The sequence below is a fragment of the Camelus ferus genome, chromosome 20, assembly GCF_009834535.1.
Source record: "Camelus ferus isolate YT-003-E chromosome 20, BCGSAC_Cfer_1.0, whole genome shotgun sequence".
NCBI classification, from domain to species: domain Eukaryota; kingdom Metazoa; phylum Chordata; class Mammalia; order Artiodactyla; family Camelidae; genus Camelus; species Camelus ferus.
The window spans coordinates 29889346-30025102 of record NC_045715.1 but is presented as its reverse complement, the minus strand read 5'-3'; the positions used below and the strand labels follow the sequence as shown (position 1 = coordinate 30025102).

Genomic DNA, 135757 nt, shown 5'->3' with positions numbered 1-135757 from the left:
ATACTTGCAAAGCAGTTTACCATTGCAGGTACTGGTAGGTCCTCGGTGATTGCTAGTTACCATCACTCAGGGTTATATTCTATGCTAGCTGCCCAGTATCAATTAGTTTTTCTTTAACCCTCATGGTTATCTAGTAAAATGTGTATTTTTTTTAACTGAAGTATGGTTGATTTTCAATGTTGTCTTAGTTTCTGGTGTACAGCCTAGTGCTTCAGTTGTACATGTATTCTTGTTCATATGTTTTTCATTATAGATTACAAGATATTGAATATAGTTCCCTGTGCTACACAGTAGGAACTTGTTGTTTATCTGTTTTGTACATAGTAGTAGTATCTGCAAATCCCAAACTCCTAATTTATCCCTCCCTGCCCTTTCCCCTTTGGTAACTATAACTATTTGTTTTCTATATCTGTGAGTCTGTTTCTATTTTGTAAATAAGTTCATTTGTGCCATCTTTTAAGATTCAAAATATAAGTGATAACATATGATGTTTGTCTTTCTCTGTCTGACTTACTTCACTTAGTATGATAATCTCTAGGTCCATCCATGTTGCTGTAAATGACATTATTTCATTCTTTTTATGGCTGAGTAGTATTCCATTGTGTGTGTGTGTATAAAATCACATCTTCTTTATCCTGTCATCTGTTGATGGACAGTTAGGGTGCTTCCATGTCTTGGCTATTGTAAATAGTGCTGCTGTGAAAATTGGGGTGCCTGTACCTTTTCAAATTAGAGTTTTCTCCAGATATATACCTAGGAGTGGGATTACTGGGTAACTCTATTTTTAGTTTTTTAAGGGCTCTCCAACTGTTTTCCATAGTGGCTGCACCAAATTACATTCCCACCAACAGTGTAGGAGGGTTCCCTTTTCTCCACACCTTCTCTGGAATTTATCATTTGTGGACTTTTTAATGATGGCCATTATGACTGATGTGAGGTGATACCTCATGGTAGTTTTGATTTGCATTTCTCTAATAATTAGTGATACTGAGCATTTTTTCATATGCCTGTTGGCCACCTGTATGTCTTCATTAGAGAAATGTCTGTTTAGGTCTTCTGCTCAGTTTCGTTTATTGGGTTGTTTGTTTTTTTGTTGTTGAGCTGTATGAACTGTTTATATATTCTGGAAATTAAGCCCTTATCAGTTGCATCATTTACAAATATTTTCTCCCATTCCATAGGTTGTCTTTTTGTTTTGTTTATGGTTTCCTTTGCTGTACAAAAGCTTATAAGTTTAATTAGGTCCCATTTGTTTATTTTTGCTTTTATTTCTATTGCCTTGGTAGAGTGACCTAGGAGAAGAATGCTACGATTTATGTCAGAGAATGTTTTGCCTATATATTCTTCTAGGAGATTTATGGTATCCTGTCTAATGTTTAAGTCTTTAAGCCATTTTGAGGGTTTTTTTTGTGTATGGTGTGAGGGAGTGTTCTAATTTCATTAATTTACATGTGGCTTTTCCATCACCACTTGCCAAAGAGACCGTCTTTTCTCCATTGTATATTCTTGACTCCTTTGTTGAAGATTAATTGACCATAGGTATGTGGGTTAAAATATGTATTCTTAACCCCACTTTGGATGAAAAATTGAGTCTCACAGAGGTTAGTGAGTTGCCTGAAAGCATCCAGTCAGTAGAAAGTGGCAGAGCTGTGATTCAAGCCCAGGACTGATTTGAAAGCCTGGGTCCTAGATAGATAATGTCTCTCATATTTTCTTGACCAAGTCTCAGAGTAAGAAAAGCAATTTACATGAACACTTAGTGAACATATACATCAATATTTATAACATAATTGAAATATACTTGTACTGCTTGTGATATAGCTGATGTTTTCTTTTATAATATACACTATTTCATTTTTAAAAAAATGCTTCTGTGACCCATTAAATTGAGTTTACAACATGCTATTAGGTGACAACCATAGAACAGCAGCATTCTGCCTCCTGACATGAAATTTTTCACATTAGGCCTGGCCCACCCAACCCAGAAGGGACTGGAGCTGTGAGGACTCGTGAGGAGGGCACTCCATGTACTCTACTTGGGGCCCTGAACCTTCTACTAAACTCCCCAGAAAACAGGCTTACTCACATACACTATCTCTGAAGGGGGTGTTCTCAGCTACAACTAATGAACACTTAACAAGGAAGTGGCTTAAGCAAGAAGAGTATTCATTATGTCCCTAATCAGAAGCCCCAGGAAAGAAGGTTCTGGGGTTGGTGAATTCCGTGGCTCAGTGCCATCCTCTGCTCTGCCTGCCCAGCCACATGGCCACGTCCTCTCTGCTGCTCCCTTCATCGGTTAGGGCCACGCCCAGAGGCAGAGAAAGGGAGAGCATCCCTCTCTTTTGTTCTCTTTTCAGAATGAGGAGAACCTTCCCAGAAGCCACTTTGTCCAAACATCCTCCTCATGTCTCATGAGCCACATTGGTCCCACTTGCCACAGCTGAACTGGAGAAATAGAATCACCATCACTGCTGTAGTGCAGTGGTTTTCTAACCATTGGAGCTGAAAAATCAGTTTAGTGAGTTTTGAGCACCATTTTTCTCAGGGAACAGAATGGAACAGGATAGAATAGGATAGAAAATGTCAGTGCTGTGCAAGTGGGTTAAGGATTGTTTTGTGAACCTGTTGTTTCAGTCACATCTGTATATAAATATGTGTATGTGTTTATACACTCACCCATTGTGCGACTCTGGGTAGTGATGGAAAGTGACCCTTTCCCTTGTATTCCTGACCCAGGATGGCGGGAAGCAGCTCCTGGAAGGCATGTCAGACAACAAGACCCTCCTGGAGTTTGATCTGCGCCTGTCAGATATTGCCCAGGAGAGCGAGTATCTCATCAGCCAGGCCCTCTGTGCCAACCGTGAAGCAGCCCGCCAGCGGGCCCTGAATCCCACCCACTTCATATCACCAATCACTGCCAAGGGCCCTGAGAACCCTGGGGGATAAAATGGGGGCCAGGGCTGGAGCAGTGACCAGATATGCTTCCCTGCCCCAGCCCCATCCCTCATTTCATGCCCCTGCCGTGCTGGCTGCAGTCTCACACTGGTCCAGGGGGTGGTGAGGAGACTAAGAGTATCCTTGGGATGAGTGATCAAGGGGTTGTGCAGATAAAGGTGTGAGGGGGGGGGGTCTGGGATAGGGGTTTGAAATGGGACTCAGCTCCAGTACCCAGGGAGAGGGTATTACAGACCTACTGCAATGGCATCTTCCAGGAATACGGAAGGCAAAGCAGCCTCTAAGGGACTGTGCCTGCCCAGACTCTCCCACAGGGACTGTCCATCTCCCTGATCACCCCTCACCCCTGCATTTTCCTCTCTACCAAACAGATCCTTAACCTCTTGACCTTCAAACACACTCACTCTCTCTCACCTTCTCCCTCCTCCAGCTGCAACAGAGCTTTGCCTGACTTTTCCACGCTCACCCCTGCAGATGCCCCTCCCTGTTACTTGACTCCGCTGAAGTCATCTGGGTCTACAGGCCATGCCATCCTGTAACCCATCCCCCCCAACATGGGAAGGGGGAAACAGAGGTGACAGGGGGAGCTCAGACCCAGTGGCCTCCTGAGAGAGCTGCTCACGGAAAGGGGAGATGGTGAGGGAGGTGCCACATGGGGAATGGAAGTCAGTGAGTCATCCGCAACTTTATTATCCACCAGTTTGATTTATACAATCTTTGCGCTTGGAAATCCACGACAGAAAGGCCACAGTGTGATGCACCCAGTTGACAGAGACCTGTCTTCTCCTCAGCCAGGCCCAGCCCACCCACAAGCCCTTGTCCCCAGGACACATGGAACCTTCCTGGTGCCCTCCATGAGTCCCAGGCACTCTGTGGCTGCCTACCCTGGGGCCACACCCACAGGAATCACATCTACCTATGGGGCCAAGAGAGGAACTGAGGATGGATTCAGGCTGAACCCCATCCCCCATCCTCCCCAGGCAGAGGGGCTCAGAACCTCCAGCCTCATGTTTCCAAAGGGTGGGTCATGGGCTGCCACCACCACAGCCTCGGGGTGCCCACTTTCTAGGGACTCCTTCCAACAAGCAGGCGCTGAGCAGAGCACCAGAGGGGGCTTGGGAGTGACTGCACGTGTGTGCCTGACCGGGCAACCTAGAGTCTGTCTGTGCCTGACACCCTCTGACAGTTCCAGAGTGCAAACATGTAGGTGTGAGGGTGTTTGTGAGTGTGTGAGTGTACATAGCCACAGCTGCTAGCAGAGGTTCTAATTAGAGAAACAAGAACATTCAGTGTAAAGTTTAATTTTAGAGATTAATTAATTTTCTGGTTTTCGTTTTCCCTGGCAATCAATAAAGCTACCAAGAAAATAGACCAAAGAATTGGTTTCTCTCTAAGTCTGTGCGTGTGTGGGAAGTGAGGCTGTCTGTGTGAGAACACTAGGCAGAAATGGTCAGTACAGGCAAAAATAATAACAGCCCCTCCCGGTCCCCTCCTCCCAGCTCTGGCTCTGTCTCAGGAACAGGCCTGAGGCAGGAGGGGCGGAGTTTCTCCCCCCCTTGAAGCTGTGAGGTGGTCTGGCCAGGCTGCCCCACACAAGAGTGTGACATTCAGGTGCCAGCTGGCCAGGAACTGGGGCCCGAGGCCACAGCTCGCCACCTGTCCCTCACAGATGTCGGTTCAGAGGAAAGAGGGGTTGCTCCAACCACCAGGCCCCCTGAGAGTCCAGCGCTGGCAGGCAGATGGGCACTGCTGCCCAGGGAAACCTAATGGGCAGCTGTCTCCCTCTGCCCAGGCCTCCCCTTGTCCAGCCTCCTCTCCCTTCCCACTCAGCCATCTCCTCATCAAAGTTAACCTCAGCCCTGATGGGTCACGGGCCGTGGTGTCCCCACAATCTGTGCCCTCCAAGTCCCCCAGGAAAGGAGGGAAAGGGGGCCAGAGGAGATGTTGCATAGGTGGAGGCCACGCCCGTGGGGGTGCTGGCCCGGCTATGCTGGAGGAAGAGGGGACAGGCTGAGGTGGGGAAGGAGCAGTTTTGATGGTTCAGGCAAAGTGAGAAGCATGGGGCAAGCAATGTCGAGGCCAGAGGGTTATCCTCTCCAGCTGGAAATGCAAACTCAATCCCTGGACGCTAAGTTGGCTGGAAAAACTTTAGCCAGGGGAGTTGGAGTCCAGGGGGATCGTACACAGACATGCATGCGGAAGCACATCAGGGTAGGAGTGGTGGAAGGACAGCACGTGGGGCCAGCACCCTGGGGTGGTGGCAGTACGCCCCTTTGAAGACCCTGGGACACACAGCAGGGCTTCAGTTCATGGGCTAGGGGAGGACAAGGGGGTCGGGCAAGATTTCGAGAATTCCTGCCTCTGACCCTGCCACTGGAATTGAGTCTTTCTCCAGCTGGGGCTCGTGACAAGGTCCTCAGCCCTGCAAAGGATCTGTATGGGGTCAGCCACTCTCCACTTCTCCCCACAAGTATGGGGGAGGCAAGGCCAGGCCCCATGACACCCCTGCCTTCGGGAGTCTTTTCACTGCCCCCTCCTCTTTGACTCCCACCTACTTCCAGAGTTCCCTGTTGTCACCCAAGTTTGTCTCCCACTTACTCATTCACCTTGGCCAGCTTGAAGGAATGCAGCCTGCCGGGGCTGTATCTCACTCTCTCTGAAGGGAGTGCCCTCTCAGAACCCAGGTGAGGAGGCTGCAGTGTGGAGGAAGGACTGAGGTGTACTGCCTTCCACAGTGTGCCTCCCCTCTCGCCCCTGGCAACAGCTCTTAGAGCCGGGGAGCAGGAGGGGAGGGAGGGGAGTGACGTCTTCGTGGTGAGCACAGTCCCTACAGGGACCCAGCCTCCCTGGGCCCAGTGAGATAAACAACAGTGGAGGGAGCGGCAGAAAGGAAACCCCGATCCTCTTCGGGGCCAGCGCCAAGAAGAGGAGAGCAGCATTTCCACTGCTTTGAGATGGAGTGTGGCGGCTGACGCCTGGCCCTGGCCTCAGACCCACTGAATTCATTAGCTTGTTGGAAGCCAGCCCTGCTAACCGCTGCCCCCTCAGTAGAGAGGTCCCAGAGGGGCCAGGCTACCAAGGAAGGAAAGCCCCAGTTGCCCCTCCCCCGGCCTCAACCTCCCCAGCTGCTGTACAGCGAGGGCCTCTCCCTTGAGACTGGACCCAACGCCGGTCCCGCGGCACAGTTGCCACGTAACAGTCAGAAGATCCGTTGAAAGACGGGACGGGAAATCTCGGGTGTGCATGTAGAAAGGGGAGGTGTCCCCCTAGGAGCTCAGGGGCGGGGCTGGAAGAGATGACTCTGCTCGGGTGGGATTCTCTCACCCCCTCCTCCCATCTGTCTATGTACAGGGAAGGCGGGAAGGGTGACAGGGATCGGCCGCTTTGGCGTATGTCCCGCGACCCCTTGCCTCCCCCCACCCTACCCACGCCGTGCCCAGCACAGCCTCGGCCACCACCATCGTGACTACCTCTGCTACACGCAGGGAGCCCAGTCCGGCGAGGGGCAGGGAGGAGGCCGGCGGGCGGGTCCAGGGGCCCGGGGTCACAGTGAGGTCTCTACGCAGGAGCCGTGGCGGTGCAGCGGCCGGTGACTGTGGCCCAAACACCCCTCCTGCCGGTGCACGATGAGCACCGGGAAGTAGAGGGCGTCGTGGTAGGGAGGCGGCGGTCCGGCCTCCTCGTCGTCCTCGTCGTCCTCGTCGTCCCCCATGCTGGCCTGGCTCGACAGCCGCGTCTGCTCGGTGGGGCAGCTCGCCTCGTTAACACTCCCGCTCCGGCTGCGCCACAGGCAGCTGCGCCGGGAGCCATAGAGGCGGCCGAGCGAGAAGCGGCTGCCCCCGCAGCCCGCCCCGCCGCCCGGCCCCGGGCCAGCCCGCGGGCTGGCGCAGATGCTCAGGGCGCTGCGCGAGAAAATAGACGAGCTGCTGACGGCGCGCTGGCAGTGCTCGCAGCTGCGCCGGTACGGGGCCAGGCCCGCCGCGCCCGGGCCGCCCACCCCGCCGTAGCGGCACGTGGGCGTGTAGCCGCCCGCCGCGCCCCCGGCGCAGCGCGCGCCCAGTCCCGCCAGGTCCATGAGCACCGCCTCGGAATAGCTGGGCACCAACTGCTGGTTGGAGCGGATGTGCCATTCGAGCTCCGTGCTGTCCACCGTGTTGACCCGCGGCAGGCGGTGCGTCAGCGGGGGCAGTAGCTCGTCGCTGGGGCTAAAGCCACCGCCCGCGCTGCCGCCGGCCGAGCCCGGGCCCTCCAGGCCGAAGAGCTTCTCCACGTGGTAGTGCGCGTAGGCCGTGCGGTACTCGGCCAGCACGCGCAGCGGCCACGACAGCGTGAGCAGAGCCGCGGCCCAGAAGGCGGACGAGCAGGCGTACCAGGGCGGCCTGGCCGGGTCGGGGAAGGCCACCATGAACTCGCGGAAGTCCACGTTCTTGAGGTGCATGCCCTCGCGCGCCTCCATATAGTCGTCCAGGCCCTCGTTCTCGGCGAAGAAGCGCGCGCGCTGGCACAGGTACGCGTTCTCGGCCTCCACGCTGGCGAAGCTGAAGCACTTGGTGAAGCGCAGCCTCGTGGCCGGCGCGCCCTCTAGCCCCACCAGCGCCTTGGACACGTCGCGGACGCCGCAGCGCGCGTAGTCGAACTCGGCCTCGGCCACGTGCGTATTGACGCGCTCATGGTAGACCTGCGGCGCCGGGGAAGGCGACGGGAGTCGCTTCTGTCCGCTTACCCTCGTCCGCCCCATTGCTGCTCTTGTCGCCTGGTCAAACCCTCAGTCTCTCCTGGTTTAGCTCCGGGTTGGAGCCAGGTAGGATCTTACCGGGTAGGGTTTATAGAGACACTGAGGCCCTCAGCTTCATCAGTGAGTTGGAGATGCGGGCGGGGTTAGGACTCATCCCTACCTCTGTGCCTTCTCATTTGAATTAAGCCCTGCTTGGTCTGGGGGTCAGGCCCAGGCCCTGAACTGCCCCTCCGGCTTGCTTGACCCTTTTGCCACTGCCTCCCTTGTCCCACTCTGCTCCCTCATCACCGCAAGCAGCCTGCCCATCTTCCCTTTTACAAGTGTGTTTCCAAATGGGCCCTCCAGAGGAGCTCCTTGGGGGACACCTTTGTCTCCGGACTCCCTGTTCCTACCCTAGCTACCACCCAGCCTCTTTCCTGATTCTCACAGGCCCCAGGCTTTGTTTACCCAATACTGAGACAGAGAGGTCCCCCTCATTTGGGAAAATCTCTTCCTCCAGGGCTCTAGTATGCCTAATCCTGGCAGGTCCAGGAAGTGCTGATTGACACCCACCCCCATGCCTCCCATGCCCACCTCCACCTTTTTACCAGCTGACCCCCACCTCTGGGAGCCTTGGACTTGGGATCCAGGGTCCTGAGTTTAAGTCTAGCACTCCTACTTGGAAGCTGCAGACCTTGAGCAAGTCACTGAGCTTAGGTCTCTTTACCTGTGAAAGAGGACTCAGTAACAGCCACCTCACTAAACAGGTGAGAGAATGCCTGTGAGGCTCCAACCATTAAGCACTAAACAGTGCAGACCCTGGAGCCCGACTGCCTGGGTTCAAGTCCACCACACCACATACTAGCTGTTTGACTTTGGGCAAGTTACTTCACTTCTTCAAGCCTCAGGTTCCTCATCTGTAAAATGGGGACAATAGTTACCTACCTCATAGCGTTGTTTGAGGGTTAAATGATTGATGTTTGTAAAGTACTTAGAGCAGAACCAGGCTGCTCATAAGTGTTTGCTGCTATTTTTATGGTGGCTGTTATTACCCTCCTGTTGCAGTGCCCACAAGAGCTCACTGCTGCCTGTGCTTCTTCCCCTGGGGACAGTCAGGCAGGGTCCCAGCACCCCCTCCCATCTGGACTGGCCTGTACACCCCTCCAGCTCCTCACCTGGGTGGTGGTGTAGGCATCTCCGTTGCGGTATCGGGTGACCTGGCGGGTGCGGCGGACATAGTGGTAGCTGATGGCCTTCCACCAGATACAGGGCGTGGCCTGCTGCATGCGGCCCACGCGCTCCCGCACACTGCTTACATCCACACGGTGCTGCAGCTCATGGCGGGCTTGGCAATGCCAGCACTCCACCAGGTAGACGGCGTACAGCATGAGCAGGAAGGCCAGGGGTATGTAGACATAACCGTTGGAGCAAGGGCTGTCGTGGTACATGAGGCTGTTGCCCTGGTAGGCGCTGCTGAAGGTGAGGCGGGTCACTGTGGTGACGTGGCACCAGGCCACGGCCCCCAGGCAGCCGTACATGAGCAGCGAGAGCAGCAGGCACTTCCAGTGGGACTCACGGCAGAGGGACTTGGTGAAAGAGGGCTGGATGGGACGCTGCTGCTCAGATGGGCAGGGAAAGGGGCCGGGATGAGTGGAGAGTAAGACAGAGTGGCAGGACCCAGCACAGAGTTGGATGCAGGGGTGGAGGGGCAGAGGCCGGCACCAGAGATGACAGGCAGAGACAGACAGGATGTGCAGAGAAAAGGTGAGACCGAGATGGGATCCCAGAACCAGAGATACACACAGAAGTGACCCAGAGTGAGCCATGGGGACAAGAAAGGGGAATGGAATCCAGTACAGGGAAGTGCAGAGAGACACCCCAAGAGGCAGAGGGATCAGAGCCAGAGATGGAGGGAGGAGGCCCCGGTGGCAGAGAAGACACAGATGGATAGGATGGCACACAGAGAAACAGGGTCCAAAGACAGACACAAAGATGGCAATGAGAGAGGAGGTGTGGACAGGGAAGACAGGGAGGACAGACAGGCATCAGCGAAGGCAGGTCCCCAGCCCGGACCCCTTCCAAGTATTCCAGGAAGGGTGGAGAGACCCAATGACATCACCTTCCCACTTAACAGATGGGGCCCTCCCTTCTTCCAGAACCAGGAGGAACAACTTCCTCTGACCCATCCACCTCCCTGCCCCGCACAGACAGCCTCATACCTCCCAGGAAACCCCAAGACTTGTCTCTTTCTGCACGTTCTGGACCCCAGGTCCCCTGCGAGTCTCACTCCTGCACCCTAACATCCTTCCCGTGTTCTAAGATGAGAGGCAGGGGCCTTGTGTCCCTGGGCAGAAGGCCATCCAGGAAGAAATATCCAGAAGGGCAGAGGCATGTGGCTGGGGAGAAGGGATGTGGGATGGGGGTAGGGGGTTGAGAGGAAGATGTTTGCAGCCTAGCCATTTGTCAAGAGAAAACGATTTTGGTACCAGGGCCTGCTAAGCACTTAGCACATGCTGCTTGCACTGTCGCCCCAATGAGTTGTTTACATGTCTGGCTCCTGCACTAGATTGGGTGCTCCTGAGGGCAGGGCCTCATTCTCTTTGCATCCTGGGTGCTGGCACCCACAGCCACTTAATGACAGGTACTGAGTCAGATTTCTGGTGGCTGCCTGGGGTTTCCCTCTCCTCCTCGCTGCTGACTAGCTTTAGGAACCCCACACACACACCCTTGCTGAGATTCTGACTTATTCTTTCAATTCCCCGGGCCAGACCTGAAGACTAGCCAGAGGAAGGGAGAGAAGGGTGGAGAGGAAGGGCATGGTAACAGGCAGCGGGCCCTGGACCCGGTGTGAAATCCAAGGAAAGATCTGGAAGTACAGATAGGTAGGTGGGCTAGGAAATAGTACTCAGCATATACAAGCAAGATTAGGGGACATGTGCCTTTCGGGGAACCTGTCCTTAGGGGTGTGTGCATACCTGCCCCTTTGTGTGCCCACCTGAGTGTGCTGCTCCCAGTGAGAACGCATCTGAAAGGGGCTCTGCCTGCAGGTCCGTCCTTGCCTGTGTGCTTCTGCCCTAGTGCAGTATGCAAGCGTGTGCAAGGGAGATGGGGGAGCCCCTGGTACCTTCCTTGGTCTCTTTGTCTCCAGGTTCAGGGGACTGGAGAGTAGGGCCCCCAAATAGGGATATGCTCAGTACCAACACTGAGAAGGATTCCTGGGTTTAGGGCCCCCTGGGCCGGGGGTGGGGGTGCTGCATGGACATTGGGAGAGAGAAGTGCATACCCCACACATATACACACACGTTCCCAGTGACCCCAGGAGGGTTCGCCTCGGCACACATTTGACCTTCTTAGAAGCCCAGCTCAAGTGACATCACGATTTCCCCCGTGGAACTGGCAGGCACTCTCCTGCCTCCGTAGCCCCTACAAGTCACCCTTCCCCGCCTTCAAGATAGCATCCCCCTCAGCCAGATAGGATCCCGGCCACCATCCATCCCCACCCCAACCTGCCCGGGGTCCTCGAGTCTCCGCCCCTAGGCCCCTCCCCCTGCCCAAGACCCCCCCGAGCCCCGCCCCCGGCGCGGCCCCTTCCCCGCCACCGCGGACAGCTCGGGCCGCCGGGTGGGGGCAGCGGCGCGGGACTGCGGCTGCGGCGGCCGGCTCAGGGTGCGGGGCGCCGGCCGCGCTGCGGCGGAACCGGCGGGGGCCGCGCGCGGCGGGGGATGGGGACCAGGCTGCGGCCGCGCCCCGGGAAGGGGCGCCGCCGGCTCTCACCTCCTCTCGGGCGGGGCCCTCGTCCGCCGCTGCCGCCGCCGTGGGCTCCTCTGGGACCCCGGGGCCGCCACCGCCTCCGCCGCCGCCGCCGCCGCTCTCTCCCTCGGCCGAGCCAGGGGGGGACATGGCGTAGAGGGGGCGCGTCGAGCTCAGGGCCTCCCGGGGGGCTGCCAGGGGCCGGGGGCATCCTGCGCGGGGCCAGGGGAAGGGGAGGGAGGGGGCGGGGCCCTCGCTGCTCCCCACCCCCCGCCGGGGGGAGGGGGCCTGGAAAGGGCACCGGGTAAGGGGCTAGGGGCTGGGGATAGGGAGGCGGGCTTGGGGGCCGGGCCGGGGGGGCCGGGGCCGGGGGCGGGTGTCACCTTGAGGCCCTCGCGGCGCCGCTCCGCCTCCCGCCCGCTCCCGCCGCCGCCTTTTGTCTGAGCGGAGCTGGAGCCAGCGCGCCCCCCCTCTTCCTCCCTGCGCAGGAGCCCCGCCCCCGGCCCCCCAAACTCCGCCTTCCCCAAGCCTACCTAACAGCCACCCCAAAGGGGAAAAGCAACAGGGGCTCCCTGCACCCCTTCCCCACTCCTAGCCCTGCTCACCTCACACATCCCCACCATCCTAGGAAGATCTAAGCGGAAACTCCTCTTCGTCTATACTCCGTGGAGGGGGCGCCAGCGGTTCAACCAACATCCCTCCCCATTTTTGGTTCCTGGAAGTTCCTGGGGGTGAGGGTGGGGAGAGAAAATTGAGTCTTGGATCCCTAGGGAAGAGCCTTATTCCCAGTTGGATGGTAAAGGGTTAAGGCAGGAACCAGACTTCAGAGGCCAGATGCAGCTGAACAGGGATGGAATAGGGTGAAATGGAAAGGATTGGAGCTAGATGTGAGAAAGTTCTAACAGAGGACAGAAGAGGAGACATTGAAACCAGCTTTCATCGAACCATCTTCCTACCCTAGAAGAACAGTCCCAGAGAAGCAATGAAGTGTGAACATTGGCCTAGGCTGGAGATCAGGCATCCTGAGTGCAAATGCTTAATTCTGGCTTTGTCGTTTGCTGTGTGACCTTGCGCAAGTGCCTTTCCCTCTCTGAGCTTTAGTTGTCTCATCTATGCAGGGACAAAGTTGAGCGGACAATCTCTAAGGCTCTGATTTTCTTCTGTGGGTATAGGAGGCAAAGTCAGAGACCACAGCCCAGGCTGAGTGACTGCAGGTCGCCTGTCCCTTCATGCCATCCACCCACAGTGCTTTTCCCTGCCCCACCTAGGGGCAGAAAGGAAACTGCCATTCATTCATTCATTCATTCCTGAATGCATCCATTCAATAAACAGGTATTAGATACCTACTGTGTGCCCTGTTCAGAAATATAAAACACAATTTCCTTTCCTCCAGGAGCACAAAGTCTAATGGGGAAGAAGGACATGGAAACCAATCACTATGATAGAATAGACTAAAGGCTATGCTTGATCAATCTATATGTGCACTGTCACTGTGGAATCCTACTGTGTGTCGTGTGCTACAGTAGAGTCTTTGACATATGGTGACTCTCCCCATTTACGCACAAAGAACCAAAGCAGAGGGAGGGTGAGTGACTTAAAGTCACCTGCCAGTACTTACAGGGTGGTCCAAGAATCCAGATCTTTCCCATTCAAAAGTCCATGGGGATCTTTGAGGGCTGGAAGGCAGCTTGAGGCAAAGCCTGGATATCTGATCTTTGGGAATAGAGGACAAGCACACTTGATCTGCTGACAGTCCTGCCTCTCATCTGGGGCAGAAGATCTTCTGCCTCTACTACACACACACACACACACACACACACACACACACACCCCTACTCCTGCTTCTGCCTCCATTTTCTACTCTTCCCTTTCAAGGCAAAGTGAAGATGGGTCTCAGTCCCTCTATCATTTCAGAACTGTCCAGCCTGTATGATCCTCCCTGGGTCAGTGTGTTCATCCTCCCTGCCCAAACAGAGGAAGGGTATGGTCCCAAAAGGCATGGATCATTTTCATCCCACAGCAGAGGAAGAATCTCACTTGGTGGCTCATTCCAATGTTTCTCTCCCACCCATGATTTTTGGGAAGTCCTGCCTTATGGCTGACTTCAAACCCTTTTCCTCTGGTTTCACTTCATTCCACCTAGTTCAGTCCTCACTGCAGACTAACCCTGGCCTTTCCTAACCAATATAGGATCTCACATTCCCCATTTAGTTGTTCTAATCTGCCTCCTCTTCCCCATCCCCACTGCCTTCCTGACTCCACTTCAGGGGGCTTTGTGAGATAGCCGAACTTCTTTTGGCCAATCTCAGAGTTCCCAGGGGATAAAAGACCACCTCCCTTTTCTCTGTACACACACATTACTCTTCCTTAGAAGCCCAGGGTAAAGAGAGGTGAAGAGAGGGGGATGTGGTAGGAGCCAGCTGACCAGTTGGTCACCATGGCAATTGGGCCTGTTTCCTGAAGAGGAGCCTGGCTAAGGTGGGCAGAAATGGGGAGTCAGAGCATGACAAAGGGAACCAGAAAACAGAGAAAAGGACCAGAGGGGCCCAGCCTCGGAGATGACTGGGACTGAGGTTGCAAAGTCAGAACCCTGACCCCATGACCTGAGTCAAAGTCCCCAGGTTATCTTTCCAGATGACACTGCCAATGGGTCTCTCTTTCCCATTCCAGAATGTCCCCAGAAGGGCTTCCTGTCCGAGTGCAGGCTCGGGGCTGGAGACAATCAGTGACTCAATGCTGTCCTCATGTGGCCGGAAAAGGGGCTGCCATGCACCTGTTATGGTTTAGAGCTGCACACGGGACTGGATTGAGGCAAGTTTTTCCTTAAAATCAGCCTCCGTATAGACTGAGAGAGCTGGTCACTGCACACTCCTGAGTTCTTGTGTCCTTGCGAAGGGCTCAGATGTCCACAGCCCCTTCGACCTTCATAACTGAAAGAAAGTTTCAATGAAAACTTGTTTAAAGTTTTGGATTAGGAACAGGAAAACACAGCTCTACACTTTCCAACTGTTTTTGATCTTGGGCAAGTCAGTTCACCTTTCTGGGTCCCAGATTCCCAACTTTAAAATGGAGATGATTTTGAACCCAAGTGGTCAGGGTCTGGAGTTGTCAGAGACTGTACTTTTGCTCCAGCCTTTGAGGGTTAGAGAGGAACGTGCTCTGGGAGGAAGTTGAGAATGTCAGAAATCACACTGACCCCAAGGAAAGGAGAGGCCTTAGTTTCCTTGGGCTTTCCCCTCATGGCTCCTCACTGCCTCATGCTCACCGCTTCCTCCAGATTCTGGCTGTCAGTGGGGGTGGAGAGCAGTGGGTCATCTCTCTCCCCACCCTCCTCTCTCCACTCACCCTCCCCCACCAAACAGAGACTAGGTGCTTCTTGTCTCCCCAGCCCTCTTCTCTTCCCATTTCCAGTTCAAATGGAACCTCCCCTTCCCCTTGGCCCCCTGGGTAGTTGGCCCCACCATGTGCTCCTCCAGCTCCCTGTTCTCACTCCTATTAGAGCACAATCACTCTGTGCTGTAACTGCCAGGGGGCTTTTTGGAGGCTGGAACATGGGACATTTTTAGTAGGGGAGGGGGAAGGGGGGTTGTTGGTTATTACTGTTACTGTGATACTTGGTTTTGCTTCCAGCAGAGAGAAAAATATCAGACACATAGGAGAAGCTTTATACAATAAAATGAGGTTGCATGGGGGAGGAGGGTAGGGAAGCCAGTTAGTAGCTGTCTATGCCTCACTCCAGCTTCCTTCTCCCAATGCCAGAGATGGAAAAGGGAGAGATTTTCTTGGAGATGACCTTCTAACAGCACTGCTGGCACTTGGGGTAGGGGACAAATCATGGAGCACTTATTGGGCTCCATGTGGGTGGGGTTTGCCCAAGGAAAGTAAGGAGAGGGAAGGAGGCATTGGGGTTGTGGCTGTGGCTGTGGAGGGAACCTCAGCAGAGTGCAGCCCAGCGTGTCTGGGCCTCCCCATCCCAGCCCCACCAGGAGGAACTAAACTTCCCTAACCAGATGTTGCAAACACTCAAGGCCAGTGTTTTATCCCTGGTGAGGAATGACCACTCCACTTTTTAATTTTGGGGGGAGTAATTAGGTTTATTATTATTTTGAATGGTTTATTATTATTATTTTAATTATTATTTTTAATGGGGATTGAACCCAGGACCTTGTGCATACTAAGTTTATGCTCTACCACTAAGCTATATTATTTTTTTAGACAACAATCTTCCTGAGAAAAACCACTTTCAAAAAACACATCCTTGTGTCCAATTCTATGTGATCTGGGAAGTTGACACAGGAGACCCTCTATCCAGGACCTAAAGGGAGAACTTTTCCTTTGAAGACACGGGTGTCCCCTCTTTCTCTTGGAAGAGCAAGAGAAATTGAGAGCAACGGGCAAGACATAGGTAGCAACGCTTCCCCATCCCCTCACGTGTCCTCCACACAAGATTCCCAACTTGTGCAGATGAGAAATATTCATTTAAAAACGAATGAAGAATGTACGGGGGGGAAATGAAGAAATGGAGGAGGTGAAGGAAGGAAAGGAAGAATGCGTGGAATTAATGCATGGTGTGAAGAAAGGAGAAAAGAGTGAGTGAATGGATGCTTCGGTGGTTGTATGAATGAATGAATGGGTGAATTAACGCACGAGTGAGTCAGGACCGGGGAAACCCTGACTTGGAGCCAACGCAGAGGGCGGGGTAAGGGGTATTCCGAAGGGCGGGGCGTCGGTCCGGAAGCGCAGCGCCCGTCGGAGGCGGGGACTGAGGGCGGGGCGAGCGAGCGCGTCAGACTGGGCTGCCCAGCTGCCCCGGTTAGCTGCTGCCGAGAACCCCGCCAGCGCTCCGAGCGTCGTCCCAGCTTCTCACCAACCCCTCGGGCCCCCGCATCCCAGGAAGGAGTCCAGTCCAGGCCCAGCACCCGCTCTGCAAGGGGGACCTGCAACCCGGAAAGGCGGCGCGGAGTCGGGTACTGCTCGGACCGGGCCCCGGCGGGCCGGCGCCGCGGGGATGTCGGAGGCGCGGAAGGGGCCGGACGAGACAGATGAGAGTCAGTATGACTCGGGCATCGAGTCTCTGCGTTCTCTGCGCTCCTTGCCCGAGCCCACCCCAGCCCCAGCTTCTGGGCCTTCAGACGGTGGGAGCCCCCAGCCCTGGACCCATCCTTCAGGAACAGCCAACGAGCCACAGGAGAAGGAAGACACAGATGGGGAGAGGGCTGACTCCATCTACGGCTCCTCATCGCTCACTGAGACCCTGCCCTTGCTGGGGGACCCCAAGACCAAGGACCCAACCCCAGACTCGCCGCTTCCCGCCGCAGGGGCCCTGAGCCCTCAGCAACTGGAAGCACTCACTTACATCTCGGAGGATGGAGACACGTGAGTATGGGGGCTAGGCTGAGATAGGACCCTTTCCTCCCTCCTGATGCTAACTGGGTGCCTCCCCAGGAGCGGCATCAAGTCGGGACCCCCTATGTGAGGATCCCTCAAGGCACCAACTCTGGAAGGGGCAGTCCCCACTCTCTCTTCCAGACTTAACTCTGAACCCACTTTTGAGCTCTAGCCTGGCCTAGTCCAAAAACCTGGCATCATCTGTCTGCCCCACCTTTTGGCAGGGCCCTTACCAGGCACCTGGAACTCCAGCTAGCATCTTGGAAATCTACCAGTTACCCACCCCTAGGAAAGAAAATTCCCCTGACAAACCCAGTTTTGTTTTGTTTTGTTTTGTTTTCCTTGCTGGGGGACAGGGCATCCTTGTTTGCTCAATATCTGGGATTCCCAACCTCTGACCTCAGAATGCTCTGTCTCAAGGAACAAGAGGGGCTGGTTATAGGCTGCCAGTAGGCCTAGGGAGCTAGGGTTGGGGGCGCTGCCAGGGTGCATTGCTGAGGCTGGCCCTGAGGAGGAGGTAAGCCAGGCTGGGGCACTCTTGCCCCAGCAGACAGGCGGCTGGCTGCCCCAGTTTACTTCCTCCTCTGCTGAGAAAGGGGAAGTGAGGGCTAGAGTCAGCTTTACCAACACTCTCCACCTTCTGAGCCCCACAAGTCCCCCTGACTGTCCTGTGTGACCTCCTCACCTTATCCTTCCTCCCCGAGCCCAGGTAGAGTTTGGTGGAGACTGGGCTAGGAGGCAGTTGTGTGGGAGGCGCTGGCCAGTTGAGGATTTGCCTGCCCCTCAGGAAGAAGAAAATGCTGACAGGAAAGAGGGTGGCTGGGATTTGGGGGTGAGAAACAGAGTGGAGGGCTGGGATCCCACATCTGGGGTGCTGGAATCAGCAGGGCTAGGGGAGATAGAGGAGGCGGGAGGTATCTGTCCTGACCTGCTTTTTTGGAGCTGCAAGGATCCTGGGTGGCCTTTGACAAAGACAGTCTCTGGACCCAGTGGGTGATCCCAGGCCTTTCTGTACCCTGCACCTAGATCCCTAGCCCTCAGGTACACAACCAAAATCGTGCAGACTCCATGCTGAATACCTCTGGCTGACCTTTGACCCAGGGAGTGGAGACCTCTGCCTCTCCCCTTCTGTGTTAGCCTCTCAGCCCCAGCTTTTACCATCTCAAGTTAGAGACAAGTGTTATGTCTAGACCTTGGGGAGGGGGCATGTCAAGACTCCCCAAGGGGTTCCCTGAGAGGAGGGGGCACGTTCTTCCCTCCGGAGGTGTCTGGGCCGTGGGACGTAGGGAAATGGGAAGCGGAAGTGGGAGGGGGGAGACTGAGGGAGAGAGGGAGGTGGCTGCAGGAATGTGACCCAGAGAGCAGGCCCTGGCCGAGGGGATTTCCAGCGCGGTTCCTCCCGCCCTCCCTCCCTCCATCACTCTCTCCTGGGCCTCGCCTGCCGCCCAAGCCGGCCCCCCTCCCGCCTGAGCAGCCCCTTCCCCAGCCCATACGGGCCTTTCAGCCAAGCTACCCCCATGACCCGAGGCAGCTGTCCTGGCCTGGACCCTCAGGCTTTCATTTTCCCCACCTGATGTGGGGAAACCCCAGGGCTGGAACTTCCCTCCCATCTGCCCCCCTTCGGGTTAAGGCTCTTTATCCCCCCACAAACACACATTTTCTGCACTGCACAGACCTCCTCGCCAGGCACACACAGGAGAGGGGCCAGGGGTCAGGCCTCAACCAGCCTGTGCCATCTAAAGGGCTGTCCTCTGGCCGCCCCTGTGAAGGGCAGCAAGACAGGATGCTGCACTGCCTCCTTGTTCCCCTTCCAAGAGCTTCCAAAGTCTTCTCTCTCTTAGAATGTGTAACACGGAGTTTCTGAGGGGAAGTGGGGGTGACCCCCCTTCCCTCTCTGTCCTCCCCATGGAGGGGGTGAAGGTGGGGAGCCCAGCCCTGGAAACCACCTCTGTGCTCCCCCAGCAGCTTTCAGTTTGGCTCTGAGAAGCAGCTGTCTGGCGGGGCCCTGGGGCCAGAGGGGAGCGGGGTGTGGGCAGGCTGGACAGGAAGGACCTTGTCCCTTCAGCACCCTGCCTGCACTGTCTCTCAGCCAAGGCCCTCCCGAAGGCCAGAGATGGGAACTTGGAGCTCCCACCCCTAGGATCCTGGCTTCCCGCAGCAACCCTCACTTCCTGGCCCAAACTCTCACTTCCTGCACCTACCCCATGGGTGGCAATCTCAATGTTGATTTGCTTCTTCTAACCCCAGGACCCACTCTGGCCTGGGCCCTGACCCCAAACCTTGCCTCTGCCTCGCAGGCTGGTCCACCTGGCGGTGATTCACGAGGCCCCGGCTGTGCTGCTCTGTTGCCTGGCTTTGCTGCCTCAGGAGGTCCTGGACATTCAGAACAACCTTTACCAGGTGGGTGGTGAGGGTGGGCTGAGCCCAGATACCCATGTCTGCCCTGGCAGCCATCCCCAGCAGCCACACAGCATCCCTGGGCTGCTCCCTCAGAAAACCATAAGCCAGTCACTGGGCTAGAAGCTGAGGATACAGAGATCAGTAAGAAACAGCCTCTGCCCAGAAGGTGCTCGAGCCTGGGCTAGGGGACTCATATCGACACCTAATTACACAGCATGGTAATAAGAGTTGGGATGGACACATATGCCAGCTGCTATGGGAGCCAATGTCTGTGCGAAGCAGCTTAGTACAGGAGGTGACACCTGCCGGGAGCATTCGAGGAGGAGTGAGGCAGGTGGAGACTGCTGGGAGCCTCTATCTTTCCTCCTGTAGCCCAACTTCTCCCCATCACCTGGGATAACAGAGGTCTTCCCAGTGTGGGCGAAGCTAGAATCTACTGCCTCTCTGGCCTTTTTCCAGGGGCTAAGGAGACCTACAAGAAGAGCAGGGGGCCACTTCCCTCACCCTGCCTCCAGAATTGGGGTCCCAGGAGCTTGGTTAGGGGGTAACAGAAGGAAGGGCTTGGTGGTGTTTCCTTGGAAGACCAGTGCCATAGCCTTTATATGCTTTTCTCAAAGAAGGTGCTGGCCCCTGGCAATTCCTGTGCCCACCCTAGCATGTTCCCAGAGGTGGGAGCATACTGCAGTGGCCCTGTGACTCTCTCTTTGTGCCTGCAGACAGCACTCCATCTGGCTGTACATCTGGACCAGCCGGGCGCAGTTCGGGCCCTGGTGCTGAAGGGGGCCAGCCGGGTGCTACAGGACCGGCACGGTGACACTGCCCTGCATGTGGCCTGCCAGCGCCAGCACCTGGCCTGTGCCCGCTGCCTGCTGGAGGGGCAGCCAGAGCCAGGCAGAGGACTACCTCACTCCCTGGACCTCCAGCTGCAAAACTGGCAAGGTGTGGGCAGCCTTACAGCCCATGGGATGAGGAGGGGACAGGAGACAGGGACCCCAGTCTCAGGGAAGGGAGGGTCAGAGCTTGTCCATTAATGCACCTCCAGTTCTAAGCACATAGGTATGCAGAACCTTTGCTGAATGAACGAATGAATGAACAAATAAACAGATTTGATTTAGAATTTATCAAGAACCTACTGTGTCCTAAGCAGAGAGCTAAACTTTGCCTTCAGGATATTCAGTTTAATGGAGATTAGGTGAACTCATTAATTCATTCAACAAAAATATACTTGAGGGCCTTCTATGTGCTGGACATTATTGTAGGAGCCACACTTGCATCTGTGAGCAAAAGAGAATGTCTGAGGCAGACAGTAAACATAAGAAGTGAGTTCTCTAGGAGGTTAACAGGCAGTGCTGTGGGGACAGTAGGACCAAGTGAGGGGACGAGTGTGGAGGGCTGGGGGGGTTGATGTGATTTTTAAACAGGGGGGTTCAGGAAAACCCTCATGGAGTAGAGACATTTGAACAAAGACTTGAAAGAGTGAAGGATGAATTTGAACAAGAATTTGAATCTAGTTCTCTAAGCAGAGGGTGGTCCAGGGCAGAAAGGAGCTAGCAAAAAGGCCAGGGGAGCTCATGGGAGGATGTGGACCCCAGGGAGGGTCTGGGGGTCTGAAGATCCAGAGAGCTCTGAAGAAAGTGGCTTTTGAATGGGGCTTGAAGGCAAGTAGAGTTTTAGAAAGAGAGAGGGTGTGTGTGAGTGTGTGGGAGGGGAGTGTGTTAGGGAGGGTGTGTGTATGGGGGTGTCACTCAGCAACCTGACCCCTGAAGCGTGAATGTTTCAATAACATGACTGAAAAGGTGGAAACTTTGAGTTCCTTTCCCCCCAGACTTTTGAGGGGGTTTTTGGGCTTGTATTTTAACAGTCCTGTGATTAGAGGCACTGGGCGGGCAGTGGGTCCCTTGGGGCTTAGGGGTAAGGGAGGTCCCTGAAGAGAGGGAGAGAGCAAGAGCTGGTGGGTGCAGCCCCCACCCTCACCCTCACCCCATCCCAGGTCTGGCCTGTCTCCACATCGCCACCCTGCAGAGGAACCGGCCACTCATGGAGCTGCTGCTTCAGAATGGAGCTGACATTGACGCACAGGTGAAGTGGCCAATCACGGTGCTGCCTGGTCCAGGTCCAGCCCCTGGTCCCCTGGCCTGTGGTCATAAGGGGTGGCACTCACCTCCTTAGCCAGAGCCCCGGGCCTAGCATGATTCCTCTTGAGGGCCTTGGCTGACATCCTTATTCCCCCATCCAGGAGGGCACGAGCGGGAAGACAGCGCTGCATCTGGCGGTGGAGACCCAGGAGCGGGGTCTGGTGCAGTTCCTGCTCCAGGCTGGGGCCCGAGTGGATGCCCGCATGCTCAACGGGTGCACACCCCTGCACCTGGCGGCCGGCCGGGGCCTCAGCAGCATCTCATCCACCCTGTGCGAGGCAGGTGCCGACTCTCTGCTGCGGAATGTGGAGGATGAGACCCCTCAGGATCTGGCCGAGGATGTAAGAGGCAGACCCTCAGCTCTATTGTCCAGGGCCTCCCGCATTCCTAGCAGAGACAAGCGCCGTAGTAGCTGAAAGGGCCAAGGAGTTAGGATCCTGGGGTGAAATCCATGACTCTGCCACTCACCAATCATGGGACCTTGGGCAAGCCTCTGCCCCTCTCTCAGCCTATGTTCTCAGCTGGTCAGGACCAGGGGCCCAACCTTGGACTCCTACAGGAGCCGTGCAGCTAAAGCAGATCAGCAGAGCAGGCTGGGTGTAAGACAGCCGGGTGGTGGGACCTGCGGGATTCCGGACAGTCTGTGTCCGAGGGTCACTCTGTCAGCTTCAGTTGCAGAGGAGGAAGGTGGGCCCAGTATTTCCAGGTCTTGAAATTTTTAAAGAGAGATGAAACCTAGATTTTCAGTACAATCTTTCCCATTTTTAAATGTTCAATGTAAAACAAAAAAATACTCAATATGTTTTGTGAATGCCCTTTCCCCCTCCCAAAACAGAGACAAAAAGAAGCCCCGTGGGCTGGATCACCTCCTGTATCCTTCTAAGATCTGATATTCTGGGTGAAGGCTTGCCTAAGGCCTCAGGGCTCTGCCTAGTCCTGAGGGCCACTCTTTTGGAGACTAGTAGGAAGAATTGTTCCCTGATGTCCTTCAGTTATCACTTGGTGGGGAGGAAAGGGCCCAGTAGGTCTCCCAGCTCCCTTCCCCACTGCTGCCTTTGTCCATGGATCCTGATCTCCATTCTCCATCCTCTTCCTCAGCCCTTTTCCCTTTTGCCCTTTGATGACCTGAAGATCTCCGGGAAGCCACTGCTGTGTGCCGACTGAAGCCAGGACAGGCCCTGGGGCTCCAGGCGCTCCCCCTCTTCCCATCTGGAAGCTGGAGCCACAGCTGCTACAGTTTGGGCCCAGGCTTTGTGCCCTTCTGGTGTCCTGGGGACTGCTGAGGCCAGAGCCTGGGGCCAGCACAGCCCTGAGCTGAGAGGAGGGATCGCAAGTAAGAGAGCCAGTCTGGAAGGAAGAGCTTCCGGGTGGATGGAAGGACCCCCTCAAATCCCCAGATAGCCTGAGTGGAGAAGCCTGTTCGCCTCTGTTGAAGATGATGGAGGCTGTCGTCTCGTCCCAAGTGGGGTTAGCCTGAAGCTGCCAACCAGTAGGAGGCCATGGACTGTCCTGAGTGAGGAGAGACACTGAACTATGAGTGAGCAGGGCCCCGAGGGGTTCCATCTCACTGCTGAAAGGACGCCGAAACACCTCTGTTTAAAGACTTCGCTCAGAAGGCCCTGAATTGAGCCTTAGGGGAAGGGGACATTTCAATAATATAACACTAAAACAAGAGAGACTTTTTTAAAGTGCCCCCCCCCCCGTTGTTTTGTGAATGTGTCTGTCTGTGTGCATTGGGGATTTCAAGACGGGCCTGCCCTGTGACCTTGTGGTAGAGGCAGAGAGAAGGGAATTGTCACCTGAGAGGAGCAGGGCCTTGCTAGGGAGGGTAGGGAGGCTGACCGTCCTCAGGCCTCTGTCCAGCACAGACCCTTGCCCTTTCTGTAGAAATGCAGAGGGATGGAGAAAGAAAAACAGAAATAAGAAGATGCAAGTGGAAGGCCTCACCACGGCCCTGGAGGAGCCTGGAGAGAAGGGCTAGCCTGTGGAGGGTGACACCAAGGAGCTGTGGCTTTCTATGTTTTTTTTTTCTCTCATTCCACATATGTTGGAGGGGACTATGAAGTCAGACCTAAGCTGGGATGAAGAATATGGGGGAATAAACCAGCAGTTTCTGGCTACTTTGGAGTCTAGTGAGACAGCCATGAAAACATAAATAGCCCAATAAATATGTAATTACAAGTTGCAGTGGATGCAAAGGAAGGAAAAGAATGGTGGGAGGGAGGACAGTGGAGTGGGGGAAGGCGGGACTTTGGGTGGTCGGGGGTCCTCTTGAGTGTCATCTCTACTCAGAAGGATGAGTAAGGGGCGGGCGGAAGGCCTTTGGTGAATTATAGGAACTGAGAGCAGGCCACTGGGGCTCTGCAGGGGGTGGGTGAGTGGGCACGGTAGACGGGGGCCAGGTGCAGAGCCTTGAAGTTCATAGGGATGGGGGGACAGAAATGCTGGCCCAGTCACAAAAGGAAGGACATCTTCCTGCCAGAAAACGGGAAAACGGTGACATAACGATGGATGTGCTTAGGAGGCAGAACCTTAACGTCCCGGCCCCTAGGATGGCAATGGTCACCACGACCTCCGGGCCGGTGGTGAGGGTTAAGGGCGATGACGAAGCAGGGGGCGGCACGGGCCTGGAGCTCCCCGCCTACCCCGCGCAGGGGCAGCTTGGCGTTCACCGAGCCGCGTCTCCCTCCGGGCCGCGAGGGGTCGCTGTGGCCCGGCGGCGGCCCGGGGCGCTGCATGGTCGCGGCCGGGGGCGGAGTGGCGGCCACCGGGAGGGAGGCGGGAACAGCGCGGCACTTCCGCTAGCCCGTGGCTCGCCTGCTGCTCCTGGAGGCGACAGTGGGAGCGGAGGGCGCCTGCGGCCCGGGGACCCGCATTCCCCGGCCCCGCTCCGCCCCACGCGGCCCGGACCATGGACGCCAGGTAGGGGGCTGGGGGGAGCGGCGAGCCCACGTGACTGCGCCCCGCGCCACGTGACCGCCGCTCCTCCGCGCGGGGGGCCGGGTGGGGTCCCAGCTGCCCGGCCAGAAGCCGGCCTAGCGCTTCCCGGAGCCAGCGCCTGTAGGGGCGCCGCGTGGCGTCGTGCTCCTCGGGGGCTCCAGGAGTGTCGGGCGAAGTCGGGGAACCCTGGCGCTCCGGGAACCTGGATGGCGGGGTCGGGGACGCCGCCTCTGGCCGGAGCCGCCGGCAGGCACTGGAGGGAACAGAAGGAACCTGTGTGGCCGGAGGGGCGGGTCCGCTCCCGGGTATGGAGAGAGCCCTGCCTGTCCGGCGCCTGCACCCCTAGGCGAGAGAGAGGCTCTTTGTCCGCGCCGGGTTGCCGCTGAAGGGGCGGGGAGGAGACTCCGGGCCCTTCTCCAGTGTCGTCCCCTCTGGAGGGCCGAGAGGATAAGGAGCTGCACCCTGATTCTTACGTCCTCGGTCCCTGCAGGTGGTGGGCAGTGGTGGTACTGGCTGCGCTCCCCTCCCTGGGGGCAGGTGGGGAGAACCCCGAAGCCCCTCCGGAGTCGTGGACCCAGCTATGGTTCTTCCGCTTTTTGGTGAATGCTGCTGGTTATGCGAGCTTTATGGTACCTGGCTACCTGCTGGTGCAGTACTTCAGGCGGAAGAACTACCTGGAGACAGGTGTGTGGGGGAAAGGTTGGGGAAGTATGCTTGGTCTGTGTTAACAAGGGTTGGTCAGGATTGCAAAGGACACGTGGGGCTTGGCAAGGCTGGGAGGGCGGCCAGAAGGGCTGGCTGGCAGCTCTGGGTAAGATGAGGCGCTAGGGAGAACTCTGGGGCTTCTTGTGTGCTTTCTCCAGGCAGGGGCCTCTGCTTTCCCCTGGTGAAAACTTGTGTGTTTGGCAATGAGCCCAAGGCTACAGACGAGGTTCCCTTGGCTCCCCGGCCAGAGCCGACAGAGACCAGTCCCACTTGGCAGGCCCTGAAGCTGCTCTTCTGTGCCGCGGGGCTCCAGGTAGGTAGGCAGGCTCTGCTGCTCTTCCTGGGTTGGGTCCGGGCAGGCGGGAACTCTGTGGAACCAGAGCTTTCACCCCACCAGTCCCAGTGATTTGCTGGTGTTTGTGTTGTGTGTCCTCCTCCCAGAGGCACGCTGTCTTCTTAGAGGTAGTTGGGGGAAATGCTGTTTTTTCCTTTCCTCTTTTCTCTTACCCTCTTTTCGGTGATTTCTCCCTTCCGCTTACAGTGGTGTGCCTCACATAGTTAACCCACTGATAAAAGTCTGGGGAAGCCACCTAGCCTTCCCCACTACCGCAAGTGAGAGGGGTGCTGAGATGCTGACCTCAGGGCATTTGGAGTGGGCTCTATTAGTTCATCTGGTATATATACCATGTTGAACTAGTAAGTGTCCAATCTTCTTTAAGAATTCTTACCTCCTGGAATTGGTTGAAAATAGGGAAATACTTGGGATGGAGTCGGCTTTAAAAAACCCTGCTGTGGGGACAAACTCTGGTCAGTCCTAAAGCATTTGTTGTTGCATTTCACACACCCTTGATTCCCTACAAGGTGAATCCAGGTTTGGGAGGGGAGAGGAAACTTCTAATTACTACAGAGGAACCCAAATACATAGGTGGTCCTTTAAATCATGTTAGATAGGAAGGAGACTGTTGGGGTCCTGTTTGGCCTATCTTTTCCTTCTCTTGCTTATCTTCTCCTGTCTCCGCCCTTCCCCACTCAGGTGTCTTACCTGACCTGGGGAGTGCTGCAGGAGAGAGTGATGACCCGCAGCTATGGGGCCACAGCCACCTCGCCAGGTGAGCGCTTCTCGGATTCACAGTTCCTGGTGCTAATGAACCGAGTCCTGGCACTGATCGTGGCTGGCCTCTACTGCATCTTATGCAAGCAGCCCCGGCACGGGGCACCCATGTACCGGTACTCCTTTGCCAGCCTATCAAATGTGCTTAGCAGCTGGTGCCAGTATGAAGCTCTCAAGTTTGTCAGCTTCCCCACCCAGGTGCTGGCCAAGGCCTCCAAGGTAATCCCTGTTATGCTGATGGGAAAGTTGGTGTCCCGGCGCAGCTATGAACACTGGGAATATCTGACAGCCGGCCTCATCTCCATCGGGGTCAGCATGTTTCTGCTGTCCAGCGGACCAGAGCCCCACAGCTCCCCGGCCACCACGCTCTCAGGCCTCATCCTGTTGTCAGGCTACATCGCCTTTGACAGCTTCACCTCCAACTGGCAGGATGCCCTGTTTGCCTACAAGATGTCATCAGTGCAGATGATGTTTGGGGTCAACTTATTTTCCTGCCTCTTCACAGTGGGCTCCCTTCTAGAGCAGGGGGCCCTCCTGGAGGGGATCCGCTTCATGGGACGATATGGTGAATTTGCCGCACACACCCTGCTGCTCTCTATCTGTTCTGCGTGCGGCCAGCTCTTCATCTTCTACACTATTGGGCAGTTTGGGGCTGCTGTCTTCACCATCATCATGACCCTCCGCCAGGCCTTTGCCATCCTCCTTTCCTGCCTCCTTTACGGCCACACTGTCACTGTGGTGGGAGGGCTTGGGGTGGCTGTGGTCTTTGCTGCCCTCCTGCTCCGAGTCTATGCCCGGGGCCGTCTAAAGCAGCGGGGAAAGAAGGCAGTGCCAGTCGAGTCGTCTGTGCAGAAGGTTTGAGGGGCCTGAGGGATGAAGTGACTAGGACCCTCTCAAGGTACCAGTAAATTTCTGAGGTGGCCGGCTCAAGGGTAAAAAAGTGCAGGTTTTTTCCTTCAGTATTGCAAACCAGTTCTGCATTTGGGGGCAGGGAGGCCAGAAGGCAGCCTTCCCCTCTGCCTTGTCACCCACCCTCTAGGAAGCAGGAGTCCTAAGGTAGAGATGCAGGTGGGGTGTGTCAAGACACCTTCCAAAGCTCCTCGCTCCTCAAGGTCCCTGTAGTCTTGCCTGTTGGCTCTGCCAGCGCTTCACCTGTGTGTGAGCCCTACCTTAAATACCCATCCTTCCAGACTCTGACAGACCTGCGTTTCTTCCTCTGGTGAGAAGCACAAATGGTGTAGGCTCCAAATGCTGCTTTCCCAGGAGAGTGAGAGCTGGTGCTGTGCTGGGGGAGGGGGTGGGGAGTCACCCAGCAATCCCACCCCTATCGCTCCTGGATCCCTAGGCTCTGCTCCGTGAGCCAGTGCAGGTTTTGGTACTTTGGAAATGTAACTTTTTGCTCTTATAATTTTATTTTATTAAACTACTGCAACAGGCTTGGTCCTGTGTTTTGGTTGACTCCAAGTACAAACCAACTTAAGATTGCCTACGGTCGCTTAGCCTAACCTATCTAGAACTTACCTCAGCAGCCTGTAGTTGGGCAAAACCATTGAAGTGAGAAAGATTGTTAACCTGTACCAGTTGCTTACCCTTGTGATCACGTGACTGACTGGGAACTGCAGCTCATGCCCTCATGCCTCATCCAGCCAACCCAGGAAGACCCAAACTCAACAGTCTCTACATGTGTGCCTTTTATTACCATAGTAAAGTTAACACGATTGAGTAGAAGATCCATCTGTGCTTTGGAAAGGGTGTTACAGGATAGTTCAAAAGCTACCATTCAGTGTTGTGTAACTTAAAAAAAGCCTTTGATGGAAGGGTATAGCTTGGATAGAGCCCTGTGTTTAGCATGCACAAGGTCTTGGGTTCAATTCCCAGTACCACTGTAAGAAAGAAGCCTTTAAAAAAGCTTTTGATGTACTATTATGTACCATATAACCTGTTCTCAGGGTGATGGCAGGTTAAGACTTGGTAAAAAACCTAGGGAAACTCAAAACGCAGTACTGTATATACTTTACGAGAGCAGAACTGTATAAAACGCCATCTTCTTTATTTTGCATACTTTAATTTCAGAACAAAAACAAACACGACAACACAACACCCAAACCCTATGTCAAATGTGGGAAGGGACAGGGCTTGAGGCCCTTGTATCCTGCCTTAGAAAGACAGAAATAAAACCACTAGACATCAGCAGAGGGAACCAGGTGGGCTGGGGCCACGCAGGGCTGCTGCTGGGAGAGCCAGGGGACACTATACAGAGAAGGAGCAAAGTCTGCAGGTAAAAACTCCTTAATCTACTTCTTCCATGCGAGAGGCATCCTCATCACCCTCAAGGGGAGGGATCTCATCAGGAACAGCGGCACTGGGTTCCTCTGCTGTCACTTCATCTTCATCAATGCCTAAAAATCAGAAAAGAATGCCACTGGAATTGACCCAAAAAGCATTAAGTCAAATCTTCCCCCTAAGACCAATTCCCAAGTCACTGCCACACTCAAGAGGACGAGGGCACTCACCCAGGCCCAGCTTGATCATGCGGTAGATGCGGTTTGAGTGGGTTTGGGGATCCTCAAGTGAGAAGCCAGAAGAGAGCAGGGCGGTTTCAAATAGCAGCACCACTAGGTCCTTGACGGCCTTGTCATTCTTGTCCGCCTCTGCCTTCTGCCGCAGGGTCTCCACGATGGGGTGGTCTGGGTTGATCTCCAGGTGCTTTTTGGCCATCATATAGCCCATGGTCGAGTTGTCCCGAAGCGCCTGGGCTTTCATGATGCGCTCCATGTTGGCGGTCCAGCCGTAGGTGCTAGTCACAATGCAGCAGGGTGAAGACACGAGCCTATTTGAGATCGTCACCTGTGGACAGTCAGAAACATTCAGTTTATATTAAACCACCACTTTAAGGCAAAAATGGTTTTTGAAGCTCTATTCTCAGGAAAAAAAAGCCTCATCTTTGCTGAGTTTTATAAGAACAGCAACCTTAAATCTGCCTGGTTAAGAGAAGAAGTTCTCTAATGGCTCTAAACAAATTAGGCTGCCTAAAACCACAAGTGGTGTAGCAACAAGAGGCTGAGGAGAGAAAACCCCGAAGGCATTTATTATAAGAGAACTTAGCTCCACAACTGTTTACCTTCTCCACCTTCTTATCCAAGATTTCTTTCATAAGTTTGCAGAGGTTCTCAAACTTGGCCTTGCTCTCCTCCATTTTCTTCTTTTCCTCTTCATCCTCAGGCAGCTCCAGGCCCTCTTTGGTAACGGAGACCAGGCTCTTCCCGTCAAACTCCTTGAGCTGCTGCACGCAGTACTCGTCGATGGGCTCTGTCATGTACACCACTTCGAAGCCCCGCTTCCGTACTCGCTCCACAAAAGCAGAGTTGGCAACTTGCTCTTTGCTCTCACCTGTAGGATAATTGACCATAGATCAAGGACCAGAATGCCTCATACTGCCAGTTCCCAGGTATCCCTGAATGTCCTCCCCTTCTCCCAAGGAGAGGCTCTGACTAGACCCAGGCTCCAACATACCAGTGATGTAATAGATGGACTTCTGGGTCTCCTTCATGCGAGAGACGTACTCTGAGAGAGAAGTCATCTCATCTCCAGACTGGGAGGTGTGATAGCGCAGCAGCTCAGAAAGGCGCCGCCGATTAGTGGAGTCCTCATGGATTCCAAGCTTTAAGGGTTAGAGGAGGAAAAGAAAAATCTTACTAGGAAATAACTTACTACTTACTCTATGTAAATAAAAAACAAAATCCATCGTAATTATAAAGTAAGCCAGTATTTGCTGCCTCCTTACCTTCAGATTTTTAGAGAATGCCTCATAGAATTTCTTATAGTTCTCCTTGTCTTCTGCCAGCTCAGAGAAGAGCTCAAGGCACTTCTTAACAATGTTTTTACGAATAACCTTCAAGATTTTGCTCTGCTGGAGCATTTCTCGGGAGATGTTCAGGGGAAGGTCTTCAGAGTCAACCACACCACGGATGAAGTCTGAAATCAAACAGGGAAAAAACTAAGTTACAAAAGATACAGAGGGTCATCTACATTCAAGATAGGACCCACTTTCTCACTGAACCTTCTCTTGTTATGGTGCAGAGGATCCTTAATGTAAGACGAAGACTTAAGTCCCCTTCAGAATGCAGAAAGCCTTAAAAGGACTTAACCAAGCCACAATAGGCCAAGAAGATACTCACTGAGGTACTCGGGTATTAACTCATCACAGCTGTCCATGATGAATACGCGACGGACATAGAGTTTGATGTTGTTCTTTTTCTTCTTGTTCTCAAAGAGGTCAAAAGGAGCCCGACGGGGGATGAATAGCAATGCTCTGAACTCCAACTGACCTTCCACAGAGAAATGCTGAAAGAAAACCCCAGATAAGCCAACTCTGTATTTCAAGATAAAAGTGACTTTTAGTCCTAACAACAAATTATCTGAACAAAGATCTTCCCCTAAGCACTAGGGATAGAGCAGATACTGTGGCAGCTGTTGAGAAAATCAAGCCCTAATGCACTAAATGAATCCAACATGGTACAAACTATATATAATCCTTGGGTCAAAGAGTAAACAGTCAAATCAGAACCCTGGGTGGGTAAGGCTGCCTGGGAGATACAGTTAGGTCACTGGGGAAGATGTATGTCATTTCTCCACCCTGGAAGGGTCCACCTGAGGGGGAATTCATCACAATCACCATTCCCAGCTACCAACCAGTTGGGCAAGTTCCATGTCTTATCACCAACACCCTGCTCCTCCCATTGAGCCAATAAGCAAGGCTTCTTACCTTGACTGCCAAGTGATCTTCCCAGTCGTTGGTAAGGCTCTTATAAAACTCTCCGTATTCCTCCTGGGTGATGTCATCAGGGTTTCTGGTCCAAATGGGTTTGGTCTTGTTCAGTTCTTCCTGATCAATGTATTTCTCCTTAATCTTCTTTGTTTTCTTTTTCTTATCCTTGCCACTATCATCCTCCTCATCTGAGCCAACATCTTCAATCTTGGGCTTCTCCTCATCATCTTTATCTTCCTCTTCTTTCTCACCTTTCTCTTCCTCTGCCTCATCATCACTGATTTCCTTCTCACGTTCCTTCTCCAGCTGGAAGTAGCAGGGATCGTTTCAGAATACAGAAAGCAAAAAACCAAGGTTCGTGCAATTTTCTAGAGGATCAGATGACATACTCACATAGAGTGTGATGGGATAGCCTATGAACTGTGAGTGCTTCTTCACCACTTCTTTGACCCGCCTCTCTTCTAAGTACTCTGTCTGGTCTTCCTTAAGGTAGAGAATCACTTTGGTACCCCGGCCAATAGGCTCACCTAGAAACAGTCCATAAGAATCAAGTGTAAGATAACAACACTAAACACAAGTATAGAGAAAAACAACCACTTTACAAATAGGGTGCTCAAGATCTTTATTACTATTTCTCCAGAATTCTAACTCAGACACCCTAACAGGAAAGCCAACTTACCATGGTCAGCACGTACGGTGAAGGAACCCCCAGCAGAAGACTCCCAGGCATACTGTTCATCATCGTTGTGTTTTGTGATCACAACCACTTTCTCTGCTACTAGGTAGGCAGAATAGAAGCCAACACCAAACTGCCCAATCATGGAGATGTCTGCACCAGCCTGCCAAAGTTTTAAAAAGTCAAACTCAAAAGTTTTAAATAAATAGCAAACCAACATCAATAAATATGCAAAGTGCATGCCTAACTGAAATACCACATACCTGGAGAGCTTCCATAAATGCTTTAGTACCAGACTTGGCAATGGTTCCCAGATTATTTATGAGATCAGCTTTGGTCATGCCAATGCCCGTGTCTACTAGAGTCAGGGTGCGCTCCTGGGGGTTGGGGATGATGTCAATTTTTAGCTCTTTACCACTGTCCAATTTGGAAGGGTCTGTCAGGCTTTCATAACGAATCTTGTCCAAGGCCTGAAAATACAAATTGCAATTTAACGATTCTGCTTTCTTAGAGCCCATCTCCTCATGCAAAAACAACAAAAGTCCCTCAAATCTGATTACCTTTTAACCTATAGTTTAGGAATCAGTTATAGTATCCCATTTGCCTCATAAGGGAACACAAACCTTTTTGGAACTGCAGGAATTTTATAACCCCCTTTAATAGTGACTCCCACAAAGTGCCAAACCAACCTTCTACCCCTTTTCTGAAACAAAACCAACACCAATAAAGATGCTCAGGTCACTCACATCAGAAGCATTACTTATCAACTCCCGAAGAAAAATCTCCTTGTTGGAATAGAAAGTATTGATAATAAGAGACATGAGTTGGGCAATTTCTGCCTGGAAGGCGAAAGTCTCCACCTCCTCCTCTCCATGGTGCACTTCCTCAGGCATCTAAAATAAGAAAGGTCAAAAATTTATCTACAACAAAGACATTAAAGAATTCAAACTGCCTTGAACTGGGTACTGCGACTGAAAATCCTTTTCTTTATAAAGATTTCAGGCTACACTTTTAGTCAGAAGACAATTGGGAGAGGAACCCAGCACTTTAAAACAAAAGAATTAAGATTTCTCGGAAGGTATTTTGGGGCCAAACCACTGTTAAGTGATCGATCCATGGACCAGCAGCCTCAGCATCACCTGGTAATTTGTAAGGCACGCCGAGCAGGGCCCCTAACCCCGGTATTTTGAATTCGAACTTAGAACCCCAGGTGAATACGCACATTTAAATGTGCAAAGCACTGTATTTCTATTACTCTTTTTTGGTGGTGGTGGGGAACCCCCAAGGTGACAAGTTTTTGTTAAAGGGCAATGATTTGAAACTGCTCCCCCACTAGGTATCTCCAGGGAGATAGTATAGGATTGCTGCCTCACATACTGAGGTAGGGTAACCCGTGAGACACCAGTAGGATGCTCGCCCACGAGACTTATATTAAGACAAAGAATCGATAAAGCAAAAGCTCCAATGTGACCCTCCCGCAGCACACGTGACTGATGTGCAGGACCAAACCAAACACAACTAAGATGGTGGCTGTAGTCTGATGGGCCGACTCTCGTCACTGCCGGACATGCGTCCGCCAGGGCCACGCGAGGAGGGGGCGCCACCGCGCAGCCTCCCTTCGCCCCAGCATCCGGGCACCAGGGCGGGGCGCCGGGCTCCAGAAGCTTCCAGAACAATCTCAGTTCTTGGGGAGGGGCGGGGGAGGAATAAATCCATGAATCCCAGAGCCTGCCCCCTCCCTCCACCGGGACCGCAGGAAAGATCTAAAGGGGAAAAGCACGATGGACCACAGGCATCCCTCGCCGCAAACCCTCACGGAACGGACCCGAAAAGACTTGAAAACCCCGTCCAAAAAGAGAGGCGACAAAACCTGGCCAAGACCAGGGTAAGCTAAGTCACACTGAGCGCGCACCCACCCCACGGCTTACGGACCCTCCGACGTCCCGTAGCCGCGTCCGGAAGTGGAGGGGCAAACATGGCAGCGTCCCGGGCCGGCGCAGCCACCACGTGCAACCGCCCACTACCCGAGCCCCACTCCACGGCCCACCTCACCCGTGCCTAGCAGCCGCCTAAAAGAGAGCCCACCACCAAACACATAAGGAAAAAGAAGCTTAACTCGAAAGCCCCCTCCCACCCACCCCCGAAATTAGCAGCGTTATCCCCAAAAGCCTCCCCAGGACAAAATCTGGGTCTCGGAAAGGTCGGGAGGAAGGATACAGCAACTCGAAAGAAAGACCAAACTAGAAAAGCCTGAAAAAGACTGAGGCCTTACCTTAAAGAATAAGAATCTCAAGTATACTAGAGAGTTGAGGGGGCAAGGACTGGGTCCGGCTCACCGGCAGCAACCAGCCTCGGCGGGGGTGACTCAAGAGAACGGGTGTGTGCCCCAAGACGCTCTATATAAGGCGAAGCACAGACCAGCGGCCCGCCCCCGGATCCCTCCGCCTTAAAGGAGGATGCCTGTGAGCCGCGCACCTGCCGCCGCCCGCCCACCTTGACGTCATGGTCCAAAATAGGGGAGGGGGGCGGTCAAGGGAGAAAGCAGTCAGAGCGCACACGTATTTACTCATTTTCATAGCCCCGTCCCCGTGCTCTAAAAGACAGGACACCACCAGAACGAGATATTGGGAAAGCTCATATGGCGTAATAAGTGAATCTAGGGGCGACGATCCCCACTGATCTCGTTAAAAACCTGTGGGGCAGGCGCCTTCACACCCGAATACCAGCCTCAAGGGACGCCTTGAAAAGGGCCAACCACTCCCACCTACTCTCCCAGGCTCGATCTCCCTGCTAGAATATCCCCTACAAATTCCTACAGCTGGATAAGGGGAAGGGGTCTTTCCGGCGGGCGGTGAGGAACTCGAGGCCCAACTCTGGGCAGCCCCCGGCCCCCTGCCCTCCCGGGGACAGCGGACAGGGACAGAGGACAGGGACAGCGTTTCGCCGCGGGGCACGACTCCCGCTGCGGAAAGGGCGCCGGTTGGGGCTGGCGAGGGGACTCTTTGCCTGAGCGCGGCGGAAGGAGCGACGGCTTCGTACGACCACACTTCCAGCAGTTTCCAGGCCCGCCTCGGTGGTCCCACCCCCGCTCCGCCCCTTCCCTCGAGGCTCCGCCCCGCCCGCTGCAGCTGGGGCAGTGTCTCTGCAGCGGCTCCGCCCCGCGCCGGTTCTGCTAGTGTCCTGGGGAAGGGTTGGGCTGCCCTACTCCTTTACTGTAGGGCACTAGAGGTGGGATCGTCTTACCCACCCGCCAGGCCCAGCTAGCCCGGCACTGCGTCCGGAGTGGGATGGAGCGTAAAGGGAATGATTGACACCCCGCCGTCAGTAACACACAGCACACGGGCTATTGAGGCAGCTCTGCGGGCGCCGCCTTCAGAGAATTGGGGATGGGGTAGCTACCCGAGGGACCCTCCCCAGCCTCTGCAGCTGCCTACGTGTGTGGAAAGTAGGGAGATGACAATCGAGCTGTTTCTCAATCTGGTTTCGTTTTTCACACTCTTCCCTCCTTCTGCAGCTGCCCTAAATCAGGGGAGGGGAGAGTTTCCAGGGACCTCCGCAGGGTGTCAGGGTTCTTGGAGGCAGGATGAAAACGCTGGCCAGAGGTTGGCCGGCTCTAGGCAGCCAGAACCATGCTGTTCCCCTTCAGCTCTGGCGCTGGAGCCCCCCAGGCCATGCGCCTGCCCAGCGAGCTGCGGGAGCCTCTGTCTCGCCTGGCTCTGCCCCTGTCGCGTGCCCTCCAGGTAGTAGCTGTCCTTGCCTTTCCAAGACCTCATCTCGGAAGCCTACTGGACCTACAGTCCGTCCAGTAGAGAATGGACACTCCCTGCGATGTGATCTCGTGGATGTCCAGCAACTCCCTTCGTGGCCCACTTTGTTGGCCCCTGGAATGCTGGGGAGGGGTTTCCCCACCACCACCCACAGACTTACCTCAGCAGCCGTGGTGCCCAGTCTTATTCCTTCATCTTTTTTTTGTTCATGTGTTGAATTCTAAAGAACAAAGGACCCTTGGTTTCCTTTTCCTTGCCCCACACTCCAAACGTCATCATCCCTATTACCATTACCTCAATTTCATCTCCTTCCTACTCTTCTATTCCCATTCATTATGGCCTGGGAGAAGCTTGTGGCTGAGAGAAGCCAATGAGTGTGGGAAGGGGCATAGGTGCTGGAAAGGCACCAGGATGCCCAGTTCCTGATGGAAACTGCAAACCAGGAGCATCATCCTCCAACGCACCCTCCCTCCCTCTGGGCACATGGGGCCTACTTAATTAAACGTCTGCTCCCTAGTTCACAAAGTGTTGACAACATCTCACAGGACTGTGAAGTGGTAGAAGTGAGTCTGCACATTCTAGGAACTGGGAGAGGAAGGCTTCAGGGATGACTCCAAGGTGGGTCAGCTCAGAGCCTTTGCTCCACTAACTCCCTTGCTCCCTGCTCCAGAAATGAAGTGGGGATGCTGTTTCCCCTCCCAGGGCCCAAGTCCAAAGCAAAGCAAGAATCACTCCTGTGGACCAATGTCAGGAACAGAGACTCCTCAGAAGGTTTCTAATGGGAAAATCTCAAATCTTGCACCAGCACATAAATTCTCCCTTCTCTTCTGGAAGTCTTCCAGGATAACTTCTCCAGCTCTCTGACACTCACTAAGCCCCAACTGTGAGCCTTGCGTGGCGAGAGGCAGAGAGGCATGCACAAGACAGCCTTCAGCCCACTACGGGGAGCTGCAGCAGACCAAGTGTGAACCATAGCAGTATGGGAGACACATCAGAGTCTCCCAGCTCAGCCTGGGGAAGGGGGCTCAGGGCTCCCAACCCCAGGGAAAGCACAGACAGGCACAGCCCTGACAGAGGGACCATAGCCCAGGAGCCCTCGAGGGAGGCAGGAGGAGCTGAAAGTGGCCCTGCAGGTATGGGTAAGGTCACAGAGGGCCACAAGGCCCTGCTAAGTAGTTCTGACCTTAACTTAGGGTGAGGGAAGCCACTGAAGGCTATTAAAGATGGCTTAAAAACCCCTGGTTCTCCAGAAGCCTACTTTTCCCAGCAGCACTTGCAACCCTAGATGTTCCCAAGAGACTTTTTATCCTACCCAGGCCTCAAAGACCCACCCGACCTTATGCTGCTGGAGGCATCCAGAGGAAGCAGGGACTGATGGACTATGGCCTGCAGAGGGCAAGCTTATCGCTGGTTTCTATATGGCCTGTGGATAAGAATGCTTTTTACGTTTTCTTAATGGTTGAAAAAAATCAAAAGAAGGATAATATTTTGGCATGTGAGAAGTATATGAAATTTGAATTTGTGTCCATAAAGTTTTACTGAAACATACTTACTTACCTGTTGTCTTTGGCTAGTTGATAGTTGTGACAGAGACCACATGGCTTGCAGAGTCTGAAATATTTACCCCCTTAACCTTTTACAGAAAAGCGCTGCAGACCCCTGCTCTGGGTAAGGAGAAGTGAGGTCTCCAAGGGAGCGGAGACTCAGCCTGGGCAGAGGCCGCCTGCTGCTGCTCAGACTGGGAAGTCTCTTAGTTAGCGTGCACCACTGGCCTTTCAGAGGGGTCGGGGAAGCCGCTGAGGGGTAAGGGGCAAGAGATGAATAAAGCAACTGGGGCATCAGGACGTCAGCGACTGTATCAGCACAGGGAGTAGCTCTGGGTCCTTAACCCCCAGAACAAGCAGCCTCCCAAGCTCAGCGCCTGCCAGATGTACTCTGTCAGTTCCCGTCTTCCCAGTACCACCAGGCTTACACCTCCGAATTCCATGGGGAATACCCTGAACTGACATCCCCCCAGGGCAACAGACCTGACACCTGACATTCAGATCCACTGGACAGTGGAGCAGGTCTGCACAGCCAACCTGGGCCCCATTTCTTTGTCTAGTTTCCATATTCTGCTCTACATGCATGATAAGTCTCTTGCACAGCTTTTGCTCATTTGATTGTTGGTATATTATTTTTTGACGCAATGGCAAGTATAAATTTTCCTTCATTTTCTGTTTCCCAGAGAGTTTGAAAAGCACTTGATTGTTGTGTGTTGATCCCACAACTTGGTAAACTACCTTATTAATTCTTAATTTGTCCATCAGTTTTGTGCTGTTTTCTAGGTACAACCCTACCTGTCATCTGAGAACAATGGCATTTTGGTTTCTCCCTTTCTAACCCTTGAATCTCTTATTTTTTGTTACACTGCACCAACTAGGACATGCAGAACAATGATGAGTGGAAATAGTGATTCTGGGCATCCCTGTCTCATTTCTGATCAGAAAAAGAATGCTTCTAATTAATATTGTTAAAATGGTCATAGTACCCAAAGCAATCTACAGATTTAATGCAACCCCTGTCAAGTTACCCATGACATTTTTCCCAGAACTAGAACAAATAGACCTAAAATGTATATGAAATCACAAAAGACCCAGAATTGCCAAAGCAATACTGAGGAAAAAGAACAAAGCTGGAGGCCTGACCCTCCTCTACTTCAGGCAATACTACAGAGCTACAGTAATCCAAATAGTGTGGTATTGGCACAGAAACAGACATATGGATCAATGGAACAGAATAGGGAGTCCAGAGATAAACCCACGCATCTATGGTCAATTAACCTTTGACAGAAAGGCAAGAATATACAATGGAGAAAAGACAGTCTCTTCAGTAAGTGGTGTTGGGAAAACTGGACAGCCACATGTAAATCAATGAAGTTAGAACACTCCCTCACACCATACACAAAAATAAACTCAAGATTGCTTAAAGACTTAAACATAAGACAGGACACCATAAATCTCCTAGAAGAGAACGTAGGCAAAACATGCTCTGACGTAAATTGCAGCAATGTTCTCCTAGGCCAGTCTCCCAACGCAATAGAAATAAAAGCAAAAAATAAACAAGTAGATCATAATCAAACCTACAAGTTTTGCACAGCAAAGGAAACCAAAAACAAAATGAAAAGACAACCTATGGAGAAATATTTGCAAATGATGCGACTGACAAGAGCTTAATTTCCAGAATAAATAAACAGCTCATACAACTCAGTAACAACAACAACAACAAAAATAAACAACCTAATAAAAAATCGGCAGAATATCTGAATAGGCATTTTTCCAATGAAGACATACAGATGGTCAAGAGGCACATGAAAAAATACTCAACATTGCTAATTATCAGAGAAATACAAATCAAAATTACAATGACATATCACTGAACACAGATCAGAATGGCCATCATCAAAAAGTCCACAAACAATAAGTGCTGGAGAGGTTGTGGAGATAAGGGAGCACTCCTACACTGCTGGTGGGAATGTAGTTTGGTGCAGCCACTATGGCCAACAGTATAGAGATTCCTTTAAAAACTAAAAATAGAGTTAACTAGCAATTCCATTCCTGGGCATATAGCCAGAGAAAACTCTAATTCAAAAAGATATGTGCACCCCAATGTTCACAGCAGCACTATTTACAATAGCCAAGACATGGAAACACCTTAAATGACCACTGGCAGGTGACTGGATAAAGATGTGTTATAGATAACAATGGAATAGTACTCAGCCATAAAAAAGAATGAAATAATGCCATTTGCAACAATATTGATGGACCTAGAGATTATTGTACTAAGTGAAGTCAGACAGAGAAAGGCAAATATCATATGGTATCTCTTATATGTGGGATCTAAAAAAATGATACAAATGAACTTATTTATAAAACAGAAAAAGACTCACAGACATAGAACAGAAATTTATCGTTACCAAAGGGGAATGGGTGGGGGAGGGATAAATTAGGAGTTTGGGATTAGTGGATGCAAACAACTATATATAAAATAGATAAATAACAAGGACCTACTGTATAACACAGGGCACTATATTCAATCTTGTAATAACCTATAATGAAAAAGAATACATATGTATGTATAACTGAATCACTATGCTGTACACCAGAAACTAACACAACAGTATAAATCAGCTAAACTTCAATAAATATATAAGTAAGAAGAATGTTTCTAACACTTCATGATTGGGCATACTTAGTCTTTCTGTCTCTTACTTGTTATATATTTTTATCTGAATAGGTATCAAAATTATTTTTTTTGCATCTATTGAGAATATTCTTTAAAATTCCCTTTATCTATTTATAGGTTTAATCCATTAGTAGACTTACTAATATTAGACTGAAAGTATCTATTTCTTTAAAGCTTTGTAGAACTCGCCTATAAAACTGCCTGACTCTTGTTTTCTGTATGAAAACATTTTAACTAAGAACTCAAATTTTTTAATGGTCTAGGACTACTCAGATTTTCTATTATGCCTTAAGTCAATTTTGTTTAATAGTTTTTCTGAATGTTTCTTGAAAGCTTTAAAGATTATGGCATTCTATTTCCTTTGACTATCTTTTTAATCTCTGTTCTATCTTAAGTATGTCCCCTTTTTTCACTCCTAAAATTGTTTTTTGTGTATTTTCCTTTTTTCTCATAAACAGTTTCACCAGAAATTTATCTGTTTTCTGTTGATCTACATACTTTGTTTTCTGCTTCTTTAATTCTTTAATTTCTTTACTTTTTTCTTTTATTTGAGAAATTTCCACTAAAGTGTTTCTCATGATTTCTACTTTCTTTGGGTCAGTTCTGTTCTTCTTTTCCTATTTTGTTAACTTTAATATTTAGCGCTTTCAATTTCCACCTTTCCCCTTTTCCAATGCAAGGTTTTAGGATTTTTTCTCAAGTAGTATTTTAGCTATATCCCACAAGTGTCAATATACAGTATTTTTATTATGACTCAGTTTTAAGGATTTTGATTCCCCTTATGGCATCTTTATTGATCAATTCAAAAGTGTTTAAAATGTTCAGTTATTCTTATATTATCTTTTCATTATGTTGTAGACATACAATGATACTGATCTTTTGTATTTGACTTCTGGAGGATGTGGTTAATAGTTATATATGCTCCATGTGTGCCTGGATGGCAGGATGGTGGACGGAGGAGAGGGGAGGAGGGCCACTCTGGATTGGAGGGGCCTGGAAGTCTGTTAGAGGCATTGTGAAGCACCAAGGAGAGCTGCCCAGGAGGCAGAGGCTGATGGCCAAAGTCAGGTGAGAACAAAATCTCTCAGGGGAGTGTGGTAAGAAAGCCAGAAACTGTGGTCTAGGCCCTTCTGGAATGGTAAATGGGGCATCTTTGGTAACCTTGCTTTTTATATGCGTATCAGCATCTCTTGACTCCCTAAGGGCAGAGTATCCGTGGCCTAATGGGTGTGATGGAGTCCTGCCTACCTGCTGCTGCTGTCAGCCCAACCCCAAAATGTCAGTCCTCCTCCTGCCATCACACCCAACAGGCATCCCTTTTTGTCTTGAGCGTTGTTCAGTGTTCCAGGCCCCCTTTGACTAAGAAGGTAAACCGTAACCCCAAATCAGTTCAGTCCAGAGCAGATTATAGGCAAGGGAAGGTGCAGGGGCTGGGTGGCATCACAAACAACCCTGACCTGCTTAACTGTTCTGCCTGCCACCAGCCCTGCCCCAGGCACAAGTCACTCCTCAATGTGCAGGTCTCAGCTGGCTGGATTTCTAGGTCATTCGCTGGGCCCAGTGCCTTCCTGGCCCACCTGCACCCAGATAAGGGACTGGTTGGACTGTGGTAGTGCTGCTGGACAGTAAGGAGCTCACAACAGAAGGGCCTCAGATTACACATCAGAAAAGCCCTCACTGGTTTCACCTGGGAAGGATGACATGGGACTTCGGGATGCCTGGATGTTTGGGATCCCTGGGATGTGAAAAGAGATGACTCTCTGGGATGTTTTGGAGGCAGGTGCACAAAGCCTGTGTTATGGTGCCACCTTGTCACATGAGGCCTTGTACCTTTCACTGCCTGGGAACTTTCTCATCTGTGTGTGTATGTATCAGAGAAAGGGACTGAGAGAGAGAGAGAGACTCAGGGATAGAGGGACAGAGAATTATACTTACCTGGTGCTTTGCAGTTTACAAAATATTTTTCCATCCTTTAACCTTTTCAGCCTCAGTTCCCTGGAGTAAAATGGGCATGGCAGTTGTCACCACTTTGTAGGATTATTAGGAGACCGTAGAAGTCAATATACGTAAGACAGTGAGCCGAGTGGCAGGTGAACGTTATTCATTAACTCAGTGGAGTTTCACAACAGGGAGAGGTAGGCAAGTCAAGTATTATTACCCCTGCTTTACAGATGAACACCTCTGAGTTGGAAAGTGCATAGTTCAAGGTCACTCAGACTTAAGAGCAGTAGAGCCTGGCCCCCACCCCCCATCTGGCAGGGGTCAGTTGCGAAGGGCCGCGCTCCCGCCAGGGGGCACACGCGGGACGGGTAATGTCACTTTCCCTCCTCGCTCGCCGCTAGGCGGGGCTGAGCTAGACCCGGGCTCTCTCCGTTCCCGGCCCAGCCCTGCGGTTCTCGCTGCCCTGCCAGAGGCAGGGACCCCAATGGCGGTTCGCACTTGGCTGGGGGGAAGGAAATAAGTCCTAGTTCTCAAAGATGCTGGGGAGGAGACCCAAGGATGTGCAGGGAGGAGCAGCGAGCCGCTTAGACCGGGGTGGGAAGGGGGCAGGGAGTGCACCAGGCTGAAGGGGTCCTAATGACTCTTGGCACCTCGTGTCTTTAAGGGGCCTCACCTCCTGCACCCGGACTCCCCTGCAGATTCCCTCAATTTCCTTAGTAAGTCTGTGCATGTCACCCTGTTTAAAGAACAAGGATCTGGGTCACAGAGGATGGTTGACTTGTCCAGGGTCACACAGGTGGCACTTGGCAGGCACAAGATGGAATCCTAGGCTGTAAATCTGAACCCCCCCCCCCAACCATAGAAAGGCCTGGGAGAGGGCGGCTGTGATAAACAGAAGCCCCCACTTTGTGGGGTCCTGCTGACTCGTTTAGCACTTGCCCTGCCGTCTGGAGCCAGCCAGCCAACTGGCTCACTGGTACGGAGCACTAGGGCTGCCAAGGCTGTGGAGGGATCTAGTGAGCACATACTTTCCCGGAGGAGACCCATGCAGGAAGCCAGGTCATGTGGAGATGAGCTAGTCCCAGCTGGGACTCAGGCTCTTAATGGGTTGGGGGGCGGGGGGTGGGTAGGAAGCAAGAAACGTGGGCTCTGCCTATCTGAGATGCCCATCTCCACACTCCCTGCCAACTTGCCCCACCAGCCAGATGGGCCTCACCACCAGCCTGCCCCTCTTCCTGTGTCAAGACTTGGGTTTTAGGCAGGGCCTGCTGGCCAGAGAACCGGGCTATCTCTTTAAAGTGACTCTGCACTTTTCTGCTCACACCCATTTTGAATCACTATAACATAACATTGAGAATAATTTTCCCAACTGGGGGTTTCCTGTCAAGCATCCCCACTTCATAGTAGCCTCACCAAGTTCTTTCCATATTCATCCCAAAGAAGAGAAACACATTCCAATCCATCAGATATACTTGAGGCTTCACTCCCATTTTTAAGGACTGCTAGTTTTACTGGGGCTCTTGGCTTTTCAAAAGTTTAAAGCTTCAACAATTCACCATATAAGGTTAAAGAGGGAAATTTCTGTGTGCAGCGGCAGCCACCCCAGGGGGTACAGCAGCTTGCGGCAGAAACGTCACAAGGTGATGACCAGCACTAGTCATGGCAGAATGAGGGATACCTGGGTGACTCGCTTCGCCCTTGCCCACCTTATAGGAAGCAAAGTGCTGGGAGGAAAAGTGGGGAGGTCCCAGAGCTGCCTCCCACAGGCAGTGCTGTCTGCAGAGCGCCCCCTTGTGGTCGGGAGCCATCACTGCAGTCGGGCCGTCAGGACCTTTTCTAACCCTCAGCTCTCCCCATTCTCAGGTGAAGACACTGAGATCATGAATGAAACCCACATTTTTCGGCATTTGCATTAGAAAAATTTTTGGAGAAAATATTTTAGTAATTTTCTTCAACATCAATTTCAGTACAAAAAGAAGTGACTGTAATCAAAATTTTTTTTGTCCTTCAAATCACTGCTGGGGTGAGAGAAACCTCCTTAACATCCACCTCTATCCTTTGGGCACAGGCCGTAGGGTGGGTGCCACCCAGCCAGCACAGCTAGGTCTGGCTGTGAAGACTGTGTGGGGAGGGACAAGCAGATGCGAGGAAGCAAACATTTTTAGTACTTCTGGAAACAGGCAGCTTAAATTTGCAACTTAAAGAGTGAAAACATAAATAGATTGTAGACCTGTACCTGCAAAACATGACTGTCTGGTCACTGGAGTAAGATCAGAGTGTTAAGTCAGTTACAAAAGTTCTGAGGTGCGGAGAAGGCAGGAATTGCAGACTGGCTGTTGCTGGTGGTGGCGGAGGCTCAGGAAACGCTTGGCATGCCCCAGGGAGAGACACCAGCCTGTGACTCAATCTGTTTTCAGATTACTCTGTGGCCGTGTGTGGGATGGGCTGGATGAGGCTTGGCGGGAGTCCTGAAAGGCCAAGCAGGAGGCAGGGAAAAGACCCAGGCAAGAAAACACAGGGTCCCTGAAGAGCTGTGGTGCTGAGGAAGGAGCCCGGTAGGTCTCTCGGGGTTGGGGTACCGTGGGGAAATCGAGGTGGACTGAGAGGGAGCGGAGCAAGGGTGCCGTTTTCCATCAGCCTCACGGCCTAAGGGCTCTGTGGAGACTGGAGAACACCCAGGGTGCCCCTTGCCTTTTGAACCAGATGGAAAAAGAATATCTTGTTTTCCACAAACCTTAGGTTAAGTATCCTGGTTTTATGTGTGCCCTGGAGTATGTGCGTGGACTTGGTTCCCAGTATGACAAAATACTTAACTCTCTATTAGAATGCCAGAGCTCATCAGACCCTTGAAAATGTGCTAACAGTCCTTAATGAAGCCTGAAGCCTTCAATTAAATGAAACAGTGAGAAATAAAGCCCTGACAGAAGTGCCAAGGGCGGTGGGGGGGGCACAACACGTGGCGGGGGGCGCACAGTGGCCAGAGCTCTGGTTCCACTTCCTATCGGGAAGAATCACTTTTGAGAAGGGGGACCCAGTGGTGCGGCCCCCTCCACTGAGGCCTCTCATGGTGCCAGGCCACCTCACACCTCCCTAGGCCAGAGTTTGGGAAGAGAAGGGGAGGGCCCAGCTTCACCAAGGACACACAGGCTCCTTGTTCCCCAGGAAGTTTGCGCTTCGGTGTCAGGGCGGAGTGCCAGGTAGGGGACAACCCTCAGGCTGCATCCTCTCCCTGCCAGGGAGTGCAACCAGGAGCTTGGCAGGGAGGTGGAGCTGGCCAATTTGAGAACTCACTCCTGGGGCTGCGGAGTGAGGACACAGTGGAGATGGTGACAGTGAAGACAAAAGAAAGATGGAGCACTGCCTCCATCCCCAGACAGGGGAATGAAAGAAGGAATGAAGCAGCAAAGGAAAATGACCTTTCCAGATCTCGACCAACAGTCTGGGTGTCCTGGCTCCTGGCCGGCCCCTCCTCTGTGGCCCCAGCAGGAGGCACTGTAGCCCCTCCGAGGCTAAGAGGACCAACAGCCCCCATGCCTTGGCCCGGGTCCAGTGCCGGCCAAGGCCCAGCTGGGTCATGCTCATCCCCCCAGACTCGGGCTGCCGTCCCTCTACCCTTTGCTGGGCATGAAGCCGTGGCTGGAGGACACAGGGAGCCACGGGGAAAAAAAAAAAGTTTATTTAATCAGAGAGCCTTTGAAGGCACCTGGCTTGAGTATAAAAAAAGGGCAGTAAAATGGCAACTGTACAGGGTTCATGATGGGTAGGAACACGGGGAGGTGGTGGGGGAGAGGCACATGGGGAGAAGGGGGCGGAAATATCAGATCGGACTTTAGAACAGACATTCCTGGCCCCTAGCAACCCCTGGTACAGGCAGATGGACAGACAGACACACACACTCTCTGAGCCAAGGAGCTTCTGCAGCTCTGCTCAGGCAGGGATCAGTCAGAGCCAAGTGTGTAGGAGGGCACTTGAGCAGACACAGAGCCTGCATCCCCCCCTTGACTTGAACCCTCAGGCCCACAATGTCTCCACTGTCCATCCACAGAGGCTCTCTCCTCGGGGCCGGGATGCTGAGCCCAGCACAGGCCGTGAGAAAGCAGCAATCAGCTAGAAGAGAAATCCTCCAGGCGACCCCTGCCCACAATGAAGGAGGAAGCGGGCAGGAGCTGATGGCCAGGGCTGTCCTTCCGTCTATACTCGGTCACACGATTGCCCGGAACAAGAAGGAGAAGACAGCCCCCAGTGCCAGGCCCAGAGAGAGAAAGAAGGCCATGATGGCTCCAGCTGTCTCTGCCTCGGCCGGCTTCACTTTCCTAAAGGAGGGAGGGCGAGCCTACCTTAGGATGGCCCCCACCCCAGCCTCACCCAGAGCATCCAATTCTGCTGACCCACCTACCCTACTTTCCCTCCTGGGGGACTTCTTCACCTGACCCCCAGAGCCCCCTCCCCGCCCCCACTGCCCCTAGTGCCCTCCCCGGCCATGTCCTCTCTCAGCCTGGAAACCAGGCTCGGGAGTCTCCTTGTGCCTCCTCTCCCTCTATTGAGTGCCCCCCTGCCACTGAAGCTTCAGGCCCTGCCTGAGGCCGCCACACTCCCCACTCACTTGGGCCCAAAGCACATGCACAGACTGGCGAGGTAGCCATTGGAGAAGGCGAAGGCGGCCATGAAGAAGATGAACCAGGCGTCGTGGTCAAAGACCGCAGTCAGGTAGCGGCGGGGCTGGACATTGCACAGCAGCAGCAGGGGCACGAAGGCCAGCCGGGCCAGCACCAGGCTTGGTAGCCAGAGGCTGTCCTTCCCCGGCTGTGGGGACCAGGCAGCGTCTCAGTCAGGCTGGCCGGCCCCCAGGGCTCCCTTTGGGGCCCCTCGGGATCAGAAGTGAAACCTCAAAAAGCCTAGTTACCCTTCGGAAGGGGGCGTGGTAGAGCCTTCTGGAGTGTTGAAAACGTTCTACAGCTTGACCCGGGTGGTGGCTGTCAGGAACATGTGTACGCTTACATGTATGTATTCATATTTATTAAGCTGTACACCTACAACTTGTACACCTTACCGTATATAGATTATGTCTTGGTTTTTACAAAAGCATGGCCCTTTACGACCATACTTTCTTGCTTCCCTCCCTGGGTCTCAGGCTGGACTCTCCCCTCCCACAGGGGTGTGGGGCCCCTTCTTCCACTTACCCACATGGTGAAGGCTGTGAGGCTCCGGCCCAGCCAGTCAAAGATGTTGAAAGTCAAGAAACAAGACACAGGAATGAAGTAGTTTCCTGGAAGAGGAAGAGTAGATTAGTGGAGGGTTATCAGGTTCAAGAGAGGCAGGATCTAGCAACTCTGACCCTCACTGGGGCTTAGTTTTCCCAGGTGTAAAATGGAGAAGGTGCTTCCTTCCAGCCCAGGGAATGGCAAATGGACCAAGAGAGTCTGGCTGGGGAGGAAGCAGCCCAGGCTCCCCTCTCCCAGACTCCTAGCCCCACTTGAGCTCCCGTCCCTTCCCCATCCTGGAACCCATGGTGTCCTCACTCCAAGCGCTGGTGCCCGCAATGCTGGACTTGACCTCAGCAGCCACAGCAGGAAACATCCCAATGGTGATGGTGAAGACGAAGCACACGGAGAGAGCCGGGACTAAGATCTGGAGGAAACAGACCCAGGCCCGGGTCTTCGTGGTGCTTGTGCATCATGAAAGAACCAAGATTCCCCACCCCAAGACACACACACACACGCGCACACACACACAAATTCAGAAAGTGGCCAGTCTCAGATCAGAAAGTGAGGGAATGGGCAGTGCCAGGAGAGGAGGAGGGTGGGGTGGGGAAGTCAGGAACAAAAAAAAAAGAAGAGAAAGAGGGTGAGGGGTAGGTGGCAGGATACCCATGCCCCACATACATTTTTGAGGATGGCTCGGACAGAATGACTTTCGTTGGTGGGCTGAGAGTTGGGGGCTGAAATTCTGGACTCCTCTGGGCTTGCTTTTGACTCTTCTCCTGGGGGGTGACAGGTTGTAGAAAGATCCTCAAGTTGTGGGAAGGACCAAGCAACAGGAGATGACACAAACACTCTCCAAAAGGGCTGGAGTTACTTGGGGTGGACACCCCCTTAACCGGTGTAAAGTCGCACCCTAACGCTTAACCTAGGCCACCTCTGGACCCACGCTGCAGGAGTCCCCTGGGTCCTGACCTCTCCCAGGTGCCTTAAGTCAGGTTATGCCCTGCCCAAGAATCTGCAATTGTTTCCCAACATCCTCAGGCGTTCAAGGTCCCCCAGGAACTCCCCCATCTTCTCTCTCCCCACCTTTATTTACTGTGGTTACCCCTCAGCCCATCCCGAGTCCCTCTGGCATCCCTGCAGCTCATTCATTCTTGCCCTCTGCTCACGCCACCCCCTGCTGGGCAGGCCGTCCTCCACTCCAGCTTCCTCAGACCTTTACTTATGAGGTCCAGCTTGGTCTCCTGCTCCCCAGGCCCTTCGAGCTTGAGTTGCTGGTAATAGCGGTAGAATTCCTATCAAGTGAGGGGACAAGGGAGGTGGATTCAGAGGCAGAATCTCCAGAATTCCCACCTCCCCCAGGTTTTGTCCTCAGAACACCCCTGGGTCTGGACTCCCCAAAACCCTGAACCTGGCTTTATCCATGTGCTCACCAGCCGCGGAAGGCCCAGGTAACAGATGATGGTCAAAATGATAACCCCACAGGCTGTGATAAAATAGCCGAAGGCACTTTCTGACAGCTCCGAGCCAGCTGGGGTGGAGGGTGCCAGCGATTAGAGCCAGGTCCCATCCCCTCTCCCCGCAACAACCAGCGCGACAGGAGGACAGACAGCAAGACTTACTGGCAATGGCGCAGATCATGGCCACAGAGGCAAAGAAGCCCGCCAGGCCCTGGCCACTCATGATGGGGGCTGTGTAGCTGGCGGGCAGGAGGCCGGCCAGGCCAAATAGGCTGCCCTGCAGGATGGCACCGAACGCTGGGGAACAGGGTGGGCATCAGCAGGGGAGGGGGAGGGGGTGCGTGGGTGGGGCCCCTGGTAGAACAGTCCCTGCAATTCCCGCTTGACTCCCAGCAAGTCTTGTCACCGAGTAGCCCTTTCCTTTGCACCCACTCCCAGCCTTGGTCTGTGCCCACTAAGGTCTCTGAACCCTGACCTCCGGAGGGAGGAAGATCTCTGCCCAGGTCCCCCCTCCCCCAAACCCCACTTACAGTTAATGAGCATGATCTTGACCATGGTGAAGACAAAGAAAGGCAGGGCATCCAGGGGAACCTTCACCAGGATGGCAGTGATCAGAAACAACAGCAGGATGGCCACCAGGCTGCCCAGGATCCGTACAGCCTGGGGGATCCTGTCGGAGAGACCACCGCAGCAGAGGCGGGTGGTGAAGCCAGGGGCTTGGCCCAGAGAAGGCAGGGAGGGCTCAGGCTGGGGGTCCGGGTGCTCACCTCTGGTGCAGGAAGGAGTTGAGGCAGGTGAAGAGCAGCAATGGCAGCATGGCACACAAGGTCATGACGTTGTTGAAGATGGCGCTGAGGGAGTTCCGCTCCGGTGAGGGTGCTGGCGGGGTGGCCGACGCCTGGACGTCCTCCCTGGGTTCAGCAGGGACCAAGGACACATTCTGGGACTGGTCCAGGCGGTTTGTGAAATACTGTGAAGGTTGCAGACAGGAGTGTTGGAATCTCTCTCTCTCTGTGCCCCCAAGCGCAGATCCAGGCCCCATGTGCACAGGGGACATGCCCCCTGGAGCCCGTTTCCCCCATCTCACCGCAGTGGCTGTCATGAAAAAATTCCAGGGCAGCAGCGTCCCCAGACCCAGCATGAAGAAGATAAGCCAGACAGCTTTGTACCTGGGGACAGGAGAGGAAAGCGGGGCCAGGTGACACACCATCCCACCTTCCTTCCTTGATCAAACTGGGGGCTGCCCCTCCCACGCCATCTTTAGTATCTCTAGCCAGCCCAGGGCCCAGGGCCCAGGGCATGTGTCCTCCTGAGGGTGTCTGTGGAGGGAGAGGTGACCTGATATGGGGGAAAGGGCACAGACCAGTCTGAGGGGGAGGGGGCCAGGGACACGGGACCGAAGGGCATGGCCGAAAGGACCTTGGTTCTCAGCCCCAAAGACTCGGGGGACCCTGCAGGCTTGGGAACCAGTGTGACCCACATGTCTGGAGGTGGTTTTGCTAAAAGCTGGGGGGGTGAGCGGGTGAATGAGAGAGCAAATACAAGTGTCTTCCACCCCCGCCGGGCAGGCTGGAAGTGATTACGCTGTCTGCGCAGGGCTGTGTGGTTCCCCAAAGAGGACTCTGAGGTCAAGAAACTCCCAGACCATTGTGGACCTAGTGGGGAAGGCAGGCAGGGTGCCTTGGGACAGCTGGGAAGTGAGGGAGAGGTTTTCTCCCGGCCGAGACAGAACCAGCTTTGTAGGTCACACCATGTAGGGCAGGCCAGGAGGGACCGGGCCATTGCACGTCATCTGAGCCCCAGAGTGTAAATAGTGCCGCCCAGCCTGGGCCAGGGCACTGCCCCAAGCCCTCCACCTCAGGGCCTGTCTGGGATGGAACAGCTTCCCCCAGGCAACCCTGGGCCCTCCCACTGTGGTCTCCAAATGTGTTTGCCATGCTCTCCCCAGAGATAAAACCCACTTTCTTCACAGAGCTGACAGGAACAAGCCCAAGACAGTGAGGAGACGGGTCTAGCCAGCACGCAGGGCCTGGCCCCACACAGAGAGGCCCTGGGTGAGTGCCCCAAGTGGGAAGACCTGAGCCCTGACAACTGCAGCCCCCCACCTTCCTCATACACTCCCCACCTTGAAGAGAGGCGAGGGCTTGATTCAGAGGCCCAAATGACAGAGGAAACTCCCAGCCAAAGGCAGCCAGGATAGAAGGGAAAAGTGGGGCTGGGTGAGTGTGACAAGGCTGATGGAGAAGGCAGAGGGGTTCAGACAGCTGCCACCAGAGTTGGGGCAAGGGGATGTTGGCAGGCAGTCTGGGAACGGAGGACACCAGGGAGGGGACCACCGAAACAACCTGGGGCCTGTACTTATATTTTACAGGTAGAAAACTGTCCCAGAGAGATCAAATTAGCGCCCAAGGTCCTGCAGCCAGAAGTGCCCTAGTTCTCTGGCCTTTGGCCCAGGGAGATAAGATGGGCAGGGGAGAGGTGATGGGGTTGGGGGGCACAAGTGGAAGGATGGTTTTGATTCCAGGCATGGCTTCAGCTTTCTAGGGTCCTAGACTCCTTGGAGAACTTGAATCCCCCTACAGCTTCTTCTCCCCCCACACACAATCACGGCTGTGGGTCTAAACTGGAGAGAACTTCTGGCTCCGGAGGTGGGGGAATGAGAGGAAGGTCAGAGCAAGGACCAGGATGGGCCGGGGTCATCCGAAGCAGAGGACCCAGGGCAGCCCTGAGGGAGAGGGCAGCTCTGCCAGATGCACTCTGGAATGAGGGGTGCTGCCAAATGTCTCCTCATGGTGGTGGTGGGAGGAGCCGGAAGCGGTTGGAGCCCAACAGTGGAAACACTGACAGGCCAGGGAGCGGCTCCCACCCACCCGCCCTGGGCCTTCCCCAGACACCCCAGCCAGCACCCAGCCTCAGCAGTGCAGGCCCCCACCCCTGATGCAGACCTAACTCACAGCTACTTGGCTGGAAGGCTAGTCAACCCCAAACTCCAAAGGGCACAGCACCCAGCCCCATGGAGACCCATTTCCACTCCCCAGGACTCCCAGCCCCAGGTCCCCCAGTACCTGTCCTGAGGCTGGTGACTGGTTGTCATGGTGACTGCGTTGGTTATGCCTGGCTGACAGCTTCCTCCCTCTGGCGCTTGCTGGGGGCAGAAGCAGTGTGAGGCCCTGTCTTGGCCCTGCTTCCCCACAGGCCTCTTCAGATTCTTGGGGTGGGGGGGGCAGGGCGTACAGAGCAGGCAAGCTGAGGAGTCCAGAAGGCGCCCCACCACCACCTGCCCTGCCTCTCAGGACTGCTCAGTCTGACCCCTCTGGCCCATCCTGTTGCGCCTCCCTGCCCGCTTAGGCTCCACCTGGCGCCTGGCCTGGCCTGGCCTGGCCGCTGCCACTGCTATTTTTATCCAGCAGCTGAAGCAGTTTGTATGCGGGAAACAGGAGGGTGGAGAGCAGAAGGGAAGGAGGAGGAAGTATGATTGGGAGGGAGGGAGAGACAGGCAAAGGCTGGGAAGAGGATGAAAGGGGTAAGGGACAGTGGCGATAATGGAAGAAGGGACAGGAGGGAAACAGAAAGGAGACGGAGGGAGGGAGGGCACAAAGCAAACAGATCAGCAGAAGCAGCAGCTGCAGGGGAGATGATCGAGGCCAAACCTCCCTCCCCAGGTCCCTCGGCAAGTCTGATGTCCACCCTCCCGGGGGTCCCTGAGCTCATGGCTAGGGCAGCCTCTGGAGAGCCTGTCCCCTCCTGGCAGCACTCCAGACTCCAGCCTCTCTACTGGTAGCATCTTAATGGTCCTTCCCAGCCAGTGCCCGAAGGCTTCCTAGTTACTGGCCAGTTTTCCAGGAAAATACTTCAGGACAGATGTGGGGACACAGCCCTCCCCTGACCCCTAGTCCTGGTTCCAGGGTCACCCCCCACCACCCAGTTCCTCTCTGACTCACTCTCAGGCCCCTGCCCTCTTCCCCTTTCTCTAAGTTAAAGAGAAGACCGTAGGGATAGGGGCACAGGCCTGACTAAAGCATAGCCCCAAGGCACCCAGCCTCCCCGCTCAGCATCCCTCCCCTGCTCCTTTCTCACTTGCTTGTGCAGGGGGAGGTGCCCTGGCACCAGCGGAGGAAACAGTTTTCCCTTGGATGGCATGGAAAGCCAGGAAGGCATGTGCTGGCATATCCCCCACGTGTGGGCCCAGGTCTGGAGCCAGGACTGCCGTTCTGGGTGAAGACTGGCTTCCTCACCAGCCTGGGTCAGAACTCACCAGATACCCAGACTTGCCAGCAGAAGGGTCAGTGCAGAGGGGTCCCGGGCAGTCCGTCGGCAGTGGTCCTAGCTCAAGCTCAGGCAGCAGGCCTTGTCCATGGGTTCCTCCTGAGTAAGGGTCTAGAATGAAGGCACAGGGTGTATCAGGAGAGAACCCCCCAGGCCTCACTGTGGGAGGGAGCAGCCCCATTCTGAGACGCCTCTCTGAACACACACGACCTGGGAGATAAAACACAGCCCAGTAGCTTGGGAGATAAGACAGCCAGCAGTCTCAGCAGGGGAGCTTAGTGGGTGGGTGAACTCACAGGTGCAGCCAGTGCTCCAGGCCCCAGGGACTGCAATGGCCAGCCCTGGGGACCCCAACAAAGGACCTAAATGGGCCTTTCTACCACTCCCAGTAATTCCTCTCAACCCCTCCCTGAATAAACTCCAGCCTCTCCAGAGGCCTTCCTCAACCCCCCAGCCCACACCTGGGCTGAAGGACAGGGAGGGGAGGAGCAGACCTACACCCTTCCAGCTAGAGGCAGAGGTCTTTTTCCATTGTCCTTTTGACAAATATTGACCTAGGATCTCAGAGTGCCAGCCAGGCACTGTTGTAGGCACTTGGGACAGAATGGGAACAACAATGTTTACATTCTCTAGAAGGATGGGGGTAAGAGGGCTTAACCTGGGGGGATGGGCAGATGAGGCTAGGAACTTGGGTTTTCTATTAGGTAGCCTGGGGGAACCCCCAGCTTCTCACCTCAGCCTACCCTGTGCTCACCTTCCGCCCCCACAGGCAAGATTCCGGGCAGTAAAGAGGAGGTGCATTTCAACACAGATGGGAAACGGGTGGAGAACAGAGCATCTCCCCATCCTCAGTAAAATCTGTCTTAGACTAAGATTAGTATTTATTTCTGCCCTCTCCCTCAGCTATACCCCTGCTCTCTGTTCTCAGCTGCCCCTACTCCAGTCCTAAGCACAATTCAATTCCAGAGGCAGCCTGCTCCCCTTGCCCGCACACTGATAATCAGCTGGCCAGCCCAGGTGTTTTGTTTTTGTCTGTCTTTGCCCAGCAACAAACAGGGATTTGATATCAGCTTAGAGCATCTGGTGTCCCTCCAGCCATGCCTTGGCCTGCCTGAGATGGGGCCCTGAAAGCAGCCACCTCCCCAACTGAGCACCTCCCCAACCCGGGACCCCCAAGACCTCTCAGGCACCATGGCTTCTAGAGACATGCTTGTGGTAGCATCAAATTCTCCACTTCCCTGGATCCCATAAGGGGCCAGCCACTACCTACAGATACCCTCTCTTGCCTTTGGACACCCTCACAATCACCATAAGGTAGTACAAAACTATCTCCATTGAACAGATGGGGGCAGCTGAAGTTCAGAGAGGTTGAGTCATTTGCCTAAGATAACAGAGCTAGTGAATGGGTGAGCTGTAACTCAAACTCAATGAGCAGCTTACTCTAGGCTCCTGCCAGGATGGGGAGGGAGGTATAAAGTCTGCTTCCCAGGCAGCCCCGTATACTCAGAAGTGGGGGTGCTCTACTCCATCTAAGGAGAAAAAATAAGGTAGGGGCCAAGGTCATCTCCAGCCTGACTTGAGTGTCAGGTGGCACTTCCCCATCCCATTCACACATTCTGGCAAGCAGAGCTCACACAGGCGGGAGGACAAGGCAAGAGGGTCTGGAGGTGACGGAGAGGAATGGGCAAAGGGGCGGCCCCAAGAGGGGTAAGAGACAGGGGTGGGACCAGCCCTCATCTACCACCGTTCGACCCTGGGAGGAAAATCTGGGGTGTGTATGTCCTTGTTCTCTGAGGGAAGCAAGGGTCCTCTCTGGGAGTAAATGAGAACGCGCCCAGGAAGGGGAGGCCAGGGACACGAGTTCCGCCAATAAAAGGCGGGGGTTAAAGAAACAGCTCCTCCACCTCCATTCTGTTCGCCCACATCCCCATTCCCCGCACCCAGAGCAGTTAATGGTGCGGCCCCTCCCCGGTACCAACGACAAGATTGATCGAGATTAACCATCAACTCGCCCGTCCCTTGCGGAGGTCAGCTCGGTGACAGCCGGTTTCAGGCCCGGGAGTCAGGTCGCCCACGTCCTCGCGGGTCCGGGTCCCGGCAGGATGCACCTGCGCTCCAGCCCCAGCACGCCACGTGCTGCGCGGCTCCGCACGCTCCCCGCGGGGGCCCCACCCGGCGTCCCCTTTTTTGGCAGCGCAGCCGCCAGGCCTGGTCTCCCTGCCCTCGTGGCAGACGGGAAGCGGCACCTTCCACCCCGGCGGTCCCCGGCACCCCGGCACCCCGGCCCCCGGCTCGGGGCAGCACCTGCTGGGAAGGGGTCCACCCGCGTGGAGGTCGGCGCGCTCTCCCGGCAGCTTCCCGCGCCCGCCCGAGCACATTCAAACCCGCCCTCCGCTCGCCCCGCCCCGGCGCGTCCCCGCCCCCATCCGCTCCCCGGCGCCTGCTGCGGCCCCGCCCCGCCCCGCTCCGCCTCGGGCCGCCCCGCCCCCTGCAGGGAGGCTGCGGACGCCCTTGGACACCCCTCTTCGCCCGGCACCGAGACCCTGCGACCCCCAGCGCCGCCTGGCCCACACCTCGCCTTATTTCTGTAGCTAGGACCTCTGAGGGCCCTGCCACGCCAAACTTTGCCCCATCACGGGACACATGGGGCCCACACTGGGTACCTCTGGTCTCCGCGCTGGGGTTACATAAAACTCCTACACAACTGTCTCGGGACTCTCCCAGCGACAAACCTGCTCAGACAGGTCCGGACGCCCTGCCATGTCCATACTCCACCCAAGATGTTCCATTATCGCTTCTCAAGCCCCCTCTCAAGCCACTTTCTTCCACACTACACCGTTTCTTTCCAGCGCCCCTCTCCCTTTTCAGTACCATTTTCTTCTTTTCAGACTATCCTCTCCTTCCCCCACTCCGTGGGATCCCTCCGACAGAATCGGTATGTGTCACCTGGGTTTTCCCACCTCTAAGACTTACACACCCACAACTTTGACTTGGAGAGGGATGTGTGCCCCTGGGGGGTAGGGGGCCCCAAGGCACAACCCTATAGCCTCCTAATGATTCACCCTTTTTAAATCCAGAACTTTGGAAAAGCTGAGGCAACATCTGGGAATGGAAGACAAACAGCCAGTAACAGCCTTACATCCTGAGTGAATCCTATGGTCCTGACACTCAGAGGAGGAAGCCTTGCTGAGACCCACATCCTCCCTGGCTGAGGAGGAAGGGGGTAGGGCATGCTGAGGAACTCTTGTACTTCCCAGGGAGGGGGAAGGATTCATTCCTTTTTTGGTGGTCAGTACATTTGGGGGACGGGGGATCACTGCCCCCTAAAGCAGTACTGGAGAACAATCCAAAGGCTGCAGAGGTGCTGAGGACAGAAAATCCAATCCAGCCCCACCGCTTGCCCCATTTACCCAAAAGGCCTGTACCCTGGAGAAGCCACAGACACTAATTAACAATTAGCAGTACTAACATCACAGGAATATGGCAGAGTCAACCCGTCTCCCCAGAGAACAGAATGGGCCCTGAAGGGAAGGCTAGTTTTTCTACTTAGGATGGATCAGTGGACTCACCCCAAGATACTCCAGAAGGGCTGTTCCCAGCCTTCCGGCTCTGAGCTCCACAGAGACATGACACACCATCACCCCCCAGCCCTAACCAAACAGAGGGCAGGAAGAGGGATATGGGTGATATTTTTCTAGGCACTGCCCCATGGCTTGAGGGCAGCTTCATGTCTGGGTCTACCCCCATATTCCTACCCTGTGTTTGTCCAGATTCTCTCTCTTCCTTTCCTGACCTTCCTCTCCCCTCTTGCTTGGCCCCTGTCTCTCTCCCCATCCTCATTTCCGTCTCTGGGCCTGCGGGGGTGGCAGGCCTTAGTGGTCAAACAGTTCCGCCAGGCATGGCCAGGCTGGTGGCCAGTGGCTGCAATTGTGTGCAGAGGGGGCTAGAAATGGAAAGAAGTTGGAGGGAAGTGGTGAGGGTCCCAGGCCAGACAGGGGAAGGCTGGTTCCTCTGCCCATCCCTGCTGAGGCCTGGCCTGCTCACTGGATGGCAACAGCCAGGGCTGTTATTGCTGGACAGAAGCCCGTCTGGCACTTTCCTTGCTTGGGCCCCCAGCCAGCACCCACACTCCTCCGGAGCCGCCTCCCTAGGCTGAGATGGTTGCTGAGTGCCAAGGCCCTCTGCTGGACAGCCTCAGAGCCCCAACTCACAGTAGCCTTTGCCCAAGTTCCTCTAGCCAGGCCCAGCCAGTCTTATGGCTCCCTCCCTCCCTGGGCTCTCACGGGTCTCTGGCACAGGAGAGGGGTGTGAAAGGTGGATCCAGCTGCACCCCAACCCTATCCCTCACCTATTTGCGACTGTGGCTTGCCCCAGACTCCCTCCTCCCTCTTAGAGCCTCCAAGCCTGCCTCATCGACTCACACACAGTCCTATCTTTCCCCAGCCCTGCCTCTATCTGTGTTTGCTGTAAGTGTGCTTGCTTGGCTGGGAGGTTTGTCACCAGCGCGCCTCGTAACTGTATGTTCTCAATTGTTTTGGGGGCTCTATCTCCGCGGCCTTGTAGCAGGGCTGGGACAAGGGAGAGGCCAGAGAGGCAACTTACCTGAGGCGCAAAATTTGCGGGGGATACCCAAATATTCCAGAATCCAGATAATGTTTTAATGCAATATTTAAAAAAAACTCAAAGTTAATGCAAAAAATCCATGATGAACAAAACATCATCTAAACTTAAGACAGGATCCGGCCCTCTCAGGGGTCAGATTCATCTCAAGTCTCTCACCTTCCTTGAGGGTGTGTACTTGAGGGTGGGTACCTGGGTCAGGGTTCAAGAAGATTCGACTCTGTTCACTAGGTCTGCGCTTGGTTTTCCAGCTTCATTTCTCAGACCTCTGCCCCTACCCTCTGCTCTGGGCACGTCTCTGACCTCGCGAACATCTGCATGTACTTAGGGTAGGGCAGTCATCTAACAGCGGCCTCCAAAGTCCGAGAAAGGATCCCCCTCCGCCAGAAGCCGCAGGTGCGGACTCCACTGATTTCCCCTACCCCACGAGGACCCCGCCCACCGCGCTCTCCGCCCCGCCCGCGGGGGAAAACAGCACAGACCCCCCCCGCCCCCCCGCCGCGGCTCCGCCTCTGCTCGCTGAGCACCTGCTGCGACTTCGGAGGTGGCATCCGGAGTCGGGGAGCTGGAACGGAAATTCCCGGGCCAGCCGGCCCCAGGTTCCCATTTGGCCTCCTTACCTCGGGGCTGGGGCCCTCCCTGTACCCGGAAATCGCAGCCCGCGCCGGGTCTGACCGGTCTCTGCTGCTCGGCGGGAGAGGGGCTGCAAGCAACGATCCCGGCATCAGTCCCGCCTGGCGCCTCACTGGAGTGGGGAGCGACCCGGGAGGTCGGCGGCAGGAGAGGCCCAGAGCAGAAAAAAAAGGACTTGAACCCCCTTCATCCCGCCCCTCCTGCCAGGCAGCCCTCCCAAAGGGGCCGAACACGTGCACTGGCTTTTGAGACTCCGAGAGGAAGCAGATGGTGCCGGGGGTGGTGGGGGGAAGGGGAAACTGGGGTCTAGAGGAAAGTCCCGCAGGGCCGGCGTTGGGGCGGGCGCATGGCTCTGATGTCGGTTCTTCCCAGACCAACCTTCTCTCGGGCATGCTGACGGGTTCAGGGTCCTGAACGGGGCCTGTATTCCTCATTCTCCCCCACTGAACCGAGAGCCCAGGACTCGCTGGGGGAAGGGGGGAAGGAGGAGTATTGAATAGGAACAGTAAGCAAATTATCCGAGGCTGGCATGCAAATACCTCCCACAGCTCTCTTCTGACCCCGAGGGGCCTCCCGCTGGGAAGGGGAAACGATGAGAATTCCTCAGGTCACACCCTACCCACCTGACACCCTCTAGATCCCACCCTGGGTAGAGTGCCCCTCAGGAGTATGCATTTTTACACTGCTCCGCTGGGTGACTGCCCACAGGGTCCCTGAGGAAACAAATCTCCCTCTTCCCACTCCACTGGCTGAGAAGAGTCTCCACTCTGGCTTGAGGATGTCTACCTCCTTACCTTGTGCCGGCGAGCCAGACCCAAGACGAATGGGTCACAGTGTGATATATGGACTCAAGTTAGACAGGAGAAACAGCTTCCAGGAGATGTGGACTGAGAGGGGCAATGGAATGGGTAGCAAAAGGAAGCCTTGCGTTGTTTCCCAACTCCTGCCCTCTGGACAGGTTAGACTGTCTTGCAGTGCAGGGGTGTGACAAGACTTTCAAAGGCATCCCAAGAATTCAAACCAACAAGTATTTATTGAGCACCTGGTGTGTGCTGGGCTTTGGGAGCAAGACTGACTTCCAAAGGAACCAAAGTCTTATTACTTTAAGGTAAATCCCGAGTCAAAGACAGTCTGGATTAACTGAATTGTCCCTGGGTCAGGCATTGTCCCTCATTGGACCTCAAGTCCCCAGTCAATTCCTCTCCTCCCAGAGGCCAGAGGTGGTTGACAAGCTCTTGAGAAGAATGCAGGGAGGGAGGGATAAGGATTGATTTTCTGCTAAATGCACAACATCCTACCCATCATTTCTGCTGGGAGTAGGGAGGCGTGTCCTGGACAAACCCTTCTCATGCTCAGTCCCCCACCATGTCTTTGGCCCACTGGGCAGGCTGCAGTCAGTGATGGTGGCAGGACAGTCTTACTCCAAAAGAAAGCTTTTTGATGGATACAGCTGCTCCCAGGATTCATGGCCTTATTTCTGGGGGGCTAGCCTCTCCCTCCTCTCTAGGCGGGCTACTTTGGAGGGCTCCCCGGCATCTGGCTGATGTCTCTGGCTGAGGATGAACAACAGACAGCCCAGCAAAGCCTCTCGCATATCCTGGGAGCCCAGGCGACGGGCCAGCCGGCGCAGCAAGGGCAGGAGGTGCCGGCGGGCCAGGCGGACAGCTGGCATCAGCAGGCGGGCCAGCAGTGTTCGCAGCAGCAGCAGCGGAAGCAGCGGAGCGGGCATGGCCAGGGCAGTGACTTTCAAGGTGATCCAGACTCTAGACTTGCCTTTCCCGCTCCCTCCTCACCTGGCAAAGACATGGGGTGGGCAAGATTTAAGCCTCTTCTTTCAGTTTACACCCTCCCACTCCCAGATCTCAATTCATGGGTCATTTTTGCTTTCCTGAAGCCCTTTCTCTGGGCAAGGTGGCTGGGGCAGGAACCATAGCACAGATGGAGACAGGGAGCCAAGGCAAGAGTAAAGCAGGAACTGAGACCTACAGCTCACCATTCTCAGCCTCCAGGGGCTTCTACTGTCCCCTGAAACCTCCCCTCCTCTAGTCACCCCCTCCTCATGCACACCCTCAGTCACCTGGGAGTCCTTAATCCCTCTCCGTCAATCCAGCAGGAGTTCTTCCCTGGGCAATTCTAAGTTTTCTTTTCAGGGCCCTTGATCCACTGGGACCTGACACTTCGTACGCTCCCAGTGCAGTCTCCCACCCCACCCCCCACCCCCCGACAGGCAGCAGCTCTCACCAGTCAGAACTGCTGCTCAGCATCAAAGTCTGGCTGAATTTGCCTGCGGGGGACACAGTCTCACTGGACACTCTCCAGGGCTGCCCCACCCAGCTAAGCCCCACCCTAGGACAGCTTGCCTGGGTTGGGGAAGCCTGGAAGAGACAGCTGTGTTCTGGCACCTGGTATATGGAGGGGAGGGGGCAGCTGGGCTGGAAGCATTGGAAGGAACATATGCAGGAATTCTTCCCACTGGGTGCAGACCTCAGAGTTGGAACCAGACTGTCCTTTCTAATGGTGTGATCTGAGGCACATTGATTCTCCTGGGTTCCAGTCCCCTGGTCTGTTACCTTAGTAACTGGCAGTCACTGGAAGGAGTAACTAGAAGGGGACAGTATATGAGACCCACTGACCCAAAACCTCAGAAGCAATAAGGCTGCAGCCCACACACTGGGCATGCTCAGAGTGGTCCAGACAGAATAGGACCAGGACAGGCATTTTGGGTCACAGTTCATCTCATAGCTGGGCCCAGCTGGACACAGCTGGGTGGCACTCCCACTCAGGGACAGGAAGTGAGATACCCATGTCAGGACCCAAAGATCTTCACCCACTTTCCCTCCTGAAGATTAAATAAGGTTCCACGAGGTATTGAGGTAGAGACCATCGGGGTTTGTTTTATTTTGTTTTTACTCAATTTTTTAGGGGGGAAGGGGAGGTAATTAGGTTTATTTATCTATTTATTTAATGGAGATACTGGCGATTGAGCTCAGGACCTTGTACATGCTAAGTACATACTCTGCCACTGAGCTATATCCTTCCCCTATTTTATTTTTAAATACCTCATTCTTCTACTTCATAAAACGGGTATAATTTCTGCCTTGCTGGACTCAGATGAGATAATGGCCATGAAAGTGCTTTGTAAGGGCAAGGTCATGGGCATATATTTGTTTATCATCATCCCACCACCATCTGCCATTAGTATTATCACCATCTCCCAAATCATAAAGACCTTGAAGAAAGAAAACTTCTAATTTTGTCAAAAAGGTCTATCCCCTTTCTACCTGGACAAAGCGGGGAGAGGAGCTAGAGTACAGATGTATAGGTGGCGTCTTCCCTTCCTTTCTGTCCCCTCCTGAGGAGCTGTGATGGCCGGTGTCATCCCTGGGCTGTGGGTGGGATGTGCATTGAGTTCGTATATGCATCAAGCCTGTGAATTCATGATCTCAATTCTCACCACCGCTCTGCAGGGGAGCGACTATTATGACCTTTGTACAGATAAGGAAACTGAGGTTTAGAGGGGTTAAGCAACCTATCCTGAATCACAATCACAGAGCAGGTAAATGGCCTGGTCTCCCCGCCACTTCCCGCAGACCTGCCCCTCCCTCAGGCTTTCCCACCTCTGTAAGTGGCAACTGCATCTTTCTAATTACTCTGGACAAAATCCTCAAAGTCATCCTTAACCTCTCTCTTATTACAGTTCACTACCCACATTAGTAAATCCTGGTGGCTCTGCTTTCAAAATATTCAGAATCTCACCACTTCTCGCCAATGCCACCTTGGTTACCCTTGTCTGAGCATTTGTCATTTTTCTCCTGAATTATTGTAGTAGCCCCCTAACTGGTGTTTCTGTTTCTCTTTTCCACACAATGACCAGAATGATCTTTATAAGATCATGAGTCAGAGCCTGTCCTTTTTCTGCTGAAACTGTCCAATGGCTCCCTTTTCATTCAGAGTTATAGTCAAAGGCTTTAATTGTGACCTGTAAGGCCTTGGATGTCTGACCTCCCCCTGGCTTCCTGATTCAACTTCTAGTCCTTGCCTCTTTCACTCTTCTCTAGCCACACTGGCCTCCTGTTCCTTAACTGTGCCAGATGTGCTTCTGCCCCAGGGCCTTTGCACCTACTATTGCTCCTGCCTATATGGCTCAGTCTCCAGTTATCCACAGGGCTCCATCTCTCACCTCTTTTAAGTCTTTGCCCAAATATTATCCATCCATCCTATTTAACAGCACATTCCCTCTACCCCATCTCCTGCTGCTTTCCCTCCATCCCTACCTCTGCTTTGTCTCCTCAGCAAATCCTTCTGACAGGCTGTATCTCATCAGATATCTTCCTTCCTTATCTTGCTGATTATCTGCCTCCCTCGCTAGTGTAAACTCCATGAGAGTAGGCACTTATATGTATTTTATCTTCTGCTGTGTCCCCAGCACTTAGACAGCAAATAGACATTTGTTGTAAGAATGAATAAAGGTTCTGTGATGGGATCCAACCCAGGCCTGCTTATCCTGGAGCCTGTGCTCCTGAGCCCCAGAGCTCTGTGGATCCAAACACATTCCCAGGATGTGTGTGGGAGCCCTAAGGACACCTGGACAGAGCCGCTTAGAGGGGAGGAATTGACCACACTGAGCGTACGGGAGGGGAAGTCAGGTTCTCTCTGGGATTCTCCAAATTATATAATCTCGAGGGAACCATGGACGTCCCACCAAGTGCTGCCCCAGATCTGAAGTAGCTGTGCCTTGGGTGAATCACGCCCCACCCCTCCCAGCTCAGTTTCTGCTGCTGTGGGATCTTCCAGCTGTGAGATCCTTGGACCCTGGGCCTGGGGCCAGACTCCTGTCTCATCCTTGCCCTGAGTAAACAGTGAAGGGCTCCAAGGGCCTGGAGCAGGTAAAGGAAACAGGATGCCGTCTCCCCTGACAATGGGAAACCGCAGAAGGGATTGGGAAGGGAGGTCGGGGAGGGGTCTGGGGCCTGGATTTGGTTTTAGTTTATTCTCTAGCCGCCCCCACCCCTCCATTCCCTCCTGGGATTAATTCCCTTCATCTCCTTCCCATCCTCACCTGGGATTAAACCCACCCGACACCCACCCCTCCCCACCCTGGCCTGACTGACCCAAGGCAGAAAACCTACAGCTCTGCTAAGGATTTCCTCAGCCTTTCCTGGAAAGACAGCCATCCCTTCTGGTAACAAAGCTGCCAGAGAGCAGTTTCTTCTAGTTCCTGATTTTGCCTCGTGTAATGGATCCTGCCTGCATGGCCCTGACCTCTGCCCTCAACCCTCCACTGGCTGGGAAGGAAATTGGCCAAATCTTCTGTTCCTCAAAGACAATAAAAAAAAAAAAAAAAAAAAGGAGGGGGAGGGTGTAGGTCAGTGGTAGTGTGTGCTTAGCTTGCAGGAGGTCCTGGGTTCAATTCCTGATACCTCCACTAAAAATAAATAAATGAACCTAATTACCTCCCCCTGCAAAAAGTTAATTAATTTTTTTTAAAGTATCTGAGTGCCAACTTATAACCACTGAGGTCCTCCTCCCTGGTCCACTCCCTGATTCTCAGGGCTGCCCAGATGTGTCCTGGGCACCCCCACCACCCCCATGCACAGACATCGTATATTGGGTCATTCATGTTAACAACAAGCATGTGCGTGGTGCCGAGGACACAGGACAAGCGTCCAGGAGTCAGCAGCATGACAGATAAACAGACGGGCAGACCGACAGCTGTAATAGAGCTGATGGGTTCTCATGAGCCCTGCTAGTACTGGGCCTCCGGGTCTTCCCACCTGCTTCTGCTGGTCTCCATCCAGGGGTCCAGAGCTCTCTACCACACGGGCCGCTCCCTCTGCTCTGACCTGCGCAGGGAGATGCAGCGTGCCCCCGATGGTCACGCTGACCTGGATTCACACGGCGGCTCTGGGACCCTCTCAGGGCTGCTCTGATACCTGGGCAGACCAGATGGCATGCTGCACCACTGCGGACAGGAGTGACCCCTGGAGCTGTGCTGTGTGGTGCCCCTCCTCCCTAGAATGGGAATCATTATAGAACCTGCTTCTGACAGGATCAAGAGATGAGAGATTACTAGGTTCAGAGCTTGGCTTTTAGAGAGTGTCCAATAAACAAGAGTTTCCTTCCTTCCATCATTTGTGGATTTTCCCTCCCAGAGCACCCCATGTCTGAGACCAGCCCTACTGGCTGCTCCTTGGAGGCCTGCTACGAGGTACCCTGAGGCTTGTGAACAGCCACTGAGAGTGGGCGCTGGGGTTCAGTTAACACCCAAAGAAGCAATGGAGGCCTGGGCTCTGGCTCTACCATGTTCTGGCGCCCCGTATCACCCCTGGGGAATCAGCACTGGTCCCAGCCCTTCCCAGTTGCGGGGAGTTGAGGGCAGTGCTGACCCGCAAGTAAGGACTCTGAGAAGAGGCAGGGAGAGCTGAGGGGAGCAGGCCCTGAGGAGCAGGGGTGGAGGCCAGCCAGGCATCGGAGGAGTCGGCCGGGCAAGGCGGAATTCCAGCTTGGAATTGGGAGCTCAGCCCTGTCACCTATCCTCGCATCTCTCTGCCTGGGACCCTGAGTGGGGCTGTTGTGAGGATCTGAGGCCTGAATGGGGTGACAACTGAGAGAACGCTCCTCCCCTCGAGAGGGACAGTCCCTTACCAATGACCACCATTCCTGTGCCCACCAGTTCCAGGCAATGATGGACCCATGAACAGGCAATTGGGCCACAGGACACACACTAGACAGGATCATAAGACACGAAGAGAAAAAATGGGTCCAGGAAGGGGATGTTGCCTGAAAGAGCAACTAGAGCTGACAGGTGGGGACCCACCCTGCCCACAAGGACAGCTGCTCTGGCGGGGGTGGGGGGTGCTGTGTAGAATGCAGCTCATTGTCCCCACTGAAACAATTGTCCCTCTCCCCAGACTCAGCTGACAGGTCCCAAGGCGGGAGGTGGGCGCCTTGTCCATGCTGGCGAGGCCTCACAGGAACAGTCAGCTGTTGGAGCAGGACAGCTGCTCCCTGGACAGTGGGAGGAAGGCTGGATGAAGGTGCTGGGGGAGGGGGTGAGGAGGGACATGCCTGGCACAGCTGATGTCAGGGGGCGGCACGGAGAGCAGTAAACCCTGTGGGTCCCAAGGACAAATCTAACAGAGACTGAGCAAGACCCTAATGGAGAAAAGAAAAATTTTATGTAGGGACCAAAAAAAGACCTCACACATGGAGAGATGTGCCCAGGTAATGGCAGGAAGCTATTGTGCTAGAAAGATGTTGGTTCTCCCCCAGATTAATCTGGAAATTCAGTGAGATTCCAATTAACCCAACAGTATTAGGTTTTTTCCTTTCTGGAATTGGGTAAGCTGATCATAAAACTTACATGGAAGGAAAAAGGGCCAAGAATAGCCAAGTCAATCTGAAGAAGAAAAAGAAGAGGGGAAAATCCATCTGGCTCTACAGATACCATTCTGGCCAGTCTGGTAACATGGGAATTAAAACAGTGCCGCAAGATGTGAGACAGTGACTAAAGGAACAGAATAGAGAGCTTAGAAAGAGACCCAAGGATATTTGGGGCAGAGGGGAAATTTCTGGTCAGAGGAGAAGGGACATTCAGAGTCAAAAATAGAGCCAGGATAGTTGGCCATCCATGAGGGAAAGAGAATATTTGATCCTCTGGCACACCAACCACAAAAATAAATTCCAGTAGCATTAGAGACCCAAATGTGGAAAGTAAAACTATGTATATAGGAGCTGATCTGAAGGAATTTTGGAGAGTAGAGAATTATTTGTTTTATAGATTTTTACAAAAATATTTGTTAATATAATTTTCAAAACTACAAAGAAGCAGAGAAAATAGTATAATGGCCCCCCAGATAGCAATCACCCAGCTTCAATATTAACTCAAAAACTCTCCATTAAAAACATCTGCTACAAAGTGGAAGACCAGTCCCCACAGACTGGGAGAAGAAATTTGCAATCCACAAAACTGAAAAAGATTTAGTGTCAATCATAAATAAAGAACTGTTATAATCAATAAGAGAAGGACACACACACATGCAGACACACACACCCACATACCCCCACACCGCGGAAAAGTGAACAAAGGATTTGGGTGGATCGTTTCCTGAAGAGGAAACATGACTGGTCCATAAATATGAAAAGCTATTTATCCACACTAGCTTATGGGGAAGTACAAACTCTGGAAAAAGCTCTAATTACACACCCCTGGAATACTGCGTGGAGGGTTAATTGGCACAATTATTTTAGAGGGCAGTGTGGCAATATCTGGGAAAGCAGGAAACACACATTTCTCTGGAACTTGGCAATTCTACTTCTAGGTGTGGCTCTAGAGGAATTCTCACAGATGTGCACAGGGAGACGTGTGTAAGGATGTCCATTCATGGTTTTTGTAATAGCAACAACAAAGACGTGGTGCTGTGCACCAGAAACTGACCCACTGTAACTGACTATACGTCAATAAAAATAAACAAATAAGCCTTGAGAAAAAAAAATAATAATAAAAATTTAAAAACTGAAAAAACTCACCACCACCATCACCAACAAAAAAACCTGGAAACAATTTCAATGTCCAACAGAAGAACAGAATCATAAACTTAATCAAAATGGAATAGTATAAAGTCAGACAAAAACAAATATATGATATCACTTACATGTGGAATTTCAAAGAAAAAAATGACGCAAATGAACTTATTTACAAAACCGAAACAGACTTACAGACATAGAAAACAAACTTACGGTTACCAAAGGGGAAAGAGGAGGGGAGGGATAAATTAGGAGTTTGGGGTTAGCAGATACAAACTACTACATATAAAATAGATAGATGACAAGATCCCACTGTACAGCACAGGAACTATAATCAATACCTTGTAATAACCTATAATGAAAAAGAATATCTACATATACGTATAACTGAATCTCTATGCTGTACACCAGCAACTAACACAACATTGTAAATCAAATACACTTCAATTAAAAAAAAAGATACATAGCAGATGAAATGAATACACTAACTCTTGTATCAACTGGGATAAGTTTCAAAAGCATGATGTTAAGACAAAACCAAGTGGGAAAAGCCAAATTATGCCACATATGTAAAAATTTAAAACACAAGAGCAGTAGTATATATTTTTGTGGATCCATACCCGCATATGCCCATATAGTAAGAGTAGGAACAGGACTTCAGGAGAACGGCTCCCTCTAAGGGAGAAGGGACAGGAAATGATGGTCCACAGGTAGGGGAGGGGATTATAGCTGTCTCTGTAATGTATTATCCCTTAAAAAAAAAAAAAAAAAAAAGTGAAGAAAGCTAAAGGAAATATGGCAAAATACCCTCTGCATCCTATTTTTATTCTGCATATCATTCTTATAACAGTGGAGCATGTATTGGTCCCCTTCACCTCGACTTCCCTACCTCTCTTCATCTTTTGCCCTCTCTTTCTTCCCAGCGTCCTACAATTTCTGGCCTTCTGGAAGTAAAGGCAGTGTGGCCTAACAGTTAGGGAGCATGGTGTGGGGGGCGGCAGGCCTCTTGCTTCTAGCTCTCCCCTGAGGGACATCCTCCTTTCTGCCCTCAGTCTTTCCATGGGTGTCCAGAGCTGGCCTCTTTCTGCCCCCCTCCCTTCTCTGGCCCCCACAGTGCTTTGTGCCAGGGATGAGATTGGCATCTGGGAAGTGAGAACAGGACAGGTACAGGAGGAAGGCCAGGGAAGCTACTCATGTGGAGGTGACCTGGCCACACCACCTCCATAGCCACCCAGGTAGCACAGCCTGCCCCCTGAGCCACAGACCCAGAAGGGCCCAGCCAAACTCTCCTTATCTCTCTTCTCCCCAACCCAGGCTGGCCTCTTCCCTCCCCTCCTTCACCCCCATCTCTCTTGGTGAGGGAATTCTGAAACTATGAGGGAAGGGATCAAAAACCTCATTCCAAGAATGCTTGGTGGACCTGGAATTGTGGGCTTGGGGGAATATACATCCCAGTACCACTGGAGGTAAGTTCTTATAATTTTCCCCAAGCATTTCCTTCTCTGGACCGATGAGTAAACTGCGGTTCAGAGAGCACCTCGGTGGCAGTTGGAAGAAGGTGGTGGGAGGACAGCTGAGGTGAAGGAGTTTGCACATCTTGGGTCTCCAAGAGCGTGCCATTTCCAGCAGGGCCACTGTGGCCCTCCAGGAGGCATCCCTGATGGAGAGCTTTGAAGGTTCAAAGTGGGGAGTGGTCACATTAGCCGGGAGAGTTATCCCTTTCCTTGATCAACAAGCCTATTTAGTGTCCATACATACGTGCAGGCACTCGAAATACGTCAGTGACAAAGACAGTCCTGCCCTGGCTGTACGGTCAGTTGGGAGACAGGAGTAAACAGGAAATTACAATACAGAGAGATAAATGCTCTGCCAGGGGAAGTGCTTGGCACCTTGGGAGTCCAGGGCACCGGGCCAGCGTGGAGCCTGGGCTGTGTGTATGTGCAGCTTCTCAGGAGGCCTTGGGGGGAGGACTGCGCCAGGGAAGGGGGAGGACTTCAGAGGGACTCGGGAGGAAAGGGAAGGTGGAGGTGTGCTGGGGCAGAGGATGGGCAGCACGTGACAAACGATCGTGGGGAGACCTGATGCAGGAAGGGGACAGAGTCCACGTGAGGAAGAGCAGGCGTGAGGACAGGGCGCCAAACAGAGTGGGGGTGAATTCGGGAAATGTTTGGTGTGCGCAAGACGTGGGCCGGAAACAATGCCTGGGCGAGTCTTGGATGTTCCTCTTGACTGGTTTCACTAACAGAAGGGAAATCAGCATGTTTGGGACCGGTAGGTTGATGAGCCCAGGTTTCCACCAAGGTGGTTCTGAAGACCCAGTGAAACCAAGAGTTTGATGTTTCTGGCAGGAGTGTGGGCAGCGGTTAAACTTGGAGCCGGTGGGGATGGGGCAGGAGAAACGTGGCCAGGGGTCTGGGAGAGCGAGGGAGTGAGGCTGCTGTGGGGGTGTGCAGGGCGGGGGGTGGGGAGAAGGGTCCCCTCGACGTCAGCACCTCAAGTTTATCTCCTTGTGGAGACAGAATAGGTACAAGGAGAAATCCAAGTGCAGTTACAGATTCCCAAAGGGACTGGATACATCTAAGAAACTTATTTTGTGGATAAACACATACAGACAGGCATATGCATTGATAAACAGGAAGTAGTTTTCCTAGGAGGTGGAATATAAGGTGAATTTCATTTTTTTTGCGTGCTTCTCTGTGTTTTCTATGTCCTAAAGAGAACGTGAAACCCCTGGAGTCAACAAAAGATACAATAAATGTCATTTTCACAGAAGAGGAGTCCTCAGTATAGAGTCAAATGTCACCAAGAGGTCAAATGTCACTAGGAAGAGTGAGGAACTAGAGGGGCTTTGGGACATGGCTGTGAGGGAGGAGGGCAGGTGGCCTGGAGAGGGGGATTCTGCTGGAGTGAAGGGACAGAGTCCTCGGGGCAGGCATTAAAAACCTAGTGGAAAGACAAACGATAAAGGGAAACATTTGCAGCCCCTAGGCAGACAAAGGTCAAATCTCTAAAATATAAATAACTGCTAGAATTTTCTAAGAAAAAATACAAAATCTTTGTATAAAAATGAGCAAAGACTATAAAATGCTCACAGAAAACAAAATGCAAGCAAAACATGAATATTTGCTCAGTTTTACTTGCAGTAAAAGAAATGCAAATTACAAAGATGCTGAGAAACCATTTTTCTTCCATCATATCAGAAATATGCAAAAGTCTGACCACAAACAGCATTGATGGGGAAATACACACTTTCATATTGCTGGTGAGAGTGTAAATTGGTATTACCTTTATGGAGGGGAATTTAATGTGTATCCGAATTACTGATGTATATGCTCTTTAGCCCAATATCCAACTATAGAAAAATTTATCCTATAGAAATACTTCCACTGTATAAGATGACATATGTACAGTAGATTGGAAACAACCCTCAATAAAGAGCTGAAAAAAATTTTTTTAATTAAAAAATTAAAACAATAAAAAAAGAGCTGATATAAATAAATGATGAGACTTAATTATAGTGGAATACTATGCAGCTATAACAAATCATAAGGAAGGTCTCCATACACTCATAGAAAAATATCTCCAAGGTATGTATTTTAATTACTTTTAAATTTTTGTTTATTTTTTTATTCATGCCAATAGCTTCCAGCTAGAGATTTTTTTATTATTTTGCTATTAAATTTTTTTCCTTCCAGTTTTATTGAGATGTAGTTGACATACAACACTGTATACATTTAAGGTATCCTGCATGATTTGACTTTCATATATCATGAAATGGTTATCACAATAGCAACATCTCATGTAGCTACAAAGTTAAATAGAAAAAAAATTCTTTTTCTTATGATGAGAACTCTTATGATTTACTCTCTTAACAACTTTCATATATAACATACAGCAGTGTTAATTATATTTATCATGCTGTACATTACATCCCTAGTGCTTATTTATCTTATAACTGGAAGTTTGTACCTTTTGACTCCTTCATCCAATTCCCCTTCCCCAACTCCCCATCTCTGGTAATCACAAATCTGATTTCTTTTTCTATAAGTTTGTCTGTCTGTTTGTTTTTACAGTATAATTGACCTATACCACTATGCTGGTTCCAGTTGCACAACACAGTGATTCGGTATTGCTACACATTTCAAAATGATCACCACGATGTCTTGCTATGGTCTGTTGCCATACAAAGATATTACATTGTTATTGATTATATTCAGCACACTGTACATTTCATACCTGTGACTCATTTATTTTGCAATTGGAAGTTGTACCTCTTAATCTCCCTCACCTATTTCTTTCCTCCCCCAACCCTTCTCCCTTCTGGAAACCACCTGTTTGTTCTGTGTCTACAATTCTGTTTCTGTTCTGTCTGTTCATTTGTCTTATTTTTTAGATTCCACATATAAGTGAGCTCATGCAGTATCTGTCTTTCTCTGTCGGACTTGTTGCACTTAGCATAATACCCTCTAGATTCAATCTATATTGTCAAGGATGGCAAGATTTCATTCTTTTTTTTAATAGCTGAGTAATATTCCATTGTATATACCGCATCTTCTTTATCCATTCATCTATTGGTGGGCACTTGAGTTGCTTTTAATTACTTCTTCTTTTTTTTTTTTAGGTTTATTTATTCATTTTTATTTAAATGGAGGTACTGCGGCTTGACCCCAGGACCTCAAGCATGCTAAGCAGGTGCTCTGCCACTGAGCTATACCTTCCTCTCTTTTAATTACTTCTTTAAATAAACTATTTTAGAATAGTTTTAGATGGGTTCAATCCCCAGTACCTCCATTAAAACAAACAAACGAACAAACCTAATTATCCCCTACCAAAAACCAAAAAAGAATAATTTTAGATTTACAGAAAATTGTGAAAATAGTCCTGAGAATTTCTGTGTACCTTACATCCAGTTTCCCTGTAATTAACATCTTACCTCAGCACAGTACACTTGTTACAATTAAGGAACCAGTATTGATTGATATATTAACTAAAACCTACACTCATTCAGATTTCCTTAGTTTTTACCTAATGTCCCTTTTTCTGTTCCAAGGTCCCATCCAAGACACCACAGTACATTTAGTTGTCTTACCTCCTTAAACTCCTGTTGGCTGTGACAGTTTCTCAGACCTTCCTTGTTTTTGACGACCTTGACAGTTTTGAGGAGTATTGGTCAGGAGTTTTGTAAAATGTCCCTAGAGTGGGATTCATCTGATGTTTTTCTTATGATAAGACTGAGGTTTGGGGAAGGAAACCACAGAAGTAAAATGCCATTCTCATCACATTATCTCAAGGGTCTGTTCTAGCCACATGGTTAATGACAGTTGGTGTTAACCTCGCTCACCTGCCTGGAGTCGTGTTTGTCGTGATTCTCTGCCATAAATTTACTCTTTTCTCTCGCTTTCCATACGGTCCTCTTTGGAAGGAAGTCACTATGTGCAGCCCACACTTAAGGGGTGGGGAATTACACTCCACCTCTGACGTGCTTCCATCATTTTCTTTTGTTTTTGCTTTATTTTATTTTAATTTTATTAGCATTTCCGTACCCTCTGGCACTACAGGATGCTCCTCCAGGCTCATCCTGTATACTTCCTGTTCCAGTCCTAGAACCAGACATTTCTCCAAGAAGTCCTAGGTCCATCTGACAGTGCTATTAGAAATTGAGTACTAGCCACTAGGGGTTGGGCTACACCCCACAGACCTGTCCTCGCCCAGCTTCAAGACAGGAGGAGGAGCCTGGAGTCAGCAACAGACATCAGTGGCTTAATGGATACGGGAGCTTATTGTCTGAAGCAAGGTCCTGGAGCAGCTCCTGAGGGCTGACTGGCTCCTGGGGGCAGGGGGAAGTTAGCAGTTACGAGGAATTGACGTCAGGTTGGCGCATTGCTTACCAGGGAAACCCGCAGATGGACACGCCTCTCACCGTCACCGCCCCTTTGATAAGAACAATTACCAGCCAGAGCCTGCGGCAAGTATGTAGGAAGGTCAGTCATGTGAGTAGGGTGTAGGTGAAGCAGGCTCTGGTCCAGCAGGGGCCGGGGATGAACAGAGAGCAAGAGAACAGCATCTTGAGTGGCCTGATCCAACACTAGGTGTGCTTGTTGCTGCTGGAGTGTTGTTGCTTTGGGGTCCTCTCAGCTGGCGGAGTAAGGAAATGTGTGCGTGTATACCAACCCTCGTATATACACGTATCTATAGATGTGTTTTATATCACCCTCTGTACCTAGATTAAGGTAAACATGAATTCATATTGATAGCTCCAAAGCTAATTATTACTGCGTGGATCCTTCTAGCCTTTTCCCCTAGCTTATCTGCAGTCTTCCCAAGATAAAGGAGGGGGCCGACTGATGTGTATAATATGCCATCTTTTGTGCAAAGAGGGTGGAGAAATAAGAATATACATATTTGCATAGAGAAACTCTAGAAAGATGTATAAGAATCTACGGAGAGAAATGACAATGTATGTTCACACGAAAACTTGTGCACAAAAGCAGCATTACTCATAATCATGGTGGGGATGGTAGCACAACAGTGTGAATGTACTTCATGCCGCTGAGCTATGCGCTTAAAAAGGGCTAAGATGGTACATTTTATATTCTGTTAAAAGCACCTTTTTTTTAATGTAAAAAAAAAAAATAAAGCCACTGCCTTCATTCTGCTTTACTAATCTCCACTCAGCATGTTTTCAAGCTCTGCACCTCTAGCCGTGTGGCTACTAGATAATTGCTTCTAACTGTTGCATGTTATTCCATGGTTTTCCTAGCACACTTTTTTTTTAAATTGAGATACAGTTTACATATAACACTATGTTAGTTTCTGGTGTAAAACATAATGATTCAATATTTGTATCTATTGTGAAATGATCACCCTGGTAAGTCTAGTTCATGTCCATCACCATGCATAGTTACACATTTTTAAAACTGAAGTATAGTCAATTACACAATTTGTTTTTTCTTGTGATGAGAATTTTTAAGATCTACTCTCTTAGCAACTTTCAAATACACAATAGAGTATTATTAACAGTAGTCACCATGCTATACAGTGCAGCCCCAGGACTTATTTCTTTTATAACTGGAAGTTTGTTCCCTTTAACCACCTTCGCCCCTCACCCCCACCTCTGGCAACCATCAATCTATTCTCTATTCTCTGTATCTATGAGTTCAGTTTTTTAATTATTTTACAATTATTTTTAGATTCTACATATGAGTGGGGTCATAGAATATTTGTCTTTCTCTGAGTTGTTTCACTTAGCAGGCTGCTCTCAAGGTCCATCCAAATGGCAAGATTTCTAGCACATTGTGACCCCACTTTCTCCAAGACCAGAGGACCAAGCTCTGGAGCTATTCTGATGGACCTCTGTCCCCTGATGTGGCCTCATCTCTGTAGTACAGTTGGAGGCTTCAGAGAAGGGTCTGAAGGAAATGGGAGTGGCGGGCAGCCGCTGTGGAGAGTGGCAGTGAGTCATCCAGAGATCAGCTCCCCATCACACGTGACTTTGGTCGAGGACACCCAGCATGTGTTGTGCAGGGTGCAGGCAGCATGGTGGAGGACCATTCCCCAGCAGAACCACCGCTGTGCACAGAGGAAGCTAGCTCCCCATGCCAAGGACCAGAAGAGACGATGAGAAAGGCTGGCTCCAGCCCCTTGGGAGATGGCAAGGATGTCCTGGGCATTAGGCTGGGGAAGGAGCTAAGTGAACTGGGTTTGAGTCAGGAGGGGCTGGCGAAGATGTGTATGCAGAGACCAGATTCGACTGGCAGGAGGAGGAAGCTCTGGGGGTGCCCCCCGCATCACAACCTAGGTGAATGATGCCCCCTTTAATTGTTCAAAGCACAAATTGCATACCAGGCCCAGCTGGAATCTAAGTCTGGTGATGATGTAAGCAGAAAGGGTTGGGGGTCCCAGGAGGAAAAGAACCAGATAAGGCTTTCTCACATAAGAGAAGCCATTTTAAAAGGCCTAAGCCATTTTGGGACCTAAGCCAGGTCACAGTGCTTGCCCTTGAACAGGTCTCAGTAATAATGATCTTAAGGGAACAAAAGAACAAACAACTTAGGCAAGAGAGGTAACACAAGCAAAGTTGTAAAGACTTCCAGTTCTGTTTCAATGGTAAAGATTAGCGTGAAGCGTATATCTGGAGGGAACTCTAATTCAAAAAGATGTATGTGCTCCAGGGTTCACAGCAGCACTATTTATAATAGCCAAGACATGGAAACAACTTAAGTGTCCATCAACAGATGAATGGATAAAGAAGATGTGGTGTGTATGTGTGTGTGTATATATATATATATATGTATATATATACATATATAATGGAATACTACTCAGCTATAAAAAATAATAAAATAATACCATTTGCAGCAACATGGATGGAACTGGAGATTGTTATTCTAAGTGAAGTAGGCCAGAAAAAAAGAAAAATACCATGTGATATCACTTATATGTGGAATCTTAAAAAAAAAAAAGACACAAATGAATTTATTTACAAACAGAAACAGACTCACAGACATAGAAAACAAATTTGTGGTTACCGGGGGGAAGTGGATGGGAAGGGATAAACTGAGCTCAAGACTTGCAGATACTAACTACTATATATAAAACAAATAACAAGTTTCTTCTGTATAGCACAGGTAACTGTATTCAATGTCTTGTAGTAACCTACAATGAAAAAGAATATGAAAAGAATATATGTATGTATATGTATGACTGAAACATTACGCTGTACACCAGCAATTGACACAACATTGTACACTGATTGTACTTCATCTAAAAAAAACAGAAGAAAAATTAGCCTGAAGCTCTCAACTAGCAGATCAACTGGAGTCTAAGGGATGATAATGTTGACCTTTTCTTTTCTTTTCTTTTCTCTTTTCTTTTCTTTTCTTTTCTTTTCTTTTCTTTTCTTTCTTTCTTTTTTTTTAAGTGAAGGTAGATTGATTATTCAGAGAGATACATTGAAAGGCAAGAGAAAGGCCACGAGGTGTGGGGGTTGGGTGCTCAGATTAAAAGTAGGTACACATTCCAGACAGAATGTGGGCCATCTCTGAAAAGGGAGAGAGAGGAGCCAATGTTGACCTTTTCTGACCCTTGTGCCTTCAATCAACTAAACCTTAGACTCTGCTGACTCTTGCCCCAATTCCATGCTAAATTCTCCTCTGCTCAAACCCCTTCATGAATAAGCATGTATTCTTAGCTTAAAACTTCCCCAATTTTCCTGTTTGGGGAGACGTTGCTTTGGGAAAGATGCCAGGTGTTTTCCTTAATTGCTGCAAATAAATCCTTCCTTTTCCTGTTCTTTGGCTTGGCTGTGTCTTTTGGCTCCACATCCACCAAGAGGCAAACCCAGTTTTGGGGTAACAATGATGAGTTTACCCTCTGTGGGGAGTACAGTGCTCCACCCCCCACAATCTCAGTCGTCTATACAGCACTCCTCTGAGAGAGGCACGTCACCCCCAATTGACAGATGAGAAAAGTAAAATAACTTGCCTAAGGCCACCCAGCCAGAAGCTGGCAGTGTCCTCTGCTAGGGCAAGGGACAAGGAAGGCGTGGGGTCAGCTGGGACTGCCTGGTTCTCTCAGAAGTGCAAAGGGCCTGCTAGTTTTCTGGCCTCCCCCAAAGCTCCCTGCCCCACCCTGGGACCTTTGCTCCTGAGCTGCTCCGTAGAGAAAAGGTGGTGGTGGAAGATAGGCGTGGAGGCATCAGTCTTTAAGACGTTCCTTAACAGAGTGTGACCTTCTCTCTCAGACAAGGCTGCAGAGGGAAGAGGATGGGAGAAGGGGGTGGCAGGGGCCGGAAATGATCCCTCTGGAGGTGGTGGGGGAGGCTATGGAGCAACTGGACTGGGTTTAGTCTTTGAAGTCGCCAGGGAGGCAGAGGGGAGGGCTGGTGCAGAGAATCAGTCACTGGATCCAGAAAGATTGGCATCCCAGCCCCCTACTAAGCCTAAGAGGGACAGGCGGGCTTAGAAGGAGGAAGAGAGGCTGAAAGTATACAGACACAAGAAGGATTTAGATTCATTCGTCCTTAATTTAAGGGAGTTTGAAGGCTATCTCCAAGCAAGACGCTGAAAAGACTGCATGCCCAGTTCCTTAGAGCAGGAAGCCATGGAGAGAGCGGGAAGGACGGGAGAAATGGGGGGGCGCTGCTGATGGCCTTGGTCTTCCCACTGCAGCAGGGGGCTGGGGGCTGGGAGTGGGGGGCGTCTGGGGCAGAGACTCCAAGGTCAAGGACTGGTGGACCAATCCGTGAGGACAATAGCTTGGCGGAAAGCAATTTTCTAACAGTCAGAATGATTTGAATCTGAACACCTTTAAGGCAGGAACGAGCTCACCTGTGGCTGTCTTCACCCCTCCCTTCCTCATGCCCAGGAAGGTCGGTTCATTTCTATGATTGGCTGGCTCCCGCGGATGTAGGATTTTGACCTCTGGAGTCCCCAGTTTGAGGCAGGAGATGAGAGGGCAGGCTCAGGGCCCTGCTGCTCCCATGTACCAGGCTCTGTATAGTTCACAGACAGGGACTCCTGTGCCCTTAGCAACCCCCCCTTCCCCACACTGCCTGTAAATGCCAACAGCGCCCTCTAGCTTCTGTGACAACCACACATTTCTAAATGCTTCCTGGAGGTAGGGTGGTATCACTCCCAACTGAGAGCTTACCTGGTCCCCTCCTTTGGTCCTGAGCAAATGACTTACACCCCTGCCCGTCTTTTCCTGGCACAGAAACACAGAGACGCAGAAGCCAGTGCCATGTGTGGTTCATTAAAATAATGCACAGGAGGGAGGGGGGAGAAGAGAGGCCTTGAAGCAGGCGGATGTGAACAGCACAAGAGGAGTGCACAGACTCCCAGCCTCCCAGCCTCCCAGCCAGGGGGTACAGGGGAAGTGTCGTCTAATTTTTAGTGAAATGTACTCAGACAGGGAGGGAGACTGTAGGGTAAATCCAGCCAGAAGCCTGGCTAGTGTTAAAGAAAAGCACTTGGAGCTGGGAGGGTGGGCCTGGAGGTCCCGCTGCTGGAGTAAGCCCGGTGTCTGGGGCCCAGGCGCTACTACCTGGAGCCCATTCCACCAGCAGAGACTGCAGAGCTGACGGCAGCAAGGAGTAACCCCCTCCCCAGGCCAGAGGCCCCGGGGGGCTGGTGGTGGTGGTAGGAAGCCTGGCTCCAGCAGTGACTCTATCCCCACATGGTTATCTGCAGCCACTGTTGGGAGAGAAGACAATCAGAGGAGGGGGGCGGTGGGGGTGGGGGAGGATGTTGGGAGAGTAAAGGGCGGGTGTAGCCGTGGCAGGGTAGGGGGTGCCCAAGATCCCTCCCATGTACCTGGTTCAGGTTCAAGCAAATATGGCCAGTATTCCTGGGGTCCATGGTTAGAAAGTATGCTGTTTTGGGGAAGAGGCAAAGATGAAAAGGGTTGGGAGCCAAGTCAGTGGTCTGCGAGACCCATTCCCGCCACTAGGGAGGATGTCAGAAAGGGTGTAAGAAGCTTTTCCTCCCTGCTCCCCAGCTAAACCCACTGAGCAGGGACTCAATGATAAGGACTTGCTGCGAACGAATGAGGGCCAGTTCTGAGTGCTCTCCAAACACTATCTAATTTAATCTGTACCTCTAGCCTATGCAGGCAGTGCTATTACCTACATTTATGGATGTGTAACATCTGTGCAATGGAGGCACAGAGAGATAAAATGACTTGCTCAAGGCAACAGAGCCAGCAAGTGGTGGAGCTGCGATTTGAACCCAGATGATCTGTGCCCGGTAAGGGGCAGGGGTTCTGGAGGGGTGCTCTTATTTGGGCACGTGGGAGAAGACCAGTGGTCCCCTGGCCTAGGGTGGGGAGTGGGCAGGCGCCTGACTCACTGAACATGGCCTTCAGCCTCAGGAAACAGCTGATGAAGCTGTCAAAATCAATGATCATGTCGTCGTTTGCATACCTGGCCACCAGAACCTGTGTCACCTTGTTAGTCAGTTTGATACCTGGGAGAGAGAGGGGTGCGGAGGGGGAGAGTCCAGGCCTCTTGACTGCTGCCTCCCTGCTCCCTGCTCCAAAGCCCTCTCCTGCCCCCTGGCCACCTGCTTTCTCAATTGCCAAGCGCATCTCATAGGAGTTCAAGGTGCCTGAGTGGTCTTGGTCACACTCTTGGAAGATGTCCTGAAGGGACAGACAGATAGGGTAGGACCGTGCACATGGCATGGTGGTTGAAGTGACAAAATGCTTCACACCTGCTACCCAAGTCTCCCGGGGCCCCCTGTGATGGCCCAGCTCTGAGCCCCCAGTACTCCTATCACCCAGTGACTGTAGGGTTATCTCCTGGCACCCTGCCCAGGGCTCTCTGCCTGTGTCCTTTATGCTGGCTGATACCTGCGCTATACTGGTTATTGAATATTTTGACTATCCTGGGGGGTGTGTGTGTGTGTGTCTGTATCTGTCTGTCTGTCTGTCTGTCTGTCTAGTCAGGGGCTCCTGTTCCAGCTCCATCCATACTAGTCTCCATCCCTCTTGAAGATCTTTTTCTCATCCCCATAAACTGCCTCCTCAATGCCCTTTACCGTCCATTTCTTGATTTTTCTCCACAGGATCCGGAACTCCTGAAGCCCCAGTTTGCCAGAGCCGTCTTTCTAGTGGGTGGTCAAGGATATCAGAGGAGGGGGCAGGGAGGGCATCCTGGGGGCTGGGAGGCAGAGGGACTCACCGAGGTGGGGGCACAAGACCGAAGGGTCCCGAATGATAACTATGGTAACAGCCAGAGGAACTGGCCTCTTTTGCTACCACAGAGCCTAATCCCCATATGGAAGGAGGGCGTGGCTGGACAGAGGTGGCCACCTGGGAGGCCAAGCTCAGGGGTAGAGGGCAGGGGCAGGGGAGCATCAGACAAGACTGCCCATTGGACAGGAAGATACATCCAAGAGGTTGATCATACAGCGGCACACATCCAGGCTGAAGCCCTTGGTTCTGAGGTTTTTGACTGTGGGGGAGGGAGGAGAAGAGGAGGCATGAGCAGGGCACATTCGGGATGTGGGGGCCAGGTGGTTAAGGTGGGGGTGCAGGCTGCGGGGAAGGGTTGTGGGAGGGAGGGTGGGTGAAGACTCACATTTGGAGACCACCTTGTTGAGCAGCCTCTGTAGCTCATACATGCCTATCTCCTTGCCCTAGGAAGGGGGACCATGAGCCCCTGCTCTGGCCCCTTCAGCTCCCATCCCCCTCCTTTCAGCCTCCAGCCTTCTGCCTCTCACCTCTCCACCTGCCACTATATGAAACAAACGTATGAAGTCCTGGTCTATGTCATTCTCGGAGATGTTCTCCTGGAGGAAAAGGGGTGGGACAGGCACCCAGTCTAGAGTTCCTCCACAGCCCCACACGCTTCCTCCAATCCCCCAACCCCACAGCCTCCCCTCACCTCTTGGAGAAGCTCGGCGCAGTTGGCTTCATCCAATTCCCTGGGCAAAAATGGAAGAAGGCTTGGAGTTAGCAGGGGTCGGAGAGCCAGGGATTCTGGTGGGGTGGTCGGGGAGGTCATGTCATGTGTCTGAAGCAATAGGGGACGGGCTCCAAGGGATCTGGGTTCTGGTTCTGGCTCTGCTACTACCTGGGACTTCCCCACCCCATGCCTCAGTTTCTCTGACTGTGATTTAGGAACAGATGTAGGGGGAGGGGACCAGATGACTGCTCCCTGCGCTTGACTTCCTGCAGCTCTGGGGCAGGTGGCCTTGGAGCAGTGAGGTGGGGCCCCTCACCAAGACTCGCTGTGCTTCTCTGTGAAGACGCGAAGCAGGAAGTCAGCATCCTTGTGGGGCTCAAAGGTTGAGGGAATGATGATATAGTCCCCGGGGGGCAGCCGGAGGTGGCTGTTCACCTCCCGCGAGTTGGTGAAGATCTCTGAGAAGCCGAGGTCCTGATACTTCATGAAGAAGTCCTTTTTCAAGTGGATGTCCTGGAGGTTCTGAAACTGTATGTGTCCTGGAGGTGGGTACAGGGCCCGCAAGGGAGGGCAGGGAGACAGGGACCTCCACGGTGAGGCCTTGCTGGGCAGGCTTGTGGGGGGGCCTGGATGCCACCCCCAGCTTCCTTCTCTGACTCCCACCCAGGGCCCAAGGGTGCTGGAACCCTGACCCAGTGTCCCCCAAAGCCCTTCACCAAATTCCACCCCTGGCTCATGCACGTGCAGCTGGAGGTGGGGTGGGTGTCTGCCCAGGATCAAGCCTCACGTCTTCTGTACCTCCTTAGGGACCTGGGAAGAGAAGAGAGAAGAGGGTCAGATCACCAGGATGGTGAAGGAGCTCAGGCTTGTGGAAGTCAGAGGTGTGCGCGTGTGCGTATGTGTGTGCGTGTGCGTATGTGTGTGCGTGTGCGTGCATGTGTGCGTTGGAGATGTATAGGGCATCGGGGTGCTGGTGGTGGGGAGGGAGGGACGTGGGCTCTGACAGCTGAAAGTCCCAGCATTAATCAGCCTTTGGCTTTGCACAGCAAAGTGCAGTTAACACGCAGTTTTGCCAGGGGAAATTTTTACCACTGTAGGTTAAGGGTGGGAAACGGATTCCCCAGAGGTGAGAGAACTTGCTCAGCCTCACACTGCTGAGCAGTGGAAGAGCTGGGATGAAAATCTGGGAGTGTGTTTTCCATGGAGCTCTCATCTCCTGCAGGCAGTTAATAGGGGATTATTGAAGTTGAGGAATGAGCACACGTAAGCTTGTAAAAAGGTGGGTTAAACCAAGATAAGTAGGTTGCTCTCCTGTAGAGATGACCAGAGCCCATAAGATGCTGATGGCACTGTGAGACTCCGGTGGGGGCAGAGAAAAGAGGCCTTCCCTGAAGGGCCAAGTTTGACCTTGGAAATGACTTCGGGTGTCTCTGTCAAGCTGGGGGACTCACAGCCTAGGAGGAGAGCAAGGCTCGCATCTGCTTTTGTTCACGACTGAGGCACTGGAGGCTGGATAAGTGAATGGACGAATGGGCATTCCTAGGATTTTGCAAAGCACGGGCTGGGAAACACTTGTCGGGGAACTCTCTTGGCCCTTAGATTCCACGCTCATGTTGGGGCATCTGCAGGGAGGCTTGGGGGTGGTGCAGGAGTCTCGAGGGCCTGGAAACCAGGACCTGGATGTATAAGCTTGAATGAGTGACCTCACTTCTCTGGCTCCCAATCTCCATCCTCTTCATTAAAGGCGTTACTATTCAAAAGGACTTTGGAACAAAGCCTGGCACAGAGGAGGTGCTCCCCAGGTGCCAGCCCTGTCTCGAAAGCACAATGCACCACTCAAGAAAGAGCCAGGGCTGTGGAAGCAGTTGGAGGGGGTCCCAGTCCAGGCTGGGGGTGCGGGGCAGTGGCCCCTGGGGGAACAAGAGTGACTGGGGGACAAGCTGGGCACCCACCGGGTAGATGACAAAGCCGATGGTCTGCAGCTGGGCTCCGCTGGGCCTTGCCTGCCTCCAGTTCTTCTGCATGAGGGCCACCAGGCAGGTACAGACAGCTTCTATGTCCTCTGGGTCGTCATCCTCCTCGGGGAGTGAGATCTTAAACTGGGGGTTGGTCCAAAAGGTGTCTGTGGAGGAAGCAGGTCAGAACGGCTCTGCCCTTCCCAGGAGGGCCCGGCTTCCCAGCCACATGCCCGCCTCCTCAACAGGGCCCAGTGGGATCAGCTGGACCCTGACCCCTGTGACCCTGGGCCCCCTGAGTCCCCTCGCCCACCCACCGAGGTTGCTCCGGGAGCCCCCTGCAGTGCTGCCCCTCCGCCAGCTGCCCTCGTAGAAGGTGGTGTGCCAGCAGCTCTTGTGGTCCTCGGAGAGCGTGTCAGGGATCAGGTTGCAGACCTCCAGGAGGGTGAAGTTGTCCAGGAAATCTTGGTAGGACATCCTGGGGTGGAGGGGGATCCAGGGCCCATCAGCGGCACACCCACACCAGAGGTGCCCCCTGGAGCCTCCACATCCAAGGCATGGGTGGAAGGGTGGTGGGGAGATGAAGGGTGTGGGCACAGGAGGAGGTCCTGTTCAAGTAGCACCAACCAGAACTCCCCGTCCTCCTTCCTGTGCAGCAGCTGCCTCTGGATGTCTGGGGTCACCTCTTCCCACTCCTTGGCGCTGGAGCAGAGACAAGCAGTGGAAGGGGAGGGGCCGAGGCTCTAGAGGCACCTGGTTCCTCCCCCAGGGGTTCCCTCACCCCTGAATGTCTGCCTGCTGGGGTCCTGGTTAGATGCAGAGTCTAGAGGGGAGGGGCTCACCCTGTGCGCAGGTGTCCTCCCAGACGGGGTGCCAGGGTGACCCCTCTGCAGCGTGGCCCTGCTCGTGGGCCTGCTGTGCACGCCACCCCTCACCCCAGAGTGCTGGTCAGGGACACCTACTTGTCACTCCAGGCTCCATTCCACTCAATGTGGCCCCAGGGATTCCGGACCCGAATTAGTGTTTCCATCCTGCCGTGGTACAACACCTGGGCGGAGAGTGGGCAAAGGTCAGGCGCGTAGGGTGGGAGAAGCCCTCCTCCTCATGCCCCTCTGTGTGGGGCGCAGTGGTCAGACTCACATCGTGCAGGCCGGTCACTGAGTAAGCATGTCCTTTCACCAGCATCTTCTGGGTCAACGTCTCCAAGTCACTGTTGCTGGTGATCTATGGAACAGAGAGGAAGGGAAGGAACTCAGGATCTGGTCAGAGGGACAGGGGCACCTGAAGAGAGGTGGGGACTCTCTGGGTACATTTTTTAAAAAAATTTAACTTGGTATTTTCAGATGATTGTAGATTCACATCAGTTGTAAGAAATAACACAGATCCCGTGCACCCCGAATCCAATTTCTGCCAGTGGTAGTTTTCCTGCAAAACTAGAGTCCTGTATCAGAACCAGGATGCTGATGTCGACGCAATTCACCAGTCTTATACAGATGTCTCCACTTTTGTTCGTCCTCATTTGTGTGTGTTTTATGCAATTTTATCATATGTGTAGTTCCCTGTATCCACCACCACAGTCAAAATATAGAACATTTCCATAACCACAAGCATCTTTTGTGTTTCACTTTTATAACTGACATCCACCTCTTACTACCCTCTTCCCTAACCTCTGACAACTACTAATCTGTTCTCCATTTTTAAAAGTTTTGTCATTTCAAGACTGTCATATAAATGGAATCACACGGTATGGAACCTTTGGGGACTGACTTTTTTCATTCAGCATAATTTCCTTGAGAGTCACCGAAGCTGTTGTATGTATCAATAATTCATTTCTTTTTATTGCTGAATAGTTTCCCATGGTATGTATGCACCACAGTCTGTTTATTCACCCCTTGAAAGACATCTGGGTTGTTTCCGGTTTCTGATTATTATGAATAAAGCTGCTTTGAACATTTGGGTACAGGCTTTTGTGTGAACATAAGTCTTCATTTCTCTGAGGTAGATGCCCAAGAATGCAATTGCTGGGTCATACAGTGGCACTCTGGGTTTACTTATTTACTGGAACAAATATTGGTTGGGTCTCTACGGCATGCCAAGTGCCATCTTAAGTCCCAGGACTTAAGGTCACTGCCTTCATGGAATGTAAAATCTGTCTGGAGAAGATAGGCTGTGAATAAATACATACGTAAGTAAGACAATTTCAGATGGTGATAAATGTTGGGGAGAAAATCAAAACAAAGTAGAGAGGAAATGGGGCTCGGAGATGCTAATTTAGATTGAGAGGTAGGGAAGATTAGCCTGAGGAAGGGGCATTTGAATCAAAATGTGAATGAGAAGGAGCTAATTCTGCAGGTATCTGGGGGAAGAAACTTACAGGTGAAGGCAACAGCAGGTGCAAAGGCCCTGAGGCAGGGTCAAGCACAACTTACTTCGATGGAGCAGCCCATGAGGGAGGATCGCTCTATGGCCTTCCTAAGCATCCTCAGCAGGTTCTGAGGGGGGCTCTGGAGTTGGATGCTCTCAGTCACACCCCCCGTGAAGTCTTCAAAGCCCTCGACCGTGTTGCCCCCTGACAGTGCTTCATAGGATCCATTCAGCCTGTGGGCACAAAGAGGCACTGTCTGGGCTCTGGGAGGCAGTTGTGAGCTTGGACATCCGAGGGCGCAATGAGGGAAAGGAGGAATGCCCTGCTGTCCCCCTGCCTCTTCCCCTGATTCCAGATGCCCCCGTCGCTGCCAGCTGTCAGGGCAGGCTTGGAGGCAAGCCCAGTCCCTTGGCTGGGGCACTCACTTGGCGTACGCCTTCTCCAGCAGGGCGCTCCAGAACTCAGTGCGCTCGGCTGAGTGCACGAACACCAGCTTGCCATTCTTTGTGGGCAGCCGGTCATCCACCACCACGTCCACCCACTGCCCGAACTGCCAAATCTGTGGGCAGCAAGGTGGGACTCAGTGGGGTGTGGCGCCAAGCACGTACACACACATGCACACACAGACACACACCCACACACATACATGCATATACACACCCCTCACACACCCCTCCTTGTGTGATGACTCTGTTATACGAGCGCCTCCTGGTGGCAGGTCCAGTGACACAGCAGTGACAGAGAGCCCACCCCCCAGAAAGGCAATCAAAGGCCTGAATCTGCCCCCAGCCTCATCTCCGGGGCTTCTGCCGTGGCCTTCAGAGGGATCCACCTGCCTTTTGACCTAGCCTGGACTTTAGGATTTCTGAGGTCTTGAAAACTCTTGTGACTTTGAGAAAGATTTTATGACATGAGGATTTTGACCACATGTTGCTTAATTTTAAAGAGCAGATTACAAAAACTATGCGACAGAGGCTGCAATGACATATACACTCATACACATACACACATGTCCATATACATATGTGTGTATCTACCGAGAGGAAGAGAGAGACACAGAAACAGAGACAGAGAGAGGAAAGCAGGAGGAACGGGAGAGACAGGAACTGATAACTATTTTCTTTGGCTTTAAAAAGTTAGCTTAACACAATTTCTTTAGTGAGATGTTTCTCTGATAATTAGGCAAAAATCCACCCTAATGAATGTCATTTTTCAAAAAGAAGAGAAAAAAGGTAAACTTGAGTAGATACTAATTCTTTCTCTTCCTCTCTCTCTCTCTCACACACACACACACACAGAGGAACATACCACAAATAAACTCTGGCTTTCAAATGCTCTTCACCTGAAAATGGAAGATGCCAGTATAGTTTTTCTTGAAGCTCTGGCCTCTGGGCACCACGCGGTACAGCAGTTTGGGGTAGGTGGTCAGGGAGCCGATGGCAGCCAGCAGCCAGCAGTCCCCTGGAGAGACAGAGGAAGGGCTTTGCCCTGAGCACTCCCTTTTGTGTATGAGAGGAGCTGGAGCAGCTCTGTGGCCCCTCTCCACAGAGATGCACCTCCCTCCGCCCTCCCACTAGGGAGGGTTCGGGGAGGAAGCAAGAAGGGAGAAGTGCAGGAGGGACAGGTGCTGGGGCTTCTCTCTCTCTTCCATTAAGTAGCAGAGTCACAAATTAGGGCCAGCTGCATTTGTTTTGGGATTTGGGGAGAAGGTATTTTTGGCCTTGGTCTTGCTCCTCCCTCCGGGACCTGCCGTCTTTGGAAGACAGCCAATCACCTCCCGTCTCTTAAACAAGGCCAGCCCCCTTCCCCATGGCCCCCCACCTCTAGCCCATGATGACACTGGTGTAGCGATCAAGATGTCTCTCCCTGAAGTCACCCCCATAATCCTGGAGACCTAAGGGACTCTATACCCGAGCTGGGACACGGGCAATATTCTTGGTCAGAGGTCATCTGTTGTCATCTCTCCCGGGATCTCAGGGAGATCATGTGTGGGTGGGGCTGTGGGCAGGGTGCCCAGTGTGGGTACTTGAGCCAGGCTAAGGCTGAGGACACTGGAAAGCTTCTGTGATTATCAAGCCCTCCTGACTGCCTGAGGTACCCTTGGAAGGAGGCAGAGGGTGGAAAAGGAGGTTAAGGACATTCCAATCATTGTCAAAATGGCACCCAGGGAGAAGCAAGTTTTCTTCAGCCCAGGGCCCCTCCAGCCTGGTGAGCCCCAGCGGCAGCTGTGGGGCCTGAGGTCTCCTTGGCCTCTGCCCTGCCCACACCCTGTCCTTTTCCCTGCCACAAATGGGACAGAATTCAGCCCCAGAGGAAGCTCACCTTGGCCGTATCCCTAAAGATGCAATGAGGGGTCTGGAGGCAACAGAGGGACTACTCTGGGGAGGAAGGTGTGTCTGGGGGCCTGCTGGGGAGCAGGACAGTGTGGCACCCTGGCTTACTCCCCAGTGGTAGCATGTGAGGGTGCAGTCCAGACGAGAGGAGGAGCAGGGAAACAGAAGAGGCCATCTGAACCTGGGGCTCCCAGTTCCCCAGCCTCAGAAGACACTCTGGCACTCCCTGACCTCAGCCCTCTTCCCCGAATCACCCCTGCCCCCCAGCTTGCCTGCTCCCCACTCACCGAGTACCCCCTGGCAGATGTCTGTCGGGGAGACCCCATTCACAATGAATTGAGGATTGCTTGTGATTTGCTGCAGTGAGGGAATAAAGGTTTCAGAGAGCCAGGACACCCCCCCCACCTCCCTGGGAAATGACACCTGCCTCTGAGTTTTAGGGGGAAACGAGGACAGGGAGGGGGCAGGGGGAGTGCTTGGCAGAGTTTAGGTTTTGATAGCAAAGGTCGGTGAGTGACCCTCCCAGGGGTTATCTGAGAGGTTTTGCTGAAAAGTGTGTCCAGAGCTGTCCCTGGCCCTGATGGAGGTGGAGTCTAGCCCAGGGCCAGGATAGGGTGGTGGGGAGTGGAGATGATGCAGGGGACTGGGGCGTCACTACCACCCCCACCCCTGGTGAGTCTCTGCCTCCCCTCCCAGTGCCCACACTGGGCCGCTGCCAGCTGATGCTCTGCACGTTTTTGGAGTTGGGGCCCAGCTCCTTGAAGCCCAGTGAACTGGGTTCGGCAGGGAATAAGGGGTCCTCGAACAGCTCCCCCTTCCGCAGGCAGATTGCTCGCAGCTCCTCAAAGCTCTGGTTGTCGTAGTTCCGGGCGTTGTGGTGCTGGCCCAAGCCCTTGGCCTTGAGTCGGCTCTGGTTGATGTGGGCCACCATCCCCTTGTCAGTGAAAATGGCCTCCGCTTAATAATAAAAAAAGACAAATAACCCCATTAAAGCACTGGCAAAGGACCTGAATAGGTGTTTTTCTGAAGAAGATACACAAATGACCAATGATCACATGAAAAAAATGCTCCTCATTTGTCAGCAGACAAATGCAGGTCAAGGTCACAAGGAGATACCACCTCACACACATTAGAATGGCTCTCATCCAAAAGACTGGTAATATCAAGTGTCGGCAAGGATGCAGAGCAACTGGAGCCCTTGTATGCTGCTGGTGGGAATGTAAAAGGGTGCAGCCACTTTGGAAAACAGTCTAGTGTTTCCTCAGTTAAACACGGAGTTACTGTATGATCCAGATCCAGCAATTTCACCGCTAGGTACATATACCCAAGAGAAATGAAAATATATGTCCACACGAAAACTTGTACACACATGCTCATAGCAGCGGCATTCACAATAGCCAAAAAAGTGGAGAAAATCCTAAATGTCCATCAGCTAATGAACAGATAAACAGATAAAATGAAGACTATATGATGTACAATGGAATATTGTTCAGCAATAAAGAGAAATAAAGATTAGTAGATATAAACTGCTATATGTAAAATAGATAAATAAGGCCCTACTGTATAGCACAAGGAACTGTATTCAATATCTTGCAATAACCTATAATGAAAAAAAATATATATGTATATCTGAATCACTATGCTGTACACCAGAACTAACACAACCCTGTAAACCGACTGTACCTCAAATGAGAAAAAGAAATAAAGTGCTGAGACATGCTATGGTACGGATGAACCTTGAAAACCCGTCCCTTATCAGTGTCTCCTGGGACTTCGCTGGCTTCATGAAGGACCCTTGTTCCCTCAGCTTATTAGCCTGACAAACACCCAGGCTGCCACGGACCAGCCCAGCGCCTTGGAGGACAGATTGCCTTTGTTTCTCAGGTGCATTGACTGTTCCTGCCTCTGCGCCTCTGCTCCCAGGCACACATCTTGTCCACTGGGAAAAGTCCCTGCTCAATGCCACCTGCTCAGAGAAGCTTCTCTGGACATGCCTGTGTGGAGTCAGGGCCACCCTGGTGTCCAACACTCTCCTTTGTTAGGACACCCGTCCCTGCTGGCCTGTCTGATGTGGTCTGTCTGTTCACTCTGAGGTGATGAGTTCTCAAGAGTGGAGATGGGGCCCCCGTCCACCTTCAGGTTCCCTTGGTCTCATGCAGTTCCTGGCCCAGCAGGGGCTTGGAAACACTTTCAGAGCTAATGGAGGCAGTGGGGATTGAACCCAGGACCTTGTGCATGCTAAGTACACACTTTACCACTGAGCTATACTCTCCCCCAGTAATTTCTCATCTATGTTTGTGAAGCTATGTTCTCTCTCTCCTGCCCTGCCCACCCCCGGCTACTCTCCTCCTCTAGTCCCCCATATACTATATATTTTGTTTATCTGTGGCCTCCCTCATAGAATGAAACACGCAGGCAGGGACTTTTTGGCCTGCTTTGTTTGCTGCTGTATTCCTGCTGCTGTATCGAGCACATAGTAGGTACTCGATAAATATTTTGAATGATGTTCCTGGCGGCTCCTGGAAGGGAGGAGGTCTATGTATCTTAGTTTTTCCCACAGGGAGCATTTATTCTGTGCTGGCACCGAGGAGTCAGAAGCAAACACTCCTCTGCGTGGAGCACAGAGAGGACCTCCCCAGGCCCCCTCCTCAGATTCAGCTCCACAGGCCACAGAGGCAGGGAAGAGGGGCCCCAGAAAGAGCCACCAGGTTGGCGGAATTACCAGGGAGGTTCTGGGGGGTACTGACTGACCCCCTTTTTCTACTCTAAGACCACCCGCTCTCCTGAGGGTGGGGTACACCATGAGTTCCTGGTTCTAGAAGATCAGGGTGCAGGGCAGGGAAGAGGGTGGGTGGAGCCAGAATCTGGGAGTTCTTCCCCCTCCCCTCGCCAGTCCCTGCCCACCCCGTTCCCTCCAGCTCTCTCTTGCAACCCAAGCCCTCTGGGCTTCTCTTAGGAATGAATGGTCAGGGAAGCACCTTCCTACGCCATCAGACTAGGGGAAAATGAAGAAGGGTGTGTGTGAGTGTGCGCGTCTCTGTGGAGTGTATGTGTGTGTGTGTATGTATTTTTGGAGAATGTGTGTGTGTGGAGTGTGTGTGTGTGTCTGTGGAGAAGGTGTGTGTGGGTGTATGTCTGCGTTTCTGTTTCTGTATGTGTCCGTGGAGAATATGTGTGTCTGGGGATTATCTGTGTGTCTGTGTGCATGTGGAATATGTGTGTGGGGGTGGGGGGAAAATAAGTGGCTTGTTTTTTTGCCCAGAGAGCCTGGGGAAAGGCTGTGAAGGGGACCTTGGGGGATGAAGAGAGTCCAGAGAGGAAGGACCTGAGAAGGAGGAGAATTCAAAACTTGTTTTGTTTCACTGCCTGGTCCTCACCCAGCATTGCCATCAAGTGACGGGGGTGGCTGGAACTCAGGGCCTGCCCAGAGAAGGTGAGTCAGCGGTTCTCACTGAGGGTGGTGGTGGTGGTGGTGGTGATCACGCCCTCTGGGAACACTTGGAGATGGCTAGAAACATTTTTGCTTGTCCTAACTGAGGAGTGGGGTAAGGGGTGTTACTGGCATCCGATGTGTGTAGTAGGTCAGGGACGCTGCTAAACATCCCACAGTGCTCGGGACAGCCCTCATGACAAAAAGAGATCCTGCCCCCAGGAGTGTGGAGGGTGAGAAACCCAGGTTAAGTGAATGGCCCAAGGCCCCACATGGTGAGGGAAGCCTCCAGCCCTTCCACCTTGGGGCTGCCTGGAGGCCTGCCCAGCTGCCCACAGGAATGAGTGTGCGAAGCGCTCCAGGGTCTGGAAGGATCACAGAAGGTACTGGAGTCCAAGAAAACTGAGAACATCAGAGGGCCCACCCAGGCGGTGAGCGTTAAACGCCACCTCGCTCATCTCCCTGGAGCCCTCTGCCGATCATCACCCAGGCGAGGAGTCACTGCTCACTGTCCTGACTCCAAATCTGCTTAAGATCCCGCATTCTCAATCCTCCAGGTCTGAGCTCCCGACTCAGCGCCGGCAGGGAGGACTTGCACATACACTCCACCACAGTTAGCCACAGAAATGTCTCCAGAGGGGGTGACAGAGCCCAGCCCCATCTCCAGGGCCAGGGTCCTGGGCAAGCTGAGACAGACAGACAGACAAGGCTGGCTGTGGGAAGGACAGGCAGAGGCCAGAGCAGTAAGTGGAAACAAGGCGTGAATGGATAGGACTCCTTCTGTCCTGTGTGTGTACCATGTCTCCCCCCTCGGACTGGGAGTCAGTCATCCCTGAGGGTGGGGGCTGCAGCTCCCCTCTCCCTGTAGATTTAGGGACAGGTCAATTTCCAGAGCTGAGAGGAAATGAAGGTGTTGTCTAGACGGGGTTTGGTGTCTCCCACTGGGCCTCCACTTTTCAAGAAGCCTGGAGGCTGGGTCTAGGGTGCCCCTTATTTCTCTAACAGCCACTGGGCTTTGCTCACAAAAGCCTTTTTCCCGTGTGGCTGTGACAGCAGGGTGCCTGGACCCTGTCCTCTCCCTGACTCCAGCCTCTCAGTGGAAACAACGAGGTTGGGCTCCTGGTGGGTCTGTCTGAGGAAGAGGCTCAGCTCCTGTGCCTCAGGAGCATCCAGTCTGACGGAGGAGTCACCCTCAAGGGGACACAGCCCCTTTCCTGGGGTTAGGCCTTAGTCGGCCAGGAGTGGGACAAGCCCCAACAGCGCCTACCTGGGGAGTGCAGCATGTTGGTGGCTCGCTTGGTGCTTGACAGTTGAAGGTTCTGGGGGGAGGGGCCAGAGGACCCCCCCCCCCCTCAGAACTCTCTAATTGCAGTGGGATTCTTCAATCAGTGGCACATTTTTAACAGCTGCCTCCTTCCCACTTGTCCCCCACAGGCTGGGCTGTCAGTAACCGAGCCCCTCTTCATCTGCCCGGTCTCCGCCCACCAGTCCAAGGGCCATCTCCCTGCAGGGATGGGAGACTCAGCACCCCCACCCCAGAGGCCACCACCAGGCTGGCTGTCCACTCAGGACAAGTCTGAGTCCCTCTCCTTCAGTCCAAGTCTTCCCGGAAGGGGCTGTCCCTGACACCCAACCGGACTTTTTTTTTTTATCTTGAAAGCCTTGTTTCCAGAAGCCACTGACATGGCATTCTCCTGTGCGTCTGTGTCTTCACGTAGCCTTCTCTGTGTCTCTCTTCTTCTTCTTGTAAAGACACCGGTCATATTGGGTTAGGGACCCACCCATTTCCAGCATGGCCTCATCTTATCTAATTACTTCTGCAATGACCCAATTTCTAAATAAAGTCACATGTGGAGGTTCTGGGGGTTAGGACTTAACATATCTTTTTGGGGACACAATTCAACCCACGTCATTCTTCTTGGCATAATTAGGCCATTGGCATGCCTCAGAGTGGGTGATGATGGTGTTTCTGGCTTAACTCAACAATCCCCGGGGAAGGCACCTGGTACCATGCAAGCCATTTGGGCCTAATTGTGGGTCCTTGAGTCATCACTCCTCTTTCCACGTCAGTTTTCTCAGATGAACAGTAAAAGGTTTGAATGAGACAAGATATCCTGCCTTTAAGCTCCCATAACATCCTAAGATTTTTTCCACCCTGTCCTAGCTCCACTGTGTACAAGTTGCATTCGCTGGTTCTACAATTTCCTCAGGGCAGGGGACAGAGGCAGAGGTGACAGGAATGCAGGGAAGGGTGGCGGCAAGGTTGGCACTGTGAATATAGCAGGCCCCTCCTGCTGCTCTCTCCTCTTCTGGACGGAGAACTGAGGCTCTACTCAAGAAGTCTCTTGCCCAGGTCATGTAGGGACTCAGACCCCACAGGTCCTCCAGACCAACAGAAGGGTGGCTGGACCCCAGCCATGTGTCCAGGGCAGCAGCACAAATCAGACACCTGCCTCTGAGCTTTTCATTTTTATTTTAAAGGAAAAAAAAAAACAGTGCAAAAACCCATTTTTCAGTGTCAGCCATGCCCACCCCCCACCCCCAGGTCACCCCCCCTGGCTCAGGGCCTGACTCTTCCTCCCGCTCAGCACCCCCTCCCCTCTCATGCAACCCCGTAGGGGCTGGAGGCTCCACTTCCCTGGAGTGCCAGATCCCAGGGGGAGTTGGGGGAGAGATAAGAGCTGGGGAGGCAGCCCCTGATCCACCTGCCCCCCCAGGTCTCCAGCCATGGCACGAGGTACCCCGCTTGGCTCTCATGAACCCTTTCCTGACCACGATACCAGCCTAGGGGGGCATTGATCTGGGGGAACCCTGTCCACACCCCTCTTTGCCCCGGGGCCGGCTCGGGGCTCTCCTCACTGAGGTTGGGGGTTCCCTCCCTCCCTCTGTGGTGGGGGAGAGCGGTGAAATCCCCAGGTTTAAATACCTTAATGAAAGCAGGGGAAGGGGGGAGGAAAGGGCTTTAGATCTAATAAATTATTAGCGTTTTAGTGTCCGTGGTGGGGCGGGGGGTGGGGGCAGGGTGTGGCCTCCAGGGCCCCCCTCCCCTTACTGGTGAATCTCATTCTCTATGAGGCTGTCCTCACAAGACTGGAAGTCTGTGTCCGTGAGGCCGTCGGGCGGCATCAGCAGCTCCTCATCTTGGGACGAGGACGATGGGGGCTCGTCCCCTGAGCTCCCAGGACCCCCATCCCCATCCACTTCTGAGTCCTGCAGCACCTGAGCGATGTATTTCTGAAGAGGGAGGGTTGCGGGGGTGAGTGTGTACAGCTGCCCCTCGTGGGGAGGGGGTGATGGGGAATCTCAGGGCCTGCGGGGGGAGGGGCAGTGGTCCTCCTCCCAGGAAGAGGTGGTGCAGCTCCCACCCGGTGAAGCCAGACATCTCCCTGCACCTGCTCCCCACCACTCCGGTGTCTGGAACAGGCTTCCCTTTCTGGACAACTAATGGGACACCCAGCTTTGGGGCTGAGTCTCCACCAGAGGCCCTTCCCCACCCTTGGCCACGGAGCGGGGCACTCACCGCAGATTTGGGGACAGCAGCAGCACTGGGGGGCCGTCCATTGCTTCTGGGATCCACGGTGTCTGTCTCCGTGTGCTCAATCTTGAGGGGCCCAGGATGAGTCAGGGAGTGAGGGGAACGCCCTTGCCCTCAGCTGCAACCCCGACCCCACACCCTCTTGTCATCCCTGCTGCCCCTGCCCTCAGCTCCCAGCGCTCCCCCTGCCTCCCTCGCCCCACACCTTGTAGTTGTGGGCACTGAGGTATTTGAAGTGTCCGAAGCAGACGTGGCAGAGACAGATGACGATGGTGATGACCAGGACCACGAATGTGAACATGGACGTAGGGGCTAGAAACCCTGGTGTGTGGGGGGAAGGCAGAGAATGGGCTGTTTCCTCTCCTCTGGGCTCCTCCCGGGGCTTCTGCTCCCTTCTGAGTGCAGTCCTACACTCCCATAGCTGTGGCTTCTCCCAGGCCCCTGGCCTGTGACCCCAGGCCCCTGGCCTGTGACCCCCGGCCCCCCTCCTGTGGCCTGCTCTGCCTGAGTCTGGCGGGACTCTCCTCTGCCCTCCCCACCCCCGGTCCCGAGGGCGGTGGATGGCCCTCACCTGTGCGCATGGTGGAGAAGAAGAGCAGCCAGAAGAGGCAGAGGATGGGCGCGGCCACCACCTGGTTCACAGCCCCCGAGTGGATCTTCTTGTCCAGCTTGGCCGGCAGGTAGGCGTAGTAGAGATTGTACCTGTCTACCAGGTGCTTCAGCAGCATGTACATGAGCCCTGGGGGAAGCCACACGGGCCCTGACCTCGGCACCAGCACTGCAGGACCTTTTTGGTCCATCACGGTTGTCCTGGGCCTTCTGAGGTCACCAAAGGGCTGGCTCCCCTTCTTCTGCCCAGTCCCAGTGCAGGACAGAGCCCCAAACTCCTTGCAGGACCACAGAACCTCAGCTTCCTCTGCTTCGAGCCTTTCCCTCTGAAGCCCCTCACTAGGAATTCTATTAGAAAGCCTTTTGTTTGGGTCAACAAACATCCTCGTAAAACCCGTATCATTTTATCTATCCCTGTCCCTGAACAGATGAGTATTAATTAGCTGGTAAGTTCTATTTTCCTGGAGGCTGAGGGAATGGGAAATTTAAAATGAAGACAAGGTGGTTAGTTTGGGAGTTTGCTGCCTTTGATAACCAGGGAGGGCAGTGAAGGGGTTAGGATGTTAGTGGGGGGAAAGGAGAGGCCACTAGTAGGGGTAATAATGAGGCTGAAGAGAAACATTGCTAAATTTGCTCAGAAGGAAGAGGGACTTGCCCAAGTCACATGGTTTAGCTACAGTGGGGTATTTCCATGAAATCCCACCCCAGAATCCAAATTCCTGAGTTTACAGAGCTGTGTACATGTGTGCCCATGGAGCCTGTGTAGGAGTGTGTGTGTGGACACCTCAGTGGGTATGTGACGTATCCAAGCACATCCACTTGAGTGAAGGCACTGGTGAGTGAGTGTGGCCGTGTTGGGGAGACTTGGCCCAAGGGCCCAGTATACCAGCTGGGTCCAGCCTGAGCTGACATGGCTTTTCCCCTCCTCCCCCCAGGCCAGGCCCCAGACTGAGCCAGGGACCTGGCGGGAGGCCCGAGGGGCGGGTCTCCCAGCCGGGGCCCTGTCCACTCAGATGGCCTGCCTTGCTAGAGTGGAGTGGGAGAGATCCTGGGTCCCCCCGAGCAGGGCCCAGGTCCCGGCGCGGCGGTGCCTACCGAAGGGCACGATGATGGGGCAGGTGATACTGTAGGTCATGACCACCGTGAAGACGCACATCATCCAGGCGTAGGCTGCGCCAAACTGGAACTCGTAGGCCTGATGCTGGGGGGGAGATGGGCAGGAGGGTGGCTCAGGGAGGGGAGGTGGGGAGGGCTGGGCTGGAGGGGTTCAGGGCAGGTGGGAGGAGGGAGGAGGGAGGGGGCCAGGAACCCTGGGGCCAGGAAAGAAGCCATGGGGGAAAGGAACCCACTGTCCAGGGTAGGGCAGGGCAGGGCAAAGCCGATGGAGAGAGGAGCTATGGCTGAGACAGAGGTCAGGGTGGGTACAGTGACAGGGCGTGGGGAGGGGACTTCGAGGGATCAGGGGTTGGCAGGTGGGTCGGCTTGGGAATGGGATGCCCAGAGCCCTCTTGTAGGTTAGGGCAGAGGGACCCTAGGTCTAGACACAGACCTCCCCCAACACCTATTACAGAACACTAGACTGTCAGAACTGGCTAGGGCCTTCAGGGTTAGCTATGTCGACACATCGCTGTACACGTGGGAAAACTGAGGCCCCAGATGGGAAGGGGATAACCCAGGGCCATGGAACTCGGCTCTGGGATTCCCAGCACCCTTGTGCCCCAACACTCGAGCACGGCTGCCGCTGTTTCTGGTTGGGCCCACCAGGGGGCGCTGTGCGGGCCGTACCCGCTTCACGTTGCGCCTCTCGGCGGCGGAGCGAGCCAGGCAGAGCCGGATCATGTACATGAGCAGGCCCGGGATGCGCAGCAGGTCCATGGCGTTGCCGATAAAGGCCGAGGCAATGACGTAGTTCACGAAGAAGGCGCCGTTGTCTGGCAGGAACACGCACCTGCGGGCACCAGGCGCTCCAGCTCTGCACCCTTGGGGGACCCAGTGGCCGTGTGCCCACTGCCAGCATGCCTGCGCCCTCAAGGTGCCTTCTTCCACCTCAGTGGACCCTCCAGCTGAGCCCTCAAAGCACCCGTTTCCCAGTCCCCTGAGGTATGAACACCAAAGGCAGATGCCAGAGTGTCCACAGATGCTGCCAAAGTAACCCCAGACACACTCAGTGTGAGTGTGAGCGAGCCCGGAGGCTTGAGCCCCATAAAGACTCACGGAGACAGTGCTCAAGACCCCTGAGGCCACCAGTTTTCAGGCTATGACTGCCTGAGATCTCCACAGCCAAACCCTCATGAGACCCCAAAGACCCGCCAAGGTGTGAGCCCCAGGAAAACTCAGAAGGCTCCCTGCCTTAGACCTTAACTTCACCCAGAATTACTCCCAGAGTCTGTAGCCTCGGACAGAGATCTCCAGAGAGAGAACCCAGGGACCTTTGTCAGTACCCATGACACCCCAAGTGTGAGCCCAAGATTACCACAGAGGGCCTACAGCAAGTCCCCCAGAGCTTGCACCCCTATATAGAGACTTAGTATGTGTCCCCCAAGACCCCCTGACAGGAATTCCCAGGGGAGGGGCCCCATGGAGAACTCCACAGGCACATGCTGAGTAACAGCCCAAGACTTCAGAGGTGTTCCCAGAACCCATGCTCCGAAGTGTGAGCCCAAGAGCCTTCCATAGATACGCAAAGGTGTGGGCTCCAGAGACCTTCAGGGGTACCTCTAAGAGCCCCCATTTCCCTCCCACAGCCCCACCGAGATCCCACTGCAGACCCCTCTCAACCTCGCAGTGAAGCTCCAGATTCCCATGGTTAGTCTCAGGATACAAGCCCCAGAGGCTGCCATAGAAACCCTCAGAGCATGGGCCTCAAGGCCCCGAACACACCTCAGGGGTGACCTCAGAATCCCGAGACCCCTAGACAGCAACCATTGGGACGACCCTGCCCAGCTGTGATATAAGCCCCCTTCTCTTCCCTGCCGCAGGAGCGGGAGCTTTGCTGCACCCTCCTGTGGGGGAATACCCACCCCCATCATCTGGCCTCCTTCCCTGGGGACCCTTGTTACTCACTCAAACCGAATAGCTGCCTCAGCCAAGAACTTCTTGTCAAAGAGCCAGCGGAAGAAGAGGTCCAGGCTGGAGAGGAGAGGACAGGAGAGGAGAGGTAGGGGTGGCTGGAATGGCCCAGGACACCAGGGGAGGGGCGAGTCCCATCCACGAGCTCTGGGGATGCTCCCCAGACATTGGGCTCCCGACTCTGTAGAGGAGGTGGGAGCCTGGATTGCTCCCCCACCCCCTCCTGCAGCCCCCCACTCCAGTTCCCACCCCTTCCTCCGAAGCCCACCTGCTCAGTCCCAGCGAGGGCAGGAGCAGCACCATGAAGATGAGGAAGGTGTAGCACTTGTGCATGGTTGTCCTGTTCTCTCCGGAGCTGGGGCGGGGGCACGGGGGCACAGGTCAGGTGAGCCAGCCCCCGTGCCTTCTCCCCCAGCTAGTGTGGTGTCCTGGGGGGCTCCCTGGGAAGGAGGGGGGCTTCCCGAGGTGAGGGTGCTGGTCATCATCCCTCCCCTGCCAGCTCTGGGACTGCCCAGGCAAGGAGCCTGAGAGGCGGAGGGCCACAGGGAGGTGCTGTGTGAGGGGTGACTCACCGTGTCCAGTGGGCTTCAAAGAAGGCAGAATAGTAGACGATGGTGGGGAGCAGGGCTGAGAAGCACCACAGCAGCAGGGTGGGGAAGAACTGGGTGATGATGGGGTTCTGCAGAGAGCATGGGGGGGTGCGTCAGGCGGGGGCAGTCTAGTGAGCCTCATTTGCTTTGCTCACCTGCCCCTCCCCTACTGAGCCCTGGGCCCCCCAGCTCTCAGGGCCGCATGTCAGAAGTCCAGAACATCTAGAGGGCAAGGGGTGAGGGGGATGGCCAGGGCCATATGTGCAATCCCAGGGTGAGCGATATTAGTAGTTAGCATTTTTGAACACCTGCTATGTGCCAAGCACCGATCATGTGCTTTTCATGTATTAATTCCTACAACGTTATTACCCCATTTTACAGATGAGAGGCAAAATAAGATGCAGTAAATTATCCAGCTAGTAAGCAGTGGGCTGGGGATCGGAACCCAGGCAGCCTGGGTCTCATCTACTATGCTCTTATCACTCAGTGATTTTCAAAGTGCCTTCCTGTCAACTTTTGAGGCTCCAGGGAGGTTTGCTCTGTGTGTGGCAGGAGGGCCATGTGTTCTCACTAGGGGACACCAGCAGAAGTGGTCCCTCACTACTGCCATCTGAGCGATCTTGCTTTTCCTCATTGGGTTTCATGAAAGATTCCTTTTGGTAAAGGCATTAGAGTCCAAGTTTGGAAGCCAATGATCTGGTCTGAACCTTTCATTCTTCAGTTGGAGAGACCAAGGGATTGGAGAAGGGCTAGCCTGAGGTCACATGGTCAGTTAGGAGTGGACATAGGCTCTCTCTCTTCCCCGGGAGCCCCTCTAGGTATGTACAAACTCAAGGGAGGCCTCTCCTGGGGGGCGGGAGGCAGGGAGCCTTCAGGAAGTGCACAGAGAGGTTGGCAGCCCATGGTCGTGTGGGACCTTCTTAGTGGGGCCAGGCTGGAAAACAGAACAGGAGCGAGACTGGGCAGGATGGCATCTGGCTTCCCCCGAGGAGGGATTTGGGGCCTGGTATCTGCATCTTGGGACACAGCATGGAGGGGTCGGGCATGGGCCTTACGTTGAGGTACTCCACGGGCTTGGTGACGTTAAACTTGTCCATGGTGGTGATGATGATGGCCGGGGTGGTGAGAAAGAAGAGAAGGATGAAGAGGACGACATTGATGACCAAGCAGCGCAACCACCAGATGAAGCCGCGGATGGAGAGGTGCTCCCTGGGAAGGTGGGGAGGCATCACTCCAGGGCCGCATGCCTGATCTGCCCCCAGGGACACCTAGGGACTCCCTCTCCTCCCCACTCCTCCCCCACTGGCGCCCACCTCGGCCCCACGATACTGCCCTGCTCTCCCCCTTTGCTCACCAGTAGATGTTCTGGGGGTCAGGGGCATAGGACACAGTCCAGTTGGAGATGTGCAGGGACTCGCTGCAGGAGGAGGCGCGGGGCTCCCCGCGGCAGGCACAGCCCTGGCACTTACACACGTTGAAGTCCTTCAGAATGCTAGGGGAGGGGGACACGGTTACCAGGGCCTGGAGCCCCAGCTGGTCCCTGGGGGCTGCGGTGGGCAGGCAGGGCTTACATGGCAGTGATAGTCTCGTTGTGGAAGGTGACGAAGGCCATGCCCAGAGGCTTCTCGTTCACTTTCTCCTTCTCCCGCTTGTAGTCCTCCTTCAGCTTCTGCTCCAGCTTCGTGTAGTACTCGATGGCCTCCACCTGCCAGGGCGGGCGAGGTGTGGCCCTGGTCAGAGCCACCGGTCCCCGCAGCACCACCCCAGAGCCCCCTGCAGCCTAGGCACTGCTTTGAGCTCTGTGTGTTCACTCGCTTATCCCTACAATCACCCTGGGACATAGGTACAAGCAGCCCCATCTTACAGATGAGGAAACAGGACAGAGCAGTCCAGAAACTTGCCTACAGCCACGGAGCTAGTAAATACAGTGTAAGCTATCCTCTTGGCTGATTTTTCCTTTTTTATTTTTGAAGTATAGTTGGTTTACAATGTTGTATTAGCTCCTAGTGTACAACATAGCAATATATATATATATATATATATTCTTTTTAAGATTCTTTTTCATTATAGGTTATTGCAAGATATTGAATGTAGTTCCCTGTAGCATATAGTAAGACCTCGTTGTTTATCTATTTTATATATAGTAGTATGTACCTATTAATCCCAAACTTCTAATTTATCCCTCTTCCCCTCTTCCTCTTTGGTAACCACAAGTTTGTTTTCTATGTGGCTGACTGTTTCTGATTTGGGGTTTGAAAACCTGGTTGGTCACTGTAGGGACAGGGGAGAAGCCCAACAGTGGGACTAGGGCTTCAAGGATGTAGGAACAGATGGGGACCTGCTGAGGGAGGGGCTGCCCCCCTCTTGCGGCCCCTGCCCCACCCTGGCTGCCTCTGGGGGTCTCTTCACCTTGGGGTATTTATGTGCAAGGACTGCTTGTGTGTGTGTGTGTGTGTGTGTGTGTATTCCTGGGTGCTGGGACAGGCCCCACCATGGGGTGCATCCATCTCTGCTGTGACCTATCTCCCAGGACCTTCCACCCCCCACCTCCCACCCCTATTGGGAATCTGGGGGCCCTGAGGTCTGAGCTGAGGCTGGGCCACCCCACAGCCAGCCCATCCCCTACCTGCTCGCAGCCTCGCACCACACAGCAGCAGAGGTGGCCGCAGGGCTTGGGGTTGATCATGGTGGGGACGTTGTCCTTGCTCTGGAGGTTTGTGAAGTAGAGCTTTCCCCGCTCAGCCTTCTTCCTGTGGGACCCAGGTTCTAAGTCACCCACTGCCCAGCTGGATCTGGCCAGAGGATGGGCAGGTAGCCCAGCTCGGGAGTCCTAGAGTCCATATCCCAAGGACAGGGGCCGTCTTGCTCTTGCATTTGTTTAGGATGCATGGCTCAGACATGTCCCCAGCCCAAGATCTCCTCACCATCCCTTGAGGGCCAGAAGTTCTTCCTATAATCTGGCCTAAAGTTTTCACACTGTAGCTCAGAAAAGGTATGTCCTCAAAAGGGGTGGGGACAGTAGGCCCCTTTCCTCTCACAACAAACTCTAATGTCTAGGCCCAGCTCTTTCCAGAGCTGAACTGACAGGCACTCCAATCAAATGCCGTGGGAAACACTTGGAAGGGAGACAGGCTTCTGAGTGGCAGCCAAGACACTCTCCATAATGGGCAGGGGGCCCTCGGGTGTTGTCCCCCACCCAAGCCCCATTACCTCTCTGCATCAAGGAACATAAGGCGAGCCACGTTGTAACATGGGCGGGCTTCAAGAACCGTGCAGTTGGGGTAGGCCTCCCTGAAACACAGTCCAACATCATCTTCTGCAGGGACACTGCCCCCCTGCCCCAGACTTTCCTCCATGACCCCATCACCTTCAAGACACACAGCCCCAATTCAAGCTCCCTCTTTCTTAGTTTGCAAAAATGACAGTTCTCTAAGAAAAAAACTTCAAAATTCCTCCTCATGCTTGTCTGCATAGGGAGAGTGTGTGCATGGAGGTGAGGGTGCTGACCCTGGACCTGAGTGCATATACCTACAGGGCATTGAGGAAGATTCTCAGCTGGTGAACTTTAAGTTGAGAGAAACTGTTTCTAGTCACAGGTTGTTCTCTTAACCCTGTTCCCAGAAGACCTGGTTACAGTCCAACACTTAGCCTTGACCATCAACTGACCCCAACCCAGACCCAAGACTGACTCTCTAACCCTGACCAGAGATTGACCCCAGCTTGAGACGACCAGATAGACTCTTGGCACCTGGTACCTGGAAGGGCTCGAGGGATGCTTGCAGAATGTGTGGAGGAGCACTTCCTTTTTCATCCTGATCACACACTGCTGCCTGATCCTAATGCCTAATTTAGACTGAGACTCCATATTTTTTTTTTAATGAAAGAAACATCAAAGGTTAAAGATGTATGAAATGTGGTTCTAAAGTAACAAGATGGACCGCACAAACCTGTGAGAACTTGGAAACTTAATCTGGGTTGGGGTCCTTGAAAAGTACCTTCCAGGAGGCTCTAGGCTTTTCTCCTGGCACTGTTGTTGCTCAAACCATTTTAGGGTTCCTCAGTGGAAGGGCCTTCCCTTCCCCTCTGTGGCAGGCTGAGCTCTCATTTTCACCTGATTAATCTCTAATCCCCTAATCCCCACCACACAGGTCCTCTGATTCTGCACACAGGACAGCCCCTGATTCTGTTGGGTTAGTCCTCCAATCCAGACAGACCCTAGACCTGGACCCCAGACCCTGCTTGATACTGACAACTAGTGCAGGGGCTCCACGAGGAGTGCGTCTTGCATCACATACCCAAGCCTGGGCCAACAGCCCGCACACAGTAGGTGCTCAGTAAACACCTACTGTGCTGTGCTGAGCTGAATGGATGGGTCAATGAAATGGCTGTTTCATGATGCCCACCCCACTGATCCTAAAAACTTCAGTTAGGACTGTGGCCTCCCAGGCCCTGCTTAGAGGCTGACTGTTAATTTTAATCACAGACGGTTTCCTGAACAAAACCACAGACTGACCCCTGAAGCAGTCAACTTGGCCCGTGAGCTCCCCTGGATGCTGATTGGGTCTGGCTCTTCCCTGTCTTCCTGGGATGAAGCACATAGTTGGTGTATGACAAATGTGTGCTGAATCAAGGTGTGCTCACTGCGCCCAGGGCTCTGCTCCAGTGTCACCCTGTCTGTGCCCCGCTGCCCACCCCCTGGGAAACAGAAACCTTTCCTGACCCCTCTCACTCTGTCCCTCTCCCTGCTTTGGTTTTCTTCTTAGCACCTACCCCTACTTGACACGGTGTCTATTACTAGTTCATTTCTTTATCGTCTGCCTCGTCCCACTAGAATGTAAGCAGATGAGGGCAGGGGCTTTTTGTTCCTGCTGCATCTCCAAGCTCCTGCTCTAGTGCAGGCACACAGCAGGCACTCAAAAGATAACTGTTATGAGAGGACTTAGTGCCAGCTGACAGCTGATTCCACTTAGACGGTAACATTAAGATGTCACCTAATTCTGAGCACACACTGTCCTTAATCCTGACCCAGACTGCCCCCTAATGCGGAGCACAGCTTGAACCCCAGATGGGACCCCAAATCGTTCTCTCATACTGACCAACGATTAATGATCTAATTTTGGCTGCTGTTCTATGAACTGTATGAGGGCAGGGACCATTTCTAATCTATTTATGCCTGGTACACAGAAGGTGACCAATAAATGCATCTTGCATGAAAGAGTATTTACCCACTAAGGCTGCTCACAAAGTGGTCAATCTCCTGTAACACAGGGGCCTGGAATCTGACCTGACTGGGCATTGACTCCCATCCCGTCTTGATCCAGGGCCATGACTGACCTCTGATCCAGGCCAACTGACCTCACTAAGTCCTGATCCTGACTAGAGATGGAGCCCTGATCCAGACCACCAATGTCCCTTATCAGGACTGCTGGCCAGCTCCTAATTCTCACCCCAGACCAGTCTCTGAGCAGACCCTGGACTGGCCCCTACAGCTGACCTCCACACTGCGAACCTCCCGAGAGCACGATGGTCTTCTACTCATTTTTACAGTCCCCAGGCTCCCCCCCGGTGACTGAAGCTTGGCAGCATCTGAGAAAGTTGCTGAGTGGACAGATGAATGCACGATGGGACCCCTAATCCTGTACACAGACTGTTCCAGCCACCTGGAAATGTGTACACCCCTCCTCCCCAACACAGACCTCTAGCTGAAAAGAGCCTCAGAAGAGATGCGGCCCAGGTTCTCTGGGGCCCCTTTGAGGGCCCAATGAAACTCGAGGTGCTTGGCTCTGCTAGTCTGCACCCAGACTGCAGAGTGCCACATGCAATTCTGAGACAGCCACACACCTCGAGGGCCCATGGAGTTTGGGTGGACAATCCATGACCCAGTTCAAGCCAGGAGGAGAGGCCCAGAGGACTCCCTTAAGTATTTCTCATATTTCTCCTGTTCTTGGAGGGGCCTATCATCCAAGTGCTAGATCGCCTTGGACTCAGAGAATTCTTCCTTAGCCTAACCCCCAGCCCCTACTGCAACCCCAGACCCCTGAGGGAGGGGAGTATGAGGATGCTCTTAGAGTTGGAAGGCAAAGAGGGTCCATGGGTTCTGCAGCAAGGGAGGGGCAGGGAACTACTCACTCAAAATGCTTCTTGATCTTCTCTGACTCTGCATATTTGGAGATTCCGTTGATGAAGAGAGTCCGCTTCACCTGGGGAGAAAGGGGGCCAGTTTGCCTTCCTGAGGCTTGGCTACCGGAGAATGCAGGGAGGGTAGGGGATAAGGGGAATGGAGAGGAGCAGACAGGAGTGGAAGGAGGCCTTGGGATAAAATCAGGCAGTGAGCAGGATGAAAGCCCCCTGGCCCCTTGCTCCCTGAGGGGTTATGTGGTGGGGTGGTTGGGGGAGGGACTACTCTCAGTGGCCGGTGTGCACTCACAGAACATCAACCACAGCTGTTTCCTGCCGGGTGCCTTCCACACACGGCCTCTCCTTATCTCCCCACCCACCTTGGGAGAGGTACTGTGGTTTTCTCATCCCACTGATGAGGAAACCCAGGCTGGGGGAGGTAACTTAACTGGCAGGATGGGTGCTCCTGAGATGCTGAGCCAGGATTCAAACGCACTGGCCTCACCCTGGGGCTGACCCCCACTTAGCACTCCAGCAGGAGGCCCATAGGGAAGAGGTGGCACTGGGCTCGGGGGCGGGGCCGGGCTCTGCTCCACTCACCAGGTCGTCCTCCTTGTAGCGCATCTTGGAGGTGTGTCTGCGCATGCTGTAGACAGTGAGCAGCAGGTACAGGAAGGCGAAGGAGGTGTGCAGCCATAGCAGGTTGTTCCTGGGGGGTGGGGGCAGAGGGGTGAATGGAGCCACCAGGGATGGGAAAACTCTCAGACACCCTAGTGTTAATTAAACCCTGGTATAGGACCTCTCTAGTGTCACCAGTCTTCTGATCCCCTCCCAGGGTGGGCCCCACACCCCACATCCTCTAGACCCCAAGATTGTTCCGTCCCAGCTGAACTGTCCCCCAGAGATCATCTCTTCATGCCCTGGCCTCTGGCTACACTGCCCTCCGACTGCCACCAACCAGCCCTCCTTGGCCCAAGGCTGCACACCCCTCTTCTCTGAGTGGCAATCTCTGGGATCCGTTCCTTCTGTCTTCATCCCAAGCCCTCAGGGCCCCACAGCCATCTCTGCAGCCTCAGCACCTCTCCCCCAAGCAATCCCCCTTTCCTCCCCTCCCCATTCCAGCCTGGACTCTGGCCACAGACCCAGGCTTCACTGACCAGCTTCCCAACCTTACCCTGATTTCAAGTTGGCAATGGTGGTTCTCCCAAAACTGTAGGCGTTGTTCTCTGGAGGATGGGAGGAGGGAGTGGACAACAGTGGGGTCAGGGAACGCCCCCTCCCGCCCCCTCCTCTCCCTGCCCCACCCATCCTGGCCCTCACTGACCCAGAAGGTCCCCTGAGAAGTTGACAGGCAGCACGATGCCTACGGAGAGGACGCCCACGACCACCAGCAGCCCAATGATGTGCCGCTGGAAGGACAGGTAGTGCACAGCATCGCCCCCACATTTGTCCCGGATCTCGTCATCCCTGCAGGTGCCGGGGGACAGAGGGATGAGGGGAGGACCAGGGCGACAGAGAGGCTACAGCGTGACTGCCCTTGCCTACCCCCCTCCCACATCCGCCCTAGCCCCTGCCAGTCTGGCAGCAGGACGGAGTTGAAAGGGGGGGGTCACTGGGTCCCCTATTTTCTGGGAGCGGAGGGAGAAGAAGGAGAGAGAAGGGAAGGGAGGGAAGGGAAGGATGCAGGGAAAAGGGGAGGGAAAGAGAAAGTAGAGGAGGAGGAGAGGGATGAGAAGGGGAAAGGAAGAAAAAGAAAGGGAGAGAAAAAGAAGACTGCAGAGAGGAAGAGCCCTGAGGACCAGAGAGAAAAGGGAGAAGAGGACGGATCTGAAAAGGGAAGACAGGATGGTAGCAGGAAGAGGCAGAGGCGGGAGGGAGGAGGGCGATCTGAGAAGTGGTGGTGCCTTATGGGTGCTGGTGAGGCCCCCTGGACTTGGGGAGGGGCCCGAGGGGGGCTGGGGGCAGTGGCGGTGCTGACCTGTCCAGGCTTCCTGCCTCTCTTAGGGCTCACTGCCTGCCTGCCGCACTCTGGCTCCATCTCCTGACTTCTGCCTGCTGCTGGCTGGCTGCTCCCAGCCTGCCTGTTGCCCCCACCCGCTGGCTGCACGGAGGCTCTGAGGTGGCAGCACCAGCCTCTGCTCTCATGGGGTGGCAGGGGCAAGGAGAGCTGAGGGCAAAGCAGGCCCCCCAGGCAGGGGGGCACACAGGAGACCATGGGGGTAAGGTGAGGCTGGCCCGGGGGGACAGCAGGGGCTGGACTTCAAGGCTTGGCCTCCTGGAGTAGGGAGGAGGGTGTTGAGCTGGCTAGGATGCTAACGCCCTCAAAGCTGCTGGCCTCTGGACTTTGTAGGGAGATGACAGGTCTGAAGTTTCTCTCTCTGTTTCTCTCTTTCTTTAGAGCCTGAAGACCTTTCACTTACTTTATCCTGAAGATGGCTGTCAGCCAGGAACAGAAACCCTGGGGGGACAGAGGGCTATCAGCTGGAGACTCCATCCCACAAACCCCAGCCTCCCTTCCCCTCAAGCATCCCCTCCACCCCACACCATCTTCATGACCACCGCCAGGCTGTGGCTCACCTGTCACAACTCCCACAGCCCCCGACAGAGACTAGCTCATCCCCAGACAAGGGGAGGGGAAAGGTGCCAGCCCTCAGAGAAGAAAAAGGACCAAAGCCAAATGGGGTTATCTGCAGGCTCTCATGCCCACAAATACCCAGGAGGGCAGCAGAACCTACAGTTGTGTGGGCCAGGGTGGGGATGGGCGGGATTCGGGGTTTGGAGAGACCTTCAGAGCTGTAGCTAACAAGGAGGGTTTGCAGTGTGGCTGAGGGGTGGGCCACGCTGCCTGAGGTCCTGCCACCTACCTTCTGGAATACCCAGAGTGACCAAACCAGGGTCACTGTGAGCTGCAATCTCCTCCCCTCAAACCCCTAGGCTTGCCTTCAGACAGAGACCCCACTCAGGGCAGGGTGGGGATACATGGGGGAGGGCTGGACAGAGACCCTCCCCCAACTTCCTACAGGGAGAAGGGCCAGGCCCAACATGGGAAAGGGGAGAGAAGTGCCCTCCAGCCAAGATGCAAGACTGTGCTACCTGCTGCCAACATCACCCGAGTCTGGGGACCATTTGGGGTGATACCTCTGCTGTGCCACTTACCAGTTTGAGTCCAACTCAGGAAGCTGATAGGCTTCTTCTGCTACGGTGGCTACAGGAGCTGCCACCCCCAGGGCCCCCAGCCTAAGCTGGACTGACCAGGGCCACTCTGACCAGGACTCACCCTGGCAGAATGATAGGGGGCCAGGCAGGTAATGCCAGAGAGTTGGGTCTGACATAAAATGGGTCTGTGGTCTGCTATGCATCACCAAGTACATGCCTTGTCTACAGGGGCTGCTGCCCCTCAGCGCCCATCCACAAGCAGGTCAGCCGGCCCCACGCAGCCAGGGGCTGCCAGCCTGCAGCCTCTGGGCAGCACAATGGATTCTGTATGTTTTGTTAGGCGGGCCTGGAAGGCTCATTATTACTTCTAGAACCATATCTAAGGAAAAAGGCGTTCTTAGGATTGACTGGTGGAGGGGGGACAGAACCCTACTGGGGCAAATGATGTTCAGAAGTCACAGATGTTAGGCTCAGGCTGGTTTGGAGGCTGCCGTGGAAGACAAAGCCGGGAGTTCTGGGTCTGGAGGGCAGCCCTGTGGGTCTTGGACGAGCATCAGCCTTGCTGAGAAGGCCACTCTCCGTAGGTCCCTGACTCTGTATCACTGGAAGCTGGAGGCTGCTGAGCCCCCCTCCCCTGGAGGAGGGGGTGCTAAGAATTCTAGGGAGGGGGGCACTCACATTGTCTCTTTGGTCAAAGTCGACGGAGCTGGAGACAGACGTGAGACGCTCATATCGGTCATGACTGTCCCCGTGCATAGCTGAAGCCACACTGGGGGTGGGGGAGGACGAGAGATCAGAGAGCCTGGTGAGTCTAAGCCCCTGGGGAGCAGCGTGAAGTGGGTGGGCTCCCACTCCAGAGCTCCAGGCGCCAGACAAGACACAAAAAGCACAGAGGCGAAAGCAGGGCGGGGGGTGGGGAGGTTGTGACTGCCTTCTCCCTGCCTCCCTTAAATCCACCCCTCCCCTTCAGGGGACCCGGTGGACATAGGAGGCACTGATGCCGGGCAGTGGGCAAAGGAAGGGGGAAGTCTTCATCATCACCCAGTGGAGGTTGAAGAATGTGAGCTGGCCCTGCAGTTCTGGAGCTGACCAGCAGGGGATGGGGGGACAGAGCCAACACAGGGCAATGGGGGGATGGAGGACAGGCTGGACCAGGAGAGCCCCAGAGGGCGGGGGCTGAGGGGAGCTGGGGGATGTCCCCCACCCTCCCTCTTCCTCCACCCCAGCAGCTGTTGCAGCTCCAATGCCAGTCCTATAGACAGAGATGGTGACAGGACACAGAGGGCCAGACTGAGGCTTCTCTGGCAGCCCCCCTCCCAGGCCTCCAGAAGGGGTAAGCAGAGAACCCTGGAATATGAAGAACTAGCTGTTAGTGGGCGGGAAGCCACTGGAGACACCCAGTCTTGTCTCTGCGACCAACAGGGTGACTGTACTGTGGGTTGGATGGTTCCTCCACCCTAGCCAGCCACAGCCACGAAGGCTGGCGTGCTGGGCACTCGGGGACAGACTTCTCCCAGGCAGAGCCCAAGGGAGAGATTGGGAGTGAGGCAGAGACAAGCTGGGGAGCCCCCAGCTCTGCAAAGCACACCACCTGCGTTAATCCAAACGTGAGCCTGCAGAGGAGAAAACTGAAAAGAGAAACCAGCAACGTGTCAGGAAGAGAAGGGAAGCATGAAAGAGAAGAAAAGAGAAAGCTGGTTTAGTAGGGTGAGGGGTCTGCTGCCCCACATACTATTCCTGTTCCACTCGGTCCCTCTCCTGCCGCCGGTGCCTGGGGACAGAGAACAGACAGGGTTAGCGGGGGCGTGGAGGTCCCTGGGAACTGGCAAGGGACAAAGGCCCAGCTGCAGGCCCTCTGCGTCCCATGCCCACTCTGGGACTGGTCCCTCTCATCCCCCCACCAAAGTAAGGATGCAAGAAAGCTGGCTGTCTCCAATCTGTGTGTGCGGGTATGTGTGTGCGCGCCTGTGTGTAGGGGTAGGGGCGGGTCCCAGGGCTTTACCTGTCTGCATCTGTCACCAAGGCCAGCCGCCCATAGTCCCAGGCCACCTTACGGAGGATGGAGAACAAGAACAGCAGTGCCTGAGGAAGGAGGGGGTGGTTGGCAGGAGGAGAGGCTGCCCACCCACTGGACTAGTCAGGAGGGCAGGGCAGAGGGGCAGGATTCTTGGCTTAGAAGGGGAGGACCCTGGCTTGGGTGAATGGTCAGAGGCTAGGCTTGGGCTGGGTGAGGGGGATCCCTCCTGCAGTCAAGCCTGGGGAGTCAGAGGCAGGTGGGAGAGTGGTTAGAGCTGACGGTGTTAGCCAGCTATGTACAGGATGTGGGTGCCAAGGATGGAGGGTGGCATGTGGGCACTCACAAGGAAGCACATGAAGTCCAGAGCCAGCACAGTGGGGACGCCCCCGAACGGCAGGCCCTGCAGGACGGTGCTGCGGATGCGGGCACTGTAGCAGTAGTCCTTGGGGTTGCTGTTGTTGAGGGCCGTGGTGCCCAGTGTGGCCAGCAGGAAGGGCAGCATGGCTGCTACTGCCGCATGGTCCTCCTGGGCAGAGGACAGAGTGGTCAGCTGGACTCAGCCCCTGTCCCCTCAGGGTTCTGCTCATGGCTCTGGCAGGGTAGGTGTGGGGAGGGGACAGTGAGGGCAGATCCCTGGGCTGCTTGGGTGAGTGGAAGCTCTGGGCTCTGAGATAAGGGCCTGAGGAGGGGAGGGTTGAGTCACATGGATTTACCTTTACTGGCTCTTAGGCTGCAACCTTACCCTGGGTCTGGGGAACTTGGCCCAGATCTGGACTGGGGAGACTGGTTTTTCTAAGTTGGAAGTTGTCTGTGAGTCTCTTAACATTCACTTTCCACCACCTCCATATGCACAAATTCTCCAAACACAGACTCTGTCCCTGTCTCCATCTGCCTGTCTTAGGCAGGGGGCAGAGCTGAACTTGAGGGAAGATGAGGAGAGGTCTCAGGTCTGAGGATCCAAGGCTAAGTGGAGTGGCTCCAGGCCAGGGGTGGATGGGTCAAGGGCCAGTTACCTTATCCTGATCTTCTCTTTCTATCCCTGTTAGAAAAATGGCATAGTTCCAGTTGCTCAGAGTTTTCAACTCTGTTAATTATCTTCCCAATATAATTGGTTTCAAAATAAAATGTTCAGCTTTAGACTTGTCCCTCTGTCCTCAGAGTAGGGATCTGAGGATGGATTCAGAGTGGGAGGTTGGTTAAAAAGCAGGACTTCTGGGTTTGTGTTACCTGCCTCGCTCACTCCAGCTGCTCCTCTTTACTTTTCCTGGGTCATGGCAGCAGCTACACCTTTTTCCCCTCCAGCTCCCTCACCTCTTTCCAGTTGTCTCAGCTCCCGAGTGGTGTGAGGACTACAACTCCCAGAGTGCTCTGCTCCTACCTCTGGAGCAGGGCAGGCTGGGAATGCTGTGCCCTGTAGCGAGCCTTTCCATTGGCAAAGGAAGGGAGAGTGGGCGGGGGCCTCTTAGCCGGCCCAAGCCCCCTGCAGCCAGGGAAGTGCCCTCTGGCCTGGTTCCCTGCCACAGCCAGACTGTCCAGCCCTCCAACGGTCCTGGTGGATGGGTAAGGATGAAAGGGGCAGCCAGCTGGGATGCCTGTGTTCTGGAAACGCCTGGGGATCGAGATGAGCAGGGCTCTAGGTAGGCTCCCAGGGCGGAGAAGTGTGGCCACGACATTGCTGCCCCACCCCCATTCTACTGGAGGGCCCCTGGGGGCTCCTTCAGCTGACAACACTGAAGCTCTGCCGGAGGGGCGGGGGTTGTTCTCCAGGGAAGAAAGGAAACCAGACAAAGAGAGAGAACAACAAACCAAGAATCGGTGACTGCAACTGGGCGCTAGAGTCCCCCAGCCCCGGGGGGCAGCTCAGAGGGTTTCTCCGGCCCACCAATCCCTGATTTCCCCCCAGCCTCTTCCCAACATTTCAACTGCAGGCCAAGAAGTACCAGCTCTCAGATGGAGGGGGCAGCTGGGGTTGTTTGTGTGTTTCACTTGGTCCTAGGGAGTCTGAAAAGCCTGGGTTAAGGAGGCTAAGGGAGTAACTGCCCTGTTATGCCTCCCTCTTCCTTTTTCAGCCCAAGTTGCCTTAAAAAAACAAACAAACAAAAAATACCCATTAACTTAGTAATTGTAGTAGGCACCATTTATGGAGTGCCTACTGTTTCAAGAATACAGACATTTTTCATTTAATCATCGACACTCCTGAGCTGGACATCATTGCCATTTTAAGATAAGGGACAGGGCCAGAGAAGTTAAATAACTTTCCCAAAGTCACACTGCTCATAAAATGATGGACCCAGGGTTTAAACTTAGGTCAACTTCTTTCTAAAGCTAGAACACGTTTCAGGACACCTTGATGCTTTTCTGATGTGCGTAGAACAGGACTCTGCAGACCACGGAAGCTTCATAACTGCTCCTTATGTGTTCTCTGGCTAGAGAATCCCAGAGCACTGTGAGAATGTGTGTTTAGGTGTGTAAACTTGTGTTGATCTATGTATGTGTGTGTATGTGGGTGTGTCTGGGAGGCTGAGTATATAAACATAAGGTGCACCAGGAGAGGTTAAAGTTAGGTATAGGTATCTTGGGGCTGTGGTAGTTGGGGTGCCTCTACATTACTCCCCCGCCATTAACTCCTAACTTCAACACACTCCAGAGATCGATTTAGCCCATACCCACTCCTTGCCTGTTTCTCTCTGAAACTCCAAGACTCCACCAGGCCAGAATATAATGGGTACAAACCCCTGGAGCAGCACCCCGCCCCCTATTCTATCCTCTCCACTCTGAGGAAGGTGGAACATTCTGGGTGCTCTTACGTTAAGGGGACCTGGCAGGGTGGGTGAGGGTCCAGGTACATGCTTGGTAACTGAAATCACCATGTCTGTCTGCTGCCCCGTCTTTACAGTCACAAAGCACTCTCCTCTCCACAACTGCATTGCTCATCCCACCTCCCCCGTGAGGAAGACAGGACACACTCCCCATTTTACAGGGGAGGAAGCAGGGACCCAGGCAGGAGAAGCTACTCAATGGAGGTCACAGGGCAGGAAAGGGTGGAGCCAGGGCCGGTGGCTCTGCTGGCTGACAGGGTTACTCCAAGCTCTTAATTGTGGGGGTGGGGTTGCTGGGCTGAATTTCACCCAGGGCAGCTGCTCTCAAAGCCTTCACTGAGAGCAGCTGAGAGAAGAGAGACTGAGGTAGAATATTTGGGGTAGGAGAGTGTGTGTGTGGGGGGTGCAGTTCATCCACTCCAGACGATTGGTTGCCTGAGTCAGCAGTATCCCAGAATTTCTCTAGTCTGACACTGAGGCTTTAGCTGGAAGTGTGTAGAGAGTGATGGAGGATTTTATTTCTAGCTAACTGAAGGTAATTTTACCACCAAGAAGTATGTGCATGGTTAGGGGTGGGGAGCTATAAGTTAAAAGTTTTTTCAAAGGGAGGGTATAGGGTATAGCTCAAATGGTAGAGCGCATGCTTAGCATGCACAGGTCCTGGGTTCAATTCCCAGTACCTCCATTTAAAAAAAAAAAAGTTTTCCCATACAGAGTTACTTGGGAAGATTTAATTTAGGGCTTGAAATCATAGAAAGGCAGTGTCATCTGACTGGAGGAGATGAAAATGGAGGCTAGCTCTGCTACTATGTAACCTGGGCCTCAGTCTTACAATCTGTAACAAAGAGATATTAGTATCCTTGGTCTACTCCTACCAACTTCAGAGAGAAGGGAAAAAACATATCAACAAATGAGGATAACAGTAGGAAAAGAACGCATTTATCAAATACCTGTTTAACTCGTATTCTGAGTGCTTTACAAATATTATCTCCTTTACTCCCCATCACAACCCTAGGAGGACACTGAGGTACAGAGAGGGTACAGAACTTGCCTAATGTCACACAGCTAGTCTGTGATAGATCTGGACATAGACCAAGGCAACCTGACTCAAGTATGCTTTTAACTACCGCATGTTGTGACCTCAGTCAACAGAGAAGCCACTTCCACCAGGAAGCTGGGGGTTGCCAGCTATAGCTCTGGAGAAATGCCACACCCTCTCTCTACCTGTTTGCCGTCCCTCTTGCTTTTAGCTCCCAGACCTTCCACTCAGGCACTGGGCTGGTGATTTCAGGTTCTGAGGCAGGGATAGGGGACAGGCAACAGAGCCTGATGGCTAAGAGCACAGGCTCCAGGATGAGGCACATTACCTCAGCACCTTGGGCCTCGGTTCCTTCATCTGTAAATGGGGATAATAATTCAGTCGTGTGGTTGTTTTGAAGATTAAACAAGATGACTTATGTAAAGCTCTTTATACAGTTCAAGGCACAAATTAATTATAAAACTATAGCTACTGCTATCAATAAAATATGGAACAAAAAGGGTTGATTTGTGGAGCATAACTGGTAAAAATCAAAATAAAAGAAAATATAGAATTTAATATGCTAGACTCCCTTTGTCTAGGTGGGCTTCTTGTCTAGACCTAAGGGCTTTTATTGCATTTGGGACTCTGCTACTGAGTGGCAGGTAATGTTTCCAAACTCTTCAAACAAACTGACCCATCTGTGTCAGGCTGGGAGGTAGGGGTGTGGGAGGGTGATGCTCTGCCAGGATGGGCCAGCAGTTCAGAGAAGAGAACTTGCTATTGATCAACTACCAGGCAGGGTGCCAGGCTCTTTACCTGTGCTAATCTAGTTTGATTCCTATGATTAATCTTGTAAGGAGGTGGTAGTACACAAACTTTTTAATTGAAACTAAGGTTCAGAGAGGTTAAGTAACTTGTCAAGGTCACACACCTAAAGAATGGCAGAGCTGGAATTTGAATCCAGGTCTCCAAGACTGTTAAAATTGGAGGGAACTTGTAGGATGTCCAAAAGGGAGTTCTTAGCTGCTCACCACTGCCTTCTGCCTTGCCACATCCCTACCCACGCACCCACAGGCCACGGCTCAGTTGGGTGAGCCAACAGCAGGCCCTAGCATGTGCCACCTGGGGCATGCCAGGGCCTGGACCTTCTGGTACCCTGGAGGACAGTCATGCTGTCACCCCCCCCCCAAGCCTAGGAGATACTGCCACTCCCCTCCTCACATGTGCCTAGGAGGCAGGACTCAGGGTCCCTCCTGAGGAGGGGCTGGGCACAGCCTCACTCTTCTTGGGCTGCTGCAGACCCAAGGGGAGGCTGGAGAGTGGTACTGGGTACAGAAGTCCTGACCCTCCGTGTGTGCGCCCCTCGCCTTTCCCCCTCCAGGGAAGTGGAGTGCTGAGGGGACAGACCTCCACTCAGGGGACCCAGGCAGGTGGCAGCACAGAGCCCCAAGGGCAGCCGGCCTCTCTGACCTCTCCTCTCCACTTCCCAAGCGTCCTTCTCTTCTGGGAAACAAGGCGCCAAAGCTCCCTAGGTGGTCAAGAAGGCCAGGAGGGCCAAAGCGCGCCGCCTCCCCTCAATGGGGCCTTTGCCCCACTCCGGTTCCGCGTCCGAATCCTTTGCCCACCGCACCCTCCTACACAGGCCCCGGCGGTTCATGAATGAACTGCACTGTGTGGGGCGCAAGGAAAGGACGCTTTCGGGGCTAGTCGCCTCCCCAGTCCTCCGACCAGTCGCCAGAGTGGCCGGGGACAGCGTCCGGCCTCGCGCCAGCTCTCGAGAACCCTGTCCTTGCCCAAGCCGGAACCCCTGCCCTGGGTCGGCTACTCGGCCCCCGGAACAGGAGAAAAGATAAAAGACACCGAGGGCATTGGACTTGGCAACCCTGGAATCCAAAACTCGGGGGCGGGGGCGGCAGATTCCCCACAGCGGCGGCGGGCTGATGGGGCGCAGCTGGAACCACGGAAGGGCGCGGAGGGGCGCGGAGGGGACTCGCACCTGGACCCGGCAGGTGGGAGAAGAACGGCGCTACAGGGCCGGGGGCGGAGATCCCACCCCTCGGGATCTCTCCAAGGGTGGGGACAGAGGGCGGTGCACATCTGGACCCATGGCAGGGGTCGGAGGACTCATATTATAGGCTCAGGATCGTGCGGGGTTGGGGGCAGCGCGCGGCACCACTGGGTCCCGCAGGAGGTTGAAGGGAGGGGACGCGCAGCTGAGTCCGGGGTTTTTCTTAGGGTGGCGGTAGGCTCCTCAAAGAAAAGACAGGGGGCTGGGTAAGGGTCGCGTACTCACCCCCAGGCGCAGACTCGGCTCCGGCTCGGAGCCCCAGGTTGGGGCGGGGCGGGGCTGGGGGAGGGGGAGGTGGAGTCGCTGGGCGGCTCGAGCTCCGGGCTCCTGCGGCGGCCCGGGCAGTGTCGGGGGAGGGGGAGGGGAGGAGGCAGGGGGAGGAGGGGCGGGGCCTCACAGGTCCCACCTACCTCACGCAAGGAGCGCGCGCACTCTCGGATCGCCGCCCGCCCCGCTGGGTCCAGCGCGCAGGCGCAGAGTGAGAGACCGCGTGGGGGGGAAGGCGGCTCAGTGGGGCCCGCGGCGGGATATTCCAGGGCGGCGAAGGCGGTATGGAGTTGGGGAGGAGGGGACGTCACGCTCCTAACTCTCTGCTTCCCTGTTCCCTTTCTTCCCCGCAGTAGGGAAGGCGCAATCCGCTGGCGGGTGAGGAAGGGCCGGAGGGGGAGGATCGTGGGCCCTCTTGGGGCGGAGGGGCTGTGGGAGGGGTCCCGATGGGGACGGAAGCCTCTGACCCGGACTCTTCTCCCTGCTCCCTTGGCCTCTGCACCCCCGCGTCCCCGGCCCGCGCTCACCTGCTTTCCCGGGGAAGGGGCAGGCTGCCTTCAGGCCTTGCGAGGTGGCCTGGTCGATCACTCTGTTGCGGCTCCTCGGGTTTGTCTACTTCTCTCTTTCCTTTCCCAGCCTGGGTCTTGAGATGACTTTGTGACTTGTTTGCCAGGCGCTTGTGTGGTGTGGAGAGTGACTCCACTGCTTTCACTGTCACGCCGATGAGTAGCTCCCCCGGCTCCAGGGGGTTCCCTGGTTTCTCATTTCACCAGAGGCTGCATCTTCCGGGGATTAAGACTGGAAAGATGAGAGAGAGGGACAGAGAAAGGAGAGAGAGAGAGACACGTGTGTATTTGTGGGTCTGCTGCCTGTGTGTGTGCATGCTTCCACAAAATAGATCACCAAGGCAAACAGACTGTCTACTTGTTCATTTAATTTTGGGTCCTGGAAAGCTCTCTTCAGGCTTGAAGGGGGATGATCTGGGGACAGAAAAGAACTATTCACTGTAGGCAGTAAATGCGCTTTGCCACCCTAAGAGATTGAATGGACTGAATTTATAAAGAGGTTAACAAAAGAGCATATGACAGAGTCACCTTGGATTACTTGGGAAAAGCTAGAAGGTTGGGAGATAACTTGAACCTGGGCTGCTGGACAGAGGAAGGGCACTGCTTACCTGCATGTGTCTGGTTCTTGTGGTTGGTCAGTGTCTCTGCTGTTTGCTGGCTTTTTCAAGACAATTAGCTTGTGGAATGCAACTGTAAGGTTCTGATGCAGTTCAAACTGAATCCCCATTCAAATTGACTACCATTGGTTAGTTGGAAATCAGTTTAGTGGATCATGGCCATCATTTAAGAGAAAAATGAAGCAGAATAGAAAATACCAGAGTGCATTGTACTTAGTAAGGGTAAGTATTATTTCTTGACACTTGCTTCAGCTATACACACGTGTGAGTGTGTGTGAGCCTATTAGGAGGTATTATGCAATGTATTTCTGTGTGTCACAGAAAAGTTTGAGACACGCGGGTTTCCTGTGTTCTCCTGTTTACACTCTTGCCATCATCAGCCTGCATTTTCAGTCACTTAAAATTGTCCACGAGGATGCAATTAGTACATCAGGAATACACAGTAAAGAACAGAGTGGGTCTCTTTTTTGAGGGAAGTTACTACACTAGAAGAAAGACAGTTCACTCTTCATTCATGAAGCAATTGCAGCACAAGGATTTTGTTGGGGTAGGAAGTAGGTTGGGTCCTTAGGAAGGACAGAAAGGAAGATGGGGTTAAGCTGTGTTTGGTAGAACTGCCTGACTAGGCATGTTAACATATGGTAGATTCTGGATCTATTTCTGCCTGCGCCTAATTAGGGTCATCACATATTAACAGACGGACAGAAGAGGAAACATTTCAGAAAGCCTGAAATGAGAATTAAATTAAGGGCACTGTGGAATCTATGAAGGAACAATAGCCAGAGTGTTGTATTTTGCTCCTAAATATTAAGGGTGAAAACCTTCCCTGGAGTCCATTTTTCAGGTGGTACTCTGTTGGGCACTGAATATAATTATGTAGACTCTTGTCAGCATCTAGAATCTTACATGATGCAAGAGTCCTTTGAAGCCTATCCTGCCCCACTCCTGTCTCAGGGGATGATGACACCTGGACCCACATAAGATGGATTTTCCTATTGTTTTTGTTACTTGGATAATTCTTATGGCCACGTAGGGGCTTGGGAGGATCTCAAAAATAAGTTACCATTGATCCTTCCTTTTTAGAGGCTGATGGTTGGTTCTGGGTTGTGGCTTACCCTGGTGTGATTTTACACGTGTATTAACAATGACAGCCAGCTTGTACAAGAGGATTATAATTCAGATCCCAGAAATGTTGCTATGGGTCAGGTGTGCTCTCTTAGTAAGAAAGGTGCCACACAGCTTATTATTCATCAGGGAAACACAACTCAGAGTGGGAAAGTCTCCTTGTCAAAAACTTAAAAAAAAAATCATCTAGGTCTTTCGAAAAAAGGGCGCACTTTTCCATGTCTACATTAAACTGAAAAACACTTTCAGGACTGAATGATCTTAAAGAGACACTCATAGTGCTGCCCTGAGAATCAGGGAGTGAGGCTGCCCTCCCTGGTCAGGATCTGGGAAACAAACTGCATATGCTGCAGACCTGGGCCCTACTGGTTAATTCAGAGAGGGATTTTCCACTTGAGAATAAGTCCTTACATGAGTGAAGCTAAACCACTTTCATTTCTGTGCCCCTTTGCTCTTCCCAGTGACTCTTGCTGGACAGAATCACTGAGACCAGGAGAAGTGGTTTCCAAGGTCACAGACTGAGCAGGAGAGGAGGGAAGGGAGGGGTGAAGGAGATTCACTTTCTTTCAGATTTTTGGCTTTTTGGCTTTTTGTTTCCCTAACCCCTGCCTGCCTGCCTGTCTACCTGACAGTTCCATAAACCTGGCTCCTTGCCACTGGCTTGGTAGAGGTACTAATAGGAAAGAAATACGAATGTGATTAGGTAGAACTCAGCTTTACCTTGTGCTGTTTTTTTGAGTTTGAGCATACCGAGAATGTTACAAACTTATTTCTGAAACTATAGGTGTTTGCATACCTGTGAGGTGGGGATGGTGGGAGAGCAAAGCTAGAATAGATAAAATCTACACATTGAAAAACCAGCTTGAATAGTTAAAAATTGTCAGGTACTGTTCAGAACCATGATTTTAAATACTTCTATAACAAGGTGGAGCAAACAAATATACAGGTTAGGTAAATAAACAGAGATAAGAACCCTGAAACATTTTTTTTCTTTGTGAATCAAATTGAGAACCAGTTCCTTACTGGTAGCCAGGGTAGACACAGCCCATTGTGCTGTTGTGGAATGCTGTGAGCGCTCACACCTTTGCGGGTGATCAGAGTCAGCTTCAGCACTGGTCCTAGGCCGCTCTGGGTGTAGCGTAGATATCTATTGCAAAGACAGCTTTTAAATTCCTGAGTTTTAAAAGATTATGTGGCAGCTTTGACAGAGGAGCAAGTGTACTTGCACTGTGTGGAGTACGTTTGTTTCCGGGAGGTTTGTTAGTGGAGACAGCAGCATCTCGGCCATGCAGGTGTCGTGCCAGGTGTAATAGAAACAACCTTCTACTCTTCCTCGGACAAGTCAACAGTTCGCTTAACACTTCAGACTTCATTTCTCCATCTGCAAAATGGCACTTACTCTGTTGAACCCTTAGAACTGCCCAAAATCACCCTCTGAAAACTGTTGGTCTTTGTTTTTGTCTTTCCATTGGGTGCTCAGGAATGAAATCATCCAAGAAAGTGATCTGTGTGAAAGTACTTTGAACCTTGTATTATGTTATACTTGTGTGAGGTTAAAAAAAACGCACAAAACTTCCTGGAAGAGAATCCTTCCAGGACAAAACAGTAATGAGTATTTAAGCAACAAATAAATAAGAGCACTTTTTGGTCCAGAATGATTGGCGTGAAACCTGCAGGAGATAGGAGGTGTTGTCAGCATGACAGGGCGGAGGATCCAGGGAATTCCCTTGTTTTGATTCCTCGAAGCTGCCAGGCCTCTGCTTTTTCCTGCTGTGATTTAAGAAGGACATTTACATCCTTACACTCAGCAGAGTTTGGCCTTTTTACGGCTGGGCCTTGTGCTTGATTTCTCTTAGTGTTTCTTTTTCTTTTCTGTCACTTACTAGCAGAATCTCCTTTAAACACTGTTTTATGATTGTGCTGAACTTTTTTATTTGCTTTTTGTCTTTTTTCTTTAGAACCCATTCCTCTTGAAAAGCTTTTAAAATGTAGGTAACAGGCCAGGCACGTAAAAATGACAGTTGTTCAGGAAGAAACAATGTATAAATATATATGGATCTGTGATACTAAGTACAACATTTTGCTGATTCCTAAAGCTCAAGTAATGATACTTTGCAGCTTTTGACAAAGCATCAGAGGCATAGACTCTTTCTGTCTGCTTTTCTAGTCTCTGTGTATTAAAATTAGCTAAAAATGAGCTCTCAGTGTCTTGGACGCCCCCCTAAGTCACCAGAAGCCTGGGTGAAAGGCACGAGAAACACCCCCCCCCCCCCAGCCTGGAGCCTGTCTGGTGCTGGAGGATGAATTGCAATTGCAGATGCATTTTATGCATTTAACAGATACTCACTGAACTCTGTTTGTATGCCAGGCGCTGTTCTAGGTCATGAGCATGCAAGCAATGAACAGGGCGGGCCTGGTCCCTGCCCTCACAGAGAGTACTTCCAATGGGACCTATGAGGTCATGCTAGGTCAAAAACTCACCTCTGTGTCCCTGAAATTTACAGTCCTCCCTGGCCTCCACAACCAAAGGGATATCTTAATGTTAAACCAGGATGGAAAATGAGCATGATCTTTGGATTGTGTTAGGTAATATCTCTCCGTCTCTCTCCTTTCCTTCTCTTGCCCTCCCCGCACCCCCCCCCCCCCCAGTGGTTGTGATTCATGCTCTAAACCTGGAGGGCATTGCTCAGTGCTGACCAGGAAGTGGCATGAAAAGCCATCCCTGGCACTAGAGTTTTCTGAATACCTGGCTTCCTCCGAGTGAGAGTTTGGAGGAGGAAATATCATTGGGGTTAGCTTCCTGTGCAAACACATGATTCAGGATAACATTGCTTGTGAAACAAAGCATTATATATAGACTGATCTGAAGTGAATCAGAGCCTGTGTCTACAGGTTGGATTTATGCTAGGAAGTAACATCGGGGCAGTCAAAATTGCTTCAAAGTAAATTTCTGCCTCCATTACTCTTCCCCGATCTGAACCAGTTGTTTGTTTAGTGGTGGGATATGGTGTTTTTCCACAGTGGGCAGTGAGGCACCAGGCCTGGGAGATGATTTCAGGGGCCTGTGAATGTAGCATGGGCTAACCTTCCATGGCCAGCACCATGGCTCTTCTAAAGCATGTTTGCATGTGATGTGCTGGTTCCTGATACACAGAGAAGAACTCCAGTGTCTGGATTTCCCTGTGCGATGCCATAGGTGGGGGATCTGTCTTTCTGTTGGCTACCTTGTTTATTTTATTCATCAAATATTTATTGCACTGTTACTCTATCAGGACCTGCTGGGATCTTTTGCTGGGGTGGCAATAGAGGGGACCACAGATTTTTCTGTATACAAATATATTTGGTCCTTTTCTGCTTTCAAGTTCATAGGAATGCTTACTGCTGTTCATTTGATGTCTTTAAGTCCTTTGGGTCTGGAGGTCACTATCAGATCCACCAAAGAGCTAGTGAAAAGCCTTTGAATTAGGCCTTTTCTTGTGAAGTGCTCCCTGGAGACGTGAATGTATTACTCTTGTGTATGAGGGCAGTACAAATAATCCTGAGTCTGTGTGATTCCTAAATTCATTCCTGTAGTGAGTTCAGAGGCCATGTTGTCAAGATCTCTGTGGTTTCTGAGTTGTGGATAGTGAGTAGCAAGAACTAGAATGTTCAGGGATGTCATCCTTATCTCAAAAAAAAAAAAGAAAGAAAGAAAGAAAAAGAAAAGAAATCTAAATTTATTCCATGTCTGAATTTGGATAGTGAAAGCTGGGCCTGTGAGAGTTCCTTTGGCTAGGGACACCCAGGCATCCTAGGTGTGCAACGCTGCTGGCAACGGATGCTGCAGCCTTACACAGAGCTTCTCGGAGGAGATACGTTTGGAGCTGGGGCAGATTTCGCTGGACATAGATGAGCCCAGGTTGTAGGGATGGCTTATGAGCAAGGCAAAGAGAGGAGGACTGGGTTTGGGTCTGTGCAGACTGCTCTGCAGATTTTATTTTAGGGAAGTACCTTAAACATTGGGGTTTGTTATTCCCAAGTCAGAGAAGTTCTGGGAAGTCCCCAGGCGCTTCTGCATTTCTTGGACTCATGGTGCAGTGTGGAGAGGCTGGGTGTTGCGGTCTCGGGAGAGGGGATGTGGGTGGCGCCAGGCTAATTGTGAGGGCTCGGTGGAGGAGCTGGGGGAGCCTCTTTTCTCCCAGGGAGTGAGAGCAGGGGCCCGCCAGCATCCGTCGGATGGATGGGAAGGCATGGCTGAAATTGGAGGGAGGTAACTGCAGCCTGGACCAGAAGGACTGCTTTTCAGAGCTCCTTTCTTTTCCCCCTTAAAGCCAATCTTCCATTATTGCTGAGTGTAGAGCTCTTGTTGCCACCTACCCTACGAATTGTCTTCAAAGCCTAAGTTGGATTAAAGAGAATAACTTTTACCTGGTGTTCTTCTGCATTTCAGTTGATTCAGCAAGCAGTGACTTGGGTCTGAGAGAAATGTGCATGAGATATCAGTATTCTTGATGGAATAAGGATGATCTAACAGTTGGAAAAATATTAATGTTTAAATTTACCATGTTAACTGTGTTGAGTAAGAGCGTGAGTTCAGAAAGCCAACTACTTCAAACTTCAGCTTTGTCACTCCCAGCTGTGTGACTTGGGCAAACTATGCAACCTCTCTGGGCCTCATTTCCTCACATATAAAATGAGGCTAATAATAGTGTCCATTTCATAGTTTTTGTGAGGCTTAAATGAGATGATGATGTAAAGCACTTAGCCTACTGCCTAACACACTGTAACTACTTGATACATTTCCATTAAGAAAGAAAACAGAAAAGGACCAGATGACCCTTACAGCTGCTTCTCACCCTGAGCCCCTTATGTGAAGTGGGCTTTGTACGGCAGCGTGAGGCCGTAGGGTGTGGAGGGAAGACCCCTGGACTGAAGCTGGGGGCACTTCTGGTTCTGCTTCTGCCCTCAGCTAGTTATGGGGCTTTAGTCCCTTCCTCTCTCTGTCTCTCAGTTTCCTAATCTTTGAAAGGAGACAGCCGTGAGGTGATGATGATGGAGATGGTAGTAGGTACCCTGTGCGTGCACCGCGCTCCGTGCTTTACATGGCTTCTCACGACCACCTTATGAGTAGGTGTTCAGATGGGGAAACCCTGTGTTACAGGTGGGGAAGCTGAAGCTCACAGCCCCTTGCCCAGGGCCACTGAGCTGTAAAGGTAAAGCTGGCCTCATCTGATAGTCTTTGATTCGGTGCATCAGATGTTAATATTTCTATAAGTTGGCTGCCTGCTTTTGCATGTAGTTTTCTGATCATAATTACATTTCGGCCAATGCTTCCTGGGTTGTCTCAAGGAAAACACTGGAGAATAATCTTGCAATTTGAGGCTAAATTGTAGTTTATAAGCATTTCTGGAGTGTTTAGGTATTCCTGTAAAAATGAATAATGAGGTTTTCCCTCACCCTTATCGAATAAAACCTTATCTGAGGTGCTTTGAGCTTGTGCAAGGCAAAGCTATGTGTAAATACTACAGTGGTAGAAGCTTTCTCAACAGAGCTCTCGAATGAGGCCCTTTGTAGCCAAACACTTTGATGAAAGAGCAGGCATGCTTTGCCGCTGGAATTGTCGACAGGCTGTAGGGTTTTCTTAAACATTCCCTTCCCTGTTGCCCAGGTGTTGCAGGAACCTGGGAGTTGCCAGATGTGTTGGCGCTGGGGAGCCTCGGGCTCGAGTTTCTGCAGCCTGGAGTCAACAGCGTTGGGTTGGTGTTTGCTCTTTTATCTCCCACTTCCTCTCCCAAACCGCACTTTCAGCTGCAGGATGGGGTAGGTAGTTCTTCTGTGTTATGTTGTTGTTTGGGAGACTGATCCAAATGGAGACCGTGGTTCGTGACTTGGCAAGGGCATCCTTTGTCTCTACTTGGCTAACCACGAGCTGTCCAGGTGTTCTGGCTTTTACATTTGGGGGAAAGGTGATATGGTGACAGACAACCTGGACAGTTGCTCAGATAATCTGCTTTCTTCCACGAAGTAAAAGTTCTGGTTCCAGGAGGCATGTGAGTGTCAACAAGGGTACCAGGAGGCAGGTGTGGAGGGCTTGGGAAGTGGTCCCTGCCTGGGTGTGTCCCAGAGGATTCATGCTCTCCTGCTGCCTGTGGAAGTGATGTAATGGTGAAGGCATTCTCTGAGCTGTGGTGCTACCTACTGCAAGAACTGTTGTGGGCCATTCCAGCTCTCTGACCCCGGAGAGAATATGACTCAGCAAAATTGTAGCTGGAATTCCATCTAATCATCTGTGAATCTTTTAACCACTAAGATTTATATTTAGTGACTGATGATCTTGTGCTCAAAGTTCCATCTCCCACATGAGTCCCCAACAGTCTTTTTTTTCCCCCCAACACTCTCTTACCAAAAAATAAAAATAAAAATAAAAAACAATCCAACAAAAAAACAAAACAAAACAAAAAAACCCCTGGCTCTGAGTGAGGACATTGACTTAGAAATAAATCCTTTCCCTCTCTTTCCCTGCAGGACTTGCCTTCTTGGGATCTCATGGCTTTCTTTACTGGGCTCTCAGGCCCCTTCGCCCACTTGAGCAGAGCACTCAGCCAGCGCTGTTTCAGGTAACTTCCCGTTAAGTTCTTAAAGCTATGTCTCTGAGTGAGCCTCCCATCAGGGCTGGGTATTTTGGTGACTAAAGCAGGAGTGGAAACTGAGGGAGGTGGGCTTGGGGTCAGGGAAAGCTAAGGGAATAGATGGAGCTGGGATTTGGTTAAGCCAGGTGAGGGGGAGAGGTAAGGTTCTGTTGGAGGCAGGATCAGGAAGGGAGATGGAGGAAGATGAAATCTCCATCCTTGCAGGCTTTTGTAGTGAATCTGACATCTCTCGACACTGTCACTCCCCCAGTACATTAAAACTCTCTCTTTTAAAAATGAAATCTTTTTTTTTTTTTCTAAATCACATGCTTATTAGCAAAAACTCAAGCATGATGGAAGTGTGACAACCTCCCCTTCCCCGTTTGGATGCTAAGCCAGGGCAGAGAGCATGGGTTGCATTCCTGTTGGCAAACATGCCTTTTGGCCCTGTACGAGCACTCATTCCACAAGCGTTTACTGAGCCCTGTGCCTGGGGTTGGTCACAGAGAGATGAATAAGAATTGCTTCCTGCCCTGGAAGAGTTCTCACAGTTGGCCATGGGAGCAAACTTGGAAACAAATAACTCTAAGAAAACGTGGCCAGTATAATAATAGAGGCTTGTACAGTTCTTTGGAAGGCCTGAGACAGGGGTTGCTAATGGAGGAGGTGGAGGAGGAGAAAAGGAGGCTGGAGGCGGCCGAGGAGGAGAAAAGGAGGCTGGAGGCGGCCTTCCCAGAAGGGAAGTGGGGGCAGGCCCCGTCCCCGAAAGGCCAGGCATCCCTGGAGAGCTCCAGGGGTTCCCAGCCACAGAGTGAATGGTAGGAGATGGTGGACCTCAGAAGGCAGGTAAGTTGGGGCCAGGCTGTTGACAGTTAGACAGTGGGGACCACTGAGTAATCCTAAGCAGAGGAGGGGCCTCTGTTTTATATTCTAAGAAGGGCTCTTAGTTGGCAGAGTGAGGTGCACAGGGAGCCGGTTAGGCCACTAACAGGTCTTGGTGCGGGAAAGTGAGCTGCTGGATAAAGAAGTGTCGACAGGGGTGGAGGGAAGGGACACAGGTGTTCAGGAGGTGGTATCAGTGGGATGAGGCAGAGAGTGGATATTGATGGAGAGAGGTTTATGGCTTGGGAGCTGGAGTGTCTGGAGGAGCCACTATCTGGGCAGGAAACGCAGCAGCGGGAGGAGGTTTGCGGGGGTGGGGGTGATGAGGTCACTGTGGGACCTGCTGAGATGGCAACATCTGTAAGACACGTGCGGAGTAGGAGTGGAAGTACAGGACCGGAGTATAGGAGAGAAGAGGGGCTGGAGATGGGCTCTACTAGCTGCAAGGAAGGGGACTAGGGAACGTTGCCCAGGGTGGGCATGTGGAGTGAGAGGAGAGGACCTGGGTGCCCCTGGAGAACACAGCACTAAGGGCTGGGCGTCAGGAAACTAGAATTCCCACTGCCAATCAGATTGCTTAATAATAGCTTTTCTGCCCTTAATAGGTACTCTTTCTAGTGGAGAAAAATGTATTAAAACGAAAGATTGTTACCTTGTGTTATTTTCAGTTTCTGCTATGTTGTGTCGAGGGACTCACTTAGCAAACGCACTCACTTGTCTCCTCTGGTTCCCAACAACATGTAGATGGACATGTGGGGATCGGTATATTCCGGGGGAGCAGGTTTTGCAGGCTAGGCAGTGGGCGGGGTGGGGCCCATAAGGTATTCCCTTAATCCTCAGAGTCCTTTTGGAAACCAAAGGCTTTAAATTAAGGCTGCCATGAAGTTCATTTGTAACAGAAAATTGGGTCCTCTTTAAAACCCATCCAGATTGAGGTGCTGACCCGGCAGCAGCAGCTGTAAGGAGCTGCGAGGGCGCTGCCGTGGGCACAGAGAAGTCTGCACAGGCACCACCTCTGCTGGGGCCCTGGCCGTGCTCCGTCCAGCGTGTTGGTCACGTGCACGGTCTCCTAAGCCTTGCCTGGCAGAGGCCTCTGCTCCCTGATTGAGCGACATGCAGACCTCGGCTTTTTTTCCCTTCCACCAGCACCACTGGGAGCCTCGGTGCAATTCAGAAGATGACGCGGGTGCGTGTGGTGGACAACAGCGCCCTGGGGAACACCCCATACCATCGCCCGCCTCGCTGCATCCACGTCTATAACAAGAACGGGGTGGGCAAGGTGGGTGACCGGATCCTGCTGGCCATCAAGGGGCAGAAGAAAAAGGCGCTCATTGTGGGGCATCGCATGCCCGGCCCCCAGATGACCCCCAGGTTTGATTCCAACAACGTGGTGCTCATTGAGGACAACGGGAACCCTGTGGGGACCCGAATCAAGATACCCATCCCAACCAGCCTGCGCCAGAGGGAAGGCGAGTTTTCCAAGGTGCTGGCCATTGCTCAGAACTTCGTGTGAGCAGAGCCCAGGCCCCGGCCACAGGGGGCTTGTGAAAGGAGCCCTTCCGAGAACTGCACCTGTGCTGAGAGGGAGCCCGCGGAACAGTGTCCTGAGAGAAAATAAATGTTCTCGTGTCCCTTTCTGAGTTTTCTGGGTGTGGGTGTGGGTGTGGGGTAAGTGGCACTGAAGCAGTTAAAGGTGCCACACGAGACGCGGTCTTTGCGCGCAGTAGCTCTTGAGCTCAGCCAGGATTATCAGGCTCCAGAAAACTGAGATACACGCCAAATGCCAGTTTATAAATGTCCAGCGGAATCTCACTTTCTAACCAGGCAAAGCTTTTATTTATTTATTTATTTGTTTGTTTATTTATCTGCCTCCCCAAGTGTCTCCCTGTGTCCGAGGGCTTGAGGTGTTACACGGTTATACTAGTGACTGGGTCGGCGTGAATGGGAGCAGAGGGACCACTTCCTCCATTGGCACATCACCTCCAGGCTCCGAGAACCCATCCAGTGATCCTTCCTCGGCTGGGAGTGCCCCCTGCTAGGCACCAGGTGCTCCTCCCTGCCCAGAGCAGACAGCTTCCCATCCTGACTGCTGGGGAAGTACACTAGCCCTGGTGTTTGCAAAGGACCTCATCGTGGGCCTGTGGAGGGGATTCAGTGACAGTTCCCCTTCTATGTATTTGTTGGTCTCTTTGGGGAGGTTCAAGGGGGCTCCATTAGTTCTTTTAAATGGAATCTCATCAGCTCATTTCTAAAGTCACTCAATTATTCATTCAAAGTATCCTGGGCACTTCTCATTAAATATTCCAGTGGCCCCTGAGAGGCAGCATAGGATGATGATTAAGAACACGTGTTCAGCAGCCAGATGGACTGCTTGGATTCCAATCCCGACTCCACCACTTACCACTTAATGCCTTTGGGCAGGTTATTTAGCTACTAGGTGCCTCCATTTCCTTGCCTGTAAAACGGGGATATGACAATGGTACCTGCTTGATAGGGTGATGTGAGAATTGAGTGAGCGTCTATGAGTGCGCGGTGACAGTAAGCACTTGATAGGCATTAGCTGCTTTCTGTCATCACTACTTCGCAGGTGCCGGCGCTGGGAAACAAAGGTGAGTACAAGCACATGTGCTCTCCTGAGCAGATGGACACGGATCACCTAATTACGCCAACGCATGCAGATCCCCAGGTGTACCAAGTGCCTGCGATGGAGGCGTTAGACTTTTTCAGAGGGATTGGAGGCAGCCTCCCTGAGAGAGGGCTACATCAGCTGCCTTCTGAGGAACGAATAGGCATTGTGATCAAAGTCGGAAAAGCTGTTACCTGGAGGTGGGGAGGAGTGTAGACTGCACAGGGTACGAGGGAACCTTGTGGGTGTTGGAAGTGTTCTAAATCTGGGTCTAGGTGGGAGTCACAGTGTATATACATCTGTAAATAATTATTGTGCTATATACTTTTGTGCATTATATGTCCTTCATACCTTAGTAAAAATAAATGGACAGGCAATAGCTAGGTGAGAGAGGAGGGGAAAATGTCCCAGGCAGAGGGAAGAGCATGTGCAGAAACTGTGGCAGGAGGGAATGGGGTAAACCCTAGGGACTCAAAGGAAAAGCCAGTTGTGGCTGGAGCAGGGTGAGCAGGAGGAGGTGTGTAGGCTGGGGCTGGAAGAGGCGGGGCCCTCCATGCAGGGCCTTGTAAGCCTGGGAAAGTTTCCTTATTCTGAGGGCGCTGGGACACTGTTGCAGAGTATTTAGCAAGCAGGGTTGGAGTGGTGGAAGGGGAGATACAGCTAGACTGACTCTGATGAGAGGGGCTAAGGGAGGCCAGAGTGGATAAGAGTAGGCTTTGCATGATGACCTGTTGGACTTGGGTGGTGGAGGAGGAGGGCAGAAGCCTTTAGTGGGTGCATTTGACTGGGCTTGGTAATGCATTGGGAGGTGGGGAAGGGCCAACAGTGGGTCCCGGGTGTCTGGCTCCTGTGCTTGGATTGTTGGTCCTGGTGTCTAGCAGAGGCCCCAGACAGGGAGAAAAGCAGCTGGGCACCTGAATGGAGGTGTCCTTGAGATGTCCAAACAAGAGATGTCAAGTAGATAGCTGGGTATAAATAATTGCTTAAGTTGGAATAGTGCTTAGTGTCTATTTTGAAAGCATTTATTTATACGTGTATTCTCGGTGTTCCTTGCAGTCCTTGGGCTTGGTGGGCGCTGGTCCCGTGTTTTACATGAGGACACTAAGCTTCAGAGGGAACATTATTTCCCAGGGTCCTGCTACTAATAGGTGGTCAAGCTGGCCTTAAAGCCAGCTCCTGTGACTTCAGCTCAGTCCCAACTAACTTCTGCTGACTTCCCACAACGCCCTGGGGTCTTATTTTTGTGATTGACAAGTTCTCTCCATCTTGAGCTGATTCTCACTGGCTGTAATTCTAGAGGATAACAGTCTGGTTTCCCCAAATTCAGTGGGGACGCTTGGCGCCTCACCAGCCAAGCCCTGACGGCTAGGAAGCAAAGGCTCTTAGTTTTCTGACTTCCCCAGTGCTCCTCTGACTAAGCCAGGTTCAAGGTGCCTCTTCGTGTTTTAGGAGCTAGCATCACTCTTCAGCTGGCCCCCCAGAAGGGCTGGCTCTGGCTGATGTGCTCTGCTGCAGCAGCTGACCCTGGGTCATCTCCCTGGGTTCATAGACCCGGAGGAGGAATCGCCCACACCGGGTCCTGCTTTGCTGGTGGGGAGTGTCTCTCCTGCTGCAGCAGCTGGTACTCAGCAAGCTCTTAACTCCTCTGCTTTCTGGGCTGTTTCCCAAAGGCTGCAGGAGGAAGAGACCCCTGCCCTGAGGGAAAAGAAAGGTGGGACTGTCATTCTCAGCCTGGCACCACCTGCTCAGGGCGTGGCCTTTGCTCCCAGTCGGCAGCTGGACCAGAGCTGCCCTCCAGTTTTGCAGGGAGCTTGCCTTCCGAGGTCGGCTCACTTCACCCTGCCCTTAGTCAGCAGAGAGTGCGTCCATCCTCTTACGGGTTTGCAGGGCACTAGCTGCCCTGCTCCAGCCCCTCTCCTGCCTCCTTGCTGTTGAGGTTTGCCCGAGTCATTCAAATGACTGTCCTCTCCGTCCCTCCTCCGGTCTTCCGTGGGCTTAAACACTCCTCTCAAGGTGTTCTGCGCCGACTGCTGGAAGGCTGTGGTTTCCATGGGCCGGGGGGGGCCGGGCCCGCTCCCCGACTGTGACGCAGGCCCTCGCAGCACACAGCCCAGAATAGCCTCAGCTCTGCTGCTTTCCCAGCTGCCCTATCACTTTGCAAACTGGAATCTAATTTGCTGTCCACCCTCCCCACCCCAGTCTCTCAGCCAGTACCGCTTTCTTTGCTCATGAAATATTTATAATCACAGATTATGTTTCCCTATGAGTATAAACTTGCTTTTGTTTTTTTCCTTTCCATGCCCTTAAGAAGCCACCCCTGACACATCAAAGAACCTCATCTCCCTGGGTTCATAGACCTCATCCAGTGTCTGCCGCAGCATCCAGCTCCACCCATGGCTTGACTCCCTCTGCTACCCCACTGCTGAAGAAGACACAGGAAGGCTGTACATTGCGGGTTGTGGTTGGGAGACCTGGGTTCCCGTCGGGCCTGTGCTGCTAACTAGCTGTGTGGCTCTGGGTGAGCCACTGCCTTGGGGAGCTGGGGAGCTCACGGCATGGGGGCTTGGTGCCTGTGCTGTGGGCGTGACTCCAGGGTCACCAGGCATGACACTGACCGAAACCTTGCCCCAGCCACCCTGAAGGGCATGCCATTGGCTGCAGATGGAGACCTGGCCAAAGAATGCTCGGAGATCAGCCTGTCACCATCAACACTCCTGAAAAACTAGCCAGAAGCCAACCACCTCTGCTGGAGTTGGGAGGTCCCATCACTGCCTGGAAGGCAGGCAGTTGCCTCCCGAAACCCTCAAGCCCAGGCTTGTTTTAGTGAGGACAGCGAGAGCCAGAGGGGCCCCTGCCCCAGCAGAGGAGCGAGCCCCCAGGGTGTGAGCACAGCCTCCTTAGCTTCCCTGCTCTTTCTTCCCACTGCCTTTCTTGGCCTCTTCTCATGTCCTCTCTTGTTCTTTCTCAGCTGCTGAGAATTCTTGTTTTCGATGAAAATTGCCCGATGTTGGAATCAAACACTTAACTGAAATTCAAATCTGTCCCGGCAGCTGCATTTCTTTCCTTCCCCTCATTTTGTAATTCAATCTTTTAACAAAAAGTTTCAGGATTTCGTTTTGTTCTTTCCCACCTGGAAGATGGATCACAGTTCAGTTCCCTTCAGTATTTTGGACACTTGCTGAATTCTTTTGCCAAATATTAGTAATTTTCCAAATTAGCTGGACTCAAAGTGAAAATGAGTTTGCTTCTCAATTTTCAGCCTGAAGCCAGTTTCTTTAGGATTTTTTAATGCCAGTGGTTTCCAGCCAGACTCAGTGATAACCTGTTGTCATTTGCTTGATATTTTGACAGGCTATCTTGTAAGGCAGACCACGCCCTTTTTTTTTTTTTTTTTTGAATGAAAGTGACTTTAAGTTTATTTTATTTTGAGAATTTCATAAGAGCTCTTGAGTAATTGAGATACCCTTGGATATTATGAAACTGATTGGCAGCTGATTTTAGGCCAAATGTTTGCATGACAAATAGAGACAACTCTTGGTCAGTCGAGACTGATGATCTGGCCTGCGATCAGCACCATCCTTCCTGCTCCCCACTCCCCACTGTGGGCTCCCTGTTGACTTTGTACCACCTCCCCAGGGCTGGAAGAGGAGAGAAGGAGAGACCTTCACTCGCAGTGCTGGCCTTTTCAAGGGGATGCGCTGCCTGGCCTCCCGTGGATTCCTTGGGCTGGGAGAGGGCAGTGCTGCCCCATCCCCATAACCCAGTGCCCTTTCTGGCTGGCACACTGGCCAGGGAGCTTTCATCTGTTCACCTACCTCATTGGCACTGTCTTTAACCAGTTGCATCAACTCATTGGTTTTCTGCCAGCTCTGGTCAAAGGTTTGCTAGTGAAGAAGAATGAAACCCTTGCTTGAAATGAGATTTAGGGTTGTCTGTGGGTTTTGTTTCTCCAGGCTGGGTCCCCACAGTAGATGAATGGTTAAGAATTACTTACATGGTTCTCCATTTATCTCCAGTGTTTGCTGCAGCTCTCCTGTCCCATAGACTTCCCTTTGTACTGAACTGAATTGCTTTTTAGTAGGTAACTGCTTGCAGAGAGACAGTCCTTGTATATACATTTTTCTTTTGTTAGATGTAAAAATTAATTTTAGTCTTACCCCTTCACTTTAATTTTTCTATTTTTTTTTTTCTTAATGGAGGTGCTGGGGGTGGAACCCAGGACCTTGTGCATGCTAAGCATGTGCTCTACCCCTGAGCTATACCCACCCCTTCCTTACCCCTTCACTTTATTTATAAGATCACGTATTTATGTTTTTAAAAAGTCGGAAGCTGAAGTACTTAGGGAGTGAAGTGTCACAATATCTGCCCCAAAAAGTATCAGTTGATGGATCTGAGCAGTGATTATACAATTTTTTCAACTTTTCAAAGTTTTGGCATTTTCAAAATGTTAGGAATAAAATAAATAAAAAGGAATGACTGCTTAAAAAAAATCCTGATGATAAAACCAATCTTGTGTTCAAAACGTTTTCCCAGCAGCCAGGGAGCCTGGCAGGGCCCCGAGGTGTGGCCCCTCACTGGCTGGTGGGGACGGGGCTGCTCCAGGGGCTGCAAGCCCGCTTGCTGGGGCCTGACTGTTCGCACCGCCCCTCCCTGTGCTCGTGGCCTGGGCCCAGTTGTCTTTTATAGGGATGTGGCTGTAGTGTTTAACTCTGTTCCCAACACCTGGCACACAGTAGGTGTGCAGGTAAATGTCAAACCAATAGATTACTTCTGTTCAAGTTCAGGTGAGGTTTTCCAGGAGAGGAGAAGCTTGTGCTTCCTAAGGAGCTGCTCTTAGCTGCTGTGTGCTTTGTTTTGGGACTGCGTAGGGTGCTTCTCTCTCCAAGGGCGAGCCTCAGCGAACCCACCTGTGACTTGGGTTCATTTCAGAACAGAAGTAGAGTGCACCCGCACTCGTGTGGCGTAGATCTTTCACTGTGACTGTGTAGACTCCGGGGCTGAGCAGCCCCCCAAATTTCACAGAGGAAAATAGCAGATTCCATCAGATCTCAGGTTTTCTGGTTCAGTCCTTTTCACCTCACGGCATCACAGAGCACTTTCTCTCGCCACTAAGTTTAAAAACACGATGAACTTTCTGAAAAATACATTTGGATGGGGCCAGACCCACCCAACCAGCAGAGATAGGAAGCAGCATTGCTTGTGAGGAGCTGGGAGGATCTCGGCTCCCCTGAGCGTGTTCCCAAGGGTGGTGACCGGCAGGAGGAAGGTTTGTGATGCTGTGGTCTGAAGCCTTTCCTCTGACCTTAGTTCCCCACTGGGTCTGAGGGCTTCAGAGCCCACCTCATGACCCTCTCCTCCTCCTGGATAGCAGGTGCTTCCTCACTGGGGTCCGCGTGGTCCCTGAACACTGCTGCAGGCAAACCTCATCCCCTGCAGGGTCCTTTGGCTGCACAGGTGCTCCCGCCTTTGTGATGTCCCCTCAAGCCCACTGCTAAGGCTTCCTCCAGCCTCCGTGACAGCGCAGAGCGGGAGGTAGGGCTGAGGTCCCTATTTTATGGATAGAGAACTGAATCAGTGTGCAGTGGAGTTGGGCCCAGCGTTCTTTTTATTACTCTGTGGAGCCCCAGCTGGGCCTGGTACCTCCCCGCACTTTTCACACCTCTTTAAAATCGGTAATCCCCATGGGCTCAGGAACAGTGTCTTATTTTGTTCACGGCTGTGTCCCTGGTTCTCAGTAGATGTACAAAAAACATTGAGTTCAAAGGTTAAAATTTGGAGTCTCAATTTAGGAGTCTGTGGTACAGACGTGTAGAACAGGAGTTGGCAAAAATTAAGACATTCTAGGGTGTATTTCCAAGGACAGGGCACAGTTGCATATCTCCGGATAGATCCTTACCCAGTGAACTTCACCCCCCATGTCAGATGCCCAGTGCTTCCTGCTCATAGGCTATCTTCCCATGCCAAGTCTGGACTGATAACCCCATTAAACTAGAGTTCACATTCATGTCCAAAGAATCCATGTGTGGTTTCTTGGAGAAAACCCATGCTGAGGTGTGGCTTTGGGCCATACCTTGGGTATCTCTTACTGGGACCTAGCCAGGCCTGAACAAGGAGCCCTTAACTGGAATTTAGTTTCTTTCTTTTCCAAAAAATAAAATACTATACCTTGTCCTAAATTTACTTTCAATCACACAGAATTTTTAATACCTTCAAATGCTCAGGCAACAACAACAAAAGGTTACAAAGCAGCTTAGGAGGCAGTAGTCTCTGTGGGGTTCTGAGGGTAACAGGACTGGTGAGTATCTGGGGGATGGATGGAAGGGGGAAGATGAACTTGCACAGCTCAATCCTTGGGTTTAAATGATGTCCTTGGAGGCAGTCAGCAGTCCCCAGGCTTAGGCAGGGGACAGAAAGACAGGGAGTAAGAGAAGAAAAGAAAGGAGAGATGCACGTGATGAAAAGTGATGTGTCCCCCTATCGTGGCTTCTGCGTTCATCACTGTCCAGGCTGCCGGTTGCTTCTTTTTGACAAAGCTTTTCCACCTTCCTGTCTTGTTTCCCCCAATTCCCCCCACCCAGAAGGATGTAGAATAAATGAGTTTTCTAATGGACTAAGTTTTTAATCTTAACCATGTTTAGGAGAAAAGAAAGCTGTCCAAGGGATAAGGCAGTGGTTCTCAATGGGGACACTTGGCAGTGTCTGGAGACTAACTTGGTTGTCACCACTTAGGGTGGCATCTGGTGACTAGAGACCAGGGACACTGCTAGACATGTTACAAATGTACAGGACATCCCCCACAGCAAAGAACCACCCGGCCCCAAATGTCGATGGGATAGTGCCAAGGGGCAAAAACCCCTGGGGTAAGACTAGGTGGGACCTGCTATGTATCAGGGGACAGAGGAGGCCTGGGAGCCATTGTAAAACATTGGTTCCTAATAACAGTGTAGAGTTATAGGAATAAAACCCTCACTGGAATCCATGGAACTCTGCACTTGACCACTGTTTATCTGCGCACTGCCCCAACTTGAGCCCTAAATGTGGAGCAGGTGATGGGGAATCTGGAAGGCTGCAGTAAGTACGGAAGTGTCGAGCACTAGGCCAGCCGTCAGCACCAGGGCACCTGGCTCACAGCGTGCAGGTGGAGGGACTCAGTCCACACAGGGGGCTCCAAGCTGGGCGTCGAGCTCAGCCACTCGTGGAGCTGGGTCGCCTTGTTAAGTCCCTCTTCCCAGAGCTCGGGCTCCTGCCCCTGCTCCTTCTCAGTGACTGTCGTAGCAGTGGTCCCAGCAGCCTTCCTACTTCACAAGTCTCACAACTTTGGAGTCACTTTTGGGCTTTTTCCACTGTTCCCTGTCCATTTCTAGTTTTCACAAAGTGCTGCCCACTCTCCTACAGCGCAGTGGTCCTCCTCCTCCATCCCCAGGGCCCCAACCCAGTCCTGCACGTGGCTGCCTAGTTACTGTGCAATCCAGTCTCCCACCAGAGGCAGTTCTCAGTGTAGAAATCCCATCTTTCACCCTGGGGTCTCTAGTGTATGCTAGTAGGAGCAGAGAAGAGACACCCGTGTACTGGGGAGAAGCAATGTGTTGGGGGCTTGCTGTGGGCCAGTTTTGTACTAGGCGCTTTGCACGTTCTGTTCCAAGTCGTCCCCCTGATGACACCGAGATCATTGTGCCTGAGGTGTGGGTGAGAAACCCCAGCCGAGAAGAGTTAGGGAACAGGCGGTCAGGGCAGGCTGGGCTTTGAAATCAGCCTGTCTGACCTCACAGCTCCTGCTCTTTCTGCTGCACTGACTGTGATGGAAATATTTCTTGGTAAGGTGCCCTCTCTCTGCTATTAAAATCGTCTTCTGGAAGCAGCCGCAGGATGAGCACTGCGGACACTCGCAGTCACTTCCAGTTGCCTCTCAGGTCAGCTCCCTCCAGCCAGCCAAGGGCAGTGCTCCCGCTCCTGCCGGAGGCCCGCTCCCTGCCTGTCATCAGCAGTTTCCTGTCCCTTGCAACCGGGGATGGCTGCTCTGGCCAAGGAGACGGGCCTCTGCCTTCCATTCTCTGCGCCCAGCCAACCGTGGGCCCCCTGGTGGTGCCCTGTCTCACTGCACAGCCCTCGGTACCCAGTACTGGATGGATTCCCAGATGGAGAGCGTGGGTCCTTCCTCGCCCCCAGAAAAACCTGTCTCTGCTTCTCCAAACCCACTCCTCAGCTAGAAAACCCAGGCCAAGGCATCCCTGCCTGCCTGTCCCTTGGCGGGGTTTGTCCCACCCAGAGACCACTCCTCACTTTGTTTCTCCAGCCCGGTCCACTAGACCACTGCCTTCCATCAGCACATGCCATGCTGAGCCCATAGCTCTGCCTGCGCCCGTCTTTGGCTTGGAATGTCCTTTTCTCCTGGAGTGG

General features: G+C 52.8%; 10 protein-coding genes across 23 annotated transcripts in view; 4 read left to right on the top strand and 6 right to left on the bottom strand.

Annotated features, from left to right (window-relative positions):
- The window catches only part of TCTE1 (t-complex-associated-testis-expressed 1), a 17343-nt gene extending 13459 nt beyond the window's left edge, over positions 1-3884 (top strand). The window contains exon 5 of the mRNA XM_006190711.3: positions 2737-3884. Coding sequence (XP_006190773.1) covers positions 2737-2946 — 210 coding nt within the window. The 3' untranslated portion in view covers positions 2947-3884. The remainder of the gene's footprint in view (positions 1-2736) is intronic.
- A 368-nt stretch (positions 3885-4252) lies between these two features.
- Positions 4253-11909, bottom strand: TMEM151B (transmembrane protein 151B). 4 transcript variants are annotated; one of them, XM_032463180.1, is made up of 4 exons: positions 11444-11909; positions 10665-10743; positions 8845-9139; positions 4253-7633 (listed from the first exon to the last, which is right to left on the bottom strand). In XM_032463180.1, exons 1-4 carry the CDS (start codon positions 11628-11630, stop codon positions 6500-6502), a joined length of 1695 nt encoding a protein of 564 aa, XP_032319071.1. In that variant the 5' UTR covers positions 11631-11909; the 3' UTR covers positions 4253-6499. The 4 variants fall into 4 exon arrangements, with proteins under 4 accessions (XP_032319071.1, XP_032319072.1, XP_032319070.1 ...); XM_032463181.1 differs by lacking the exon at positions 10665-10743 and adding an exon at positions 9246-9285 and having other exon boundaries at positions 8845-9142; positions 11444-11908; XM_032463179.1 differs by lacking the exon at positions 10665-10743 and having other exon boundaries at positions 8845-9285; positions 11444-11906.
- Positions 11910-16185: 4276 nt separating this feature from the next.
- NFKBIE (NFKB inhibitor epsilon) lies at positions 16186-23462 on the top strand. The gene is made up of 6 exons (XM_006190710.3): positions 16186-16795; positions 19105-19207; positions 19924-20146; positions 21198-21286; positions 21444-21683; positions 22441-23462. Exons 1-6 carry the CDS (start codon positions 16428-16430, stop codon positions 22504-22506), a joined length of 1089 nt encoding a protein of 362 aa, XP_006190772.1. The 5' UTR covers positions 16186-16427; the 3' UTR covers positions 22507-23462.
- A 649-nt stretch (positions 23463-24111) lies between these two features.
- SLC35B2 (solute carrier family 35 member B2) lies at positions 24112-27535 on the top strand. Of its 2 annotated transcripts, none has more exons than XM_032463176.1 (4): positions 24112-24264; positions 24773-24966; positions 25146-25300; positions 26021-27535. In XM_032463176.1, exons 1-4 carry the CDS (start codon positions 24254-24256, stop codon positions 26957-26959), a joined length of 1299 nt encoding a protein of 432 aa, XP_032319067.1. In that variant the 5' UTR covers positions 24112-24253; the 3' UTR covers positions 26960-27535. The 2 variants fall into 2 exon arrangements, with proteins under 2 accessions (XP_032319067.1, XP_032319068.1); XM_032463177.1 differs by lacking the exon at positions 24112-24264 and adding an exon at positions 24291-24587.
- A 591-nt stretch (positions 27536-28126) lies between these two features.
- On the bottom strand, positions 28127-34052 carry HSP90AB1 (heat shock protein 90 alpha family class B member 1). The gene is made up of 12 exons (XM_006190705.3): positions 33815-34052; positions 32289-32435; positions 31806-32012; positions 31546-31705; positions 31260-31393; positions 30864-31172; positions 30277-30442; positions 29883-30073; positions 29612-29759; positions 29220-29488; positions 28612-28945; positions 28127-28497 (listed from the first exon to the last, which is right to left on the bottom strand). Exons 2-12 carry the CDS (start codon positions 32433-32435, stop codon positions 28388-28390), a joined length of 2175 nt encoding a protein of 724 aa, XP_006190767.1. The 5' UTR covers positions 33815-34052; the 3' UTR covers positions 28127-28387.
- Positions 34053-45128: 11076 nt separating this feature from the next.
- On the bottom strand, positions 45129-52506 carry SLC29A1 (solute carrier family 29 member 1 (Augustine blood group)). The gene is made up of 13 exons (XM_032463172.1): positions 52391-52506; positions 51201-51280; positions 49223-49304; positions 48903-49105; positions 48666-48805; positions 48298-48432; positions 48109-48206; positions 47892-47970; positions 47357-47454; positions 46994-47102; positions 46655-46740; positions 46078-46277; positions 45129-45787 (listed from the first exon to the last, which is right to left on the bottom strand). Exons 2-13 carry the CDS (start codon positions 51227-51229, stop codon positions 45676-45678), a joined length of 1371 nt encoding a protein of 456 aa, XP_032319063.1. The 5' UTR covers positions 51230-51280; positions 52391-52506; the 3' UTR covers positions 45129-45675.
- A 5526-nt stretch (positions 52507-58032) lies between these two features.
- On the bottom strand, positions 58033-76765 carry MYMX (myomixer, myoblast fusion factor). 3 transcript variants are annotated; one of them, XM_032463175.1, is made up of 3 exons: positions 76509-76765; positions 58449-59447; positions 58033-58120 (listed from the first exon to the last, which is right to left on the bottom strand). In XM_032463175.1, the coding sequence occupies exon 2, from the start codon at positions 59381-59383 to the stop codon at positions 59126-59128; it is 258 nt and encodes an 85-aa protein (XP_032319066.1). In that variant the 5' UTR covers positions 59384-59447; positions 76509-76765; the 3' UTR covers positions 58033-58120; positions 58449-59125. The 3 variants fall into 3 exon arrangements, with proteins under 3 accessions (XP_032319066.1, XP_032319064.1, XP_032319065.1); XM_032463173.1 differs by lacking the exon at positions 76509-76765 and adding an exon at positions 71270-71537; XM_032463174.1 differs by lacking the exon at positions 76509-76765 and adding an exon at positions 59732-59777.
- Positions 76766-76861: 96 nt separating this feature from the next.
- On the bottom strand, positions 76862-91018 carry CAPN11 (calpain 11). Its single transcript, XM_032463171.1, has 22 exons — positions 90936-91018; positions 86942-87195; positions 86526-86595; positions 85248-85366; positions 84331-84464; positions 83970-84138; positions 82681-82764; positions 82503-82588; positions 82168-82242; positions 81858-82018; positions 81538-81707; positions 80384-80395; positions 79902-80113; positions 79565-79604; positions 79401-79469; positions 79259-79316; positions 79068-79132; positions 78717-78785; positions 78240-78318; positions 78027-78143; positions 77493-77551; positions 76862-77372 (listed from the first exon to the last, which is right to left on the bottom strand). The coding sequence occupies exons 1-22, from the start codon at positions 90949-90951 to the stop codon at positions 77346-77348; spliced, it is 2145 nt and encodes a 714-aa protein (XP_032319062.1). The 5' UTR covers positions 90952-91018; the 3' UTR covers positions 76862-77345.
- A 1107-nt stretch (positions 91019-92125) lies between these two features.
- On the bottom strand, positions 92126-115714 carry TMEM63B (transmembrane protein 63B). Of its 3 annotated transcripts, none has more exons than XM_032463164.1 (24): positions 115464-115714; positions 109105-109287; positions 108747-108826; positions 108477-108515; positions 107423-107513; positions 106009-106046; positions 104913-105055; positions 104763-104814; positions 104189-104297; positions 103601-103671; positions 100682-100762; positions 100098-100221; positions 99043-99176; positions 98826-98963; positions 98527-98680; positions 97454-97560; positions 97150-97236; positions 96876-96941; positions 95598-95760; positions 94908-95013; positions 93775-93942; positions 93409-93524; positions 93189-93269; positions 92126-92902 (listed from the first exon to the last, which is right to left on the bottom strand). In XM_032463164.1, exons 2-24 carry the CDS (start codon positions 109261-109263, stop codon positions 92717-92719), a joined length of 2493 nt encoding a protein of 830 aa, XP_032319055.1. In that variant the 5' UTR covers positions 109264-109287; positions 115464-115714; the 3' UTR covers positions 92126-92716. The 3 variants fall into 3 exon arrangements, with proteins under 3 accessions (XP_032319055.1, XP_032319054.1, XP_032319056.1); XM_032463163.1 differs by lacking the exon at positions 115464-115714 and adding an exon at positions 114895-115030; XM_032463165.1 differs by lacking the exons at positions 108477-108515; positions 115464-115714 and adding an exon at positions 114895-115030.
- On the top strand, positions 114565-126371 carry MRPL14 (mitochondrial ribosomal protein L14). Of its 6 annotated transcripts, none has more exons than XM_032463170.1 (4): positions 115144-115218; positions 122892-122979; positions 123749-123840; positions 125881-126371. In XM_032463170.1, the coding sequence occupies exons 3-4, from the start codon at positions 123770-123772 to the stop codon at positions 126245-126247; spliced, it is 438 nt and encodes a 145-aa protein (XP_032319061.1). In that variant the 5' UTR covers positions 115144-115218; positions 122892-122979; positions 123749-123769; the 3' UTR covers positions 126248-126371. The 6 variants fall into 6 exon arrangements, with proteins under 6 accessions (XP_032319058.1, XP_032319059.1, XP_032319061.1 ...); XM_014564301.2 differs by having other exon boundaries at positions 115179-115314; XM_032463169.1 differs by having other exon boundaries at positions 115179-115314; positions 122892-123043.
- Positions 126372-135757: the final 9386 nt, after the last annotated feature.

Excerpts from the sequence above, each read along its gene's own strand:
- HSP90AB1 (XM_006190705.3), bottom strand. The coding sequence starts at position 32,435 with ATGCCTGAGGAAGTGCACCATGGAGAGGAGGAGGTGGAGACTTTCGCC. Across the intron at positions 32,013-32,288 it reads TGATAAGTAATGCTTCTGAT|GCCTTGGACAAGATTCGTTA; the intron begins GTGAGTGACCTG and ends TTGTATTTTCAG. Across the intron at positions 29,760-29,882 it reads CATTCTCTAAAAATCTGAAG|CTTGGAATCCATGAGGACTC; the intron begins GTAAGGAGGCAG and ends TAACCCTTAAAG.
- TMEM63B (XM_032463164.1), bottom strand. The coding sequence starts at position 109,263 with ATGCTGCCCTTCCTGCTGGCCACACTGGGCACCACGGCCCTCAACAAC. Across the intron at positions 100,222-100,681 it reads ATGTTCCTTGATGCAGAGAG|GAAGAAGGCTGAGCGGGGAA; the intron begins GTAATGGGGCTT and ends TGGGTCCCACAG. Across the intron at positions 95,014-95,597 it reads AGAGGCGCAACGTGAAGCGG|CATCAGGCCTACGAGTTCCA; the intron begins GTACGGCCCGCA and ends TCTCCCCCCCAG.
- NFKBIE (XM_006190710.3), top strand. The coding sequence starts at position 16,428 with ATGTCGGAGGCGCGGAAGGGGCCGGACGAGACAGATGAGAGTCAGTAT. Across the intron at positions 20,147-21,197 it reads CCAGCTGCAAAACTGGCAAG|GTCTGGCCTGTCTCCACATC; the intron begins GTGTGGGCAGCC and ends ACCCCATCCCAG. Across the intron at positions 21,287-21,443 it reads GAGCTGACATTGACGCACAG|GAGGGCACGAGCGGGAAGAC; the intron begins GTGAAGTGGCCA and ends TCCCCCATCCAG.
- MRPL14 (XM_032463167.1), top strand. The coding sequence starts at position 123,770 with ATGGCTTTCTTTACTGGGCTCTCAGGCCCCTTCGCCCACTTGAGCAGA. Across the intron at positions 123,841-125,880 it reads CTCAGCCAGCGCTGTTTCAG|CACCACTGGGAGCCTCGGTG; the intron begins GTAACTTCCCGT and ends CCCTTCCACCAG.
- MYMX (XM_032463175.1), bottom strand. The coding sequence starts at position 59,383 with ATGCCCGCTCCGCTGCTTCCGCTGCTGCTGCTGCGAACACTGCTGGCC.
- SLC35B2 (XM_032463176.1), top strand. Across the intron at positions 24,967-25,145 it reads GAAGAACTACCTGGAGACAG|GCAGGGGCCTCTGCTTTCCC; the intron begins GTGTGTGGGGGA and ends TGCTTTCTCCAG. Across the intron at positions 25,301-26,020 it reads TCTGTGCCGCGGGGCTCCAG|GTGTCTTACCTGACCTGGGG; the intron begins GTAGGTAGGCAG and ends TTCCCCACTCAG.
- SLC29A1 (XM_032463172.1), bottom strand. The coding sequence starts at position 51,229 with ATGACAACCAGTCACCAGCCTCAGGACAG. Across the intron at positions 49,305-51,200 it reads AGTCACCAGCCTCAGGACAG|GTACAAAGCTGTCTGGCTTA; the intron begins GTACTGGGGGAC and ends TCCTGTCCCCAG. Across the intron at positions 47,971-48,108 it reads ACCTGGGCCTTCCGCGGCTG|GAATTCTACCGCTATTACCA; the intron begins GTGAGCACATGG and ends CTCACTTGATAG.
- TMEM151B (XM_032463178.1), bottom strand. The coding sequence starts at position 9,495 with ATGGCTCACTCTGGGTCACTTCTGTGTGTATCTCTGGTTCTGGGATCC. Across the intron at positions 7,634-8,844 it reads ATGCCTACACCACCACCCAG|GTCTACCATGAGCGCGTCAA; the intron begins GTGAGGAGCTGG and ends CCGGCGCCGCAG.
- CAPN11 (XM_032463171.1), bottom strand. Across the intron at positions 82,589-82,680 it reads CAGTGACCGGCCTGCACGAT|GTGTTGTACCACGGCAGGAT; the intron begins GTGAGTCTGACC and ends CTCTCCGCCCAG. Across the intron at positions 77,373-77,492 it reads TTTGCTTGAACCTGAACCAG|TGGCTGCAGATAACCATGTG; the intron begins GTACATGGGAGG and ends CTCTCCCAACAG.